The sequence below is a fragment of the Microtus pennsylvanicus genome, chromosome 5, assembly GCF_037038515.1.
Source record: "Microtus pennsylvanicus isolate mMicPen1 chromosome 5, mMicPen1.hap1, whole genome shotgun sequence".
NCBI classification, from domain to species: domain Eukaryota; kingdom Metazoa; phylum Chordata; class Mammalia; order Rodentia; family Cricetidae; genus Microtus; species Microtus pennsylvanicus.
Window position 1 is genome coordinate 69,305,029 of NC_134583.1, and position 141,148 is coordinate 69,446,176.

The window sequence follows — 141,148 nt, forward strand, 5'->3', positions numbered from 1 at the left end:
GTTAAGGCCACCTTTGTCTGCTTAGCGAGTCCAAGCACAGCAGTTTGAGCTACATAAGACCCTGTCTTTAAAAACGAAATAAAAGATGGCCGGTGGTGGTGTCACCTTTAATCCCAGCACTCAGGAGGCAGAGGCAGGCGGATCTCTGAGTTCGAGGCCAGCCTGGTCTACAGAGAGTTCCAGGACAGCCAGGGCTACACAGAGAAACCCTGTCTTGAAAATAACAACACAAAAGGGAGGTAGAAGGGCAATGAGAATGTAGCTTAGTTGGTAGAACGCCTGGAGTGTCTGCCTGCCCAGTACCCACAATGCCCCATGTTCTGTCCCCAGGGCTACTGTAAGCCCAGTGTAGTGGCACAGATCTTTAATGCCAGAACGTGGGATGTGGAGGCAAGAGGATCAGGAGCTCAAGGCCATCCTAGACTACATACCAAGGTCAAAGCTAGCCCAGGCTACAATAGACTCTCTAACTAACTAAATAAAAATATACTATTTCCATAGTAGTGGGGAATGATTTTTACTGTCCTCACGGGCTAGTACAGACTAGACGTGCAATGTGCGTAAAATTAATGAAGTGCCCATTAAAAAAATATTTATCAGTGTGGGGAATTGAATCCCAGGACTGAGTGCATGCTAGTTAAATACGCTTCCTGAGAGGACTCTAGCCAGCTCAGGAATGGTGAACACGGCTCTGACAGGCCTTGCCCTTCCCTCGTTCTCTCTGCCTTGTTAAAAACCCTTAGATTACATTCCTAAAGCCGGCCACCAAGGTCTATCTTCTTATTTGCCACGTCCTACTCCTGAGACTGACTGCTAAGGTCCAGCTATCAGAGTATTGAAGTCCAGTATTGAAGTCCAGCAATCAAAAGACCCCTTTGGCTCAACTAATTAACACACCCAGTTAAAATGAACTGCATCACCCTAACATAGGGTTTCCCATTTTACCTTTATAAACTGCCATTTGCTTATGTGTCCCATCTGTCTCTCTATCCAGAGGCAATCCTTCGTCTCCCCATCAGGTACAAATACCCCTCCTCCTCTCCCTAGTTCGCTCCCTTATCCTCTGTCTCCTGTCTTTGTCTCTTATTCCCTGCCCTCTGTCTCTCTGGAGCTAATAAATCTTTAGGCTCAGAACGTGGTCTTGGGGGTCCTGAGCCCACACTGATCCACTTCGTTTCCACTGAGCTCAGCCATTGTCTTTGTTTTGTCTTACTTTGCATTACCGAGTGTGTGTCACAGCACTGTGTGGAGTTCAGAGGACGGACAACGTTGTGGGGTTTGTTCTCTCTGTCTACCTTCAGGTGGATTCTGGGAACCAAGCACAGGTCACCAAGTGTGTTTAGCGAGCACCTTTGCCCACTGATCCATCTCAGGCACAGAGGGAGGAAAGACTGAAAGAAAACAGCCAGAGCTATCTCCTCAAAGTTCTCTCTGTAGGCGAGGCCAGGGTCAGACTCATGACCTCCTGCATTACAGGTGTGAATTACACTGTGCTCAGATTTACAGTCTTCACAGGCCGCCTCCAGCTTGGAACACAGTTTGATGTATCTAATCTGGACTCAGTTTGCAGAAGTGAGTCAGGAACAATTTCAGGAAAGGCCTCTACACCCATACTTCTTATTTACTTTAAGTTGGGGTGGTTGAGATGGCTCAGCAGGTTAGGGTGATTGTTGTCAAGCCTGAGTTTGATCCCAAAGACCCACGAGGTGGGAGAGACTCCCAAACATCTTCAAGCCCCCCCCCAAATAAACAATTAAATGTAATAGAAACAGAATGGTTTCCACTTGCCGAAGTTCCTCCTTCAGTCCACCTTCCTTGGTAACTCTGCTGGACTATAACAGATTCTTCTGAGGGTCACTGTTGTCCTGTGGAGCTTAGGACTGCTGTGGCCATGGGACTTTAAATTCACCTGTCACCTCCCTGTACGCAGTTTCCTGTAACCCCCTCCCTATTCTGTACCACTATGGCTACTGAAGAAAACAGAGAGACATTTTTACTTACAAAGACTCTAGGTCTTCCTTTTCTCCTAAGAAGCCACTCAGTGGTTTGCTGAGAACTTCATCCCTTCAGGTGAGGCCTGGAGAATCCAAGAGGTTTGCTGGCTATATAACTTGAAAACTGCAAAGGTCACTACTGTCCTCTGTCGCCATCGTGTGGTGCACTTGCCCAAGTACCTGAAAAATTTTATTTATTTATTTATTTATTTATTTATTTATTTATTTATTTATTTATTTATTTAAGATTTCTGTCTCTTCCCCACCACCGCCTCCCATTCCCCCCCCCAACCAAGTCCCCATCCCTCATCAGCCAAAAGAGCAATCAGGGTTCCCTGCCCTGTGGGAAGCCCAAGGACCACCCACCTCCATCCAGGTCTAGTAAGGTGAGCATCCAAACTGCCTAGGCTCTCACAAAGCCAGTACGTGCAGTAGGATCAAAAACCCATTGCCATTGTTCTTGAGTTCTCAGTAGTCCTCATTGTTTTTTAATTGTGTGCAATGTTGTTGATTTTTGGGCTGCTCCGGACTGAACCTAGAGGCTGGACATACTTAGGCAAACCCACACCCCCGGTTCACCTTTTCTTTTCCTCCTTTGGCTTTTGAGACAAGCTCTACCTGAGTACCCCTGTCTGGCCTGGAAGTTAAGTCCTCCTTGGTGCTGTATTTTGAGGTGCTTGCTTCCACATCCAACTGGTTTTAATTTAACTGCTTCTGTGTGGAGACCGTAGCATGGGCACCCGTCACCGCCTCTGAGCTCTCTCTTGTGCCGGTCATCAGATTCCTATTCCTGGAAGCCTCCTTTGTTCTTTGCTTCAGGCAGAGAACAGAACAAACTCACCAACTGCTAAACCCCATGGAGCAGCATCCCAGCCATTTGTTAGACATTTGCCAAGTGGTGGTGACGAGGTGTGTGGAGCGATGGCTCACACCAATCTTTCTCATGCCTGTTCCCTAGGACACTACATGGTATTGTTAGCAGGAAGGTGTTTGAGTTCCTGTCCAAGTCACCACATGTTACTGGGGAAATCAGACTCAGAAGAAAGGGTGGACATGGTGCAGAAGAAACCTGTTCTATTTCATGTTTAGAGAACATCCATCTTACAGGGACAGGTGAGATGTATAGCCAGGCATAAATCATTAAAGAAGGTAGATAATTTCCCCAGAATATCTGTCATTCCCAGGTACAGCAGGGCTAACAAGATCCTTCCTACCAGGCTTCACACCTTGGAGGCATAGTGGCTAGGCCTATAGGAAACATTAAGGCCAACAGTACTGTGAGTCCAAGGGAAGCAGAAGGCACTGTAACCACCTCTTCCAAATGCCCCTGTTCTGCCACGTGAGCCGGATGTGGTGGCACAAGCCTTTAATCCCAGCACTCTGGAGGCAGAGGCAGGCAGATCTCTGTCAGTCTGAGGCCAACCTGGTCTACAGAGTGAGTTCCAGGACCACCAAAGATACACAGAGAAACCCTGTCTCGAAAAACCACCACAGAGCCACCGACTTTTGGGTTTGCCACTGGAGCAGGGCTGTGGAGTTATTCAGATTTCTGCCATACATTGACCAACCAGCTTCTGGTTGAGGGCCAGGAGGGCTGATGAGCCTGCCTTTGTCCCTTGATGGTGACAAAGGGGTTGGTCCAGGTTTCCTCTTCCTCAGCTGGGGTTGCTGCCTTTCCCCAGGCCTGGTGGATCCATGGGAAGACACCTGCAGTTTAGTCTTTAATGAGTGTCCAGAGCTCAGCCTGCTGTGTCTGCTGGTTCTACGGCAGAACATCTTTATTGTATTTATTTGACACTGCCCTGGAGAGTCCTCATAAAATCAGGTATTGACCTCTTGGTTCTGGGATTATCATTGCTAAGAGAACTGAATGCCAAGTTAACGGACGTGCTAACTAGTATGCAGGTCCCATGCCAGCGAGGCGGTAGGCTTAGGCACAAGGTCTCCCTGTTTATAGCATCACAATGTGTCAGTTCAGGAAACAAATAGATATTTGATTCTCCATTGCTTGAGATATTTGGCATGTGGGGGTACGGGCTCCAAGACTCTCCACCGTGCAAGAGAATCTGCCGATCATGTGAGACTAGTAGTAATCCATCCTCCCTACAGGTAGGAGATTTCTCTGATTCAGGCTTCATAGGCACAGTCAGGAGCAGATGACTCTGGAAAGTCTTATTTCTCTATGCATCCCTATCTTATATTGAGGCTAGCATGCAGCTTTCTCTGATGTGGTCTGTGTCCTATCCAAAAGGAGAGGGAACTACTTGAGCCTGGGGCTGCCCTGCCATGCGAATCTACCAACCAACTACTCTTACAGAGTTCACATACTCTATATCTAACCCATTTTATTCAATCCACCATAACTAGGTCTTAATTTTTTTTAAACATGTTCCATTTTATTGGTTGGGCTTTTCTTGTCCTTACTCCAGTCCAAGCACCTAAGATTTATTTATTTATTTATTTATTTATTTATCTATCTATCTATTTATTTATTTATTAAAGATTTCTGTCTCTTCACCGCCACTGCCTCCCATTCCCCCCCCCCAATCAAGTACCTCTCCCTCGTCAGCCCAAAGAGCAATCAGGGTTCTCTGCCCTATGGGAAGTCCAAGGACCACCCACCTCCATCCAGGTCTAGTAAGGTGAGCATCCAAACTGCCTAGGCTCCCACAAAGCCAGTACGTGCAGTAGGATCAAAAACCCATTGCCATTGATCTTGGGTTCTCAGTAGTCCTCATTGTCCGCTATGGTCAGCGAGTCTGGTTTTATCTCAGGCTTTTTCAGACCCAGGCCAGCTGGCCTTGGTGAGTTCCCGATAGAACATCCCCATTGTCTCAGTGTGTGGGTGCACCCCTCGCAGTCCTGAGTTCCTTGCTCGTGCTCTCTCTCCTTCTACTCCTGATTTGGACCTTGAGGTTTCTGTCTGGTGCTCCAATGTGGGTCTCTGTCTCTGTCTCCTTTCATTGCCTGATGAAGGTTAATATTCAGGAGGATACCTATATGTTTTTCTTTGGGTTCTCCTTATTTAGCTTCTCTAGGATCACTAATTATAGGCTCAATGTCCTTTATTTATGGCTAGAAACCAAATATGAGTGAGTACATCCCATGTTCCTCTTTGTGGGTCTGGCTTACCTTACTCAGGATAATGTTTTCTATTTCCATCCATTTGCATGCAAAATTCAAGAAGTCCTTGTTTTTTACTGCTGAGTAGTACTCTAATATGTATATATTCCACACTTTCTTCATCCATTTATCCATTGAAGGGCATCTAGGTTGTTTCCAGGTTCTGGCTATTACAAACAATGCTGCTATGAACACTGTCACTAAGACACAAAGGCAACCCACTGACTGGGAGAAGATCTTCACCAACCCCGCAACTGACAAAGGTCTGATCTCCAAAATATATAAAGAACTCAAGAAAGCCGGGCGATGGTGGCGCACGCCTTTAATCCCAGCACTCGGGAGGCAGAGGCAGGCGGATCTCTGTGAGTTCGAGACCAGCCTGGTCTACAGAGCTAGTTCCAGGACAGGCTCCAAAGCCACAGAGAAACCCTGTCTCGAAAAACCAAAAAAAAAAAAAAAAAAAAAAAAAAAAAAAAAAAGAACTCAAGAAACTGGACCATAAAAGGCTAATTAACCCAATTATAAAATGGGGCACTGAGCTGAACAGAGAATTCTCAACAGAAGAAGTTCAAATGGCCAAAAGACACTTAAGGTCATGCTCAACTTCCTTAGCGATCATGGAAATGCGAATCAAGACAACTTTATGTCTTACATACCGTCAGAATGGCTAAAATAAAAAACACCAAACGCCTTTGCTGGAGAGGTTGTGGAGAAAGGGGTACACTCATCCATTGCTGGTGGGAATGCAAACTTGTGCAACCACTTTGGAAAGCAGTGTGCCGGTTTCTGAGGAAATTCAGGATAAACCTACCCCTGGACCCAGCAATACCACTCTTGGGAATATACCCAAGAGATGCCCTATCATACAACAAAAGTATAGGTCTTATTTTTATAATTTCCTCTTGCTAAAATACTCTTGATTTTAAATACTATTTCCGATTAGCAAACTTCAAGCTTGGTTTCAAACTTGCTCTGCTGGAAAGCTCTGCCCTGACATTTTCACAACACACAGCAGACTGTATAATGGAGATGTCATTGGCCCCTGTATAATGGAGATGTCATTGGCCCCTGTATAATGGAGATGTCATTGGCCCCTGTATAATGGAGATGTCATTGGCCCCTGTATAATGGAGATGTCGTTGGCCCCTGTATAATGGAGATGTAGTTGGCCCCTGTATAATAATGGAGGTGTCATTGGCCCCTGTATAATGGAGGTGTCGATTAGCCCTGTATAATGGAGATGTCGTTGGCCCCTGTATAATGGAGATGTCGTTGGCCCCTGTATAATGGAGGTGTCGTTGGCCCCTGTATAATGGAGATGTCGTTGGCCCCTGTATAATGGAGGTGTAGTTGGCCCCTGTATAATGGAGATGTCGTTGGCCTCTGTATGATGTGATATGTCCATTGGTCTCTGTCTCCATCCTTGTCTCTGTAAATAAGTTACATTTATATTTGAATGGCTACAAACATATTGTAGGCATAGTAAAAACGTTTTATAACTTATGAGATGATTGGGTTAATTCAAATTTAAATTACTCTTGTCTTAAAAATTAATAATAAACTAGAAACTCAGAAGATTAGGATTTTATCCACTGGGATAATTTATCTTTGTTAAGATTTTGAGCCTTAATAAATAACAAATTTTGGATTGAAGTTCTTTTTAGTACCAAAATAAACTTCATGCGATAAATACAAGGCACAGAGAAACTTGGAACCTCATTTTGATGATTCTTTAATAGCGTGCCTTTATAAAATCTAAAACCGTTTTCTAGTTCAGGAAGTATGTGTTTTTCTTTAATTATATACATTTTATGATATTAATTTCCATAGTAAAAACCATTCCAGAAACTCTTAAAGTGATTTCCATTTTCCATTATATTCAGAATCCAAAAGGTGACTTTATTCCTTTCTAGCATTTGCTTCCCCCAAAACTGGCTTTTTTTTTTTTTTTTGGAATCCTCATGTCTAAAGTGAGATTTCCTGGAATGTAAACATCTGACATTATCTTTTATATCATGCAAGCTCATTTTCATCATAAAGGATATAATTCAGATTCTAGAGAGGGCCAGATTGGTTTTCATCAGTAGACATTCATAAGAATGAAGCTGTGTGTAATGAGTCATTACTAGAACTATCGTGACTCAGTTTTCCCAAATGGTAAAGTTTAACAAAGTTTAACAAAGACGTGAGAGATTAGACACACCCTTTAAGAAAGTTTTTGCTGTCATGAATGGCTCGTTATAACCTTAGGAACATTAAAAACCTCAGTCAGTAAACACATCATGTCCCATTCCTCATAAACCCTATATTACTTATATAATTATATATTCAGACCTTTTATGACTTGGCTTTACGTTGTCATGGTTTCGTCCATTGTTAAATTTTTACTTTTAGGACAAAGCTTATATATTGTATCTATATATGATTCACTTTTATCTAAACTATTTTAATTACTTTTATTAAAGATATAACCTCATAGTTATATCTCTTGAAGCATTTAACTTTTTATGTGGTGCGGTAGGAAGTATTACAGCTTGCATTAGCCCGCCTAATATCACCTGTAAGGAAACTGAGACAAAAGTCTTTGGGTATAAAGTGGGCGGGTCAGATCCCATTTCCAGAGCAGTTTTCCAGCATTCTTAAACAGCATACAGTAATTTACCAACATCATCTATGCCCTATGCATTTTTAAAATAAAACTGAGCCCAGTGGTTTCTAATGGATAGCTAACTCACTGTTGAGTCTAGTGACAGCGATATGGATCCAAAGCATCTGTCTTCCTTTTATTCTGTGTAGAACTGTGTTCAACTGTGTCTTCTCTGCTGGGCCTGATGGGGACTCCCATGAGATAGACAGCATTTTTCCTTGAGTAAACTATAAGAAAAACATTTTAAAGGGTCACCCTCTGATATCTATAAATTAATAAGATCGTAGGTGAGAGGAAGCTTGCATTCATGATCAAACAGGATTAAAATGACCAAGGTATCTGTTTTTATTAATGTCGAGACATTCCCTGACTGGATTTGGGGTGACTAACTACTTGAAAACCTATAACTATAGTCAATTCTTTGTGCCTGTAGATGCTCAGTGAACCTGAAAAACTCAAAATTTCCCCTTTGCCCTCCTTTTAACCTCATAAGTACCTGTAACAGGAGAACATTCAACATAAAACCATAAAAACCAGATACCAAAAGCACTCAGAAAATGACGGTATCATGCTGTTGCAGACCCAGCAAGCGTATTCAGGCTCGGTGGGGCAGAGGCAGAGGCAGCGTGCATGGAACTAAGGGGTTTCAAGAGGGGAAACTCTCCAGCAGAAATAGCCCAGTACGTGTTTACATTCAGGGCAGAGTGCGGTTCACATCTCTAGTCTTTGGCGAATCATGGAAGCTCTGCATGGTGCCACAGCCCAGAGAAATTCTATGGTAGTATCAACGACCAGATGGACCAGAATCATCTTGTTCTGGGCAGGATTTCTGGAGTTTCTCAGCAAGGAAGAGGAACTGCCTGCTTTTGGGAGGTTGCTGACTGTTGGATATCAGTTTCTTCTGAGATTGAAACCTTCCATTTCGGAGGGAGACAAGAATTTTTAAGACAGGGCCCTCACTGGGAGGTGAAACAGCAGGATGTTCTAGGCAGTGGTCTCAGCCTTCCTAACGTGATGACCCTTTAATACAGTTCCTCATGTTGTGGTGACCCCCAACTGTAAAATTATTTCCTTTGCTTCTTTACAACTGTAATTTTGCTACTGTTATGAACTGTAATGTAAATATCTGTGTTTTCCAACAGTCTTAGGGTGGCCCCACGAAAGAGTAAAGGGGTCGCTACCCACGGGTTGAGAACCGTTGTTCTAAGGGGAGGCAAAATACTGCGGGGAAGCTCTTTAAAACAGGAGGTAAACAATTATAAATAGCTTTAAGAAATCCCTAAAACTGATTAGTTTTGCTGCCCATCCCTCCCCAGAGTAAGCAGTAACGACTGCCAAGAGTCGCTCTTAGACAAGCCCAGCTGCGGGGAAGAAGCAGGGACCTGCTGAACTGCCAGGAGGTGGCTCAGACAGCAAGAACACGCAGCAACCTGTTGTGATTGTAGCCAGTGCCTAGTGCTCCCTGGGTTCCAGCTTTGTGGCCTCCGGTGATGCCGCTGTCTTTAAGTCTTTTGTGCTCCTCTAAGTAACCCCTCCCCCACATTCCCATGAATTGCATTGGTTCACCGGGTTAGACTTTGGTGGCCTGAGAGTGGCCCTTACAGGTTCACAGATTTGAACACTTGGGCCCCAGTTGGCGGAACTGTGAGAAAATTAGGAGGTGTGGCCTTGTTGGAGGAGGCGTGTCTGCGCAGGTGTGCTCTGAAGTTTCAAAGGCGGTGCCGTTCTCTCTGCCTTGTACCTGAACTCTGAGCTAAGACTCCTGCACCATGCCTGCCTGCCTGCCTGCCGCCTTGACCTCACACGTGATGGCTGTGGAGTCTAACCTGTGTAACTGTGACCCCCAAATTAAATGCTTTCTTTCCTAAGTTGCTCTGGTGGTAGCGTTGTGTCATGGTAAAGGAAAAGTAGCCAAGACAGGTGACCTTGCTCTGCCACTATCTGGGATGGATAGATGTTTATCAGTATCTGAAGGGACTCCCAGCAGGAGCATAGCAGACAGGGCTCTGTCAGGCCTTACCCTTCTCTCCAACCCCCTCTGTTTGCTAAAAACCGTTATGTTACATTCCTAAAGCTAGCCACCAGGTCTATTCTCTTAGCTGGCTACGTCCTCCTCCTGAGGCTGACTACCAAGGTCTAGCTATCAGAGTATTGAAGTCTGGCAAACAACGCCCCCATTTTGGCTGCCCTAATTAACATGTCTAATTAAAAAATGAAACATCTCATCCTAACACTGGGTTCCCCCTTTTACGTTGATCAACCACCATTTTCCTTGGGCCATGTCTGTCTCCACTCTATCCAAGAGCAGACCTTTATCCCTGTGGGACAAATACCCCTTCCCCGCTTCCCTCGTTCCCTTCCCCTTCTCCCTTGTCCTCTATAGCCTGTCTTTGTCTCTTATCCCTTCCCTCTGTCCCTCTGGAGCAAGTAAATCTTTGTGTTGAGAACTTGGTCTTGGGCTGGCCTGAGCTGATACCAGTCCCTTTTGGTATTCCCCTGGAAAAAGTATGTCACATGGCAATGACCTTCCTAAGAAAGCCTCCTAATGGTCTAAGTCTCTCTGGTGGGCGGTCCTGGGAAAGCCCTTCCCCAACAGTTGTCTTTCCAAAGAACACTCCCCATAGGATGCAGCCAGTATCCTCTTCCACCTCTGTGGGGTGGGCTGCACTGGGACTTGGGGCCCAGTCCTGGCACCCTTCCTAATCCTGCAGACTCCCTATGAGTTTGTCTTTTTCTCCAAGAGAGTATAGAGTAGAAGTTAGCCATTCTGGGAGTCAGCGAGCCATTCAGAGGAAGTTCCAAACATACTGTCAGGGAGCTCTCATTTCTTTTTCTGAGACTGGGGAGCAGCAGCACGAAGGGCTGACATGGAGGAAATCTTGCTGGGGTCTCCATTTGCTAAGGGGGAGACAATTCTCAGGGCTCAGAGATAAGCCAGTTCTTTAATCAGCACACAGCCGTAGCCTCTCCTATCGTTAAAGGGGCCCAGCCCAACCAGAAATATTTTATAAAATATATACAGGACTAGGCATTGCCATAATCTTGTCTACGTGGAATTTTACAATTCTAGGGAGATCTTTTTATCCCACCCAAGGGAGGTTTTTCTCAGCGCTAAGCAAGTTTTACAGAAGCGGAAATGTGCAGGTTTCTAGTTACAGCAGTTTTATATTTAGCAAGCAGAACTGGCTAGCTGTGCTCTTTTCCAGAAGAAGGAGGAACACACAGCAGGTTTAGAAAAGCAGTCTTCCATTTACAGCTCTGTGGTCTCAGATTGGAGGCATAGTACTACTCTGTTTTCTTCCTCTGGTGCAACCTTGTGTTTATTTCCTAAGTAAGCTTGCGAATCGTTGCTAATGTTACTTTGCTAATGTTAACGCTTGCTATTTCCCTTCTCCACCTTAGCACCTCACTCTTCCTGTGCCACCACAGCCATCCCTTCCTATTAGCCCAGGATTTCCTTATCTTACCTCCAGATTACAGTCTGTTTTCTACACGGCCTTTATCTGGGGCCGGGCGGGTTCATTTTCTTTGTCTTCCGATTATTTACGCAGGTTGTGAGAGGAGTATTTGTTACAGTTGTATAGCGCTTCCTAGTTTGTAGCAAGGGATACTAAGGAAATGTTACACTTGGAGGGGCACACTGGGATAAAGAGTAAGGTGCCGGACCTCTGGCTAGGGCTTTACCCCTCCCCCTAGGGCCCCATCTACCTGTCTAGGGATCTTCACCCCTTAGCTCTCTTAGGCTGGTCTCAGGTAGCTCAGCCCAGTGCTTTGTTGTAGATCTCTGCATCTGCTTCCATCAGTTGCTGGATGAAGGGTCTATGATGACATCTAAGGTAGTCATCGATCTGATTACAGGGGAAGGCCAGTTTAGGCATCCTCTCCACTGTTGCTTAGAGTCTTAGCTGGGGTCATCCTTGTGGATTCCTGGGAATTTCCCTAGGGCTGTGTTTCTTGCTAGCCCTTTAATGGCTCCCTCAATCACAATATCTCTTTCCTTTCTCTCCCTCACCATCCTTCCCCTTTCTTGAACATCCCATTCGCTCACGTTCTCCTCCACCCTTCCCTTTCACCCTCTCTTCTCTCCCTCCCTCCTAATTTTCTCAGAAGACCTGGTCTGTTTCCCCTTCCCAGTGGAATCTATGAATGTCTGTCTTAGGGTTCTCCTTGTTACGTAGCTTCTCTGGAATTGTGGACTATAGGCTAGTTATCCTTTGCTTTACGTCTACTATCCATTTGTGAGTGAGTACATGCCATGTTTGTCTATCTGGGTCTGAGTTACCTCACTCAGGATGGTTTTTTTTTTCTAGCTCCATCCATTTGCATGCAAATTTCAAGATGTCATTTTTTTCTTTTTTCTTTTTCTTTTTTTACTGCTTAGTACTCCATTGTAAATGTACCACATTTTCTTTATCCATTCTTCAGTTGAGGGGCATCTAGGTTGTTTCCAGGTTCTGGTGTCTTATCAATAATGCTGCTACGAAGACAGCTGAGCATATGTCCTTGTGGTATGAGTGTGCCTCCTTTGGGTATAAGGCTGAGAGTGGTATTGCTGGATCTTGGGATAGAGTGGAGTCACAATTTTCTGAGAAATGCCAGAAATACTGATTTCCAAAGTTTCTATACAAGTTTGCATTCCCACTGTGATGGTGATACCCACAGAAACAGCTGACCTGAGTTGGAGGAGCTTACTGACTCTGATCTGATAGCGGATAAACCTGCATTGACCAAATTAGGCCCTCTGAATGTAGGGGACAGTTGTGAGGCTTGGACAATCTGTGGAGCCACTGGCAGTGGGACCAGGATTTATCCCTATCTTTGAACTGGTATCTAGAAGCACATTCTCTTTGGAGGGATACCTTGCTCAACCTAGGTATAGAGGGAGGGCCTTGGTCCTGCCTCAAAGTGAAGTGTCAGACTTTGTTGACTCCCCATGGAAAGCCTTACCCTTTCTGAGGAGTGGATGGGGAGGTGGGGTTGGGGGAAGGTGAAGGAAGTGGGAGGAAGGGAGGAAGTGGGAACGGGGATAGCTATATAAAATGGGAAAAGATTGTATTTAAAAATATTTCAATAAAATTAAAACAGTTATTAATTAAAAAAAAAATACAAAGCAGTGGTCTTCAACCCTACCTGTGTAACAGAATTACCCGGGACCTTTACAAGCTGTGTTAGCCAATGTTGAGAAACTCGAGCTAAAGGACCCGGTTTTCATCAGTAACTTCCTGGGTCCATCCTGTTCCTGCAGCTCCTTTCTGAGAAAGAGGTCCCAGGTGATGGTGAACTGATGAACCGAGGTCAAGGCCCTAAACTAAGGTGCCCATGGCTCTCAGCACGTGAGCAGGTGATGAATGCTCATACCATCGAAACTGTCTCCACTAGGATCACGCTGTACGTTTAGACAAAGTGATATGTAAGAAAGGTCTGGGAAAAGTTGGCCCTGTGGAAAAGGCCTTGGGCTGATGGAGAGGCCTAAGACCATTGTAGGAAGGAGGCTGAGACTCCAAGGGGAGGATCTAGCCGATGGGATAATCGTTTTCCAGAAGGAAAGCTGAAAGGGACGGTAGAACTGCTTGTTCTGTACCCCCAAGTGTTTATGAGGAGGCAATGTGGAACCCCACTAAACATTTTGGGGTATGGTAACAGAATATGTCCACAACATTCCTTTCCCCATGTGGTACCCTGTGAGATCCTGCATCTACACAACTCCTGCAAGGTTCCCTATGGTGCAACCTAGCAGAGGAGTCACCTCCGGTGTTCAGATAGCACCCAACCCTGGCTGGGGAAGACGGTTGGCACTAGGGAGGGCTCCAGCCTCACAGGAACCGCTCTGAGGGACGCAAAAGGGTGTGTACTCTTGGCTTCAACGAAGAGAAGAACTTCAGGATGAGCCAGTATGGAGTGGAGTTGGGGTTCATTAAAGGGGATATGATACAGATTTAAGACCCGGAGGTTGGGTGTGAGCTTCTCCGAGAGAGCTGTGACTAGTTTCTACGTTAGTCAGGATTCTGGCAAATTTCGAAGTCAATATCTTCAATACTTTGGCGGGCACCCAACAGGTTTACGGCTGATACGGTAAAACTCTAGACCACCAGAGTGCAGGAAGTTAGGCAATCTTCTCTGTAAACAAAGTCTCCCAGAAAATGTTAGGGACAAAATCAGAAAATATACAAGCAAAAGACTATAGAAATGAAAGATCTGTATGTTTTTTGTTTTTGTATTTTTAAAGTTCAAACAAAGCAATATGAGAAAAAAAATCTCCAGAAATACCACTGAGTTCATTTTTTTAAAAAAGTTTTATCTTGCTACTTTCTTCACTAAAATATCACAAGAACGATCGATCTCTAAGCAACATATTAAAATTCTTCTCTGAAAAAAAAGTTTTATCTTATTATATATAGGGTTCTGTCTACATGTTTGCCTGAACACTAGAAGAGGGCACCAGATCTCATTACAGATGGTTGTGAGGCACCATGTGGTTGCTGGGAGTTGAACTCATGACCTCTGGAAGAGCAGCCAATGCTTTTAACCTCTGAGCCATCTCTCCAGCTCCCCCACTGAGTTCATTTTGTGCTGACTATTAGGATTAGGCATGGGGCCTGTTCCTAAGTGAGGTTTAGACATCCGGTGAGATTTTACTGGCGAAAGCTAGGATTTTGTTTGTTTGCAAGTGGTTGTCCATCGAAGATAGCCTCTTGTGAGGGGTAGGTAGGCCACTTCATCCTCTCAGCTGCCGCCCCATCTGGCTTGTATCTGGGCAAGCCCTGTGCATGCTGCCACAGTCTCTGTGAGCTCATAAGTGGGTCAGTCCTGCTGTGTCTGGAAAACCCTGTTGCCTTGGCGTCTTCCATACCCTCTGGATTTGACAGTCTTTCAGCCCGCTGTGGGAGACTATTCTGATACATTCATTGATACGGGAAGACTCATCTTAAGCAAGGACAGGACCATTTCTTGGGAAGGGATCCTGGACCATAGTAAGTAGAGAGAACAAGCTGAGGATATATCCATGCTGCCTTTGTGTCTGGACTATAGTCACATGACCATCTCCCAAAGGCGGCTGCCATGACATCTCTGCTATGATGGACTGTATCTGGGAACTGTGAGCCCAAATAAGCCCGTTCTCCCATATACTGCTTTTGTCAGGCAGCTTTATCATAACAGGAAAGTAACTAAGATACCTGGTTAATTAGTAAGGAACTGTCTATAAAAACTCAGGTCTGGTCTAAAAAGGAAAAAGAAAATTTATTTTTGAGTTAAATATGAGTTACCATTTGCTAAATATAACAAAAGGATAATAGCAGCTGTCAGTTCACAGAGGGAGCAGACACATAATTCCCTTCAGAAATGAGGTTTATTAGAGTAAAAGAGCCTCAAGGCCATGATGGGGCCCCAAGACAGGAGAGAAAACATTAGACAAGAACAATACAATGTATGGAGCTTGGGACATGATGGGGCCTTAAGAGGGAAGGGAAGACTTTCCTTTAATGTTGGGGAGGAGCTTCAGTAAGAGTGAGGATAAGAGTCATTGATATGTGTATGTACATGATGTATGCACACACACACATTATATACATATATGAGCGATAGAATAAGCCATTATGAAAGGGATGGTGTGGGGGGAGGCCAGAGGAGCCTCTGCAGAGGGCTTCCTTGAGATTTCTCAGACTGACCTCCAGAACAAAGGAACGGTCTGACGTTTTATAATTTTAATCGTTTTTAGAGGTGGCAGGAAGTTTCACATCACCCGATTCAGTTCAGCACAGCACATGTGACAGGGAACATGAAGGACACAGGTACTATCAATTGAGAGCTGTCAAGTCCCAGCACAGATTGCTTCTTAACTGCTTCAGAGAGAGCTGCGGGGAGGCATGGCCTGATTTGGGTCATGGGATCAGGCCTAAAGATGCAGGCAATCGTGCGGGCCAGTTTTATGTCAACTTGAGAAAAGCTAGAGTCATTTAGAAGAGGGAACCTTAGTTGAGAAAATTCTCCTACCAGATCGGCTTGTGGGCAAGCCTGTGGTGTGTATTTTTGATTGCTGATTGACGTGGAAGAGCCCAGCTCACTGTGGACAGTGTTATCCATGGTGGTCTTGGGCCCTGGCAGGATGAACAAGGCAGTAAGCAGTCTAGAACTGGTATGGGTACCAGACACCCCAAGACCAAGTTCTTAGCACAAAGGAGATTTATTTGCCCCAGAGGGACAAATGGTAGGAAATAAGAGAGGAAGATAAGAGCTAGAGAATGAGGGAGAAGGAGAAGGAGGGGGGTGTTTGCCTGGGAGGGACAAAGGACTGACCTCTGGATAGAGAGGAGACAGACATGGGCCCATAGGAAAATGACAGATTATAAAGGTAAAAGGGGAAACCCCTGTGTTAGGATGAGGTGTTTCATTTTGTTGGACAGGTTAATTAGGTGAGAGAAAGGGGGCTTCTGATTGCTGGACTTCAGCACTTTGTGAGAGGTATTTTGAAAATCCCTGGTTTGGGGGTTTCTCCGCCAATGCAACCAACCAAATCCAGTTGAGTTAATAAAATTAGGTTTAATAAACAGAGCAAAGCAAAACAAAACATTCCTGGGTGACTCTCGGAAATGGGAGGAATCATATGGCAGGACCTGGGACTTAAATACCCTGTAGGTGTGATCTTGAGCATCCCAGGGGAGGCGCCGCCCCTTGGCAAGCTTTCTGAGAGGTGGGGTTTGGAGGGGAGTGAGGCAGAGCTTCCACCTAAATACTTTGATAGCTGGACCTTGGTAGTCAGCCTCAGAAGAAGGAAATGGCCAAATAGGGGAACAGACCTTGGTGGTCAGCTTTAAGAATGTCATCTAACAGTTTTTAGCAAAGAAGATGGAATGGGAGAAGGGCAAGGCCTGCTAGAGCCTTTTCAGGCAGCATTCCTCCGTAGCCCCTACACTAGCATCTGCTTCAAGCTCCTGCCCTGGCGTCCTTTAATGATGGAGAGAAACCTGAGTGTGGTAAAGCTGAATAAACACTTTCCTCCCAAAGTTGCTTTTGGTCCTGGTGTTTTGCCCCAGGCATAGAAACCATAAGTAAGGCGGAAATTGGTACTGGGCTGTGGGGTATTGCTGTGACAGATGTGACTTAGGGTCACTGTTGCTGTGATGGACACCATCACCAAAGCAACTTGGGGAGGAAAAGGTTTATTTGGCTCATGTGTCCACATCACTGGAGAAAGCACAGGAGTTCTGGCAGATCAGGAACCCGGAGGCAGGAACTGATGCAGAGGACATGGAGATGTGCTGCTTACTGGCTTGTTCCTCATGGTTTCTCAGCCTGCTTTCTTTAGAAGCAAGGACCACCAGCCCAGAGGGTGGTGCCACCCACAAGGGACTGGGTGCTCTTACATCAATCATTAAGAAAATGCCCAACTGGCTTGCCTGCAGCCTGATCTTATGGTGGGGGCATTTTCTGAGTTGGGGTTCCCTCCTCTCAGATTAATTCTAGTTTGTTGACATAAAACTAGGCAAGGCACTAACCATCTATTTTTAGGAGAGGCTTGTGAAAAGATTTTGGATCTTTAAGCTGGCAGAGCTGAAGTTTTCAAAACTTAATGGACTGTTCTGTGGGAGCATGGCAGATAAAGAGCTGAGAGAAAGGCAAAAGATGGATGCCTGGCTTGTGACTCTCCAGGGAGAGGTTTGAGAGCCTCTCCAAGACTCTGTAAGGGCCACTGTATACTGTTTTGAATTCAAAACTACTAAAACAAAACCTTTGCTTTGCTGGGACAACTAATACTGGCCAAGTTAAATCTTGGAGTATTTCTTCAGGTTAACATACAGATGCTGTGGTCCAGAGTGGGCCGAGGCAGCATCTCATGCAGGCAGACTGATGTTACAGTCCGGGGATCAGGAAGTTTCTGAATACTGCCTCTTTACAAAGTAGGCAGCTAGACACTACGGGAAATTCGCAGGCTCTTCTACTTTTTGATCACCAGGAACAGCCAATAGCGGTATGAAAAATAGTTCCTTCCTAATTTCTACATTCTAGATTTCATGCAGAAATTTCCCAGCATGCTGTACCAATTTGTTGCACAGTGGTTTCCTCTGAACTGAAACATTTCACTCTGAAGGGAGACTCCTTAAGACTGTGGAAGCAAACAACTCAGTACCCTCAGGACATCCCTAAAACTTACAGGCTACACAAAGCCCTTCCTCTCCCAAGGTTATGGAAGTGGTAAGGATTGCTGAGGAGACTCCAGCCTTTGTGCTTTGGCTGATTGTACAGAGAGCCCCGAGCTTTTGGTGATCCTGTACATAACCCTTTACTCATGCTCCTTTAACCCCCAAAAATTCATTGTTTCAGATCAACATTGTTGATAAAGTTACTTTGCTCTGTTGTTGGTTTCCTGTCTAGGGCAAGTAGACACTGCATGTCTCCCCAGGAAGAATGACACACAACTCTATTATATTGGCCATTCCTTCACTTTCAGATTTGTTCATTGTCACCCAAGGTAGAGTGAGTGAAGGTGCCAAACCAGACTATCTTTACATAACATTGCCTAGACCCAGACTTCTACCTACAAAAAGCTTTGGGGGATGAGATGTTTATTTCACATATTATTTATTCTCAGAAATTAGCACAGTGTGTTTATAAATGAATGAGTAACCATTAATAATCATTAAGGTCATCTTTTAATACAGTGACAATTTTTGGTATATAGATTTATGTCCTTAAACTAAACATTCCCAAACTGCTATTTGAGTTTCTAGATTTATTTTTTCACACTTTTTTTGTTAGACTAATCAGGTGCTTTAGGCAGGTAAGGTGAAACAGCAACACATCTTTATATAATTAAATGCAGCCTAAACAACAGCAGCACACCTTTACATAATTAGACAAATGCAACACATCTTTACATAGTGAATAGTTAAACAATTATTCTGCAACATAAGTGTAACACATCTTGAGTTAGTTAAACAAATATTCTATTCCACAATAGTCCCACCCATACAATCTACCTCTCTTCACCAGTGTCAGCCCTGAACTCATGACAGATTCTAAGACATCCTAGAAGATACCAGAGTGACAGGATAAAAAAAAAAAGACTAAAGCCCTGCTAGTCATGTGAGGCCTCTCTAGGTTTATTAACATCCACTGCTCTCCAGCGATGGAGTAAAAAAGGCATTGACTCTGTATGTTAAAAAGCAGACACCTCCAAGCACATGCACCCAAGCTCGTGCACCCAGCTCAGGAAAGGCTTGGTTCACTTCTCTTTAACATAGCATCAAAGAGTGAATGAAACAAAGTCTAGTTTCTAAACGAGTGAACTTGCTTTGAATCGCAAGTTAAAAGAAAGGAAAGATCTTTCTTGTTGGAGGAAATCTTGTTGATTTCCTCCAGTTCCTTTCTCTCCTTCCTGAGTGATTTGAAGGTTATCTAGCTAGGGGCAGACAGTGAAATATGCATCTTCTGTGGGCAGTAATACATGACAAGGTGAAGAGTGTCCATCCACATGGCTGATGGGCCGGCATAGGTTAGGGAGCATTAACCAAGTAAGGGGATGGCAGGAGTTCAATTGGCACTGATAAAATAAGCATTTATACCAAGGATAATGAAAGTCAATTTTTTTCTGTCAGGAAAGAAAGACATAGATAAGAAAAGGAAGAAACCTAAGTAGCTCTTGAATTGGATTAGAACTGAAGGTTTTGGTAGACAGAATCGTCAGTAAATGTGCAGACACAGAAATAAGCAGAGGTGTATGTATACATACACACCTTTGTGCCTTTGTTTGGCTCTTCACTGGCTCTCGATGGTCTTGAACCAGTGCCATCCCAGTAATAAAAGATTTAAGGTAATAAAAATCAAGGAAGGCTGATATACTGTTCTAGAATGGTGAAGACTAAATAGACATGGTTATTAATGCAACAGGTACTGGACCCTTTTGCTATAACAAATAGATAGTTTAAGTTAATTGGGAAAGCTGAAGTAGAATCTAAGGTTTTGATGGCAGTTAACTTACTGATTTTGATGGCTGTAGTTAGACAAGAGAATGGTCTTATATGTAAAAAAAATATACTCAAGTATTTAGAGGTTGTGCATTAGGTCATTATTATCAAGTCATGTAGAGATAATCATTCTTGTAATTTTTCTGCTTTAAAATAATTTTTTAAAAAATCAGTCTGAACAGGAGGCAATGGGAGGAGGATCATAAGTTCAAGGCTCTCCTAAAGGAAATGTTGAAGAGCCTCATCCTGTGCCAATATTTTGTAAGTCAGCCATTGGAAATGATATGTAAGAAATTTCCTGAATCTATAGTTTGCCATTACATGGATGACATCTGACTCAAATGTAGATTCTTTAGAAGGAATGTTTGAGAAGCAAAGAAAAATTTGCCTTATTGGAGATTACAAATTGCTCCTGAAAAAATACAAAGAGGAGATTCTATTAATTATTTAGGCTATAACATAGGGCTACAGACAACTACACCATAAAAGGTGCAAATTAGGAGAGTCAACTGTAGACTCTTAATGGCTTCCAAAGGTTGCTAGGAGACATTTCCCAGCTACCACTCACTATTGGGATAAAACCTGATGAACTGATTCATTTAAACAAGACCTTAGGTGGTGACAGTGAGTTAAATAGACCAGGGAATCATCAAAGGGAGCTGAGAGAGAATTGACTTTGATTGAAGAGAAATCACAGAAAACATGTGGATAATGTGGCTCCAAATCTTAACTGCATTCTGATCATATTACCCTCCAAACATTCCCCTACAGGAATTTTAATGCAGAGGAAAGATAATATCTTCGAATGGACCTTTTTGCCACATAAACCAAGTAAAAAATTAAAAACTTATGAGGAAAAGGACTCTGAGTTAATTATAAAAGGAAAATTGAGACTTCATCAATTAGCAGGAATAAGTCCAGCAAAAATTGTAGTACCTTCCAATAATAATGAAATTAACAAATTATTGGAAGAAAGTGAATCCTGGGAAAGAACTTGCAATAATTTGGGGGGAGAGATTAATAACAAATATCCCCAATGCGAGAAAATTTGATGTATAAAGAGAGCCAATTGGATCCTTCCTCACACTGTATGAGACATGCCAATAACTGGAGCCCCTTCATTCTAAACTGATGCAAATAAATCTGGAAAGGCAGGTTATAAATCAGAAATTTTAAGTAAAATGGAAGAAAGCCCTTATGAGTCTGTCCAAAAGTTATACTTATATGCTATTCTCTTGGTACTAAGTAATTTTTAAAAACCCTGAACATAGCCACCTAATGTGGGATGTCCTTCTGTATATGTGCTATTTTTATTGCTTGAAGAATAAAACTGTTTCAGCCAATGGTTTGGCAGAGTAAATCCAGGTGGGAGATCCGAACAGAGATTTTTATAGAGAATAGGAGGAGTCAAAGAGATGCCATGTAGTTGCCAAAGGAAAAAGATGCAAGAACATTACTGGTAAACCACATCCTCTTGGTGATAAATAGATTAATAGAAACGAGTTAATTTAAGATGTAAGAGCTAACTAGGAATATGTGTGAGCTATTGGCTAAACAGTGTTGTAATTAATATAGTTTCTTTGTGATTATTCATGTCTGGGAAGTTGGGAAACGAAAGCACAGTCTCTGTCTACAAATAGCACACAAACTTTTGGCAAGAATTTCCACATAAAGCCTGAGAAAGCTTTTTTTAAAAAAAGGATTTTAGATGGAAAAGAACAGAGTCAAGCATGGCTTCTTGATAGCAGCATTGTCTCAGATGGGCTCTGTGGTGCTATTCCTTTAAGAAAGGCTTCCTGACTCAGCATTAGTAACAAAAACCTTGCAGCTCTTTTAAAAGGTCCTGCCACCAAACACTTAAATGGTATTCACAAGCAGCCAGAGGAGGCTTCTTGGTGGCGGCCTAGGCCTGGAAACTCCATAGAGTTGTGACAATAAACATGGCTCCTGCCAGTACCTCTGCCATGAAGCTAGACTCAAAAAGCTAAGGAATAGGGTGGAGCCAGCTGCCAAAGCTGCAGCTTTAATCCTACCATACTGCTTAGCAGATTAAAGATTCATGAGGTCAGAAAAAGATAGATACATAGAGACCGATTCAGATGGAAAAAAAAACTCTAAATGGCTTACAGTGTATTTTAAAATACATGTAGGCTTGAGAGAGAAAAGAAAAATGATAAAGTCCTTAAAAAAGAAATAGAGAAGCCAGGAGTGGTGGCACACACCTTTAATCCCAGCACTTGGGAGACTTAGGCAGCTGGATCTCTGTGAGTTTAAGGTCAGCCTGGTCTATAGAGTGAGATCCAGGACAGCCAAAAGCACACAGAGAAATCCTGTCTCAAAAAAAAAAATTAAAAAATAAATATAAAAGAAATAGTTTTTTTTTTAAAAAAAGCCACATAAAGATGGAAAATATACAAAGGGTCTGGATTATGTATATTATTGTGTTTTCTTCGAATTTTTTCCACTGTGATGAGCTAACTACAGAGAGACATTTCATTATATGGACTACTAAGCTAAACCAACATATATATTTTAAAAGTCTCTTGACTTCAAAATTTTAGTATAAGGCTATGTTACTTTGGAAAAGAGGTTCTGTTTTTGTTTCCACAGAGGATGGGAACCTGTGGATTCCTTCCAGGCTAATGTAGTTAGATGGAACAAGAACCCCAAAAGATCTCCATGAACACTAAAAATGCATCACCTAACAAGCAATAGGAAGCAGTTTGGAGAAAACTATGCCCAAATCCCCAAAATGATTGCTTACAAATGTTAATTTCATTTTAAAAGGGTTGGTTATAAATGGTTAATGGTCACAGTCAATTTTAAAAAAAGAAAGAAAGAAGGGGGATATGTTATACTTTACATTTGTATGGATTTTGGTCTATTTGATACAAATTTAAGGTCAATTTTGTTACATCCTCTGTGTGTGTGTATATATATATATATATATATATATATATATATATAAACATAAACAAGAGTAGAAATATATTTATTCAGGTACAAGATATAATCAGGAATAGGCATCATTCCATACACATAACACACATCCAATCCCTATGCATTTCTGCCAGGTCCTCTAGTACCAGGTAATGCAGAAATTGATCAATTATTGATTGGAAATGTGCTTAAGGCCTCAGAATTTAATAAAAACATTATATCAATAGCAAAGGTTTAAAAAGGACTTTTCCATTACATGGCAACAAACCAAGGAGATTATAAGGAAATGTCCTCCTTATTCTTTATACAACCAAACACCAGTACGTAAACAGGATGTAACCCAAAGGATACTCAAAGGTATAAAATCTGGCAGATGGATGTGTTCCATTTTATAGAATTTGGAAAACTAAAATATGTACATGACACCATTGATACCTATTCAGGTTTTCAATGGGCAATGGCTGTAAGTTTGGAAAAGGCTGTTTCAGTAATCACACATTGGGTAGAAGTTATAGCCATCCTGGGTATACTTGCACAAATAAAGACAGACAATGCTCCAGCATATGTGTCTAAGTAAATGAAAGAGTTTTTGCTTATTATAAAATAAAGCATATTACAGGTATATTAGACAGTTCTACAGGACAGGCAGTTATAGAAAGATCAAATCAAACTCTAAAGGATAAGTTAAATAAACAAAAAGGGATGATAAATACTCCCAGAAATAGATTGCATAATGCTTTATTAACTTTGAATTTTCTAAACACTAATGAGAAAGGAACAACAGCTGTGGAGAGACAATGGATAGTAGAAAAAACTACAGAATTAAATCAGCTGATTTACTTTAAAGTTGTACTGACCTCAGAATGGAAACTGGAACATGTGCTATGTTGGAGAAGGGGTTTTGCTTTTGTTTCCACAAGAGAAGAAAAGCTATGGATATCACTGAAATTGATAAAATTTCTATTTGAACAAGAGACACTTTGTAATTATAAGAGATGATAGTTCATCAAATATCATGGCCTTTTAATCTGAACTAATCTATAAAACTAACAAAAGCTTTTCATTTGATCAGATATAACTTGCCAAAAGAGAATCTCGCCAAAGTTAGGATTGGAAAGGGTTTTGTTTCTGTCTTTTCAGGAGAATAAAGGCATCCAGCTAAGGAATCTGAAGACCACTGGACAAACGAGACATCTGAAGAAAAAGGACAAATCATCCAGAAAAAAAAATGTCACAAGAAAAAGAGTAAATAGGCCTAATGGCATGTCACATTTCCAAAAGGGTAAAATTTCATAAATCTTCCCAAATATTTGTTTCTGCTGTTCTCTACAGACATATAATGCAAATGGTCTTTTTGTAGTCCCAGTCCAACTAAAGGTTAAAGCTGGCTTTGGAGTTGGAGTGTGGCTCTCTCCTTCCCTAAACCCAAGCACGCTTATTAAAGTGAAATTCAAAAATCTCTGTCTCATGTCAGAAGAGCCACCTGATATGGGACAGGAGAAAAACAAAAATTTAAGAACTATTTTACTGCTACTACTCTCATAATCCTTTGGTTTTGTATTGACCCTTTGAAAGTTTTTCTTAAGGTATAAGATTTACAAAATTTATATATATATATATATATATATATATATATATATATATATATATATTAAACATTTTGTCATGGTATTAATGGTCATATAGAGTACCAACTAGTTCTAGAAAAAGGTTTCACCTACCTTCCTGTACATGATTTGGGGTTTGAGTCTCTATCAGTTTTCTGCAGTGAACCATGATCACACTTAATAGCAACTTTTGAAATCCCAAAAAGGAGGATGGGGCCCCACAATGACGATTCCTCCAGGACTATTTTAACACTAAGCTAAAAAACACCACCTAAAGATCAGCTTTGGACTACAAACTTCTCAGAACAATGTTGAGGAGGCTAGCTGAGATGATCCAGCCTCACAGACTACTCTTGCCAGGACTTGAGACAAGCCCAGCACTTTCTCATTATACAGAGACTGGACAACAAATGATACAGCTACCTCTCCCAGGACTTGACAATTAATCCAAATTTTTCTTTTCAGGATACCTTAAAGATACCATCACCCCCAGATAGCAGGAAGTAAATTTAAGAATATGAGGTTCACATTTCCAAGAGTGGGGTGGGTGGGTTTTGGTCATTCAATGGATTATTTATATTTGTCATTGTTTAAGGGGTTAGTTATAAGTTATTAGTGGTAATGGCCAGGAAAAAAGTTAAACAAAGGAAATTAGATCCAAGGTTCTTGTTTTGAAAAGAAAAAAAGGGGGGGATATAGATGATAGGATAAAAGGGTAGATTATTGAAGCTATTTTTTAAGTTTTAAATGTTTTACATTGGATTGGACTTTTGTATATTGTATACAAATTTTGTATATTGAGATTAATTTTGTTAGAATATATTGTACAAACATTTCTACTCTTGATCAAGGTATTGTACCTACATAACTTATTTAACAATGTAATGCAAATTTCTAGTCCTTGAAAATTATTATTACCAACTGTTAAGGATAATAAGAAAATGCAGGTTAGTAGTTAAATCACCTAGTATTATCAAACTTGTAATCACATTAGGTATGTTTTCAAGGTCAAACAAAGATGGATTTTTAGATAGACAGGTTATCTTCAAACACTTCAGAGATCTACAGAATATGGCATTTAAGATGTTTTAATAACCTAGGTTCTTCTTTTTTTTTTTTGATAATGAGACATGTCTACTTCTGGAAGCACCAATCTACTTCAGAGAAGATAATGGGCATCAAAGAAATTCCACATGGAGTTTTTCTTTGTGGCAAAAGTAAGCAGCTGGACAAGAAAATGCCCTTCTCTCGACTGCCAGAGGAACATCTGTTGGATATGCTAGGCCTGTAGGCCAAAGATGGATGCCCCACACTTGCAAAGGAACTCTGGGAGACTGCCCAGCCAGCCAGCTGTTTCTGTCATTACATTTTTGGAGGTTGCTTGCTTGTACTTCCTGCTTACTCAGTTAATATTATTTCCTTCTTGGGTCTCTGAGGGAGTTGAAGACTAGATATAGTTTTCCTTGTTTAACAGAGAAAGCAAGATAGAAAGTAAATTAGGTACAAGACTTTGGACTCACCAAGATAGGGAAGATATGCAGTATTTCCTCTGAATTTGTTAAACAAATGGACAAGACATTGTTGTACTTATTGTCTGTATATATTGTATATAGTTATTTTACATACTATATATAGTTTTTCTTAGTTATAGCCTTCTTTTATTTTAGACAAAAAGGGGAATATAGTGATATTTTGTTTATGTTTTAATAAATAAAGCTTGCCTAAAGATCAGAAGGGCAAAGCTAAGCCACTAGAGGTCAGGCAGTGGTGGCACATACCTTTAATCCCAGGATTTGGGAGACAGAGGCAGATGAATCTCTGTGAGTTCAAGGTCACTCTGGGCTACACAAGATCAATGCAGAAACAAATACAAGTGGTGGTGGCTCACACCTTTAATTCCAGTCCTAGAAGGAATATAAAATGGGAGGAGAGAGAGGCTCAGTCTGTTTAACCTGCTTAGTCTGCGGTCACCCAGCCTTAGTATAGGTAAGACTTCTCTAGTGGCTTGGCTGTTTTGCTTTTCTGGTTTTTAGGTTGAACCCCAATATTTGTCTCTGGCTTTTTATTATTAGTGCTACAGTTCAGATAGAAGGTCCAGTGATTATCTGCTCTAATGTGAGAAGGCAGCCTTCCATGCTCACCTGTGCCATGTGCTTAACACACATACACAGGTATGGGTAAAATATTTATTCTCTCATTGTAAGGGAGCCAAAGACAATAGTAAGCAGTATAAACAGAACCCAATCATAGCTATTTATTGAGTGCCAATTATGTATGTGCTATGCTCAGGTATTCAACTCAAACTTTGGGTTGTGTTTTTTAAAGTACTAGTGATGGGAACACATCCAGAATTTCTTTAATTACTTACTCCTGCTTGGAGTAAGTTTCTTCTACCCAGCTTGAGGAGCCAGAGCTCTTTATTAGACATCACCTGAGTCATGCCTTTCAGATTTGCTCCAGGTGACATTGCCTTTATGGGACAATAGTCTACTCCAGGACAATTCATTTCTGAAATCTCAGAAGCTGATCTGTGAGCTGCCATGATGCTTTCTGAATGACATAACCAACAGGACTCCAGACTTGAGGAGAACTGAGGCTTACTGAGCCATTTCCCTAAGCAGGTACTTCATGAAAGTAAGTATATTCATGGACTCTTCACAGCCTGGTGAGGCAGACTGCATGTTTCACAGATGAAGCAACTGAGACCCAGAAGAGGTGATGGGCCACACAGCTAGGAAGAGACAAACCTGAACACTTAGAAACTGAGGCTGGATCACTTGACATTGTTCCTCTTTAGCCTCTTACTCTATATAGACCCAGTTCTAGATGCAGCAGAGCTGGAGGGCAGGGGACAAGGAGTTTGCAGTTAAAGATGAAAGTGGACTGTCAAAAAGGAGCTAGTCGGTCCTTGAAACAGAAAACACCTTAAAAGGTTAGTCCAAGACTCTCAGGAAACTGTTCAGACTGCATCTGCTTGGACATAATCATCTGATTAATGATTATGCAATGCTTTGGAAAACCTCCCAACTCTCAAATATACTAATTTTAGCAATAGAAATACATTTGGGTGAGCAACCTGCTTCTATGTTAGACAAAAAGGCCGTGTAATCTCAAAAGTCTTCACTATTCTTCCAGAGGGGACTGAGGAAGTGTGTGTGGGACGTGGTGGGGAGGAATGAGTGAAGGGAATTTTTTGAGGGAAGGCATTAAGGACTAGGAAAAGGCCAGATAACAAATCCCATACCTAGAAATACCATAAAGTATCCTGAACTCAAAAGTTTGTTTTGACCTCATTCCCCACAATCTTAGTGTGAACAGTAAAGATAGTTACTAAGTGATAATAGTTCTTTGAATGGGATCCTACACCCAGAGTTTATGTAACAATCCCAAATTCAAATTCTTTGGTCCTTTAGCTAGAACATAGCCTTCTTTATGATCCCCTCTGGTCTACCTTCAACCTCTTCTGCTATAGTACTCAACAGGAACTTTGCCTGGCTTGTAAGTCCTCTTCCTCTGGGAAAAAGTAATTGTTGCTTTTGTTATGGTTAACCTATCTCAAAGCAGCTGGGTCAGGATTATGTGGCTCTGGATACCTAAAAACTTCCTTCTAGCTAATGAACATTCTGGATGTAACCTCACAGAATAGAACCTTTTTTTTTTTTTTAAATCTTTTCTCTTTGAAGGTAGTAGTCACAGCTCTAGTGCTATGTTCTTCTAGCCTGGGGTTCCTGTCTCAATCCAAATGGCAATATTGAGTCCTATTATCAGCCATTAATTAAACCACCTTAGGGATGCAGAAGAGGTTTGTTTTAAAAAAAAAAATCCTCATTCCTTCAGGCTTCTCAGGACTGGACCAACCCCAGAAATAAAATTTGGATTAAAATTGAAGCCAGGGATATATGCAGAAGCTCCCGTCCTGGTAATCCATTGGTGTTAGACAGGATTGGGAGTTACGGGCAAAGGCCTCGCCACATTACAGGCAGATGTAAGTCTCCTTGCTACTGTGCATCACCTGGTAGAAGAGCAAGTGGGAAACCTGCCTGAGGCTCCTGGCACACTTGCTGCAAATGTGAGGTCTTTGGCCTGTGTGGATATGCTGGTGTTGTCCACAAAATACTTGCTGCCACCAGGACACTTCTAATGTGTGAACATTAATAGAACTGTGGTGTAAGATTTTGCCACACTCTGGAAAGGTCGGTCATTTGCTCAAGTGGATGCGCTGGTGTTCAATGAACGTGGTGCTCTCACTGAAGCCACGCCCACACTCCAGACATCTGAAAGGCGGTTCTCCGTTGTGAGTGCGCTGGTGCCTCAGGCAGTTAGAGCTGTTGGTGAAGTTCTTGCCACACTCGCAGCAATTGTAAGGCTTCTCCCCGGTGTGTGAACGCTGGTGTTCCAGCAGATAGGAACTGCGCCCAAAGCTGATTCCACACCAGACACAGAAGTAGGGTTTCTCACCCGTGTGACAGCGCTGGTGCTGTAAAAGGTTAGAGCTCAGACTGAAACTCTTGCCACAGAGTCCACAGCGGTAGGGTTTCTCGCCAGTGTGAGTGCGCTGGTGCTGGATGAGGTTGGAGCTAACCCTGAAAGCCTTACCACACTCAGCACAAGCATAAGGCTTCTCCCCAGTGTGTACCCGCTGGTGCTTCGCTAGGTCAGCACTGCGGCCAAAGGCCTCTCCGCACTCCATGCACTTATGAGGCCGAAGACCGGAATGAGAACGCCGATGTTTAGTGAGATTAGAGCTGAGGCTGAAGCAACGGCCACATTCTGGGCAAGGGTAGGGTTTTTCACCAGTGTGCACTCTGTAATGCTTAACCAGATCTGAGCCACGCCGGAAGCTTTTGTCACACTCTGGACAGCTGAAAGGTCGGTCACACCCATGGCTGCTTTGATGGTGAATGAGGTCAGAGAGGCTGGCCACAGTCAGCCCACAATTCCGACACCTGAAAGCTTTGGGGACTGCAGGATCATCGGTCTTGGCAAAGGCTTCTTGCTCAGTGCCTGAGCCTGACCTACATAGGTACTGCTGGACCAGCAACTTTTCCCCAGCGGCTTGCTCCGGCCGCGCCAGGAGAGGGCGCTCATGCAGCTCAGCCTCGCGATCGAGGGGCGACTCGAGGGCTCCCGGGAATTTTGACGTCCGGTTTCCCAGTAGCTTTGCCCCATCTGGATTCTCCCTACCTGCCTCTGGCGCCGCAAGTTCCATAGCGGGCGAAAAGTGCTCGGTTTCCGAAATGCCACCCGCTTAGCTCGTCAGCATAGCTGGAGAAAAGAGGCATTTGGGGCTCGGAGGCCAGCACCGGAAACGGAAAGGTCTTCAAGCCCGAGCTGCTCTAGGAAGCAGCAGCGAACTTTCTCGGTAGGTTTAACTCTCTCATTCACTTAACGAGGGCTTGGAGTTCTGAGGCGATCAGTCCAGTCCTCGACCACCGCGCTTAAGGGTTGCCAATAAAATCTGAATGAGGAAAGGCGGTCGCTGACAAGGACGTACCGGGAGCGGAGTCGCTAAGTCACGTTGAGCAGCACAGACTCCCATAGCGGGCCGTCTGGCTCTAGAAGCAACAGCTCACTCCTAAACCCTGGGAAGTAGCTCACCCACTTTAAACCGACTACATATCCCAGCATGCATCGCACGCGCCTCTTGCTTTCACCCAGATAAATACCATTCTCGCCATGTCTTCTGCGACTGTGCAAGTACCCAAGTTCCAGACTCTAGAACTTCAACTTCCGACTCGCACGATAACTGCGGCGGCGCCATTCAGAGCAGCAGCCTGGCCACGCCCCCCTCTTCCAGTTCCGCTCTCTCAGGGAACCGGCGAGGCGCGGGGCGGAGCCTCAGGCCCGGGCCAAGATGGCGGCTGCGAGACCGGCCCTTACGGACTCGCTCTCGTTTTGCCTCGCGCAACTCACGGCGGCGGCCGGGGAGGGGCCGGGTTGGGGAAAGGACCCCGCTACCAACGAGACACCCCTGGGCCGCGCGCTCTTAGCGCTTCGCACGCGCCACATCAAGGCAGCAGAGGGAATTGAGCGCTTCCGGGCACGCGGCGGGCTCCGCCCCCTTCTCTCCCTGCTACGCCGAACGGCTGCCGCGGGCCCCGCCCTGTCCCCAGCAGGCTCTGGCTCCGCCCCTTCGTCGGTTGCGTCAGCTGGTTCTTCCCCTGGCCCCGCCCCCGCCGCTGAGTCGTCTTTGCCGCCTTCGTCGCCAGTGCGCCTGCGCAAGACGCTGGATCTGGCGCTCAGCATTCTAGCCAACTGCTGTACGGAAGGGGCGTGCCGAGCCGAAGTGCGTCGACTTGGAGGCATTCTCTCTTTGGGTAAGTGCTCCGCCCCATTTCTTAGTCCTGTGCGGTCTTAGTCCTGCTCTTACGGCACGTCTCTGAGCGCAAGCTTTGTGAGGGATGCTGTAGCGCCACTCATCTCCGGTGTCATGCTGTGTGACGTCACTCCTCTCCCTATAAATTATACCCGGACCCTCCCAGACCAGGACTAGGTTTTGACCCCTGCCTCACTTTTGAACGAATGGTTTGCACTTTATATTTTTGGTGTTTTAGCGGACAGTGCCTACTGCTGTGTGCGTCCCTGTGCATGGCTTCACGTGGATGAGCTGGAGGCGGTAGTTTTAAAAGTTCAGAGAATTAATGGACTTAGGAAATGGTGCAGTCAGACACACCAGGCAAATCAATCCCTCCAAAGCTAGAATCCCTTGTGTAATAACTAACTATCCGACAAGACTGAAGTGGGCCAAAATGAAATTCAAATATAGAATGCCCAGACTCCAAGCACAGGCTGGGTACTTAAAACCGTATAGGAAACAAATTCCAGCAAAGGATAAGCCTTTCCGTGGACCGGCTGATTTGGCGCCTCCTAATGGTAATGATGGAAATAAAATTGTGTCACTGCTTTTCCTCTGATAGTAAGCCAGTTTTGGCAAAAATCTAAATTTTTAAAGTGAAGCATTTATATATTTAAAACTTGCATAGAATGCACTTGTACAGTAATGTGTTTGACAAGAGCCTTGACAAGAGCCTCGTAAATACCAAGTTCTCTCTAACTTTGCTTCCGCTTTTTTGTGCTGGGCAAGATTACCTTTTGAGTGGCAGGAATGAAAGCTGACTTGGACTGTCATGACAGCCTCAACCATCCTCCCGTCCCTGCTCCTTTCTCTTGTAATACCCCGCCACTACAGTTACCTGGACTGTCACAACAGGCTAACCATCCTCCCGTCCCTGTCCCTGCTCCTTTCTCTTGTAATACCCCACCCACCCCTTCAATTACCTGGACAAGTTACCTGGACTGTCATGACAGGCTCAACCATCCTCCCATCCCTGCTCCTTTCTCTTGTAATACCCCATCCCTACAGTTGCCCAAGTGTGTAACGTCACTGCCCTCCTTAAAACCCCTTTGTGGCTGCTGTTGCCTTCACGTTTAATTGACTCCTTGGACAGTTATCTGAGGGACTTCGTGAAATCGTAGAACAGACACCATTACCCGGGGGCATTCGGAAGAGCTGCTTCCAAACCTGAGACTCTGGCCTTCCTGTTTGCCCTCCTTCTGGCAAGTATCCGTTCAGCCGTCCAGCTCTCGCTCACCTCTCAGCATCTTCTGATCTTCCCTAACCCTCGCATCATGTTTTCCCCCTCCTCTCTCCCCCTCCCCCTTTGGGTTGTTGGAGATTGGCTCAGGGTTTGGTACAAGCTAGACAAGCACTCTACGACTGACCTGAATCCCTGGACATTTACCACATCTAGAGATGACTGATTAGAAACAGTTATGGGGTAGAGCCCTCCAGAAGACAAACTCTCCTTGCAGTGACCATTCTTCAGTGTGTGAAGACAGACAGCATCCAGAACCGAACGGCTCGTGCTCTGGGGAACTTAGCCATGGAAGCTGAGAGCTGCAGGGACATCCACTCTGCTGGTGAGAAGACTGCGAGAGTTGGAGTTGCTGAGATTTGTAGTGGGAGGACTCCCAAGTCTACCCTTGCTCACCATCTGTCTCCCGCTTCCTCCTCCAGGGGCTGTTCCCTTCCTTGTTGAGAGCCTGACCGCCTGCCAGGACTCACAGTGTCTCCAGAGTATAGTCCGTGCCCTGCGCAACTTAGCTGACTCACCCCAGCACCGCCTAGCCCTGGCACAGCAGGGAGCAGTTCGGCCACTGGCTGAGCTCCTGGCTACTGCCCCCGACCCTGCGCTGACCTCGGCCCTAGTCCGCGCTCTCTTGGAACTCAGCCGAGGCTGTTCCCGGGCCTGTGCTGAGCAGCTAAGTCTGGGTGGGGGGCTGGGCCCTCTTGTCAGCTTGGCTTCTCACCCTAAACGGGCAATACGTGAGGCGGCCATCCTGATCCTTGCCAATCTGTGTGCGCAGGGCCTGGTGCGGCCCGCACTGGGCAATGCTGGTGGTGTGGAGGTATTACTAGGTGAGCTTCGGCGGCGACGGGGGCCCAACGGGACCAGCTCAGCTTCCCAGCAGCCCCTAGTGCGGGCTGTGTGTCTCTTGTGCCGTGAAGCCATCAACCGGGCCCGGCTTCGGGACTCCGGTGGTTTGGAGCTGCTGATGGGCCTGTTGCAGGACCCTGGTGCCAGTGCCTGGCATCCACGTGTTGTGGCTGCCCTTGTAGGCTTCCTTTATGATACGGGGGCCTTGGGCAAGTTACAGGCTCTGGGCCTCGTGCCTCTTCTGGCCAGGCAGTTATGTGGTGAAGCTGGCGAAGAGGAAGAAGAAGGAATAGAAGCTGCTTCCTGGGACTTCCCTGAGGAACGGACCCCTGGGCAGATAGAGGCAGGAAGCTTCCGAAGCCTTAGGTGAGTCCTCTTATTAGGGCCTGAGGGATGGATGGTGTTTGGGGAGGGAGTTTGTGTCTGCTCTGGCCATCTTCCTTACCTCTGCCTCGTTTCTGCCTTAAGAGATTTGCCAAGATGTATTCCTAGTTCACTGCTCTTCCCTAATATCACTTGGTCTGCCATTTGACCCTGGCTCCACCCCATCATTCCAGAACTCTGATTGGGGGTGGCATGTGTCCTAGTTACAGTGGAATGCTATGGAGCCCAATTTTTATTTATTTGTTTATAATTTTTGAGACTAGGCTGCCTGAATCTCATTGTGTAGCCCAGGCTGTCCTTGAACCTGAAGCTATCCTCCTGCCCGGCTCTTATTCTGTTACCATCATTGAAACATTTGGGAAACGAACTGACTTTTCTGAGCTGCCGATTTCATGTGTGTACAGTGGAGGGCAGCAGCCTACATACAGAGCTGTTGCCGAGCCTACCCCGACCTAACTCCAAGTGATGGCCAATAATGTCAGCCTTGGGGATTCCAGCTACATCTCCACTCTCTCTAGTACCTTCAGAGAGTCTCTCTGTCTGGAACACTCTTCCTCCTGTGTGCCTTCGTCTCTCACCTCCTTCAAAACTTTGTTCGGTTCTTTCTGTCTTTGCGAGGGGTCGTGGTCACCATCTTATTTAATATCTCGCCTCTCCTCTGACCTTCAGTGTCCCGGTCCCCGTTCTGTTACCAAGCCTCCCTGACAGCAACATACCAGAAAAGGGTTGGTTGTTTTGTTTTGTTTGGACAAGGGATCTCACTCCATAGCCTAGGATGATCTTAAACTTAACCATTCTCCTGCATCAGTGCCCCGAGTGTCAGGATCACAGGCATAAAACACTGTGTACCTGGTCACATCACATGGTTTACTTGCTTGGGCTGTTTCTCCTCAGTAGATCATAAACCCCAGAATAATGTTTTGTTCATTACTTTTCTTGAGCCCCTGAAGCTGGACTTGGCACATCGTAAACACTAGTAATTCAGAATGAGGTGTGGCCCCACCTCAGTTTACACGTCTTCACGAAACTGTTTCCCTTCTCCTTCCTTAATTTCTCCTTCTTCCCTCTCTCCATCCCATCTATCTACTTTTTTCCCCCTTTTTGAGACAGTATCTCAGCAGGCTGTCCCAGATCTCACTCTCCCAGGCTTGCCTTGAGTTTGTGACGCAGAACCATCTTTCTGGATTCTGCTTCCTCACCTTGGCTCTGGGTTCAGACTCCTTTTCCTCCTGTCCTCTGTAGGTTGTGGCTGATTTCTGAGGGTTATGCAGCAGGCCCTGGAGATATCTCCCCAGATTGGTCTCCTGAGCGTTGTCCGATGCCAGAGCCATCTGAGTCAGTCAGCCCTACCCCTGGCCAGCCCTCAATGTCGACACCCCGCACACTGCGCAAACTGGCCCGCGTTCCCGCTGCCACTGCCGACGAGCCTTGGGGCCAGGAGGGGCCAGCACTGTTGCTGTTGTCACGCTTCTCCCAGGCTCCTGACCCGAGTGGAGCTCTAGTGACTGGCCCAGCACTGTGTGGCCTGTTGGCCTACGTGACAGGTGCACCGGGACCACCAAACCCGCGTGCACTACGCATCTTGGCGCGTCTCACCTGTAACCCTGCCTGCCTTGAGGCCTTTGTGCGCAGCTATGGTGCAGCACTGCTGCGTGCCTGGCTCATATTCGGTGTCTCACCAGATGACTGGCCTGTGGCATGTGCCCGGCCTGCACACCGAAGCCAGCACCGAGAGCTGGGTATGTTTCCCCTGTCCCTGCCCACACAAAAGGCCCATTTCCTCCCATACCTTATGTGATCCTAGAACCTCTCCTTCACTTGCCCTCACCGTTCTCTGCAGCCTACCATCTAAGCTTCTCAGCCCCAGGCATTGAGGGTGGGGGGCTGGAAGGCCGGGGAATTTCCCGCCTCTTCCATAGCCCAGGAATACAGAGAGTTCTGTTCTGTCCTTTGTCCAAACCTTGGGGCCCAAATAACCTGGTCACCAGGTTTGGCTCCTAGTGCCGTAGAATCGGACCTTTCCTCATTTCTTTACCCACTCTGCTCTTGTTCTGCGTGGTCCTGTTTCTGCCCTGGGCACACTTATGAACTCAGACCGAAGCACTGTGTCCTCTCAGGCTCTACTACTGACAGTTCTCATCTCAGGACTACCCTGTCTTCTGGCCTGACTGTAGGCTGTTTTATTCCTTAGGGGCCCCGATCTGCACCCTGGCCATCCACTTGCCTGTCCTTGACCGGTACTCTTGGCACTCCTCTGTTGATTTCTTGCCCTGAGAGTTTACTCTCCTTTGTTTTATGGACTCAGAGTCCTGTCTTGCCCATAGCACCTGACCTGCTGTGCCTGTCCCTGCAGGTGAGATGCTGCTGCAGAACCTGACTGTTCAGGCCGAGTCCCCCTTTGGAGTAGGTGCCCTCACCCACCTGATGCTCTCTGGGAGTCCTGAGGACCGAGTGGCCTGTGCACTGACGCTCCCCTTCATCTGCCGGTGAGGGGGAGGCGGGTGTGCTGCAGGGAGCGTGGGTAAGACTGTGCCTTTCCTGTGCTGCCCCGAGACACCCCCCCACTCAAAGACCCCCCCTTTCCCCACAGGAAGCCTACTCTGTGGCGCCGCTTACTCCTGGACCAGGGTGGCCTCCGCCATCTCCTCGAAGCGCTGACACAGCCAGCTCCACACCCGCTCTTCCTCTTCTTTGCCACAGATTCCCTCTCCTGCCTCCGAGCCCTGGTGTCTCCCACTGTGAGCCCAGTCCTCGTCCCTGCCACATCCCCTTGCCTCTATGAACCTCTCCTGGGTCCAGCCCCTCTCCCAGCTCCTGACCTGCACTTTGTTCTGGATTCAGGCCTACGGCTCCCTGCTCAGCGGGCTGCTTCAGCTGCTGCCTCCCCTTTCTTCCGGGCCCTGCTATCCGGCAGCTTTGCTGAAGCCCAGATGGATTTGGTGCCACTTCGAGGCCTGTCCCCTAGTGCAGCGTGGCCTGTCCTACATCATTTGCATGGCTGTCAGGGCTGTGGGGCTGCTCTGAGGCCCATACCCCCACCCGACCAGCCCTTGCTGGGCTCCAAGGCTGAGGAAGCTCTGGAGGCTGCTGGCCGTTTCTTGCTGCCTGCACTTGAGGAAGAACTAGAAGAGGCTGTTGCCCGCATCTACTTGGGTCCCCAGAGTGGCCCTGAGTCAGTGAGTGAGGTACTGCGCCTCGGTCGGCCCCGGCTGGCTGTCCACTGTGCACGATGGACACTGGTGCCAGGGCGCTGCCCTAGAAAACGGGCCCTGGCTCTCACGGGGCTCCTGGAAGCCGCGGGTGAGGAGGCAGGGCCTCTCACTGAAACTTTGCTGGCTGTGGTAACGGAGACTGAGTCATAGTACAGATGCTCTTGGATAAACTGTTGGCCTCCCTGGGGGAGCACTCAGGGGTGAGTTGGCTGTATGGGAGGCTTCTCTCAGCATGGCATGAGGGGAGACTGCAGAAGGAGCTATCCTCAGGGACTGTCGAGCAAGTGGAACTGAGCCCCAGGCTGAAGATCTCAAGATCCACGGCTGAGAAAACAACACCAGAGCCTGCGCACAGAGTCCAAGAGGACAGCTCAGGGCCCCAGGATCTGGTCTGACCAAGCCCTATGGTGTCAACATTAAAAACTTGAGATTTGGACACTGCTGTCGTGTGGTGCTTCTGCTTGCTTTCCTCTGGGGGTACGCCACCATTCCCCTGCCAAGAACCCCGTGCTTTCCTCTGGGGGTACACCACCATTCCCCTGCCAAGAACCCCGTGCTTTCCTCTGGGGGTACGCCACCATTCCCCTGCCAAGAACCCCGTGCTTTCCTCTGGGGGTACGCCACCATTCCCCTGCCAAGAACCCCGTGCTTTCCTCTGGGGGTACACCACCATTCCCCTGCCAAGAACCCCGTGCTTTCACACGGTCTATCCTTGGACTTACAAATCAATAAATAATTGCCTAGCCATTACTATAGGCCTGGGCTAGTGTGGGTTTTCTGTGGGATAGTTTTGGACCCCTGGAGGAGGCCAGTTTTCTGTTTATGGATCCTCATTGCTTAGACATAGCCACCCATCTAAATACAGAAGCTGCCGTGGCTGGGAGGTTTGGGCTGAGGGCACCGAGTGTGGTGGCATGTGATAGCAGTTCTGCCTTCCGACTGTCCCCTGTCTCAGTCTCTGTGTCCACTCCCATCTCAAGCCATGTTTTTCTTTAAGACACTAATTTGTGTGTGAGTGTGTGCATGCCATGGCTCCTATGTGGAAGTCAAGTGTGTACATGCCGTGGCTCCTATGTGGAAGTCAAGTGTGTACATGCCGTGGCTCCTATGTGGAAGTCAAGTGTGTGCATGCTGTGGCTCCTATGTGGAAGTCAAGTGTGTGCATGCCGTGGCTCCTATGTGGAAGTCAAGTGTGTGCATGCTGTGGCTCCTATGTGGAAGTCAAGGGTAACTTGAGAGCGCTTCTTCTCTGCTTCTGTCATGTGGTTCCCAAACTCAGGTCGTTTGGCTTGGCAGAAAAGTACCTTTACCTGCCGAGCTGTCTTCCCAGTTCAAGCCAAGTTTTAAAATGTCATCTGCCTAGGGGAGAGCCACTATATTCTCAGGGTTTCTGAGGCCTCTCTTGGTCATGCTCAGAAGATGTCGCTTTACTGGTGTTGAGGTGAAGGAAGGGTCTCCATCACTGGGCTCTCAGAGCCGTGGACTGAACCTGCCAGGGTCTGGGCATTGCAGAAAGGTGAGTTAGGGTGGCTCTTGCTGTCCCTGAGCCTCCCTGGTTCAGGCTGTACATTTAAGGTGTAGTTGCGCACACTTTTAATTCCAGCTCTCAGGAGGCAGAGGCAGGTGGCTCTCTGAGTTCTAGGGTTGCACAGTGAGATCCTATGTCCTTAGGTACATATGCCTTGTCCTTTTCTGATTTAGGCTGGCATGGAGGACTATGCTGAGTTTTAGTATTTTTTACCAAACTTTTCCAGATTCTGACTTGTTCCTGGCTCAAGGCCCATAGTCCATCATTTAGATCCGTTCTTCAGGGTGGCTGTAAGACAGCAGCCATCGGTTCACACCCATCTCCAGGTGTTTCCAACTTTTTTTTTTTTTTTAGGGAGTCATACAGAGACAGCTTGTCACTCTTGTGATTGGAGTCTCGATGCTTTCTTCTCTTTCATCAGTACCAGAAAGACTATTTCATCAGGGCAGAAGGGTGACAAGAGTTGTGGGATGTACTCTGATCACTTCAGTGTTAGGAAAGGTTTTCTTTTACAAGTTGTCTGTGGTTTGTTTCCTGGGAGTTTACGTGGGGTTTAGGTCTGGGTTTTGCTCTCTCTGTTTTGTATACCTGTTTCCAGGTATGTTTTGCAGGGAAAGACCTGTCTTAGAGTCTGGATTCACGGTGCTCTCTGTGTGAGACATTTTTTTGTGTGCACGCCTCTTGCCCTGCGATTTCTATTTGGCTGGCTGTCAGAACTTGGGAGTCTGATAGATCCTTAGAATGCCACTCCTGCCTCTAACAAAATTTTGCAAGAGACAAGTCTTTTAAAAATACCCTGGGTGGGAGTGGGAGCCCTGCCTAGAACTCAGGTGCTGGCTTTGGGAGGAGCGGGCTTAGGGGCTTCAACTTATGAGACTCCTTAGTTAGGCAGAAGCTATGGAAGAACCACTTCTGACTTGGCTTCAGCTTCTAGGACTTGCCGCGGAGGCAAAAGCTGGGGTGTGGCCTCTGAGCAGAGCCAGAACGCTGGCTTGGTTGGGTGGGCCCTGGTGCTGTCTTTCTTCATGTCCCCTTCTCCCCCTTCATCGCTCCCCCCCTCGATCGTATCCCAGCGGGTCCTGGCTTCCATACATGGTCACGGCCCTGCTTCTAACTCCCTGACGTCCCCCCCATCCCCCGCCCCCACCGGACACGGCCCCCGCCCTGCTTGCCCCAAGCTGTCCGCCAGCGCACCGCCATGGAGGACCTGGGTGAGTGGGGACCGGATCCCCTTAGCTTCTCACCCCTGCCTGCGTCTGCCCTCTTCTCCCACATTTCCCCCATCTTGAGTTTCTTCCACCATTTTCTTGCCTCTGCCTGCCTGCGTCTCCCTCCCAAATCCACGTACCCTTTCCTGCTTCTCCCTTCCTGGCTCGCTTGCGGCGCCGCGCTCTCCGTTCTTCGCTGGCTCTGCTCCCTCAGCCCGGTTTGTGCAATGGACTAGGCGTTAAGACACCAACGGGGGGGCTTGGATTAAGAGGCTTTGGGAAGGAAGGGGTTAAAGGATCCTTGGGTTTTGAGACTGGGAAAACGGACTAGAGAGGAGAGTGTGACATCAAGTTTCGGAGATGAAAAGGGGCCAGATAGCCGGTACCAGTGTTTCAAGGAGAGAGAAAAGCGAGCTCCGAAGTATAGCAGAGGTCAGGTAAGTCCTCAGGGCAAGAAAGAGAATAACAGACAGTGCCAAGGTGAGAGAAAGAAGTTTAAGCTCAGAGAAAAGGGACTGGGAGCTCCTAGATTCAAAACGCCCCAGGCGTCTCATCCTCTCGATTTGCGGAGGATGGGTCTGGAAGGTTGTGATCCCTGTGGTGGGATTTCTGGACCCAACAGCAGAGGGCGCTCCTCAATAATAGTACATGGATAAGAAGTCCACCAAAAAGCAGCTCCCTGGCAGTACCACTTGCCTTGCCCCTGAGGAGGACTGGGCGAGACTCCATTATGACTAACAAATGAGCCAGGTTGGCCAGGCTGTTTAAATATGGGGAAGAATTAGTGAGTGTGGGACAGAGAACAGTTAACCAGGAGGCTGGGTGTCAAGCACACAGCCGATTGAACGATTGGGGTTCTGTAAGAGCCAATCTCAGCTGCATCAGGAAAGCTGGGGGGAATCAAAGAGTCAAGTGACTAGGTTTGTACTTGGCTCCCAGGATGAGTCGAGAGAGATGGCTGGTCATAAATATCCCCTGCTACCATTCCACTTCTTTGCCTTAGCCTGGCCCCGTGTTTAGATTTCTTAGCCTCTGCCTCTAACGCCGGCTTCTATCTTTTCAAATTCTGCCACTTGGAACCCCTATCCTCTCAGCATTTAAGACCTTGACACCCTCACCCCCCAGACCTCTCACCCAAGGGCCTCTCACTGCAGATGCCCTGCTCTCTGACCTGGAGACCACCACTTCACACATGTCACGGTTAGGGGCTCCAAAAGAGCGCCCACCAGAGACACTCACACCTCCCCCACCCTATGGCCACCAGCCACAGGTGAGATGAGATTCTGGGGTCTGGGGCAGCCACCAGGGCCTGGGTTGGTCTGGGCTCGGGGAAATCAGAGTCCGCGTGAGGCAAGGAACATGACTGTCCTTCCATACACATCTCTACTCTCTGTAGACAGGATCTGGAGAACCTTCGGGAACCTCTGGGGACAAGGACCACCTATATAGGTGAGAGGAAAGACTTGGTCACTGGGACATGGAGATGGAGAAACTAGATGAAGTTCAGGTGAGGGGACTTGGATTCCCTTCCCTAAACCCATATTCCTTTCTGTCCTGTAGCACAGTATGCAAGCCTCGGTCACCGAAACCTGTGGCCCCTGTGGCCCCTCCATTCTCCTCTTCCAGCGGTGTCCTGGGCAATGGGCTCTGTGAGCTAGATCGTTTGCTTCAGGAACTTAATGCCACCCAGTTCAACATCACAGGTACCAGGGTTACGGAGCCAGTCTTCGATGGGTTGGGGACGGGGCAAAGCAGGGCAGAGTCTAAGGACACGAAGCCTTCGCTGGGAGGGTGAACTGAGAGCGGCCTCTTGCCTCGTGTTATTTTTCTCATCTCTCCAGATGAAATAATGTCTCAGTTCCCATCTAGTAAGATGGCTGAAGGGGAGGAGAAAGAGAACCAAGCTGAGGACAAGAACCCACCCAGTGTGTGAGTCTGGCAGAGCTAGGAAGGAGGTGGTGGGTCCTGGATGCCTGGCTTACTAGAGGAGGCATCATGCTAGCAGGCTCTGAGGTTCTACCACTGTGTTCTCCACAGCCCTCCCAGTCCATTGCCCGCCCCCTCAAAGCCTTCAGCCACCTCAGCCACTCTGGAGTTGGATAGACTGATGGCATCACTCTCTGACTTCCGTGTCCAGAACCACGTGAGTCTGGAAGGATTTTGCCTGGTGTCACTCTGTGGTTCACCAATCCAGTTCTGATGCTTCCAATTTGTGGCCTTGTTGACTCAACATCTATGTCCTCTCCACTGCAGCTTCCAGCTTCGGGGCCATCTCAGCCAGCAGCGGTGAGCACCACCCAAGAGGGGAGCCCTTCTCCACCAGGCCAGACTAGCAAGGGCAGTCTGGACACCATGCTGGGCCTACTGCAGTCCGACCTCAGCCGCCGTGGGGTGCCCACTCAGGCCAAAGGCCTCTGTGGCTCCTGCAATAAACCTATCGCTGGGCAAGTAAGTGAAGCCCCGAGAACAGAGGCATATGCCTGCACAGCCACCTCCGGGAACCAGACGCCGTGCTCTTCCCTGTATAAATATTGTTTATTCTTTGAGAATTTAATACATATAATCAGTATATTTTGGTTCTGTCTAGCCCCTCTTTTAATTCCTTCCAGTGCCCCCACCTTCCTCTCAACTTCACGTCATCTTTTCCAAAGCCACTGAGTACAGTCAGTGCTTCAGGGATGTGATTGGGTGCAGGGCCATTCTCTGGCGTGTCGGCACCATCCAGGGGCCACATTCCTGGAGAAAACAGAAGCACCCTCTCCCAGCAGGTCACAACTGCTGGAGGTTGGGCTAGGCAAGCGCCTCCCTCCTTCCTCGAAGGAATTTTAACTAGCTTGATTCTGAGGAGGTCTTGTGAGAGAGCCACAGCGGCCTTGTGTTCACGAGTACAACATCCTGTCTTGTCGAGAATGTTCTGATTCACAGTAGTCTCCCTGCTTCTGGCTCGTGCAGGCTTCCCCAGCCCTCTTCTGTGATGCTCTCTGAGCCTTGTGGGGAGAGGGTGCTCTACAGAGGCCCCATTTAGGAAGGCATGCTCTTCCCTGCCAATGCATACCTGTGGAGGAAAACTGCTTTTCTTGTGAAGTTGGGGCCTGAACCCAGGCCCTTGCATGTGCTAGATAGACCCTCTGTCGCTGAGCTGTACCCTAACTCTCAGATATTTTTTTTTTGAGGCAGTGTTTCATGTATCTCATGCTGGCCTCAAATTCAGTCTATATTCAAGTATAAACTCCAGCCGGGCGGTGGTGGCGCACGCCTTTAATCCTAGCACTCGGGAGGCAGAGGCAGGTGGATCTCTGTGAGTTCGAGACCAGCCTGGTCTACAAGAGATAGTTCCAGGACAGACTCCAAAACCACAGAGAAACCCTGTCTCAAAAAAAAAAAAAAGTATAAACTCCAATCTGGCTACTGGGATTATAGGCATGCATTCTCCTTCCCAGTATCTGTTATTCTCGGGAATCAAACCCAAGACTTTGTTTATGCTAGGCAAGCACTCTACCACCTGAGACACAACCCTAGCCCAACCCTTGGAATTTTTAGATAAGACCTTACTATGTAGCCCAGGCTACAAAACCCACCATGGTCCTTCCTTTACCCCCAAGGTCTAGGATTTCCAGCATGTGTGAGTATGCCCACCGGAAGTGGACTTATTGCTTATATGTTTTAGAAAAACCCATGATTTTATCTTTTGAGGCAGTGTCTCACTGTAGCCCAGGCTGACCAGAAATGTACTCTGTACCCCAGACTAGTCTGGAACTTCTCACAATCTTACCTCAGCCTCCCAAGCGCTGGAAGCACAGGTGTGAGCCATCATGCCCAGCGATGTCTTATGTTTCCTTAATTTAAAACGTTGTGTGTGTGCTAGGGACTGAACCCAGGGCCTTCACAAATGCCAAATACGCCTTTTGCCATTGAACTAACCGTTAGCATCATATATATTTACAGATGAGAAAACTGAAACTCTTAGTGATGAGTCATAGCGTAATAATTGCAGCCTGGTTAGTATTTGGTGTGCCAGACACTGTACCAGCTCCTTTCCATACCCTAATTTCATCTAATCTTCACAAGAGCCTATTGCTTTTGTCTAGGATCTCTCTTCCCTTTCAGAGTTTGGTCCAGGAGTCCTAGTTCTTGGATCACGCACTGCGTGAATATGACCCAGAATAGCGAGCTGTGCCTGATTGGCTTAAAGCATCTCCTTAGATTAAGTACCTGACTCCCATAGCAGAGTTACCGACCACAGAAAGCGGGGAAGTATAGTTTCTGTGAGGCTCTAGGCTCTTCAGTCTTCAGAGGTCGTTCCCTCTGCTAAAATGTATGTTTGTGTTGGCCTAAAGATGACTCTGTTACCTGGTGTGGTGGTATATACCTTATATAGAGTTGGGAGGATTGAGCTACACAGGGAGTCTGAAGTCAGGGCGGCTTAGAAAGATTCTGTCTCAAAAAAAAAAAAGCACACCCTACATAAACTTTAAAGTAATTAAACCTTTTTGTGGGCTCTTAGAAGGAGTGTGGGCCCCGATACATTATACCTTATGTGCTTTGTGAACACAGACCTAGAGTGAAGCCGGAAGGCCTGCTTTGGACCTCTAAACACAGTTTGCATCACCCTGGACTTTTGTTTTTTTTTTTTTTTTCATCCTGACCTACCAGGGTTAAGACTGGGAAAATGCCAGGTCTGTAAACCTTAGCTCACCCAGCACCCGCCAAACGTTGAGCCACTCGGACTGACAGAAACCTCCATTCGACTTCGCAGGTGGTTACGGCTCTGGGCAGAGCCTGGCATCCCGAGCACTTTCTTTGCAGCGGTTGTTCCACAACTCTGGGAGGCAGCAGTTTCTTTGAGAAGGATGGGGCTCCCTTTTGCCCCGAGTGCTACTTCGAGCGCTTCTCCCCACGTTGTGGCTTCTGCAACCAACCCATCCGACACGTAAGCTCTACAGAGCCCCGCCCAGTTGCCCGTTCACGCAGAGGACCGGCCAAATATCGAGTTTTCTTCCAGCTACCCCACCCCATCCTGTCTCTCCTGTTTTCCCTCTTTAACCCCAAATTCCTTGTTAGTTCTTCCCCCTACAGACATATACTTCCTGTTGTCCCCACTCCTCTCCCCTCACGGTCTCCCCCCCCCCATTCCCAGAGGGAGGTGGACTGAAGAAGGGACAGAAGGCGACAGTAGTGTCTTTTTTTTTTTTTTTTTTTTTTTGCAGAAAATGGTTACCGCCTTGGGCACCCACTGGCACCCAGAACATTTCTGCTGCGTCAGCTGCGGGGAACCCTTCGGAGAAGAGGGTGAGAGCTCACTCTTAAAAGCTACAGATCCACTGTTCTCCCTGCCTAGAGTTTTCTTCTATTCTGTCTGGCCCGCCCTCTCCCCGTGGGTTCCCACCCCATCTCGCCCTCTCCTTGACCTAGACCCTATCCTTCCCTTCCTACTACCCACACCCGCTGCCACTCTTGGATCTCGTAGTCCCACCCCAATCTTCTTTCCCTGCCCCCAGGTTTCCACGAGCGGGAGGGCAGCCCCTACTGCCGGCGGGACTTCCTGCAGCTGTTCGCCCCGCGCTGCCAGGGCTGCCAAGGCCCCATATTGGATAACTACATCTCGGCACTCAGCGCGCTCTGGCACCCAGACTGCTTCGTCTGCAGGGTGCGTGGCTGTGGGGAGTGGGCTAAGAGCCCAGAGTGGGACGATTCATTGGTTAGTTGGGTTGGCCTTTTCTGAAAGCAGCTCTTCTCTCCGGCTGCGAGGCTGCAGGGTTAAGGTGGATGTTAGTTACCCATGTGGGTTATCTGCTCAGGGTTTTGGCTCATTTTGCCCATTCCTCCTTCTGGTAGGAGTGCCTCGCTCCCTTCTCCGGGGGCAGCTTTTTTGAGCACGAGGGTCGCCCGCTGTGTGAGAACCATTTCCATGCCCAGCGTGGTTCGCTGTGTGCCACCTGTGGCCTCCCAGTGACTGGCCGCTGTGTGTCTGCTCTGGGTCGCCGCTTCCATCCGGATCACTTCACCTGCACCTTCTGCCTGCGCCCACTCACCAAAGGCTCCTTCCAGGAGCGTGCCAGCAAGCCTTATTGCCAGCCTTGCTTCCTGAAGCTCTTCGGCTGACCTCCTGTTGGATCACGGATCTCCAAAACTAAGTCTCCAAAAACCCATTTGTGAAAAAGACTGAGTCCTCCAGATCCCTAGCTCTGGAGTTACCCAGACATCCCTTCCCCCTACCCCGATTCCCATCCCCTTTGTGGCCCAGCCACTGAACAGACAACCCCTAAGGTACTCTGGGTTTGTCCAGTTCAGAAAGGGACCCACACGCCTAAAACACCCACTAGCCTGGAATGCAGACCTCACTTTGACCTGATCCCGGTTCTTGTAATTCCAACCAATCAGAGGCCAGGATGTCCCGAGTCCCCGCCCCCTCACTATTCTGTACACTTTTTTCTACAAACATAAAAACACGCTCCACATCTCATGGTGCCAGAGAACCTTGCTTTACTACCCAGACCCCCTGGCCAGGCTAGATGCTCTGAGGAGGGGTCTAGACCACAGCTCTCTCCAGCATTGGAGATGAAAACAAATGTCGGATGAAGGCAAACTCGGAAAGGCATGCCTGTAATCCCAACAGGGTGGCCTGGGCAGGCAGGCTCTCCTCAGCTGTATAGCAAAGCTGAGGCCAGGTTGGGTTTATGAGACTATCTCAAAACAAGCGAAATAACCCTCTAAAAAAACAAACAAAAATAACTGAAAACCCAAATCCAAAGCGGTGGCAACAGCGTGAAAGGTATGGCTGTTCATGACCGTAACCCCAGCACCAGGGTGGCAAGTTCAAAACCAGTCTGCATGGATATGGTGAGATCCAGGCCAGCCTGGATCCTAGGCTACAGTATCAAACCTAGTATTAAAGACAGGGTGAGGTGGGGTGGGGAGAAAACCTAGGTTCAATTCCTAGCAGCCACAACTGTTTGTAACTACAATCCAGGGAACAAAACACCCTCTTCTGGCCTCCACAGCGCCTGGTACACAGACATACCTGCTGGCAAAACAGCCATACATACAAAATACCAATTTTTAAAAGGGTTGATGAAACAGCTCAGTGGTGAAGAGCTGCTGCTGCATGCTGAGAAGGTGTGTGTTCAGTTCCCAGCACCCACGTGGTGGCTCACAACCATCTGTAACCCCAGTTCCAAGGGAGCTCCTGCATGCATGTAGTGTGCATACGTACATCCAGGCAAACACACACACACACACACACACACACACACACACACACACACACACACACACACAATTAAACCTTTGAAACAACTTAAAGTTCTAGGCTGGAAAGAACACCCAGCTGTAAAGTACTGGACAGGTAGTGGTGGAACCAGGATAAAGACAGAGTCTAGGGCATCTTCAACCCTCCTCTTCCTCCTCCTCTCAGCTCCCTATATTCTTGAATTCTTGAAATAAGTGCTTAATTTTTGCGTTCTCCCCCCGCCACACTTAGTTTGGCTCCCAGATTTTATCACCCCCCAACTCCCTTGTTGTTGTTTGATTTGGTTTTTCGAGATAGGTTTCTCTGTGTAGCCCTGGTTGTCTTTGGACCAGGCTAACTTTGAATTTAGAGATCCACCCACTTCTGCCTGGAATCAAAGGCACAAACTACCACGCCCAGCCGCACCCAGCTCCTTTTAAAGAACTCTCAGAGGTCATATCAAAGTCAAGAATTTCCCCTAACTATTTTAGGGGATCACAAAGCAGGTAAAACTAGGCCCTTGACTATACCACAGAGGAGGATTTCAGGGTGAACTAGTTTATAGAGCAGAGTTATTGCTTATTAAAAAGAAATTTTTAACATAGGTCTTAACCACAGGGTTAAGAGAGAGAGGGAGGGGCTTTGGGGAAGAAAGGAAGACACGCCTCAAACCATAGGTGTGGGCTCCTCAAACACAGGCAAGCCAGGCCTAGGTGTCCTAGTGGTCAGCGTATATAGGATTTTAAGTGCTAATGAGTTTCTAAGGCACCTCTACTTCTCTGTTCCAGTCCTCTCTTTGGTAATTAAGGTGATTAGTTTGGACAAAGTGGCAGGCTACAGAATGAAAAAAGGTCTTTACCAATTACATATCCAACAGAAGGTTGATATCTAAAATATAAAAAGAGCTAAAAAAAAAGTTGATGTTAAGAAAACAAATAACCTCATTAAAAATGGGGTACAGAACTAAACAGAGTTCTCAAAAGATGAAACGCAAGTGACTGAGAAACATTTAAAGAGTGTCCAACATCCTTAATCATCAGGAAAATTGCAAATCAAAACAACTTTGAACATTACTAGGGAGGCAGAGGCAGGTGGATCTCTGAGTTTGAAGCCAGCCTGGTCTACAAAGTGAGTTCCAGGACAGCCAGAGCTACACAGAGAAACCTTGTCTTGAAAACCAAAAAACCAAAACTACTTAGAGATTTCATCTTCAGTCAGGACATTTCAGTCAGAATGGCCAAGATCAGTAAAACAAATGACAGCCCACGCTGGTGAGGATGCGGGGTCTGAGGAACACTCAACGTTGCGGACGGGAGTGTAAACTCATACACCACCTTGGAAATCAGGTGGAGGTTCCTCAGGAATCTAGGACTAGCTCTAACTCGAGATCCAGCTATAGCACTCTTGGGCATATCCCCAAAGGGCTTTACATCCTACTACAGAGACCCTTGCTCACCCATGCTCACTGTTGTCCTATCCAGAATAGCCAGAAGCTGGAAACAACCTATCAGGAAAAGAATGGATATAGAAAATGGGACACATTTATGCAATAGAATATTATCCAGCTGTTCAAAACATAATTATGGAAATCACAGGTAAATGGGTGGAGCTAGAAAAAAAACATCCTGAGTAAGGTAACTCAGACCTAAAAGACAAATACGAATGTATTTTCTTATTTGTGGGTGTTAGCTCTTAAGCCTTTGGAAGACATGCTACATACAATTCATACAGCCTCAGAGGTTAAATATAAGGTAAGGGACTGGGAGTGGAGGGGGATATCTCCCAAGGAAGGAGAAACAGAATGTATGATTATAGAAAGACAGAAAGAAGATGAACAGGAAGATTAATTGAAGAAGGGGAGAAAAAGGGGGTGATGGTAAGAGAGGGAATGTGAGAAAGGGGCAACTAACCCTCAGGGCCACTGGAGGGGCTGTATAGAAACCTGATACTCTAGAGACTTCCTAATGTATATGTATATATTTGTATGTATATGGAATCTAAATGGAGTAATGGAGTCATCCAATAATGTTGGAGACAATGCTTCAGTTAGACATCTAATACCACCAAGGGAAACATCCAGAGCCAGGAATGGGGTATATCTAGTTGAATCATTGGCCAAAGGAGCTCCCGGAAACTTTCAAACATCTCAGGCTATTACCAAGGATATCGGTTGCTCTCCATAAACTGATGGCAAGACCCTATTGCTGAGGGTAACACACACCTCATCCAACATGGAGAAGTCAAGCTGGTGTCTAACAAGAGACTTCACCCCTAGTCGCTAGTGTTCGTGGTACTGGAGGTACTTTGTAGAAAGGTAAAGACCAACCCAGCTACAAGTCCTTCAATATATAATATGATGACCTGCCTGCACGATATCCTGGTGCAATAGTGGCACAAACATTGAGGGAGTAACCAACCACTCTCTAATGGGATTTAAGACCCACTCCATGAGCTGGAACCCATGCCTTACTCTGCTCAGGTGGCCAAGGAACTGAGACTAAATAGGTCATAGACCTAGGGGAAAATAAAACTGTTTTGCTAGGAATGTGGCAGTAAAATGGCTCCTAATGACATTCTCCTATACCCATAGGTCAGTGTCTCTCTCACCCATCAGAGAAACAACTTCAACAACTTCTTCTTCTTCTTCTTCTTCTTCTTCTTCTTCTTCTTCTTCTTCTTCTTCTTCTTCTTCTTCTTCTCCTTCTCCTTCTCCTTCTACTCCTCCTCCTCCCTCCTCCTTCTTTTTCTTCTTCCTCTTCCTCCTCCTCCTCCTCCTCTTTTCTCCTCCTCCTTTTCCTCCTCCTCCTTCTTTTTGACAGGGTTTCTGTGTGTAACAACCCTAGCTGTCCTGGAACTAGCTCTGTAGATCAGGCTGGTTACAGAGATCTGCCTGCCTCTGCCTCCCAAATGCTGGGATTAAAGGCGTGCACCACCACTGCCTGGCTGAGGAACTTCTTCCTGCAGAATATGGGAACTAATACAGAGACCCGTGATTGGACAATGTGCAGAGAGCAAGATACCTTGGAACATTCAGTCCTTAATGGCATGTTTCCACCAATTTCCTCCCCTCAGGGCTCAGGAAACTATGCAGGAGAGAAGGCAAAAATATTGTAAGAGCCAGAGGGGATGGAAGGCATCAAGGAAATGGTATCTCCAGGCACAACAGGACTGAGTCAAATATGAGCTCACAGAGACTGTGGTAGCATGCACAGGGCTTGCGCAGGTCCAAGCCAAATGGAGTGCCAGTGCTGAGAGGGGAAATGGACAGGAGCTCCCTTCCCTAGCCAGAAGCCCATCTTCAACTGAGAGCCTCTTGCAAAGGGAGAAATGTGTCTTCTCCAGTGGAATCTCACTGGCTATACAAACATGCCCAGCAGTAGATGGCCAACATAAAATGAACTCAGTGGTATTTTTTGGAGATTTTTTTTTGCTCCATATTGCTTTCTTTGGGCTTTTTTGTTTTACCTTCTGGTCTTTTGTTTGTGTATTATGATTTCCTGTTTTGTGTTTTTATGCTTGTGTGTACATGTATCTCTCTGTGTGTGTCTGTCTCTGTATGTGTGGGTGCGTATAGATGTCTATAAACTGATGGAAGGATAGGAAAATGAGATATTTGTGTTTCATTCATAATATCCACAGAGGTTAGGTAGCTACTAAGTGACCACAGAGAAGAGGGGATTTTCCAAGGCAGGGGAAACAAAATATAGTGTTATAAAGGGACAAGGAGAAATTTAAATAGGAGGGTTAAATGGGGACACGGGGTAGAGGAGGGAAAGTGAGGAGGGACAGCTGACACTAATGGGCTTTTGAAAGCTCTGTGGATCATTGGAGTAGCTTCCTCCTGCTGTAGATGGGAGCTAAGACAGGGACCCACTTCTGCCCACATCTGGGCAATGTGCAGAGATAGAGAGACAGAGAGACACACTCAGACACCAAGACAGGGACCTTGAAGTGTTCAACCCTAAATGGGAAGTCTCCATCAAATTCCTCCCCCTCAGGGCTCAGAGAACTTTGCACAAGAGGAAGAGGAAAGAGCGTGAGAGTCAGAGGGGATGAAAGACAGCAATGAAACAAGGCTTCTGGACACAACAGGACTGATGCACACATGAACTCAGAGACTGTGGCAGCATGCACAGGGCCTGCCCAGGTCTAAGCCGTATGGGTCCAGCACCTAGAGGGGGCGTGGGCATGAGCCTCCATCCCTAACTCAGAAACTATATTTGCTTGCAAAGGAAAAATTAGTTTTCTCTAGCAGAGTCTCAGTGGGTATAGAAACCACGCTTATGTGTAGGCCAGCAGTAGATGGTCAACACAAGCTCAAGGGTATCTTGGAAGGTATTTTTGTCTCTCATAATGCTTAGTCTAGGATTTTTCCGATTTTGTGTTTTGTGGGATTTTTGTGTGTGCAAATATGTGTGTCTCTGCATCTGTATGTGTTTCTTATGTTTTTTTATTTGACTTTTTTTCTCTTAATTTCTCCTATTTGTTTGTTTTTATTTTATTTATCTTTTAGCTAACTGTTTTCTAATGAGAGAGAGAGAAAAAAGGTGTGGGCTTGTGGGTAGAAAGGTGGGAAGGATCTGGGAGGGGTTGGGGAAGGGAAACTGTAATCAGTATATATAATATGAAAAATCTATTTTCAATTAAAAAAGAAATAAAAGAAGAACCACGTGGAAACCTACTACTATAGAAGCTTCCTAAAATGCAATGCACACTAATGGAATTTCCACAGAGTTGCCAGTATAATGAGGGAGACAATGTCCCAACTGGACATCATAGCTACTGTACCAAGAACGGGTTACCATCTGATGAAGCCAATGGCCAGAGGGGTCAGATGGAACCCCAAACTTTGCCAAGGCTACTGGTTATGCTCCATAGCCTGATGGTAAGACCATTGCTGGAGACGGTACTTAATGTCATTGAACATAGAGAAATCAAGAAGGTGTCCAACTAGAAGCCTCACCCTACTGAATAGCAACCACAGTGCTGAAAAGCGCTATATGCACTACGAGAGGAGAAAAGTAGTCCTCAGTCTCACCCAGCTACAAACCCTGCCGCTTCCAACAGAGACCTGCTCAAAAGATACTCGTCGGTGCACACACATTCTGAGAGTAACTAACCACTTTTTGGTTGTATTTCAGGTCTACTCTGTGAGATGGAACCCATACCCAACACTGCTAACGTGGCCAAAAACCTGAGACTAGATAGGGCATGGGCCCTAGGGGACAACATACTACAATTATCCTGCTAAGTGCATGCAGCTATATAATGATTCTTTTTTTTTTTTTTTGGTTTTTCGAGACAGGGTTTCTCTATGGTTTTGGAGCCTGTCCTGGAACTAGCTCTGTAGACCAGGCTGGTCTCGAACTCACAGAGATCCGCCTGCCTCTGCCTCCCGAGTGCTGGGATTAAAGGCGTGCGCCACCATCGCCCGGCCTATATAATGATTCTTAATGACATACTACTGTATCCATCAATCAATGCATCATTGAAACCTCATCGGATCATTAACACAGAGACCCACCTGGACATGCTAAGAGCGAGAGGCTTTGGAGCACTCAGCCTTAAATGGGACGTTTGCATCGCACCCCTCCTCTCAAGGTTCAGGGATCTCTACAGAAGAGGAGACGGACAGACTCTAAGAGCCAGAGGTGGAGGTTAACTCCAAGGAAGCAGAGTTTTCCAGACCCGAGAGGGCTGCTGTGGATCTGAACTCACAGACTGTGGCAGCATGTGTAAGGCTGGCACAAGTTCAAACTAGACAGAATCCCAGCACAGAGCAGGGGGTGGGCACCAAGAAGCGATTTGCTATTGATAGCTACTGGGAGAGGGAAATAGGTTTTCTCAATGGAGAGACCCTGAGTACATTAACTACACCCCAGGGCAGGCCTCATGCTCAGGAGTAGCTGGTCAACACCAAACAGCCTCCATGTTTTCTTTTCCTTTTCTGTTTTGGTTTTGGTTTTTCCCTTCCTTCCTTCCTTCCTTCCTTCCTTCCTTCCTTCCTTCCTTCCTTCCTTCCTTCCTTTCCTTCTTTCCCTTCCTTCCTTTTCTTTCTTTCTTTCTTTCTTTCTTTCTTTCTTTCTTTCTTTCTTTCTTTCTTTCCTTCCCTCCCTCCCTCCCTCCCTCCCTCCCTCCTTTCTTTGTTCCTCCCTTTCTTCCTTTCTTTGAGAGAGAAAAGGATATGAAATTGATTCGGGAGAGGGGGATCTGTGAAGAGCCATGGAAGGGAAATGAACATGTCCAAAATGTATTGCACAAAATTTTTTTTAAAGTAAAATTTTAAAAATTTCCTGGGGTAGATCATAAAGAAACTAGAAAATATTTGGGTTGAGAAGGGCAGGGGAGCGGTGAGAGCGATGTGATTTTATTCTAGGTTTTGTATGGCAGATGTCAGGGTCCAGCAAGCCTGGGCAGTCAGTCTGGGGAGCATGTACTCCCTTCTGACTGTCATGGGGAGCTATGGAGGACTTCTGGGCAGAGCAGCAACCCTGCCAGCATTGGATTAGAACCTAGAGGCTGGCTAAGCCAGGCTCCCTACATTGAAGCTAGAGGGTATATTTTCAGAGAACGCAGGAAGTGACTTGTCTGGAACACTGGGGATAGGATGCAGCCTAAACCCAGAGAGATGTGCTCCTGAACTCAGAAGGGTCCAGCGCCTTCGGCCTTGATAGAACCTGATTCAGCTAAATAAAACTGGGGAGGAGGTTGAGACCTGGGGGACTTGTCGGCTCAGTGCTCCTGAGGTAACCATTAATCCTTCCCCTGGGAGAATCCAGGGACTAGCCCTTTGAGGGGCAGATGCTGGAGAGAATGGAGAAACATATGAAGGACGGCTCTGAACTTGGGGAGCAGAGGGTCCTAATTGACAATCCTGCTGACATCCTGGTCATTGCTGCATATTTCCTGCTGGTCATTGGTGTTGGCTTGTGGGTGAGAAGCTGAGGGAGTTTCGATAGGGAATTGTGTCTGGGGCTTGAGGGTAAAGATTAAGGGAGACCTCAGAGAGAGGTGGGAGAAGGGAGATATTTGAGGGAGATATCTGAGGGAGAAACTAGGTCTAGTAGGTAAGCAAATCTTAACTCTTTGTCTTCATATGTTCTGGACTGTGCAAAAGAGGGTGGGCGTATTGGTGGGTTTTCATTAAGAGAAGCGTTCTTAATAAGGTCTCTGTTTCCCTGTCTGCATTATGGCTGTGGCCCGTATCTGAAGCCACCGGGAAAGTCAGGCTGAATTCAGCCATATTTAGGCTCCAGCTCTAAGATTGCTCTAGGATTAGTACCTGGGTTGTTCGGAGAGTCTGGGGGGAGGTTGGGGGTAAGGGGACAAGCAATCGGGGGAGTCTAGTGCTGGTTAATCTTCAGCCTGGAACAAGACTGAGGAATGTGTTGAGGAAGCTAATGAAGGCCAAAGACATGCCCCAACCCCAGTTTCCCCCCCACTTCTGTTTCCCAGTCTATGTTCAGAACCAACAGAGGCACAGTTGGCGGCTACTTCCTGGCAGGACGAAACATGGTGTGGTGGCCGGTGAGAGGGGCTAGGCCATGGGATGGGAGGGACCCTAGAGGAGCAGCCTAGCTCACCTTCATTTCTGGCCGTCCAGGTTGGAGCCTCTCTGTTCGCCAGCAACATTGGCAGTGGTCATTTCGTGGGCCTGGCAGGGACTGGTGCGGCAAGCGGCTTGGCTGTGGCTGGATTTGAGTGGAATGTGAGAGCTTCTTTTCTATAATAACCCACTCCAGCGGAAACCTCTGGAAAGATGACCCCTTGGGGATGCTCCTGGTGTGGGGATATGAACAAGCTGGAATAGCCCAGTTGTGGGGTGAGGTTGAGCTGGGAGCAAGGATCATGTGCTAGCTTACAGGCAGTGGGGTACAGGTAGGTCCTGCTCCTGACTTCCTGGATACGCCAGCATCCGTCCTTGGTGGTCCTTGACCTATAAACTCCACTCTGAAGTGGGGCAGGCAGCTCACAGTGGGAGAAACACCTGTCCAGATGTTCTTTGACGCTGTGGCCTTTGAGCATCTCTAGACTTGAAGTCTTTGGCAAAAACCTGGAGACCAAGTCCTGGGACTGGGCTCACCTGGGAGGGTTGGAGAGATAAGAGTTTGAGCCTTCTTGGAGGAGACCTCTGAACTGAGCCTTTGAGGATAAAATTCTTGGGTGGGTGGAGGAGGGGAGGAGCCCCACAGATGCTGAGGTCAGTCTGAAGAGCCAGTGTGCACAGGTTCATTTGCTAGAGAGGTAGGGAGGGGCCGTGAAGATCTCCTTGGGGGAGACTGGTTGGAGGTGATGACCTGTAAGCGCAAAATGGGCTCTAATGAAGGTGCCAGGCAGATGTCAAGGTTCCGTTCCCTTCCGGGTCAGGGCCCAGGCTCTTCCGTTGATGTCTTCTGGGTCCTGGGTGTGAGGGTTAGTACAGACCCGCTTGAGATGCTAAGACAATCACATTGGGCTGTCACTTGTTCCCACAGGCGCTCTTTGTGGTGTTGCTACTCGGCTGGCTCTTCGTGCCTGTGTACCTGACGGCAGGCGTGATTACGATGCCTCAGTACCTGCGCAAGCGCTTTGGCGGGCACCGTATTCGCCTCTACCTGTCGGTGCTCTCACTTTTTTTGTACATCTTCACCAAGATCTCGGTGCGCATGCGCGGCGGGCGGAACCACCCAAAGGAGGTCTTCTGGGAATTCTGGAGGGGGCGGGACCAAGGAGAAATGAAAGAATCATGGGATGGACGAGAAAGAGCAGGTCTGAAAAGCTGTGGGCACAGTGGTTAGGGCCCGGGAAGACTAGGTCCTTGAACAGTGAGTGGACTTTAGAGGTGTGGCCACATTGGATGGATGGTTTCAGCGACTGGAAGTGGACCTGGGTCACTTGACCTTTGTTTCTGATCTGTGCATTTGTTCTCTCCTGGAAGGTGGACATGTTCTCCGGGGCGGTATTCATCCAGCAGGCCCTGGGCTGGAACATCTATGCTTCTGTCATTGCACTCTTGGGCATTACCATGATTTATACCGTGACAGGTGACTGGCTGCCCCGGGATGGCCATGGGGGGGCGGGGAGCTTGGGGGTGGTGAGAGAGAGCTGGCTTGGAGATGGTTTAGAAGCTTCTGCCCTTCTTGGATGTCTGAAGAGCTGACTTGGTCAGTCTCCAAGACCTTTGGGTAAATGCAGTGCAGTTCCCAGGTTCCCAGGTCACACACAGAATTGGGTGGAATGGTGCCAAAGTGGCTTGGAGGCTGCTGCAGCATAGGATGCAACTAAGGGCTGAGTCTTAAAGGAATCTCCCACCCCCATCCAGCTGAGAAAATGGGCCTAGGAAGGTACTGTGGGAATCTTGCACCGCATGGATTCCTGGCCAAGAAAGCACCGGTGGCCTAAAAAACTGCTTCCTGGTGTTCTAGTGCACAAAGCCTAGCATCGTTTTTATAAAACTTGTTCTCTGGAATGGGTACTTGTAAAACATGGGTGCCAGGGTCCGGCAGCCGTGCTGTCTTCCACTGACTTGGGGTCATTGCAGGAGGGCTGGCCGCACTGATGTACACAGACACCGTGCAGACCTTTGTCATTCTTGCTGGGGCCTTCATCCTCACTGGTTACGGTACGGGGTTTACCTAACAGGGGCAGGGCATGAATCTGTGCTGTCACAATGCTTTTAACCTAGGGGCTGGGCTGGGAGATGGTGGCGCACACCTTTAATCCCAGCACTCGGGAGGCAGAGGCAGGTGGATCTCTGTGAGTTTGAGACCAGCCTGGTCTACAGAGCTAGTTCCAGGACAGGCTCCAAAGCCACAAAGAAACCCTGTCTCGAAAAACAAAAACAAAACAACCTAGGGGCTGGAACCTTGCTTGTCTCTGCCATATGGGTCCTAAGGAGAGCTTTAACACTTGGGCGACATCCCCTGACAACCTTGCCTGCACAGCTTTCCATGAAGTAGGCGGCTACTCGGGTCTCTTCGACAAATACCTGGGAGCAGTGACTTCACTGACCGTGTCCAAGGATCCGGCTATTGGCAACATCTCCAGCACCTGCTACCAACCAAGGCCTGATTCCTATCACCTCCTGCGTGACCCGGTGACAGGAGATCTGCCGTGGCCCGCCCTGCTCCTGGGGCTTACCATAGTCTCAGGCTGGTATTGGTGCAGCGACCAGGTGAGGGAGGCCGGGGTTTGGGGTGGCGTATGTGCACATGCCTGGGATGGAACTTTAAATGCCCTGTGCTGACTGGTAGGTGGGCCTGACACCAGCCTTTGGAGTTAGGTAGAAGGCAGGCCTGAGCTGATGGAATCATGCCAGGGTGGACCTAAAAGAAGTCAGAATCCACCTGCAGGATCTGAGGATGGAGATGTTGTAGGGACTCTATCGAGTTAGGGGTTGGGTATGAATTAGAGTAGGGGTGAAGGCTAGTGTTAAGAGGCAAGGCCTGTGGGGGTGAGGTCCAAATGACCCAGAGTTGAACACCCCATCACAGGTCATAGTGCAGCGCTGCCTGGCTGGGAAGAACTTGACTCACATCAAAGCCGGATGCATCTTGTGTGGCTACCTGAAGCTGATGCCCATGTTCCTTATGGTCATGCCGGGCATGATCAGCCGCGTTCTTTACCCAGGTAATGTCTGCGTCACACCAGCCTCAATGGGACTGCGCCCCATTCAGCAACCTACCTTCCTGTGCAAGGATCCACGTGCCTGTCTCTTATACTGTCCTAAGACTTGGGAACCTGGTATCACATCCTGCTTCCCACCAGGACCACCATCTCTAGGGTCTCCAGTCCACGCTAGGCTCCAGGGATCCTCATTTCCCAGTCACAGTCTTTCCTAGCTGCCTATGGCTTCTCTTGCAGATGAAGTTGCGTGTGTGGTACCCGAGGTGTGTAAGCGGGTGTGCGGCACTGAGGTGGGCTGCTCTAACATCGCCTACCCGCAGCTTGTTGTGAAGCTCATGCCCAATGGTGAGAGCCGGAAGTGGGCCGCCTTTGGCTGAGCCTGCAGGGACTGCCTCTGGGAGGGCCACCTCTTGCCAATCCTTCACCACCTTGAACACACCAATGGCTCTGGCCTGACAGCTCTTGTTGGCCACAGGTCTGCGTGGACTCATGCTGGCCGTCATGCTGGCTGCGCTCATGTCTTCTCTAGCATCCATCTTTAACAGCAGCAGCACGCTCTTTACTATGGATATCTACACCCGCCTGCGGCCCCGTGCAGGCGACGGGGAACTGCTGATAGTTGGGAGGTACGGCCTGGGTCCCAACCCCTGCCCCACAAATGAGCCTGGGGTGTGGGCACGGAACACCAGCAGGCTGATGGGGAAGGTGGGGCCTCAGTAAAACCTGACTGCCTTCAACCGCAGGCTTTGGGTGGTATTCATTGTGGCGGTGTCGGTGGCGTGGCTACCTGTAGTGCAGGCAGCACAGGGTGGGCAGCTCTTCGACTACATGCAGTCCATCTCCAGCTACCTGGCGCCCCCAGTGTCCGCAGTCTTTGTGCTTGCCCTCTTCGTGCCCCGTGTTAATGAGAAGGTGAGTGGGGCGTGTGCGTGCGGGCTCTGGGTGAGGCTTGGGTGCCCAGGGTAGGCTAATGCTGTTTCTCCGGCAGGGTGCTTTCTGGGGACTGATTGGGGGCCTGCTGATGGGCCTGGCACGGTTCATACCCGAGTTCTTCTTCGGCACGGGCAGCTGCGTGAGACCCTCGGCGTGCCCAGTGCTCCTCTGCGGGGTGCACTACCTCTACTTTGCCATCATCCTCTTCGTCTGCTCCGGCCTCCTCACACTTGTGGTCTCCCTGTGCAGTGCGCCCATCCCACAGAAGCACGTAAATGCTGCTCCGGGGGGAACTGGGAGACCAAACATGACCTGCACGGGATGGAAGAACCATTGCCACCCCTTTAGCCAGTCTGCTCGACTCTGCCCAAGGAGAAATTCCATACTGAGTGTTGGTAGGGGAAGCTGGGAGTTCAGTATGAAGCTTTATTTTCAGGGCAAGTGACATTCTGGAGAAGCAGAGCAAATGACAATGGGAACACACTGTGATCAGAACTTTAAGACCGGCCTGAAGAACTACAGTTCTGGGTGTAGGCATAAAATTTGGGGTGAGACATGGGGGCAGGGCCAATGACTTTAACACTTAGATGAAGAGCTTGGGGTTCAGTGAAGGCAAAGGCTATCCCAGAAAGAGGAGTCTTGAGTGAGCTGAGCCTATACAAGTATGCATGCCAGGGTCGGGGCTAGGGAGGCAGGGACAATGTGGGTACGCCAGTGTAGACCTGGGGTGGAGAGCAAAGCTCCCACCTGTCCCTTCTCCCTAACTCCCCAGCTCCACCGCCTGGTTTTCAGTCTCCGGCACAGCAAGGAGGAACGGGAGGACCTAGATGCTGAGGAGTTAGAAATCCCAACCCCGTCCCCTGTGCAGAACAGGTGCCAGGAACATGCAGTGGAGATCGAAGGTGAGGCTCGCCCCAGCAAGTGTCCTGGGTTAACTAGGGGAGCCAGCTCCCTCCAGACTAACTGTAGCCTCCCCATTTCTTCCAGACGTACAGGCCCCAGCACCGAGCCGGCTCCGACGGTGCCTGCTCTGGTTCTGTGGAATGAGCAAGAGTGGGTCAGGTAGTCCTCCACCCACTAGTGAGGAGGTGGCTGCGACAACCAGGCAGCTAGAGGACATCAGTGAGGACCCTGGCTGGGCCCGGGTAGTCAACCTCAATGCCCTGCTCATGATGACCGTGGCTGTGTTCCTCTGGGGCTTTTATGCATAAAGTCAAATTTGTTCAATACCATGACTGCAACCAGGACATGCCTGAGTCTCACAGAAGGTGAGGGTGGGGACCTTGTAGTGGATCCCAAAAAAGAAAAAGGGGCAAGAATGTGGAAGGAAGGAACTGGTTCCCTCCTCTTTGCCTGGGGTCCAGTCCATTTGATTGGTTGTCACTCTCCACAAGATAGTGGCCAACTGGCCATAGCAGTTTGCCTATGCAAAAATAAAGTTGCCCTTCTAATATCCTGCTGTGGCCGAAGTGTCCTTGCTCCAGGCTCCTGTCCTGGGCTCCAGGCTCCTGTCCTGGGCTCTGGGTCTCCAGCCAGGCTGCTCATAAGACCTTCTTTTCTGGAGACAGGGGCCATGTAGCCCTCCACTCATCCACTTCTAGATGGTGTTTCTCGGTCTTCCAGCCAGCAGCCTGCAGTCCTACAAAGAGGTCACAGGGTGAGGCCAGGAAGGAGGCTCTGGGCTAAACCTAGGGACAGGTTATAGGCACAGAAACACAGGCTTGTGCAGCCTTTGGCACTAGTTGGGCTCTTTGGTTGGAATTATCTATGGCAAAAAATGAGGTTAAATTTTCTTTGCGTAGTTAGAGCTTAGTCATAGCACATGGAAAACGGGCAGAATGAAGTAAGTGCTTTAAGACCAACTATCAATACTGGTAGAGCTTTAGAGACCGTTTTACACAGCAATCCTGCAGGGAGGGGACAGACTGAGACCGAAGATCACAGAAAAATCAGTCCTTTACCTCCCAGGCAGGGCCCAAGGCTGAAGAAGCCCAGAGCTGGGGTTACCTTTCAAGAACTTTGGGAACAGCGTGTCCAACACTTGATGTGTCTCCCTGACGAGAGCCCAGTTTTCTTTCTTAGGACCTGGTGGGTGTGAAAGTGGAAATTCTCATATCCTCGTCAAGTCAGACACCCATCCCTTCTCACCCCTGTGGTCGTCAGCCCTAGACCACGAAGCTCTTACCAGCCCGAGCCTGCTCCCTCAGCTCTGCGAGCTCTTTTGGAAGGGGTCCATCTTCCTGCAGGGCTCCAAGAACCAGCCCGTGAGTGGCAGCCCGTAAGATAGCCTCAGGGCCAGCCACTTGGCTCAGAGCGACCTGGACCTGGTCTGCAGAGCCACAAGGGATAAAGATCAGAAAAGAACTATTTCTCCAGTGCCCTCCATTCACCTTTCTGAGTCACTCGGTGCCTGGGGTCACTGCCTGGCGTGGGGTCCCCACTCTTCCCTGGTTCACTCAGTGCCTGAGGTCACCACCGGGCATGGGGTCCCCACTCTTCCCTGGTTCACTCAGTACCTGGGGTCACCGCCAGGCGTGGGGTCCCCACTCTTCCCCTTCCAGCTCCAGTTGTTTCTTTAGCAAACTGAAATGCTCAATTTCCAAGGACAATTCCACAGTAGCCTCCAAGAGGTAATTTCTCCCTTCACACACCACAAACCATCAGAAATCGTAAGGACTTGTTTCCCTAACAAAGAACTCAGGGTAAGAGACAATGTGACCTCCAGAGTCCAATGGGCCACAGTCTTATTTCAATATGTTACAACGTACAAATTATTATTTATATAATTGTAGGGCCATATTATACTGGCCCATATTTCTACACTGTATGGCGGCCAGACTTTCAGGCCAGTTTGCACCTGGCCACACAGAAGGGGTCACCTGGCCTTTCCAGACAAACTGACACCATCCTAAACAAAGGGTCAGGATCTGCTAATGTTTTTTTGCTCCTTCTTTGTGGAGACTGCCTGGGAAGAGGTGTTGATTCAGTTTCTGTGACAGAGCAGCCATAGCTGCTATCGTGACCTAAGTCCCGCTACCCAGAAACAGAATGCTAATGAACTTCCCCCTCAGTTTACCCTTTGATATAAAAGCTGTTAGGAGAATAAATGCAGATGATCTTCAGGATGGAATGAACCCTGGGACTCCCTCCTGATATTGCTGTGTGAACTGTGCCTCACTTATTCCCATGCCTCTACACTGGTCCGAGAGATAATTTATGTTGGGGCTGGACCCCGACACATAATCACCCCATGCAATCCTTGGGAAAATGCCACAAGTACTAAGGCAACTTCTGTGGCTTCATGCTATAGATCACTGCTTCTCAACCTCTCAATGCTGCAAGCCTTTAATAAGGTCTTAATGTTGTGGTGACCCCCAACCATAAAATTATTTTTGTTGTTACTTCATAACTGTAATTTTGCCAGTTATGAATTATAATGTAAATGTCTGATATGCAGGCTATCTGATATGCAACCCCTGTGAAAGGGTCGTTCAACCCCTAAAAGGGGGCCGTGACCCGCAGGTTGAGAATAGCTGTTATACAGGCACATAGTGAATTCATTAGGCATGAAGCTATTAACTTGAATGCACCAAACTTTTAGTCTAGGCACTCTCTAGGACACTAGGCGGACTCCAAACTGTCCAGAGATGGAAGGCGTGGAGTAGACAATTAAGTGAACTCGTAGCGTAGCGCACTCACTGTGGGACTGGTTCCAGCGAAGGAGGTAGGGTTCCCGATGCCCTTCGACCAGCTGCTTCAGCTCAGAGACACTGATGGAGAGAAGAGCATACTAGGGCGGGGGACCCACTTGTCAAACTGGTGGCTGCAACTGTCCGCTTGTCATTGCCCTTCTGCTCGCTGCTCAGTTTTTTCTAGCTGCTGCTTCACCCTACCCCACCCCTCCATTCTCCCTACACACCACCTTCTTCTATAAGCATCACTTTTGCTGAAATTACCTAGCTTTGCATAAACACATCACACACACTGATCACTCAAACCCTCCCCCTTCCCACCCACCTTCCTTCTCCCCACAAACCTCTCTCAGTTTTGCTGTCTATTTATTTAGTTTCGTGCCCACTGAGGTTAAGCCAGGTCCTTCTTTATGAGCATGGACTTGGAGCTACGGTTGAAGCCTGGTGGGCTCAGCGGAGGAGACACAACTAAAGACTGACTTCCCCCTCACAGAACACATTGATAGCTAACAGTCTCTTCCTTGGCCGCCTGGCAGAGCCAGCTTTTGTGGGCTTAGTGCCGGTAACTTCAGCTGGGAGTAATGACCGCATGGCTGTACTGTGCAGTGCTTAGTTTGTGGCAACTTGACACAACCTGGAGTCAGCAGACAAGGAACCTCAGCTAATGATCTGCCTTGACCAGGCTGGCCTTTAGATATGTCTGTGAGATACCGCCTTGACTGATGATTGATTTGGGAAGGACCAGCCCTCTATGGGTGACACCATCCTTACACAAGCGGGCCAGGTCTGCATAAAACAATGAGCTGAGCATGAGCCAGCGAGTGAGCTGGTAAACAGCATGGTTCTGTCTTGGTTCTGTCCTGACTTCCCTTGATGACTGACTGTGACCTGGATGTATAAGCCAAATAAACCCTTTTCTTCCGAAGCTGCTTTTGGTCATGGTGTTTATGATAGCAAAACAGCAAATCTACCCAGGGTAGAAATGTATTTCAGAGCTCTTTATCCTACCCTCCAGCTCGTACACACTCCTGCCCCTATCCCACAATGCTTCAGGAGCCTTGGAGGGGACGGGGTAAGGGACATCCTCCCTTTATTCTCTACCTTGGTGGCCATAAATCTCTGCACTCAGCACCACTCACAAGGCGAGGCTGAGGTCTGCGCTTGTCTAAGGCTATGCGAGGGTATTTAGAGGACAGTTCATTGCTAAACATATCTACTGTGTTCTACTCCCTGCTTCCCTCAAGTGCTCGGGCAGATCTCTAGGCCTGGACATGACAAGACACCTAGAACACGATAAACAATAAAACCTGACCAAAGACCAGCATGTAACTGAAAACAGGGGCCACGTGGGGAGTGTGGGAAGCAGCAGTGAGGCAGGGGACACGGGGCCACTCACCTGGAGACCAAGTGGTGTAACGGAACACCCAGAGACAGAGACAGGGATGGCCAGAAACCTGTAGGAAGCTGTAGTCAGAATGCTCAGGCAAGGTGGGGGGGGAAGGCCGGGAGGCAGGGGCATGAGACCAAAGGGTTAGCTGACCTGTCCACAATGGCTCCATCTGATTGGCTGAAGCAGGCTCAAGTACTTCTCCCCTCTGAAGGAAGTGCTTTAAGACCAGCTGGAGCCGGCTTTCATTCAAAGTCTCCAGGACGAGGGCTCGGACTGCCCGGTAGTTGGCGTAGATGTGGAGAGCAGTCAGGAGGATGAAACATCCAAAGCCGAGGCTGGGGCAAGAGAGGAAGGCGGCCAGGATATACAGGAAGAGGTGGAGGTGGGCGTCTTTGCCCTGGCCTTACTCCTGGCTTACCTTGGACAGTCTGATACCAGAGGAAGCATCAACAGGCTGACGAGGAGCCCGGCTAGGTTCACCACTGTCTCCTGGAAAATGGCAGAGGAGCTGAGCATTAGCGGGCTTCCTTCATGGCATAAGGGATGACCCTGGGTGCTTTTTATTATAATCTTAGTGCTTCAGAACCAACCAGGGCTCCCTACCTTAACAGGAGGGCCAACTACAGTTTTTGTATTGTGGTGAGAGAGCTGCTATTTAAAAGATGCTGGGAATTTCTCTGCTTAATAGACACAGCGCCCTCAGAACACCCATGGAACATATCTCTGTTGTGTCCAAGAGTCTCCTGAATCCCTGCACTGGGCACTCTTGGCTGTGCACGACCAGTTTTCCAGTGTGTTGGGAGAGGTGGACCCTCTTATTGCTTGGTATCCTATACCGGCAACAAGGAAGCCCAGGAGAGCAGGAACAGGCCTTGACCTTGGCTTGTGGACAAAGGTTACCAGAGCCCTGATAGCCGGATAAAGACATCCTAGGGGGAAAGAGACCTGCTGCTTGGGGTTCTGGGAAAAGCTAGTCTTGGCAGACGGGGCCCCTGAGGCTCAAGAACTCTTTTTGCTCCCAGCTTTCCTGGCAAGGAGGTAGACTGAGGTAGACTGAGGGGATGAAGGCCACATATGAAGAAGTAAATGAGGATGAAGGTGCTGAGGAGCTCAGGGGCAGACAGGCCTCTGCATTTGTTAGCAGAGAACATCAGTTCCAGCAGCCACGTAAGTGCAACAACACTGTGTGAGCATGTGAACACAGGACCCGAGAGAAGCTACCTCAAGACAAACGTGTGAGAGGAGCCAGGTTTCAAGGAAGACACATGCCCTTCTTTTCTTGGCATCAGCTGACAGTGGGGAGGGGGCTGCGTGTTCTTTGTGGACTCTTCCCTCAGCTCACCAGCCCACTTCCATCCTTGGTACTTTTACCCCCTTTGTCTGCATGTACTATGTACGTACATGTGCGTGCGCACACATACACCTCCAAACACCACATTCCCTACACATCGAGGTATAAAGAACAGAAAGGCCAACCTGACCTGCACTGGTTTGGGGTACATACACAGTAAGGAAAACTGTGTCCTCTAGTAACCTTTTAGGGAGAATTCCCTATTTAGCATCTAATGTCTACATAATTGAGTTTGCATATGACTAAAATTAGAAGCATATGGGAAAAGGGCATACACAGTAGAGAAATAATTAAGTAACCTAATCTATTAATCAAAATATCAAACAACCCAAACTATGCCTGTTATTAACCAGCTCCTCATTTCCTTAGGCCCCGTAGAAAAGACACCAGGCTGTAGCCCAGGGTTCCTGAGTATTTTCACTCATACACAGCTGTCAATCTTGAGAGGGTATCCCATTTTAAGCTCTATGATAGCTTAGCTCCAATTAAAATTATCTTGCTTCTTGTGCACATTTCTGTGGACTCTTATTTCCAGTTCTTGGGCTGAGAAGCCAAGAATCTGGAAACCCTCAGTCCAGACCCCAACCACTGATAAACACAAGTACTGCCTCTGGCCAAAAGATAAATCTTAAACTTTAATGTCTTCCTATAGTTGGCTTTAATTTGTAAAAGTCAAGGGAAATGATCTAAAGCCCTATAGGAATAAAGAAAACTTCCATATACTTTAATGTCTATAGCACCTCTGGCGGGGAAATACCTGGACCCTCAAGAAAATTACTGTTCATGTTCCTTTTCAATCATAGACCCCCTCCCCCAAAAAAGCTATAAGTATCTCTGGAGACTCCCAGACAACAGTCGGCCACATCTAACTCTAAGTCCTCCTATGAATATCTGTTGTCTTATGGTGACTTACAAAGACCCCAACTACCCACCCCACTTCATAGCAGGTGCTAAGCCTCTCTGGTGCACCCATCAATGTATTCTAAACTTCTCTTGATTTGTGTCTTTCTTTCTTCTGTGAAACTATAAAAAATATAACGAAACTGCTTCCATGTTGAACACAGAATTTGGAGCAGTCTAATTCTGTGCTCCTGGGCAATGGTTACTCAAAATGGCTCCAGAATAAACTATCTCTTATTTCCTTTAAAATGACAGCTGTGGTTTTTTGTGTTGACAATTGTGCCCTTTCTGATCCTGGTATCATCTAACAGAGCCTAACAGCCTGCAGAGTACAAACAGGAGGTGGCTATAAAGACCACTGTATGGCTGGACGCTCTCTGGAGTCTTTCCTTAGCTTGCTAGCCACTGCTATCCTTGGGAGTCCGTCTTCCTTTAATAAGCTACTTCTATTCCACGTCTAACTTAAAGGGCCTTGGCCTTTTCCCCATCCCTCCTTCTGAGGCTGCTGGGATTTCCACCTAACGTCTGCTATGTATTTCTCTTAATTATTTCTGAGCTTCCCTCTGAGTGTTACTCCATATGTCCAGAAATGAGCACAAGCTGGACTATAGAAGGGCTTCTGGTATTAAAACAAAAGCCATCACACCTCAGGAACTTGTGACACAGGTTTTCTGTCCCCCAAAAGGAGTCATTTCCCTTGCCTCTGGCAGAACGCAATACGGCTCTCCACTGACACGCACCTGTGGACTTCATATCGGGTCCATGCTGACCTCCAGGCTCCTGCCCTGCTCACAGCACTGTTACACATTCCACAGCCCCCACGCTAGCACCCTGGCCCCTTTCTTTACACCTGTCTTCCCCGCTCTTGGTGCCCTCACTGTCTCCCCTCTTGCTACCTTACTGTCTCTTGCTATCCACTCTTCTTTCCTGATGTCTCTCTCACCTCTCACGCAGGTAGTCCTGGCCATGCCCAGTCTACTTCCTTTCTTTCTGTTATGGATTCTTCCAGATGTCTCTGGATATTTCCTCTCTCTTATCTACAATAAAACCTAATAATAAAAATAATAAAGTGACCATTTTAGTAGTTTCTTCCCCGCGCCCCTTCACAGACACTGAGTCTGCTTCTAAATTCTTTTATTAGTAAGACTATGAACCTCGAAAAGGGCACCTCACTTTCCCCAGAAACGAGCAGAAAGCAGGGCCAGCTATAGGCCTGAGCACATGGTCTATGGGGCTCTGGTGACGCCCCTTCTCCCTCACTGAGGAAGCTCTGAGGCAGGACTGGGGGGGCAGGGAGATGCTGAAGAGAAGGGTCTGGATTCTACTTGATCTAGTTCCATTGCCTGGGAAGAGGGGCTTGCCCAAGGGTATCTAGATGGACTTGGGACTTCCTATGCTTTAGTTTCTTATTTGTGAAATGGTCACAATAGGTATAGTAACACTGTGAAGACTGGACTGAGTTCACGGAGAGGATACATCTGACCTGTGATTGATGCCTTACAAATACTAGTTAAAGATTATGAGCAAATCAAAGTAAGATAAGGCTAGTAGCACTGGATAGAATAGGTTCTAAACCAATCCAACAACTACAAGAGGGACTAAACAAAGAACATCACTTCACATTCTGGGACCTGTCCAGCCTTACCCTCCTCACCTGTGAAGCAGAGACCCTAACAGCGTTGACTCTACAGGGCGGGTGTGAGTTAAATGAGAAAGCCTTAGCCAGCGCTTAGCACAGAGCTCGGTCTTAGGGCTGTCCCTCCCAGCCCCGTTCTGCTCCAGACTCCCAGTCAGAGGGAGGTGCTGGGCCAGAAGGACGTTCCAAACTACTGAGTGGAGGCCTCCGGCTGGTGGCCATAGCAACCTCACGTGCTGAGTACACCTCAACTTGCCAACTGTGCTCAGCACATCCAGCTCCCAGGATGGGGATGCAGCCTACAGAGAGCAAAGGTTCACTCTTGGCCACACAGGCCGGGAGCAGGGGCTGAACTCAGCTTGAACTTGTCTCTCAACTGTGATGTCAGATCTGCCCCCACACCCTGGGTCACAGCAGGGAGGCTCATGGGCCTCTTTTCATATTTCCAAACTGTGGCCTGTCCTGACCCCTTCCCCACCTCACTGTCTCCCCAGTGCTTGATGCTCACCTGGCTGCTGTCCTTAGCTGACACATCAGCCATGTTGTTTCTTCGGGCCTGGTGCATGGTCAGCGCAGCTCGAGTGGCCCCGCCAGCCACACCCACAATGCACTGGGTGGAAAAAAGAGAAGCGTGAAGGTCAGACCTGCCATGTGCTGCAGAAGCACGGACCCTTCTGTGGATGAGCACATAAATAAGTCAAGCCAACCAGAGAATGGCTGGTCTCTGGTGACCCCTCCCTCCAGCAAACTCCATGTCTTTAGGTACATACTCCCTATCCTATCTTGTTCCATGAGAAAAACAAAAGCCTTGCCTGCCACTGTCACCCTGGCGCCCTGACTGGAGGGAACTCCCTTTCCTCTCCAAATATTTTTTCACCCTTTGAGTCAGGGTCTTGTCATGTAACCTAGGCTGCCCCAGAACTTGCAATAGTCCTAGCCCAGGCTCCAGCATGCCAGAGTCACAGCTGTGTGCCTCGGCAGAGATCTTCTCCTTTAAGCCACACCTCCCATCTCCTTTTCTTACTGTAGCTGCAACCTTAAGTCCTTTCTTCTCTCTGCCCCAGTTTAACCCCCTTTTCGAAATGCCTTGAATACAGGGCCCAGGTAAGCCCTACATGGCATCATTAAGGATGGTACCCCCGGTAATGAAGTGCCCCAGGCGTGGGTACCTTGGCTAGGTTGCTGATACTGACAGTCATGGTGAAAAAGACTGGGTACATAGGAGCCATAATCTCCAGGAACATCGCTATATCGTTGAGGACATCAGCAAAGAGCCTAGGGAAGGACCAGAGGTTAGAGGTCATAAACGAGGGACTTTTGTTTGTTGTTTTTTCAAGACAGGATTTCTCTGTGTATCTCTGGCTGTCCTGGAACTCACTCTTAGACCAGGCTGGCCTCCAACTCACAGAGATCCACCTGCCCCTGCCTCCCTGAGTGCTGGGATTAAAGACGTATGTCACCACCACCCAGTTTACAAGAGACTTTTATAACTGCAGATTCCCCCATTCCCTCTCCCATCTCTTCTCACCTCCACTGCTTTGCGTTACAGTCCAATTTGCTCCTGTTGGGGATAAGAGGTTGTTACAGTTTAGAACAAAGGAAAATGCTGTGGGCTGTAAAGGAACTGCACTACCTCACCATGAGGTCTAAAGGACCGGGGAAGGAAATACTCTTTCAACCAGACAGCTGTGGCCCTGGCACTGTCAGATCACAAATCCTCTATCCCAGGTACCAGCCACGCCCTGCTGCAGCTTGCTGATAGCAGCTGGTAAAGCCTCGCAGCCCTTCCCAGATCAGATGCAGAATAAGCCCAAGCCCCTATCTAGTTCTGGCTCCATTCCCCTGAGCAACAGACTCAGCCACACGGTGTGAAACTCGCTGCTACCCCTTGGAAAATCTATGAAAGTCAGATCTCTGTCTGGGGGATTTGAAGGTGTTCCCTTTGGTCTCCTCTTGTCACACTACACATGCATGGCCACCATCTCTCCTCACCTGGCTTCTCTCTGGGTTTGGAAGGGAAGGCCTGTTCCCTTCTATTCGGACACCACCACACTGTTCTTGGTAGGACGTTATATCATTCCTAGCTGGTCTCCTGCAAGGCGGGAAGCTGGCTCTCCCCAGGAAGCCCTTTGGAAAGGTAATTCTGTACCTGCTTCTCTGACTGGTGTTTTATTCCCACCATCACTGCTGCCTGAAATATGACCCCTAGCTGGGAGGACCACCCATCTGTGACCACTGCCTATCTCTCCCTTACTGACCCCAAGGAAATAATCCTGGTTCCTGGCTGTTCTCCCGCTCTCTGGGCAACCTCTGAAGAGGCTATTCCTGGGTCACCCTCCTTTTCTCCTTTCCTCCTTGCTCCTTCAAAGGTAAGTAGGGCAAAGTCCACATACCTGGGACTCTTCACACCACATTTGGTATAACTGTAGGTTATAGATAGCTAGCCCAGGTTCTCTTGGCTCACAAAACAATAGGTGGGCGGGAAGGAAGACCAAGACAGATGGCTGGGTGCCCATATCCAGGCCTAGGATATTTCTACCTCTTCTGTCTCCATTCAGTTTGGGGGAACTGAACCCAGGGCCTTGCCCACGGCAGGGCAAGTGCTCTGCATCTGAGCTATATTCCCAGACTCACATCTCCAAAATGTTCGGTCCTCCCCAGTGCTTACAGGGATTGGGGATGCTACAAAATGCAAGTGGGACACAAAACGGTAAACACTTTGCATGGATTCTTTTTTCCATTGAACTTTCTCCAACAGGCAAAGGCTTGTATCATTACCAGTGCCACTGGGAAGTACTACCAGAGCCAGCTGACTGGGAAGACAGACACACTTACCCCTTCCACCAGGCAAAGATGATGCGGCCCAGCATGCCCGTGGAATCTGGGGGTGAGAAGAAGGCGTCATAAGGACAAGGAAGGAGCTGCAGGGCAGGACAGACACTGGCGCTGAAGTGGCTGATTCACTTCCAGTCACACTGCCCTCGGGACAAACTCTGGGGAGTGCGCTGAGGTCAGCAGCTTTTCGGTTTGTAAGCGTGAACTATGTGCCAACGTACAGAGTAGACAAGAAATACTCCCTGCAGCATCGCTAGACAGGCACCCTATAAAGTGAGTTGCAGCCTCAGCCTGCAATGCTGTTAATAACAGCAAAACACTAAGATGATGCAGACGTGTAAAGGGGACTCGTAAAACCTTGGCAGAGCCACCCAGGGGCACATTAGATAGTGAAAATGACAGGATAACAGAGATAGATGCTTAGCACTGCCATCTTGCATGACGGACTAATTCATAGAAACTGCACACAGCACAGCACGCCTCTCAAGAAGCTGCACAACTGTAGGGTGAGGAATACATGTCTATTTGGCACAACTACTCAAAATCTTGTCTAGTGCACCGCCCTTCCTATAGCAAAATGGTAGAACCGAGAAGCTTTGCCAAAGGTAAGACTGTGTGACCCACAGCAAACATCTGCTAATTCTGCCCGTCCCTATGCGGAGACAGCTTCCATGAGGTGGAGCAGGAGGATTGCCAGGAAGGAATGTTTTAGAACCAGGCAACCTCCCAGGGACTCCCAAGGTGTCTCTGGGAAGGACGGGCTGAAGAGGTGGAGGACTCGTCTTGTTTGGGTTTGAGGGCACAGACCCTTAAATGGAGGATGCAAAGGGAAGGCTGTGGGATGTCAGTTGGGAACTTCCCGCCATATTAAACTGCAGGCAGAACTTCCCCTTTCTTTACTGAACCCTGGACTCGAGGGGTATGGGGTCGCCTTCCCTCACCACTACAGTCTTTCCAAAGCTAATATGTGCGTGACACTTTCCTCTGCTGTCTGCTTCATCTCTGTCCCCTGCCTGGCCCTGGAATACCAAGCAACTTGAGAGGTATCCTATTTCTAAAACTCACTTGAGCTTCTTCCTTCAAGTAAAAATTACATTATAAACAAAATTCTTATGTTTGAGATTTTTGTATTATATCAATTTTTAATTCTGAATATGGCGAGATTACCATTACTGATTCAGAGGGAGTCACTGGGACAGACTCCATTTCTTCCTCTTAGTTGCTTACTTACATCAACAGAGAATATATATATTGTGACAGAAGCAAGGGGAGGTCTGTGGATCAATAAAAGCAGCCTCTAGGGCCCTCATCACAGTCTGGAGACTGGCAGTATGGTAAAATAATGACATAATGTCCTACCTATGATCTGAAAGTCAATACTATCTACCAGAACAGGAATCTTAATTCTCACTTCCTCTTCTCGGTCTTATAATTAGCAGAGTTGAAGATCTGGACAGTTCTCAGTCTAATGATGAATTGGTAATCACCTATCCACAAATTATATGTGGATCTACTCTAAATCCCTGCAAAGGAGGGGCAGTTAAGACTGGGACTCACAGCTCGCAAACTGCCAGTGCCTGCCGGGTTCCTGACCCCAAGCCAAGCCAGCACTATCGCCACACTTGCAGGCTGCGTCTGGATGGGCAGTGCCAGGCAGTGCCTTTCAGGTTCCCTGACCCATCATCCTCCACAGCATCTCCACACCTGAAGGTCCAGCTCCCATCCAGCAGCTCATCCGCTGGTTCAGGCATGAAGCTCCTGGGCCAGCTCAACTGAAGGCCGGCCATAATCTCACGTCAGACACACAACCAAAGAAAGAAATCCACGTGTTCAGGACACGTTATAAAAACACAGCAAAATAAAAGGTCAACAGAGTACGCCCCCACTCAAATCCAGTAGTCCTCCAGAAATATTCTCCAATGAACCCAGGACACCAAATAGAAAAGAACCACAAACTTTAGAAAAGAATTCAAGGAGCTTGAGAAAGACTCAAAGAACAGCTCAGCCACCTAAAGAGGATAACGATAAATGCCTGAATGATGTCCAAAAAAACACTAATGGAGACAATTCAGTATCTGAAATATTAATTCCGTGAAAAGTCATAAATATTGAAGAGAACTCAAGCTGAAATTAAGATGGCATTGAAACACTCAATAGCCTAATTAGAAGGCTCAGGAGGGAAGCCTTGTAAGTATAACGGATCAAGTAGAAGGTCTGAAGATGGAGTAGAGGAATCAGATCACACAAGCAAAGGAGGCAAAAAATAAGAATATATAAAAGGAACATGGAAGAACCGTGAGACACCATCAAAAGGCCAGATCTTTGAATTATAGGAACAAATACACAAGAATTCCAGGTCAATGGCATAAACTAGGTCTTCAACAAGATCATAGAAGAAAAATTCCTTAACAAAAGGAAAGATAAACCAATACAGATACAAGGAGCACACAGAACGCCAAAGAGACGAGGCTAGAGAAGAAACTCCCAGGACATGCTATAGCTAAAGCACTTCATATACAGAACAGAGGGCAGCTACTGAAAGCATCAAGAGAAAAGCCACAAGTCACGTATACAGGAAAACCCATCAGTATAACTGATTTCCCAAAGGAAACTTCAGAATCCAGAAAAGCCTGGGGCAATGCCCTCGACCTACTGCCAACCTAGACTTTTATACCCAGCCAAACGGTCTGCCATAGTTGAAGCATGGAGAAACAGGCTAAAAGAACCCATGTACGCTAAACTAGACACACAGAGAATACCAGAAGCAATGTTTTGGACTGGAGAGAGGAATCAACACAGCTGAGACTATAAAAGAAAACAAATGATGCAATAATTACTGAAACACAAACAAAAAAACCAAAAACATGGCAACAATCATCACATACCATTTAACAATAACTTTAAATGTTAATAGTTTCAACTCTCTAGTCAAAAGACATACGTTAGCTGAATAGACTAAGAAACAAAATCCATCTGCCTATGTCTATCAGACACATCTCCTATCTTCAAGAATGGACAAAACCTTAGAGTGAAAGATTGGGGGAAGTATTGCAACACAGAAACAGAAGGCGCATTTCCAAACCCCTTCTAAGAAGCCAGTGTCAGTCCAATACCAAAACCAGTAAAGACGCAGCAAAAAAAGGCAACTACAGCCCAATCTCCCCCATGAACATAGATGCAAAATCCTCTATAAAATATTTATAAGCAGAATACAGCCATATAACAAAAAGATCATGTTGGCTTTATCCCCGAGAGGCAGGGATGGTTCAGCACACATAAGCCAATAATACAAGGTCTAACTCTCACGGTGTCTGAAAGAAGGATGGGCAGTACCAAGGGCGAAATGTCACCAACAGTCCCACTCAGCTGCGAGGCCCACGAGCCACAGTGACCAGACAGGCATGATAGTGCTGGTGATAAAAAGGGGATGATTGGAAATGACACTAAACACTGATACCGGCTAAAATACTGACCCAGACTTCAACTGCAGCTTTGAAAGGTGGCTAACAGGAGAGCAACAGGAAAGATGAAATTCAGCACAGTGTGATTTCTGTGAAAAGGACTAAATCGCCTGTGTTCAAATCCAGGCTCTACAACTTACCTATGTGTAGCCTTCTAATTCTGTGGCTATGAAGTGGGGGAAAACAGCAACACCCGTCCTACTGTTACTATGATGTCTAATCAGCCAATGTGAAGAGTGCTGTAGAAGAACACGGCCAGCACCTAGTATTAGCACTGCCATTGTTAAAGACAATGAGGACAAGCCACCACTGATCACTTCTGCTCTATCAATGCTGTCAAGAGGTGACCCCTAGTAACAGTGTGCCCAGTTCTAGCAGTTAGGCATACACAGAAGCCTTCGGATCTCCAATGGGTCCAGGGAGGCTCTCCAAAGACCTGGCCAGGCCGCTGGATGCGCCTGCCCCTAGGTTTCATTTAAATACCTGTTGTGTCAGGTGTTTGGTTCACGGATCACGCAGGTCCGTGGAAGAAACAGGGTCACTCTAGGATGATTTCTGCCTTTTCGGCCACAGGGGACTCAGCTTCCCGTGAACTGACAGTAGCTTTGTAGGCTTTTTTATTGTTATAAAGTTTACACTTTAGCACATCAAAACCTCTTATCCAAAACTCCCCAAAGAGACAAAAGCCAAAGCAACTTCCAGCCACAGGACAGCTCAGTTTTCTGAATCCTCCCGCAACCAAGTTTTGCATGGGCTTTGAAGCTTTAGGAAACACTCAGGTAAGATTTACACACATAAAAGGTAGTAGTCACAAAAGGCAGATCAAGGCATCAAACCAGCTGCAAAGCTCAGAGGGAACTCCCCTTACAAATACCACTGGGAGCAGCAGGGACAGAGGCAAGAAGACTGTGAGCCCTCCTAAGTGTGAAACACGTGGCTGGCGAGTTCCCTTTTCTCTGCTTCACTCTCTAGGTGGCATGGTGCTAAATTATCTTTTTTTTCTTGGTGACTTTTTTTTAATAAAAGCTATACACTCTCGGCACATGGTTACCGTAATAATCACCCACAGCACTGTCTTCTACCCCAGAGGAGTCAGAATACATTTTAACCACACCAGTTTAGGACCAGCTACATCCCACTTCAAGTATCTAATTTTCGCCATCCTGAGAAGCTGGCAGCTTTATGTAATAAACTACATTTTTACGCAATTCCGCACAAAGTAGGTTTAAAGTTAATTTAAGGATGAGGGATCCAGATTCTGAAATTTGCAAGGGTAACAAGTTGTGTCTTTTGGGCTCATTCACTGATGACGGTATTCAACGCGCAACGAGAATACTGTTCTAGGCATGGGGACACGCGGCTTCTGTGTACTGTCTCATCAGACAGCAGACCACTCACAAACACACACCAGAGTCACTGTCGGAGGTCAGAACGCTGCGGAACGGCAGTACTAGGGTTTGCAGTGGAGGAACCAGAGGCTACAGAGAAAAGGCGGGTGTGTGTGTGAGACCAACACGTAAGGCTCCCGGGCTCTGGCTCACCTTTCAGGAGCCAGGTAGACGTGGCAGCTGAAACAGAGGCTTTTGCGTCGCCTACCCCTAAGCCCTGCAACACTGCCTGGGTGGCTAGGGAGCCGGAGAGGCTGGAAGCAAAGGCCTGGAGAGAGAAGAAGCGGCGTGAGGGGTGGTCGCAGGAACACGGAAGCCTGCTGTACTATACCAGCTCTCAGCGGTGGTGTGTGACCTGGAAAACTGTCAAGACTGCGGTGCACGCCAGCCTTCCATGTGCAAATGCAGACCGAAGGGGCCTGTCTCCCAGGTCCCCAGCTATAAACCGCCAAACATCCCACCCGCCACGGCAGTCGGCCGGCCGCACCTGCACCGAATCCCACAGCTGGTAGGGCAGGTAATCCGGACTGACGCTATCGGGGAAGCCCTGAGGCAGCAGCACGGCTCTGAGGCCCGAAAGCGCGGGCAGCGCTGCCCAGGGTCCCCCGCTTCCCGCGTCCTGCCCGGGTTTCGCTGTCGGGGCCCGGGAGAGCCAGCCCCAGCGCCGAGCCCCGTCCCACTGCAGGCTCCCGTCGGCGGCAGCGCGGCAGCCGCGCGGGGCTCGGGAGCCGAACTGTTCCGTGCACAGCTGCATTCGCAAGCTCGCAGAATCAGCCATCCCCAAGCTCAGCCGGCCGGTCCAAGTCCAACGCGGCAAAAAGCCGGACGAATAACGTTTCCTGTTCTGCTACGGCGGCCGCAGAGGGGCAATCATCTTCCTATACTATCTTGAACTCAGACTGCGTGAACTTCCACAATCGGGAGAGGGAGAGGTGCCTTCCTGTGGAAATAGTTGTCACCAATCAGGTCTCAAACTTTTAGCTATGTAAGTTTGAAAAGTATTCTTCTCTGGGTCCCAAGTGCCCTTTTTCTTTTCTTTTTTTGTTTTTCAGTGAGGCCCGGGACAATATAGCTTCTGAAAAACTTAAAATTGCCTTGAGACTTAATGAGCTTCATTATAGCATTATTGTACATACTTTCTTCCTATTGTCTCTCCTTCACCACCCGCCTCCCCATTCCCTTGCCTGACCCCTACTGGATAGACACACACACCCCACCCCACGCCTTGTGGCTTTTATGTCACATGATATAGATTGTCTTTCTACTCTCCTGAAGATCCCTTCTTCCCTCCTCATGGTCCCATTTCTAACTTCATGACCTATGCCTCCTCCCACACCCATACACACATATAAAAGTGCTGATCTAGGGATTGCATATGAAAGAAAACATGGGGGTATTTGTCTTTCCGAAAGTCTTAAATTCATTTTCCTGCAAATGTCATGATTTTCTTTGTGGCAGAATAAAATTCCACCGTAATGCCATATTTTGTTACCCATTTGTCTACTGACAGAGCTCCAGGCCGATTCCATCCCTTGGCTGTTGTGAGTACTGCCGTGGTAAATGCAGAGGTACCAATATGTCTGCGGTAGGACATGGCGTCCTTAGCTGTATACCTACATCAGCAGAGCGGTAACCATGCCGTGGTTTCTGTTGTTTTCCCCTTGGCTTCTCACAGCAGCTGCAAAAGTTTACATTCTCACCAGCAGCACAGAAGGGCTCTTTGCTAGCTAGCATTTGTTGTTATTTTGTTACTGGGGAAACTGAAGTTCCCATGGGAACTCGGCTCCCTAATTAAAAGAATTTAGAGGCTGAGAAATGACTTAGTGGTTAAACGCCTGCAGTTCTTCCAGAAAAATCAGCATTTGGTTCCCTGTGCTGATGTCAGTTCACAAACCACTGGTGAATCCAACTCCAGGGGCTCAGACGCCCTCTTCCTGACCTCCCAGGCAAGCACATGGATGTGCTCTTAAATACACACACACACACACACACACACACTCACACACACACACACACGGGGGGGGAGGGGCAGGCAGTAATAAAATCTTTTTTAATAAAAGAATTTAGTAGTGGAATGAACAGGAATCTTGAGGAAAGTTTTATTAGTTTAAGAGGGGAACATAGAACAGGATGAGCGGAGATCCTGGCAGCCACCAGGAGAAACTGGAGAAAACTGTGCCTTTGAAATTGGGCGTGGAAGAGAAGTAGATAACTCGTTAAGAAAGAGTGAAGGCTCTGCCAAGAATGGAAGTGAGCTAGGACCAAGGAAAGAGCCCCAGCATACCCGGCCAAGTGCTGTTTGGTCCTTTACAGCCGTCCTGTAATAGCCCCCCTAAACATGTAGGCTGATACATACAGTCCCCCTGACCCTTGTCCATTCCTACCCCTTGAGAGCATGCCCCCCGCAATTCCTACCCCTTGAGAGCATGCCCCCCGCAATTTCTACCCCTTGAGAGCGTGCCCCTCGCAGTGGTCTCTTCGGACTCTGTCCATTCTCACTCTGAGAGAGCACTTTCCTCTACTATGACTCCTTGGCCATTGCCCACTCTCAACCCTTATTATTACACACAAAGCTCTATTTTCTATGCTACGCTCTGTGTGTCTTACCTGGATTCACTTAATAGAAAACACAAGGACTGAGACCCTGAGGGGAAACAGAGCAAGATCCAGTAACAACGTCATCTTCACCAGGTCTCTGCGTTCTTTGCTACCTTAATCTTGATCCAGACCATTTCTGCCCAAATCTGCGTGCAGATATATTAGTCATTAAGAGTTATTTTTTCTAGACCAAGGTTGATTTGACTTAAACTTGCTTCCTTCCCTTCCAAGGCTGAAAACATCAAGATTAAGAGTAACTAAACCAACTAAGGCCTCTGAAGTGGCACCAGGAAATCAGCCAGCATCAAGTTTTTGTTTTAAAAATGTCCTCAGTGGTTAGCTCTTTCTTGCTTATTTCTCTGCTTCCCTCCACACCAGATGGTTTTATTGGCATGAGTTATCCTCTTTGTTTCCTTGGCTTTCCAAACAAGTTTTTTCCTTTGCCCAAGTACTTTCCCCGAGTCATTGGTTTTGTCAAGTAGCAAGCAGACAGCTTGGTTCACTAATGCTGCGAGAAGAAATTCTCTGTCCTTCAGCTTTCCCCAGATTAGAATATTATTTCTAAAAGGCCTCTAAGGACCCGGGGAGTAAGACCATTGAGGCAGGGCAGGAGTATAGTCAGAACACAGCATAAGTGTGGGGAAGTCTTATGTGTTTCTCTTCTGGGGGAGCTCCATGGAGTCAGGAGGAGAGTCTAAGCTACAGGGTTTCCCTTCTCCAAACTCACCCCTTCTCTTTGTCCTCCTCCTTCTGGCTTACTTTAGGGAACTGGCCCTAAAGTAGGAATTTGCCAAAAGCATCTTCTTTTTTCCTCTTTAAATCAGAAAAGAAGATGTTGTTGTTGCTAGCCTGGCATTCTTGGATGGCCACTGCTCTGGACAACAACTCCATTCTGGAAACGTCTGATTCTCAAGGACTGCTGGCTTCATCATGCACTGTGACTAGAAGCCACCCTGCCCACCCATGCCTCCATATCTGACCCCACGCAGAGTCTGTCTAAGGTTGAGATAAACATTAGCACTTTTGTGAAGAATTGAGTTCCCAGGAGGAAGGAAGAAGTCAAGTTACCATACTCTTTATTCTAGCTTCTGTGAATGAACCAAACCCCAAGCCACATTCTGTAAATGAGTTCACCCAACGGCCTTGCTTGGCATGCAAGGTTGTAACTGTGAGATCTTTGGAAAGTTATTTGTTTCTTTGGAATTCAATTTCCCCATCTTAAAAGTGGAAACAACACTAGTACATACCAGATAGGTGAGGGTGAGGGCTAAACAGATTATATGTGTAGGTGTCTAAGTCAGATTTGGTAAGTGGTACATACTGTATTTACCTATTTATTTAGATAATTAGTTATTTGTGTGTGTGTGTGTGTGTGTGTGAGAGAGAGAGAGAGAGAGAGAGAGAGAGAGAGAGAGAGAGAGAGAGAGATATGCATATACACCATGGTCTGCATATGAACATCAAAAGATAACTTCTGGGCATCATTTTTCTCCTTCTACCATGTGGGTCCCAGGGATTGAACTCAGGTCATCAGGCTTGACAGCAAGTACCAAGGAGCCATCTTGCCAGCCCAGTACCTAACTATTTAGATGTTATGAATTATTTGGAGGTAGTGGCAAGTATTCAAAGATTCTTTTGCTCCCCTGAGGCAAAGACATAATTTCATTTTTCTTTGTAGTTGAAAAAGCCCCAATATATCCTATATTTTCTGAAGAGATTTTTTATAATGATAAATATTTAATATATGATTGAAGAAGTGTCTGGCATGAAAGAATACATAAAATGGCAAAGAATGTGGCATAAACTTCTTTTTTTGAGAACAAAGTTTTGTTTGGATATGAATTGGGACTGGCCTTTGACTCGATTCTTCTTTCCATGCTTCCTGAATGTAGGATTGTAGTCTGGCTTCTAAACTGCTCTGAATATGGATGCTGTAGATAGAGAAACCAATGCCATTACACTGTGTATAATGCAAAAATGCCCATTACATAATGGGGTCCAGAAAATGTTAATTTCCTTAGAAGTCAGAGACTGGCTTGGGATTATAGGGAAAAGAACAAGCATATATGTGTTCCTGGTTTGTTTCTTGCATTTTCTTTCTTCATTTATCTATTTTTTTTATGGTCTCTCTATCTTTCTAGTTCCAGGGAAGCCTCACCACCCACCATCTCCACCCCAGGACGACCTATCACGCTCCTTCAGGACCTCAAAGCAGGGCGTTTCCGTCTTAAGCTAGCTCTGGACTCTGCTTACCTCCCGCTCATTGCAGAGGACACACCAACCCCGAAGAGTGTGGCTGAGGCAAGTTCGGCACCTTTGGACTTGAAGGTGAGCCTATATCGGGAGAAATGTGACTTCCACACAGAGCAGGGCTTGAAAGGTTTAGAAAGGAGGTGTCCCTCTCAGCCATGAGGGATGTTTGGGGTGGGGGAGAGCTGGTGAGGATACCCCCGTGTGAGGGAAAAGGATACATTTTACCTCCTTTCTTTAACTGACAGATGGCCCCTTTCCAGACCAATAAGGAACTGATTTCTACAGGGATAAAGGAGTTTAACGTTCTGCTGAATCAGCAGGTGAGCCCGGGCACTGTTTGAAAAGACAGATGGAGAGAGTGTGTGTTGGGGGGCGGGGAGAGGCAAGGAGGTTCATTTGAAACTGTAAGGGCAATGGTGGCATTGGTCCAAATGTCTAGAAGCAGAATGCAAATCCAAGAAAAGAGATTGTGGGCGTTTATAAGGCCGTCCTGGCACTCTGTCTCGCTGACCACATTCTCCTTGGCCAATCTCTCCCCTCTCTCCCTGCCCCCAGGTCTTTAATGACCCTCTCATTCCCGAAGAGAGCATGGTGACTGTGGTGGATGACTGGGTGAACTTGTACATCAACTATTACAAGAACCACGTGCTTGGGGGGCAGCAGGAAAAAGACAAGGCACTGCAAGAACTCCAGCAAGAGCTGAGCACTTTGGGCAGTCAGTTTCTGACCAAATATAGGACCATTCTGAAGACCAGAGAGCCCTCAAACAGAGAACTGCCCTCCTCATAGCCGAAAGGTTGAGGGTATCACGTCTTAGAACCCTGAAGTCTTGGCTCTGGGTTGTGTCTCCAGACTATTCTCTCATGGCGTTGCTGGACCTTGACATCTCAATAAAGACCAATACGAATTTGCTGACTCCTGGCTCTTTTTTCCATCGCTCCTGGATGTGGGTGCATTTGGTCACTTTTTCTTAATTATGCACTTTTTAAAAAATCACTTTAGAGGTTTACTTCAGTCCAGTAGAGGGTGGTAGCTTTAAGAAAACACTAGATAATGCTAGAAGAGGATCTTGGTGTGTGTTCAGCCAGTCAGGGACCAAGAGAAAGTTCTGGGTGAGGAAGGTAATAGAAAAAAGAAAAGCAGATACAAGTCTTCTATAAATTGCACTTCCAGAGTTGTTTGTCTAGCCGAGCCTCTGGCTCATCTTTTTTTTTTTTTTTTTTTTGAGACAGGGTTTCTCTGTAGCTTTGGAGCCTGTTCCGGAACTTGCTCTTGTAGACCAGGCTGGCCTTGAACTCCCGGAGATCCGGAGATCCGCAAGCCTCTGCCTCCTGAGTGCTGGGATTAAAGGCGTGCGCCACCACTGCCTGGCCTGGCTCATCTTTTGCCAGGTCTTCTACCTCACATTTCTATCTCCCTTAGCCCCAGCGTGACAATGTACTAGGATCTTCTATTACAAAGCACCCCCACAAACACTCAGAGGAGTAGCATGGTCACGTGGTCACTTGCAGCAGATAGGATGTTGGGAACCGTCAGGTGGGAAATCCTTACCTTGGGCTCAGTCATCACCCAGTATTAGATCCCAGGTCCCAGAAACAGAAGCAGTCAACTTTCCAACTGCTTTAGCTGTCAGACTAAGGGTTTCTTTTTCTTTGAGCCCCAGACTTTTTACTTTAGGAAGTTTGGGTGGATACAGAGCCAGGTTAGGAGGGGGAAATGAGACAAAACTTTAAGGCCACAGTTCATTCTTCCGTGAAAGCCTGACAACACAGACAGGAAGAAACGGGGCAGCAGCAGGGTGAGGAAGAGCGTGTTCGTGTCGTTTGTCGCGGTTCCTTTCCAGTGGCAAAAAGAGGCATCTGTGAAGCTCAATTTCTGAGAGGGTGGGGGCGGGGTTAGAACTGGCTCAGAGTAAGAGTGTCCCAGCATCCTTCCAACCTTCCTACTTGGAGGGCACCTCCTACTTACTGGGAGTGGCAGCTTACATGGAAGCAGAATGCATGCCCCTCTGAGGATAGCTGGTTCTCACGGTGACTGGAGACTTTTCCTTGGACCCCTTGGCAAGTCTCAGGCTGTCAATGGGAATCTGGTGCCTTTGCTCAGAGGACAGAAAACAGCGTGACACCTGGGTCAGGACCTGGAGTAGAATGCAGGTGGGTGCAGGAGTCACCGAGGAACCAGATAAGGAAGTTATTTTATTCACGCTGTTACTGTGCTCAGTGTACCTGCAAAGACTAGTCAGAAGTCAGTTGACCTAAATGTATGAAGACAGTCTTTCCGTAATGCAGGAAGGTAACCTGTCCTCAAGCGTTCAGTCCAGGGAAGACTATAAAGAATTAGTCTGTCTAATAAGGTGAACGACTAAATACCAGTCGCTCCTCCCTGTGGAACTGAGGAGGTCCTTTCAGTGGTGGCCATGTTCTTATGTCTTGATCCGTGTCTATCTAGAAGAAAATCTAGACTGCTCTGAGTGTCATATTTAGAGGTGGAGAATCTCTAATAGTCCAAAACAATAAAATAAATAAAAATAAAATTACTGAATCGTTGTGTACCTCAAATCCATTACTGAAGAAAAATCAGGCAACTTTAGCTGCCAGGATGAGACTCTGTGAAAGACGCTCTGACTCCGTTCTGGAGGGAAGGCGGGAGGTGAGACGAAGCTACAGCCCCTCTTATCTATGCCCTGGAGTGAGCCCTCGCCAAGGCTGACGGCAAACTTGAACCAGACCTTCAGCTCTGATAAGCTGGCTTTCACTCTGCCCATGGCAGACACCTTGCCCTCAGAGTGTCCCTGCATTGGACACAGACATTATAGTCACACTAATCTTGATGATGAAGTCACTCTGACTAACAGCATGATTCTAACCCTGAGCCTAATGCTCTCTTTTTTAGAGAGTTTCATAAAATTTTTATAAATTTTATTTAAAAATTTACATAAAAATTTTACTTGAAAAATGTTGTATAAAATATGACTCTTATAGTCAAATTTCTCCACAGGGTTCATGCAACTTCCTGCCTTAAAGATTATGGTATGACATTCGAATGAAGGGTTTTTCAAAGAGCCACCTAGCTTCAAAACCTCTAAGAGATATAGATATTTTTCAAATGCCTTTAAGGCGTGAAAACAAGTAATATAATTGTTGAATCTACTTGGAAATGGCGCATAGGGCGAGCACGCCACAGCTGGTACAAGACTGCCCATGTTCGGTTGTCAACACAAAAGCAATGCAGGAGGATAGACTTCTCTGAAAAGCAATCCCAGATGCTGCCACTGTGTCCTAACACCAATTCAGACAGTACTTGATCAATGAATGCTCCATCAATCAACCAGCAGAACACTAAGATTCAGACTTGCTTTGACTTTTCAAATATCAGCAGTAACAGGTAGGAGAGCAGCTGCCAGGTCAAGCAGGGCACCTCATTTCCTGCCTCATGGGACTATTGGCTGGATGTGCCCTCAAAAAATGCAACACCAGGCTTCAGAATGTGAAGCCTATTCGTTCTCGGGTTCCTCTGTTGTAACCTGGCAGTTTTGAGCTGCCAACCCCTCTGCAGCTTCTTCTGATGCTTCTGACAGAGCGTCCCTCTCTGGAATGGTCAGAGGTACAGAATGAGCAATGACTGACCGGGATGCGAGGAAGGCTGCTAAGAATGCTTTTAAATGACAGACACCCTTGACAAGGGCAAAGGTTTCTTCTGACTTCCCCGGGATCACTTCTTCCAAAATGCTCTCGCACTGCTTCTGGCCTCCTCAAAGCACCCCCACGCCCCAGGAGCACCGTCTCACTGGCGCCGCTGTAGACAAGGTTCTCTCTCCTTCGAGACTTCAGGGTGGACGTCCCAGGAACAAGGATTCCATTCACACCGACTAAGACCCTGCAAATGTCAGAGGAGCTCCAAACCGCTCCTCTAGGCAGTGCGCCTGCGCATTGACATGGGATTTTTCCCCTCTGTATGCTGTGATTATGAAGCTGCTCCGGCTATGGCAGGGCAAAATAGAGCCAGGCGGGAAATCTGAACAGAGATAGAGAGTAGGCAGAGTCAAAGAGATGCCTGGTAGGTGCGAGAGAAGGACTCAGAATCTTACCGGTTGGCCGCAGCCTCGTGGTGACACACAGAATAATAGAAATGGGTTAATTTAAGACATAAGAGTTATCCAGGAATATGCTTGAGCTATTGGCCAAGCAGTGTTGTAATTAATAGAGTTTCTGTGTGATCATCCGGTCTGAGCAGCCAGGAAATGAACAAGCAGTCTCTGCTTACAGCCCACCGCGCTTCCCTCCCTGGCTGGCTTTCGTTTTCTTTTCAATACATCTGAAAGTGGTATTTTCCCCATATTCATTCAAACCCTTTTAGGATCAACAGTATGAAAAACAAGCACATAATGTTGGCACAGAGCTGTCTCCTGAAGCACCATGGTCATTTTCAGCATCACCATGGTGATTGTCGTCTTCATTATCAGGGAGGTAGCATGGCAGCCTTGTGTCCAGGGGACCCTCAGGCCTGTCATGCTCCAGTTTGCTACCACCCCTCCCCCACTTCCTCCATTGATACTAGCAGAAAGGGGGTGGAGTCTGGGAGTGTAAGTCCGAGAGAGGGGACACTTTAAATTTTTAATTAATTATTTTTTATTTATTTTGTTGCCAACAAATATTTAATTCCAGAAAAATGCAATACATAAATGTCAGAATGGTAACAATGAGAAGAAGGGAGGGGTCATAGCTATATTGGTTGATCTTCTTTTCTCTACTTTGAGGACTCCTTAGGCCTTCCATGTATTTTTAGTTGATTTATTTGATATTTTAAAATATTAAAATATGGTTTCCCTGAGAATGTTCTACCCATTGGTGCAGACCCAGGGTCCCTTAGATGCTTCCCACTGTCCCTCTTTCCCTTCCATTCTAGCCCATCTCCATTGCTTTGTGTCCCTTGCTCACCTGCAAGGAACACTTCCTACCAGAGAAGCCAGTGTCCACAGTGGGCTGGGACATAGGTAGCTCCTCCATTCCAGTCTCTCCAGACTTGCTCTTAGTCCACAGGAGCCCCTCCTCCCACCTTGCCTCCACTCCCCGGAGATTCCTCATCTTGGTGCCCCCCAGCTCCTTCCCAATGTCCACCCCTCTAAGTCTTTCCTCCTGAGAAACTCCATTGCTTTGTGATATGGACTGATCTGCAGACGTACTATTGGGACCCCACAGCCATTACAATTGCTTAGGATCCAAGGCAGGCAACAGGAACCAAAGAACAGAAGACCCACCCAACAAAGACGAGACCAGATGCCTACACCGAGAAATACTTCAAATGTCTTAACTTCAGAAATTCCCCCTGACATAAAATAACCAAAACAATAAATATGCAGAACAAAGAAAGAATATTAAAAACTTCAAGGAAAAAAAGCCAAGTCACATATAAAGGCAGGCCCATCAGAATAACACCTGACTTCTCAATGAAGATTATGAAAGCTGGAGGGGCCTAGATGGATGTCCCACAAACTCTAAGAGGTCACTGATGCCAGTCCAGACTATCACACCCAGAAAAACTATCAACCACATTGACTAAGAAATTAAAAACATTCTAAGATAAAACCAAATTTAAGCAATTTCTATCTACCAATCCAACTCTACAGAAGGCACTAGAAGGAAGACTTCACGCTGAAGAAGTTAACCACACCCAAGAAGATGCAAGCAATAAATAATCCCAGAACAGTAAATCCAAAGAGAGAAAACACACCCATACCACAACAATAAAATAACAGGATTCAGTAAACCCTTCTCACTGATAACTCACAATATCAATGTTCTCAATTCCCCACTGAAAAGACACAGACTAGAAGACTGGATTAGAAAGCAGGATCCATCTTTCTACAACACTCGAGAAACACACCTCACCATCAAGATAGATGTTGTCTGAAGATCAGGGAAACAGGTATTCCAAACAAGTGGACCAAGGAAACAAGCAGGTGTAGCTTTTTAATATCTGACAGAATAGACTTCAAACCAAAACTAATCAGGAGAGATAGGGAAGAACATTATACACTCATAAAGAATATTTCCGGCCTAAACATTTATACACCAAACGCAAGGGCACCCAGATTCAAAAAAAACAATAACAAAACCCACGACAACAGCTGGAATCCAATCCTGACTCTCACAGTGACAGTGTGTAGTGGCCTGAATAAGGATGCCTCCCAGAGGTTCATATAGTCTCGAGGGAGTGAGTGGAATTCTTTGAGATAGGATCAGTAGGATTAGGAGGTGCAGCCTTGATGGAGGAAGTGTCACTAGAGTCAGGTTTTGAGGTTTCAGGTCTTGAAGACTCACACTTTTTCCTGCTGCTTGCAGATACGGATGTAGAATTCTCGGTTACTTTTCTGGCACCAAATCTGCCTGCACACTGCCATGTTCCCCACCATGATGATAATGGACTTGTTAGGAATATTTCTTAGACGAGCCTCTCCACCGACGCAAATAATTCCAATCAGACCAAATCAGACCAAATAAAAGATGCCCATGTTTAATGCAGCGCTCCTGGGTGGCACTGGGAAAGCATGGAGAGGGGAAGAGAGAGAAGGGGAGACCATGCAAAACCTGGAGACCAAGTGTTCGTTCTCTGGGGGGTGGGCAGTTTAAGTAGCCTGTGGGAGTGGTCCTGACCCTCCCTGGTGAGGGGTCACCACTTGATGGGCTTTCTTGACCTTCCCTGGGGAGGGGGGGGGTCACTCCTTAGCAGGCACCTGATTTGCTGTCATCCTGGAGTCCTCAGGCAGCTGTTTCTTGAGGAAAATGAGAAGGCAGGTGGCTAGGAGAAAAAATATTTTTTATTATTGGCCTGATGAATAGGGCTAGCCATGGGAAGAATCATTAACTGTCAGAGAGAATGGGGCAGAGAAGTGCCCTGGTTGTACAGGTGAGGTTCAGTATATAATTGGGACACAATGGCAGATAAAACCAGATTTTAGTTGGTAGGTGTCCTTGAACCAGGAGAGTTGGTACCAGTGGTGAAGTCCCAGGAGCTGGTGCAGGTGTTGGCGTTGTTTGGAGAATGCTTTGTAAGTTGGTCTTGGCCCAGACAGCAGGAGTGACCTGTAAAATATGCTTGAAAATGAGTGGGGTTAAAACAGGCTCTGGAGGGTGTTAGTCTTTACCAGACCTGATTTCTTGATAATTCACCAGAACTTTTCCCAGAAACCTGTAGGTATCTGTAAGAGAACTGGAACAGAGTTACATTTTGGTGTCATAGAAAAAGGCTATTGCTTTAAGTTAAAAGGTATAAACATTTTAGAAGACAATTAAAGGGAATTGGGAACTCTGGATTTTTTAAAAATGTTTATTTATTTATTATGTATACAATATTCTATCTGTGTGTATGACTACAGGCCAGAAGAGGGCACCAGATCCCAATACAGATGGTTGTGAGCCACCATGTGGTTGCTGGGAATTGAACTCAGGACCTTTGGAAGAGCAGGCAATGCTCTTAACCTCTGAGCCATCTCTCCAGCCCTGGAACTCTGGATTTTTAAGATACTACTGAAACCTGTTAATCCTGAACTATGAAGCCTGTGAAAGAGGCACACCTGTCTGTATTTTTAGCAGAAAATTTAACAAATGAAGTAATGAGCTAGAGTACCTTAAGTCATCAAATGCCATTAGACAGGTCTAAGGGGGATAAATGAGCAGAAATGAGACAGCTGTTTTTTTTAACCTACACAGGCAATCCCAAGTCTTCCCTTAGTCCTTGGAGAACATCGGCCTAGAAGAAATGCTTGCCATTAGCCGCTGAATACAAGAGGCTGAAAGATTTTCCTGTGTGTGTATGTGGGGGGGGGGGAGATTTAGTCTACCTGTCTTAACAGGATGAGAAGATCTATTCTCCAGGTAGCATCTAGGAAACCGAAGAGGTGGACGGCTGCTTTTTGCTGTGTGGGTGGCTTTGCCAAACCCAAAGGCAAGCCTCGAGGCAGAAGGCCTTCTGTAACCACTCACCTTCTTGGAGGAGCTACAGAGTGCTGCAGGAGTGGGCGTGTCTCTGTGTTAGAAGCTCTTTTGTTTTTTTTAATATTTATTCATTTATTATGTATACAATATTCTGTCTCTGTGTATGCCTGCAGGCCAGAAGAGGGCACCAGACCTCATTACAGATGGTTGTGAGCCACCATGTGGTTGCTGGGAATTGAACTCAGGACCTTTGGAAGAGCAGGCAATACTCTTAACCTCTGAGCCATCTCTCCAGCCCGAAGCTCTTTTGTTAAATGCCGTACTCTCAGATCTGTAAAGGCACTCGAGATTTGGGCACCATTACCTGTTATTTTAAACTGAGCATATAAGCTAAATTTATACGTGTATTTTATCCAATTAGTTACAGCTTACCAATGCTAGTAAATGTAAGAAGATTAAGAGGGATATTTTAATAAGTCAAAGAATACTAGCACATGTGGGTACTCTTACTCAAAATGGTAGTGGCATCAAAATGGGGGTTACCCACATGTTTGTATTTTTCCAGAGCTGTTGTAATCTGGATTTATAAGCTTTACTGATCTTAAAACAAGCACATATACACACAGAAACATAAATCAAGCATACTATGAAAACACACCCACATACTCACAGAGATGTACTTTGGCCACGTTATTCTAACAGACAGACAAATAAAACAGTCTTAAGCATAGAGGTGGTCCCATTGAAGACCAGATTAGCAGACACTGCAAGGGGGGACAAGAATAAAAGGACAGAGGAACTCTACAGTGTTAGAGAGGAAGGACAGTGGAAACAGATCCATTTTAGAGAATCCCAGAGGGAGACAAACAGCAAACAGCAGGGAGGGGGCAGGAGCACGCGACAGAAACCGTGGGCTTTTGGAGCCTTGTTTAACCCTGTTTGCTTTTACGTTAGATGTTAGCCCCAGTTTAAAAGGATTTTTGTAAAAGTCAGCCCAAGGGTGTTTGAGGAATCCACTTGGAATCACAAGAACCCTTTTAGAAGCCCATGCCAAATTGTGGGACTCAAGCCTGTGGCAATGTGTCCACCAGACGGTGCTCTTGAGTCAAAACGGGGGTCTAGAGAAATGAGTGGCAGACGTCTCTGGTCCGCGTAATTTCTCACCTCAGCGAAGCCCAGCTGCTTCGCTGCTTGGGTCAGACTTTCACAGCATGTTTGTGACTTCAACGGAAAGCCTGAAAACTGACAAAAATAAATGTGAATGGGTCTTGTAGCCCTATTGGCAAAAAGCAAAAAAAAAAAAAGGGGGGGGACTCACTAAGATGAAGCCGATCTTAGCCTAGAAGAGAGCACGCAAGAAGGGCTCTTCCAGCATGCAGCACTGGGCCCTTGGGGAAAAATAGACCCCTTTGGTGGGAACCTCCATTTGTTAGGAATGTTTCTTAGATGAGCCTCTTCACCGACACAAATAATTCCAATCAGACCAAATTAGACCAAATAAAAGATGCCCATGTTTAATGCAGTGCTCCTGGGTGGCCCAGGAAAGTATGGTGACAGAGAGAGAGAAGGGGAGACCACGAGAAACCCAGAGACCACACAAAACCCAGAGACAACACAAAACACAGAGACCACATGTTCCTTTTCTGGGGGCAACCTAAATAGCCCGTGAGAGTGGTCCTGACCCTCCCTAGGGAGGGGTCAGCACTTGGAGGGCTCACTGCTTGGTGGACTTTCCTGGAGGTGGAGTCCCCCAGACCAAGGCAACTCCCAGGGGAGGGGGCTTGAAATGGAGCTTCCTGCTCCATTCCTGTTCCATTTCACCCCAAGGATGGGTGTCAGGGACTGGGGTGATGCCTTGAACCAAACAGGACTAAACCTCTGAACTGTAAGACAGCCCCCATAAATATTTTCTTTTATAAGAGTAGTCATGGTGTCTGGGGTCATGGCGTCTCTTCACAGCAATAGAACACTGACTAAGGCTTCATGGGTGACTTCAAAATTCCGCTCTCGCCAATAAACAGGTCATCCAGACAAAGCTAAACAGAGAGTGCTTGAAGTTAAATAACATAAATCAAGTGGACCCAGCAGAGATCCGCAGAACATTCCACCCAAATAGGAAAGAATAACTTCTTCTGAGCAACTCACAAACCTTTCTCCAAAGCTGATCACATAACAGGACACCAACCAAACCCCAATAAACATAAAAAAATTGAGATAACAGCCTACATCCTATCTGACCACCAGGGATTAAAGATGGATCTCAATATAAACAGAAACACCAGAAAATATGCAAACCACTCCCTGGGCCAAACCTTTTGAAGGAGCAGGAATAGCCTTGAATTCTCTGACCTTGGGTCAGGATGGAACAGATCCACCTCTGTGAGTCATCTCAATATTCAACACACCAAGTAACCACTAGGTCAAGATATCTTTTTTGTAGCCACACCTCACATCAGACATCTTGTCAGTAGCCTTGAAAGAGCAAGAGTAGAGTTTAAACTCCCTGACCTTCAGTCAAGGTAGAGCAGACCCACTTCTATGGGTCTTCATGTATTCGGTCAAGGTGGAGCAGATCTACTTTTGCAGGCCCCCAAAGTGTTGGGGCTACTGTTAGTTTATGCCTGGTGTTAGGGCTAGCTAGGTCTCTTATTAGGTTAGTGTTGGGTCTCCTGTTGGGGTTAGAACTGATACTAGCCCTTATGGGTAATGGGAGAGCGAGATTTATATACAGAAGTTGGTTAGATTTAGTACTAAGTTTAGATTTACACTTAGTGTTAATGTTAGGTCTAGGGCTAGGTGTAAGGTTAAGGTTTGGTTTCAGAGTAGGATTAGGCTAGTGTTTTGGTAAGGGCTAGTGTTAGGTTTCTGATGAGAGTTAGTGTTGGGGTGAGGGTTTGTTCTGAAGTGTGGGTGAGGGTTAAGTCTGTTATAAGGGCTAAGGGTTAGAACTATGTATAGGTATGTGACAAGGATAATTAATGGTAGAATCAGGAGTGGAATTAGGATCAGCCCTGCAGTTAGGGTTATGACTGTGGCTAGGTTTGGAGTTAAAGCTAGGCTGTATATCTTGAGTTAGTGTTATGGTTAACACTAATGCTGATGTTAATGTTAATGATAGGGCTAGTGTTGGGTTTGTGTTATGGCTAGTTTTATGGTTAGGGTTAATACTTCTGTTAACCTTTGGTTTATTGTTAGGGTTTGAATTAGTGTTGCTGTATTCTTTCGTGTGTATTAGTGTTAATATTCTGCTAACCTTTTTTTTTTTAACGAGTCGGAGGCCACTTGTTCATTCCCTGCAGCTCAGACCCGAAATAATCACATAGAAACTGTATCATTTGCAATTCTGCTTGGCCAATAGCTTAAGTGTATTTATAGTTAGGTCTTATATCCTAAACTATCCCATCTCCATTAATCTGTGCACCACCATGAAATCGTGGAGTAATTTCAGTAATTAGGGTTAAGATTATGTTCAGTAGTCCTGGGGATATCCAGAGCAAGAGGGCTAGCCTGCATCAATGATTAAGTTCTTAGCATGATGAAGGATGATTCCCAGCTTCAATCTTGGTCGTCTACATGCACATCTATACATTTGAACACATACACCCTTCATACATGTGCCCATACACATGCAAATACACACTTACATAAGGATGAACAATTAAGAGGTTAATGGATGGGTATTATATACAATGGTATCCATTATGGTAGATTGAGGCTGACCACAAGCTTACGTGGTGACCAGAAGTATAAAAAAAAAAAACTCAAATAGAATGTTCGGAGACAGGCACAGTGGCAGATGCCTGAAATTCTGGTACATAGGGGGCTGGGAAAAGGGAGACCTATGGGTTTCATGCCAACTAGGTTACACAGAGCATATCAGAGTAGCCAGGCCTTCATAATGAGACCATGCCTCAAACAAGAGAAAAGACAAAATTAGTCCAATAAAGCAATTGTCCATCCCAGGACTGTGGTTCTTCATTTTCAGTCACAGAAGTCAAGGATCATTGCTTATATAAATGTCTGATGCTGGGATTGAGCAGATGGCTCAGTTAGTAAAGTCTTCATTGTTGCGGACAGCATGGTGCTGGTATATGGGTTCCCACGGGTCCATGAAATGAAGGCTCAGAGAAACCTCGAGAATGAATTTAGCCTCTCGACTGCAGGGGGCTCAGCTTCTGAGAACTGGGGCTTTCCCTTTGCCTCTTGGCAATCTTAATTTTCCCTGTGATTCACTTTAGCTAGTAGATTTCCATAGCTCAAAACAAACTGAATGAAGCTTCCAAATATACAATATAGACAAAAACTAACCTCTAAAACCTCTGGGTGGTGCTAGAGATATGCTAATTAGTGGCTTTTTAAAAAAATTTATTTATTAAAGATTTCTGCCTCCTCCCCGCCACCGCCTCCCATTTCCCTCCCGTTCCCCCATCAACTCCCCCTCTCTCATCAGCCCGAAGAGCAATCAGGGTTCCCTGCCCTGTGGAAAATCCAAGGACCACCCGCCTCCATCCAGGTCTAGTAAGGTGAGCATCCAAACTGCCTAGGCTCCCACAAAGCCAGTACGTGCAGTAGGATCAGAAACCCATTGCCATTGTTCTTGAGTTCTCAGTAGTCCTCATTGTCCGCTCTGTTCAGCGAGTCCGGTTTTATCCTAGGGTTTTTCAGACCTAGGCCAGCTGGCCTTGGTGAGTTTCCGATAGAACATCCCTATTGTCTCAGTGTGTGGGTGCACCCCCTCGCGGTCCTGAGTTCCTTGTTCGTGTTCTCTCTCCTTCTGCTCCTGATTTGGACCTTGAGATTTCAGTCCTAGAACATACATTTAAAACAGAATCACATCCATGTGGCTACACCATTTACACATTCTTTTATAAATGACGTAGACAGGAAACTTTCAAGCACCAGAGGCTGCAGTGGGGTGGGAAGAGGGACCGGCTCTCTGGGCTCGATGGTGCAGCAGCAGCGGTTGCAGAGGCAGGATGGAGAGAGAGATAAATTTTGAACAGGAGAGAGAAAAGGAGAGTTGGGGGTGTGAGTATCCCACCCCAGACAGGCTTAGCCATGGTGGGAGGTAGCCCAGCGGAGGAAAAAGTAGACAGGCATGAGATGCTGGCAGGGCAGAGTTTAGCATAACTGGATAGAAACTTTTCCATCTGTCTGCTCACTGACAGAAATTAGAAAGCTCCTATAATGGCTTCTAAAGGGCACACACATATTTTATTAGTATATTCCAAATGTCCAAAGTGATGACATTTCTATATAAATTTCTATTTATATAATACATTTTGATTATATCCAATCCCATATTTTTTTGAGGCAATCCCATATTTTTTTTAAAAAAATCATCAGTTCTGTTCACATTTTTAATTTTAAAAACCAAGTGAAATTTTGTTCATTAACTTCCATTATTTTTTTTTAAAAAACTTTCAGTATTTAAATACTTTATCTCGGATTTTAATATCACTCTGTGCTATGAATTAATCTTTGTACACTGTAAATATGTAATACTCTCATTGGTTAATAAAGAGCTGACTGGCCTATAGCTGGGCAGGAGAGCAAAAGTAGGAGGGTGATGGGAAGAAGAAAGGTGGAGTCTGAGGTCAAGAACCAGACACAAAGGAAGCAGGACATGTACAAAATGAGGTAACAAGCCATGAGCCACGTGTGGAACTTTGAAGTATGGGATAATTTAAGTTGTAAGAGCTAATTAGCAGCAAGCCTAAACTATCAACCGAGCATTTATAATTAATATTAAGTCTCTGTGTGGTTATTTGGAAGCTGACTGGAAGTCCAGATGCAAAGCCCCACCTGAAACTTTGAATATTGACTCAGTGCCTTCTTGTATTTGATGATCTTCTAAATGTATTATAGATTTGATGAGGTTTTCGTCTTTGCTTTTCACCCAAGTAATTGAATTTAAAATGTAAAGAGTTTTAAACCAGATTAAAAGAAAATATTTAGTGGTAAAATCTCAATTGACATTTTACTTCTTGCTGGTTTTTAACTCAAAGTCATGATCCACCAGAGGACTGTGGGAAAGATTACATAGAGGACTATGGGAAAGACTACATAGAGGACTATGGGAAGGACTACATAGAGGACTGTGGGAAAGACTACATAGAGGACTATGGGAAGGACTGCATGGAGGACTATGGGAAGGACTACATAGAGGACTATGGGAAGGACTACATAGAGGACTATGGGAAGGACTACATAGAGGACTGTGGGAAGGACTGCATAGAGGACTATGGGAAGGACTACATGGAGGACTATGGGAAGGACTACATGGAGGACTATGGGAAGGACTACATGGAGGACTATGGGAAGGACTACATAGAGGACTATGGGAAGGACTACATAGAGGACTATGGGAAGGACTACGTAGAGGACTATGGGAAGGACTACATAGAGGACTATGGGAAGGACTACATAGAGGACTGTGGGAAGGACTGCATAGAGGACTATAGGAAGGACTGCATAGAGGACTATGGGAAGGACTACATGGAGGACTATGGGAAGGACTACATAGAGGACTATGGGAAGGACTACATGGAGGACTATGGGAAGGACTGCATAGAGGACTATGGGAAGGACTACATGGAGGACTATGGGAAGGACTGCATAGAGGACTATGGGAAAGATTACATAGAGGACTATGGGAAGGACTACATAGAGGACTATGGGAAGGACTACATGGAGGACTATGGGAAGGACTACATAGAGGACTATGGGAAGGACTACATGGAGGACTATGGGAAGGACTACATAGAGGACTATGGGAAGGACTGCATAGAGGACTATGGGAAGGACTACATGGAGGACTATGGGAAGGACTGCATAGAGGACTATGGGAAAGATTACATAGAGGACTATGGGAAGGACTACATAGAGGACTATGGGAAGGACTGCATAGAGGACTATGGGAAGGACTACATGGAGGACTATGGGAAGGACTGCATAGAGGACTATGGGAAAGATTACATAGAGGACTATGGGAAGGACTACATAGAGGACTATGGGAAGGACTGCATAGAGGACTATGGGAAGGACTACATGGAGGACTATGGGAAGGACTGCATAGAGGACTATGGGAAAGATTACATAGAGGACTATGGGAAGGACTACATAGAGGACTATGGGAAGGACTACATGGAGGACTATGGGAAGGACTACATAGAGGACTATGGGAAGGACTACATGGAGGACTATGGGAAGGACTGCATAGAGGACTATGGGAAGGACTACATGGAGGACTATGGGAAGGACTGCATAGAGGACTATGGGAAAGATTACATAGAGGACTATGGGAAGGACTACATAGAGGACTATGGGAAGGACTACATGGAGGACTATGGGAAGGACTACATAGAGGACTATGGGAAGGACTACATGGAGGACTATGGGAAGGACTACATGGAGGACTATGGGAAGGACTACATGGAGGACTATGGGAAGGACTACATAGAGGACTATGGGAAGGACTACATAGAGGACTGTGGGAAGGACTACATGGAGGACTATGGGAAGGACTACATGGAGGACTATGGGAAGGACTACATAGAGGACTATGGGAAGGACTACATAGAGGACTGTGGGAAGGACTACATGGAGGACTATGGGAAGGACTACATAGAGGACTATGGGAAGGACTACATAGAGGACTATGGGAAGGACTACATGGAGGACTATGGGAAGGACTACATGGAGGACTATGGGAAGGACTGCATAGAGGACTATGGGAAGGACTACATGGAGGACTATGGGAAGGACTACATAGAGGACTATGGGAAGGACTACATGGAGGACTATGGGAAGGACTACATGGAGGACTATGGGAAGGACTACATGGAGGACTATGGGAAGGACTACATAGAGGACTATGGGAAGGACTACATAGAGGACTGTGGGAAGGACTACATGGAGGACTATGGGAAGGACTACATAGAGGACTATGGGAAGGACTACATAGAGGACTATGGGAAGGACTACATGGAGGACTATGGGAAGGACTACATGGAGGACTATGGGAAGGACTACATAGAGGACTATGGGAAGGACTATGTAGAGGACTATGGGAAGGACTACATGGAGGACTATGGGAAGGACTACATGGAGGACTATGGGAAGGACTACATAGAGGACTATGGGAAGGACTATGTAGAGGACTATGGGAAGGACTACATAGAGGACTATGGGAAGGACTACATAGAGGACTATGGGAAGGACTACATAGAGGACTATGGGAAGGACTATGTAGAGGACTATGGGAAGGACTACATGGAGGACTATGGGAAGGACTACATGGAGGACTATGGGAAGGACTACATAGAGGACTATGGGAAGGACTACATGGAAGACTATGGGAAGGACTACGTAGAGGACTATGGGAAGGACTACATAGAGGACTATGGGAAGGACTATATGGAGGACTATGGGAAGGACTACATGGAGGACTATGGGAAGGACTACATGGAGGACTATGGGAAGGACTACATGGAGGACTATGGGAAGGACTACATAGAGGACTGTGGGAAGGACTACATGGAGGACTATGGGAAGGACTACATGGAGGACTATGGGAAGGACTACGTAGAGGACTATGGGAAGGACTACATGGAGGACTATGGGAAGGACTACATAGAGGACTATGGGAAGGACTACATGGAGGACTATGGGAAGGACTACATAGAGGACTATGGGAAGGACTACATAGAGGACTGTGGGAAGGACTACATAGAGGACTATGGGAAGGACTACATGGAGGACTATGGGAAGGACTACATAGAGGACTATGGGAAGGACTACATAGAGGACTATGGGAAGGACTATGTAGAGGACTATGGGAAGGACTACATGGAGGACTATGGGAAGGACTACATGGAGGACTATGGGAAGGACTACATGGAGGACTATGGGAAGGACTACGTAGAGGACTATGGGACTACATGACTATGTTGCCTACAGATCTAAGACCAGATTGAGGCATCTCTGCCACAGAGCACACCTGAATTCTATCTTAGATTTTCATCCGGACTTGAATATATGAATTCCCAATATAAGGCACAAATATTAAAAAGAAACAGATTGCCATCAGCATAATCCTCAACCATAATTTAACCACATCACTTTATTAATTGAAACCATTAGTATACTGATGATCCTCATTGCTATAAAGAACAATAACAAAAAGAAATAGTTGATATAAGACTTTATGAATACTCTTTTTCAATATTGCATTTGCAACATTTCAGTGGCCCATGAAAGAGTCAATATTTCTCAGTTTCAATCTTTCTTTTTTAGCCACATCTCTATTGTGTTTTATTCAGAGCATATCTTGAAAGAACTCTCTTACAGTGGGACAAGCTCCATCAGCTCCATGTGCCTCCTGTTTACAGCTGCACCTCTGCCTGTTTACAGCTGTTGTCAGCCCACAAGCCCCAGCTCATACTGGTCCAGCATGAAGCCCTATCAGGGTCTTTGCTGTAACACAAGACAATACAAAAGACATTTACTAGCAATCTCCCCTATTAATAAACGTATAATCTCCGTGCTATTTAAATTGCTAACTAGATCTGTACAGGAGGTGTCTTCCTAAGGCAGCTGATTACAATGGTTCCTAAGTGTTTGCCTTGCAGTTGCTAATCACTGCAGAAGCCACTGAATTGGTTTTCTGTATTCTTTCACACATTGCCGGTTATTCATTCACATTTATAATGAAGACAATTTGCAAACACTGTGTCATTTTGTAATGACAGTTCCAACATCTCAACAATGAACATGCCATCCTCATCGGTGTCTGAGGAGTGAGCTGATGAGCACATGTTCCGTGCGTGCTCAAGCATTTTATTTTCCCAAGACAACGCTTCTCTCTATAACAGTCCTGGCTGTCCTGGAACTCACTCTGTAGGCCAGGCTGGCCTCAAACTCACAGAGATCCGCCTGCCTCTGCCTCCTAAGTGCTGGGATTAAAGGCGTGCGCCACCACTGCCCGGCTCTTTTACCCTTTATTAAATAATACATTCAAATTTCTTCTATTAAAAATTAAAGAAAATTTAATTTCCTTTAAATTTTTGGATCTATTTGGAGCTTTGCATCTCCATGGAAAACAAAAAACAAACAAAACAAAACCTCAGTCGTGAAATAACATACATCAACACCAACCCTTGTCTTCATTTGTACTTGCTGGGGGTGTGGGGATCACTATTTTTTCATTCTTCTCTCTCTCTCTCTCTCTCTCTCTCTCTCTCTCTCTCTCTCTCTCTCTCTCTCTCTCTCTGTTTTGTTTCTGTCTTTTAAAACAGGGTTTTTCTGTGTAGCCCTGGCTGTTCTGGAACTCACTCTGTAGACCAGACTGGCCTCCAGCTCAGAGATCCTCCTGCCTCTGCCTCTCAGGTTGTGGGATTAAAGGTGTGCATCATCACCTCTTGGGGAAATCATTATTTTCTTAACTGGCCCATTTGCCAGAGTGTGCACTGTAAACAGTCAAGACCTGAAGTGGTTTTGTCAACCATTTTTCCCACAGTGAAGACATACTCTCATTCCCAGCCCACCACTGGGTTGCAAAGAAAGAGAATGTAGTAGGAGCTGCGGGGCTGCATCCCCCAGCACCCCGGCCACCTACTAGTTTATGCCCCAAAATAATTACATGGACACTGTATTTTTTTAAAACACTGCTTGGCCCATTATATCTAGCCTCTTCTCGGCTAACTCTCGCACCTGGACTAGCCCATTTCTAATAAGGTGTGTAGCACCGAGGTGCGCTTACCGGGAAGATTCTAGCCTACATCCATCCTGGGCCAGAGCTTGATCACGTCTGCCTCAGAGAGCAAAGCTATCACGTCTGCCTAGGAGAGGGGAGCATGGCATCTCTGAGCTCACTTCCTCTTCCTCCCAGCATTCTGTTTTGTTTACTCCACCCACCTATGTTCTAACCAATAAAATGGGCCAAGGCAGTTTCTTTATTTTTAACCAATGACCTTCCTCCATCTAGAGAAGAGGCAAATGCCTGCAGGAACGTCAAGGCCTCTCGCCTGCTCACCTCCAGGAGGTGTGAGCTGTTGATTTTTCCACACCTCATTCCCCCTTCTCTAACAGACACCACAGTCAGGCTTGAGATGCGGGGAATGTGAATACTTTAACTTGCAAAACCTAAAAGATGCAGATACCCGAAAGCTTTGAAAAGGGTTTCAACACACTGAACTCTACAAAAATAAGAGGAAAAAAAAAAACAACCCGTGATGTTTAGCAACCTAAGTCTCCAAAAACGTAAGGTAGTAAAAACTCTTATTTGTATATTGTTCCCTCCTCTGTTTCTATGCCACCACCGAGGTCTTTTTCAGTCCACAGTTACTGAACACAGTCCTGGAGAGAGCCACTCGGTGCACCCAATGTTTTTTCCATCCGATGCAGTGTGATAATTAGTAAGTGATGTTTCCAGCTCTCATTGCTCTGATAAAACTGATTTAATTATATTGTTACAGAAATAACATGCATTTTCAATTAAAAAAAATCCCTCCACAAGGTTAGAAATGAAGGAAAACTCTTTACTTAAGTACATTGTCCATTGGGGCCATGCCCAAATAAGAGTCGACCCCCAACAGATTTCATTAGCTCATGCACGCATTAGGGTTTTACAGTCCACAGATGCTGTCATCCTTAAATCTCTTTGGGCCTGGCCCCAGGTTACACTTCCAACCATTTAAACAGAGACAGGAAGCTGCAGTTCTGGCTACTTAGACAGATGGGAGGTGTGCACAGCAAAGAGCTTACATATTGCCAGGGTTACTTTAGGGGCACCAGTGTCGTTCTCTTCCAATGGTTGTTACCCAGATCCATCTTGCCCACCTAGCAAAACTATGTTCTTTTTGACAGGAGCACAAGGGAGTTCATAGCAGACCAGCACTTACTGGTGGTTGGGATCCTGTGTTACCCTGGTGAGATGCCCATCAGCTAGTTAATCTGCTGAGTAAACATTAACATCTTAAGTTTCCTGATTTCCCTCATCTCCCACAGGCCTGGGTGCGGACCTCTGGGGTGTTTTGGAGGCGGAGCTCCTTTAGTTCCACTGTGTGATTGAAGGTCTCCTCAGCAAATCGACTAGTGATCTCTTCTAACATCAGTCCTATTACTTTGAGTCTTTTCTACATCAAGCTTAAATCCAAGTTATAAATGGGAAATCCAAAGGTAATGTCGATTGCTACATTGTTCTCCTAAAGGCAGGTTAAGCAGTCTGATTGCACAGGGGGGTGGCAGCTGTAAGTGACTTCAAGGTGCATTGTTAGCTCTGACTGTGAGGTCCAGCAAAAGCTCCAGTCTCTTAGCATGTAAACCATATTTCCCGCACGTGGCATCGGCACAGGGAGCAGGGAACAGAGACAACCAGGCTGCTTCCCAAACCCAGCTCTCTGAGGAAACTCCATGCCCACAAGTATTTTAGTTTATTTGATTTTACTTCTCATTTTAATTTGATTTCATTTTATCTGGAAACCATCAAGCCCCGGATTACCCTCAGGTCTGCAGACACATTGTCTCACTACCTGCCTCCTGAGTGCTGCAGACACATTGTCTCGCTACCTGCCTCCTGAGTGCTGCAGACATAAAAATAGTGTGCATCTCAGATTTATTTTGAATTTATTATTATTGCTGCTGTTATTTATTACTAATAATCAAGTATTAGCTCCTAGCCTTTACTTTTTTACGGTGAAGGGAAGAAAGGGAGATAGGCCCGGCAGGATCTCTTTGGCCCTCTTCCCAATCTGGCTTTGTGAATAAATCTTATTCTACTTCTCACCCCCTCAGCCCCCTTCAACTTCCTGCCCTGCCCTGCTCTGCCCTACATTCCATGTTTCTTTCAGTTTTGTGCCTGTTTATTTATTGCTGTATTATGTATTCATTTCTCTGAGTGAATAGCTCTCTATGTATTCCTGCTAGGCATTGGCCAGTATCCCAAAACCTAATTTATAGTTGTTGCCCAAGATGAGCGCAAGGTAGCAAGACCTTCCCTCCAGAAGGGGAGGAGGGCGGAGCACAGCAAGCTCTGTCGTTGCCTTCATTAATCTTGCTCTTTTTTGGTTTCTTTTCTTCTTTGGATTCTTTAATTTTTCTTTACACTGTATACTTCCTGTGATTTTTCTGCAAGCCTGGACTACAAAGTAATGCCCTGTCTTAATAATAATAATAATTTTAAACACCAACATGGTGGATGATATTTAGTAATCTCACTGGCCTTCAAGGAAAATGATGTTCTTCATTATGACTGGTTTGTTTTCACCCTGGAAGAAGCATCCTTATCCTGTCCTGGGTTTTGTTCCCACACATACCTACATGTATTTATTTGTTATTTATTTAGAGTAAAGAGAAGCCTTTATCCACGAACTCTTTTTTTCCTGCCCCAAACTGTTATTTTTTTAAAATATCACATAGAAAATGGCTTAAGTGTATCATATTTGCTTTTAATTAAATACTTTTTAAGAATACAATCAATATGCCATTTTGGTATTTGTAAATGGAGACTATCGTAATTGCCATGTCCGAAGTGCTGATGCCTGAACCCCCATTGCTCCTGTCTGCTGCATTGTCCAGACCTACATTGCTGTTAATAAGAAATTCCTAGTTTGTGGAACACAAAAGTGCTCCAAGGAGTGGAGAGTTGACCAGTATTTCATAATAGATTATGATTTAAGGATTCTGTAAATACATTTGATTTAATTTTGCTTTTATTTTATTTTTAAACAATCTTTTCTCATTTTACATACCTATCCCAATTCCCACTCCCTCCCCTTCTCCCATTCCCCCACCTTCCCCCCACCTCAGTCTCCCATCCACTCCTCAGAGAGGATAAGACTTCCCCAGGGGAGTCAACAAAGTCTGACAATCACTTTGAGGCAGGACAGAGGCCTTCCCCCTGTATCTAGGCTTGATGTGGAATTTCCCTCTATATGCTGTGAATATCATTGGTTAATAAAGAAGCTGTTTTGGGCCTGTGATAGGGTAAAGCAGAGATAGGTGGGGAAAACTAAACTGAATGCTGGGAGAAAGGAGGTGGAGTCAAGGAGAAGCCATGAACATGTCAGAACCTTACCAGTAGACCACAAGCCTCGTAGTAAAATATAAAATACTGGAAATGTGTTAATACTGGATGTAAGAGCTAGCTAGCAATACTTAAGTGATTGGCCAAGCAGTGATTTAAATAATAAAGTTTATGTGTGATTATTTTGAGAGTTGGGGCAGCCAGAAAACAAATAAGCAGCTCCCACAACATAGACTGAGCAAGGTATCCCTCCAAAGAGAATGGGTTCCAAAGAGCCAGTTCAAGTACTAGGGATAAATCCTAGCCCCACTGCCTGTGGTCCCTCAGTCTGCCCCAGCTGTCACCCTTATTCAGTGGGGCTGTTTGAGCCGATGGAGATTCTTCCACTATCAGTCCAGAGTCAGTAAGCTCTCGCTAGCTTAGGTTGGCTGTTTCTGTTAGTATCCCCAAAATGGTCATGACCCCTTTTACTTTTGAGACAAGGTCTTACCATGTAGACCACTGGCCGCCTTGATCTCACAAGATCCACCTGCCTCTGCCTCCCTAGTGCTGGGGTCAGAGGTGACAGTGTGCCTGGCGTATATTTGACTTTAAATTTAGAGAAATCCTTTAATTTAAAGAATACACACACACACAACAGAGAGAGAGAGAGAGAGAGAGAGAGAGAGAGAGAGAGAGAGAGAGAGAGAGAGCGCTTTTGCAAGCATACATACATTTTAAGTCACAGGGGTAAAGTTTCTACGCTAGTGTTGGAGTAAAGTGGAGTTGTATGCATCCATGATACTACTCAATACCCTTAATTATGGTGTAGTCTGGCAGAGTCCCTTGGCTTCCTACGTTCTGCTGAATCACCACATCTAAATTGTTACCTGTACTGTTTCACTTACGTTCTGGTTCCATTGGTTTCTAAGATCCATGGGTCCATCTCATCACCAATATGGTGCAAATATGGACCACCAGTTGATAAATCTGTCTTCCGTTTTCTTCAGCTGGGGTGTGAGGAGGCGGGTGGAGTGACGTCTTTGCAGTAACTACTTTCGAAACAGGGTTTCACTCTGTAGCCCAGAGCGGGCTATGCAGACCAGACAGGCTTCAGACTCACTCTAAGGTCCAACTGTACACCAGTCAATCTGGTGTCTGTTTACGGCCAGCCCTGCCTTTGTCAAAAAAGTATTACAGACTTGACCAGTTGACCATAACGTTTATCTCCTTATGGAACCATGTCAGGGGTGCAAAGAGGATGCTAGGGGGCCTGCCTCCCACACCCCACCCCTTCCCCCAACACCTCCTCTGGGAAGCCCAGGAATTTTTTTTTCCTTTTCTGCAAGTACCCTCCATCCCAGACTGGCCTCCGAGTCCTGGGACTGAAGATACTAGGGGCCCAGCTTGTTGGCCAGCCTGGCCCCTTTCACTGTGTCCCAGAGTTTTTTATTCCTTTTCTCCAAGTGCCCTCTATCACATACACACCTGTCCTGACCCCTACACATGCGCGCGGCACACACACACACACACACACACACCTGTTTACTCACACCCGTGACACCCCCCCCCCCATTCTCCAAACAAGAAGGTGCTAGATGCAGGAGCATTCTAGTAAGACTGGCCCATCCCTAGGGAGTTATGGGCTTTTCCCACATTTCTCCAAGTTCCCTCTGTTACAGGCAGGCCCTAGGGTTGTGACCTGAGAGGGTGCTAGGGCCCTAGTATTTCTACCAGTCTGGCCCCAAATCCATGGCACTCTGGAGCTTTTTTTTAATAAATCTCCATGTGACCCAAGATCTGGGCAGAAAAGATGCTAGGGGCCCGGCCTCCTGGCCAGCCTAACATCATATCCCGGGAGCCCTGGAGCTCTTCCTTTTCTCAGAGTTCCTTCCATCCAGGGCACACACCTCAGGTTCTTAGATTTCTCCGGAGCCCAGCTTCTCCTCTGCCTGGAACAATCTCTGGGGAGTTCTGGATGTTTTTCTTTTCTCCAAGTGCTACTGTCTCTGGAAAACCCCCAGGCCAATGCAGGGGAGTGTTGTATGGAGGCCACTTGTTGGTTCCCGGCTGCTCAGCCCCGAAATAATCACACAGAAACTGTATTATTTAAATCACTGCTTGACCCATTAGCTCTAGCTTCTTATTTGCTAACTCTTACATCTTAATTTAACCCATCTCCATTAATCTGTGCATCACCATGAGGTCTAGGCCTACCAGCAAAGTTCCAGAGTGTCTGTATCCAGCAGTAGTTCCATGGCTTCTCCCTGACTCCACTTCCTTTCTCCCAGCATTTAGTTTAGTTTTCCCCACCTACCTCTATTCCATGCTCAGACCCAAGACAGTTTATTAAGCAATGGTATCCACAGCATACAGAGGGGAATCCCACATCAGGAGAGGATGTTTGATAGAGGCCCATGAGCAGCCTGTCTGCCCCCCACATGGGGAGCCCTGGAGACATCCCCCTTTCTCCAAGTACCCTCAGTTCCATGCAGTCCTCAGGATCGTGGAAGGAGAGGAGGTTATGGGACTGACATCTTATGAGAGCTGCCCCTCCCCGACTTGGAGTAGCCTTGAGCTTTCTTTTCCCCCAGTACCTTCATTACAGGGCAGGTCTCTCTCAATTTTTCCATCTGTCAATTTTTGGCCTGTATCTCTGGGCAAATAGAGTTCTCTTCAGACAGTCTTTTCCCACACCTGTATCCTTATTGTCTATGTTGTTTCCTTGTCTTGGGTTTCAGATTTAGGTCTTCAATCCATTTAGAGTTCACTATTGTGCAGGGGAATAAACATGTGTCTAGTTTCATTCTTCTACATATGGGCATCCAGTTTTCCCAACACCATTTGTGGGAGAAGTTGTCTTTTCTCTTGTGCATGTTTTTGGCATCGTTGTCAATAATTAGATGGCTATAGTTACTTACTTGTGTTTGAGTCTTAGACACTGTTCCATTGATTCAGGAGAAACCTAAAGTAATAAAATTGATGCTATAGAAAATAATAAAATCGCTTCAGAAATAGTAAATTACACAAAGTAGAATTTAGCTGGAGCGCAGCCTCCAATATGACACCGATAAGCAGTGCATGAACCAGGTTCTGCAAACATTGTATGATACCTGAAGTTTAGGGTTGCTGAGAAAGTCTCTGCTAATGTTTGTTCACCAAGACTGACCTCCTATTAGGCTCCATCCCATAACAAAAAGAGGCAGGCTTACAACCAGCCATGCAGCCCATTCCCATATCAAAGAATAAGCCTCTGATGTCAGCCGGAGGGGGCTGTGCAGGGTCACAACAACCATTAAGTCCTGGTTGCTATTAAGACCCTGTGCTCTTACCATGAAAAGCACAATTCTGCCAGGTGAGCAAGATGAACCTGGGCAGCAACTATTGAAAAAGATGGCACAGGGGTACTTAAGAAATAATCCTGGCAATATCGTTGCTGTGTAAACCTCCCATCTACACAAGTGGACAGACTTAGTTTAGAATGTAACCTGGTATTGGGACCTGAAAGAGGTTTAAGGATGGCAGTGTGGGGGAGGTGCATACGCCTGAGGTGTGCATATGTTAGCAAAATCTGCTCCTCACAGTCAGCTCCTCTTTGGGCATCAACCAGACCAGATGTATGCTGTCATTAAAGTGTCCGCTCATCCGTCCTTCCTGAGAGTGTGCAGTGAATTCTCAAGGGGCAAGGAGGCATATGTCTGCATCATCTTGGAGTCCCTAGTGAGATTTCTTCCACACCAGCCCCTTGTGCTGCCAGAACTGTTCAAACTGGTGGGAGAGAAGAACTTCTTCTGAGCAGCACTTGGGTCTCTGAGCTGTTGTTCACCAGCCTAGACTCTTTCTGAGATAAAGAAAAAATTCATCAGGGAACCTGCAGAATAAGTTAAGGCACTGAGACCAGACCCAGGTCTCAAACAGGTCCCACCCTGTGGGGTGTAAGTGCTCTGATCAAGTTCTAAGACAGCTAGCTTCTCAGTAAAGCTAACAGATTGGAGTGGGAGGAAATGCTGAAAACAATAGGAAGGAAATGTTGAGATCTTTGAATGAACATGCAGCCCATTTGCCTGCCTGGAAGAATTCTGTATGATGCAGAGAACTCCTGGTTCAGGGTGTTAGGAAGAATTTCCTTTAAGGAAATTAGTGACCGTTCAGCTGGGTTGAGCAGGATAGATAAACTAGATTGCAAACTCACTGCTGTTCCTGAAGCCTGCCCCATTTGCGCCTCAGGACCAAGCTGCTGGCCCAGAGATCTCTACCTTGATGCAGAAGATCCAATAAAGAGCTGGCACTTTCTCCATGAAGATGAAGGAGTTTTGAGTCCTGCTTAGAACAAGAAAATGTCTCTAGCAGCTGACTGTGTATCTATAGTCTTGTCCACCTACTTCTGCACAGTTAGGTCCCAGTCTGGGCAGTACATGGAGTGACAGCTGAGATGCTCCTGCCCAGCATCCTCCCTGTGTTGTTCTGACCTGGGCCTGGGCAGTATGTCAGCAGATGGCGAGAGGTCCCAGGCAGGCACGCAGCTATTGCTAGGATTAAGTTGTGAGGGCAAGGAGGTTGACATCTTGGCAAATGTCAGGGTGGCCTGAAAGATGGAGAAAAGGCTTGCTGTGCACTTGAACACAGGTGTTCATATGGTTCCACTTATCCCTGGGTAAATCATTCCCCACTTAACACGACTTGCTGATGCTTGCTCCCTCATGCTTGGCCCTCATGCCAAAGCACCTGCCACTTTCTCTTTTTTAATTAATTAATTTATTTATTTATTATGTATACAATATTCTGTCTGTATGTCTGCAGGCCAGAAGAGGGCACCAGATGTCATTACAGATGGTTGTGAGCCACCATGTGGTCACTGGGAATTGAATTCAGGAGCTTTGGAATAGCAGGCAATGCTCTTAAACCACTGAGCCATCTCTCCAGCCCCTGCCACTTTCTTTAAACCACTTCTCCAAGACTGCTCCGTGGCACCCTGCAGGGGACACATACTCTGTCCTGAATTCAAGAGGTGACCTTTAAAACTAAAAGAACCTTCTAGTACCAAGAAGCAAGAAGTCTTAGAAGAGAGTTTGATGGGTGAATAAAGGCAGAAAAGGACAAAGTTGGAATGAATGCTCTGGTGGTTTGTGGATACTAAGAAGCATGGAGGACAAACCAGTGAGACCCAGGGCCCAAGGCAAGATTGCAGACTGAAAGAGGTGAAAGAGAGGTACATGTATAGTGTGTGTAGGGTGTGTATTTGTGTATGTGTATATGTGTATGCCTACATGTGTATATGTGGTTTGTGTGAGTGTATATAGGGTGTGTGTATTTATGTATGTGTGTATGTATGTGTACATGCCTACATGTGTGTATGTGTGGCCATTCTTTCTCCCATACTTGAGTAAAACTGACTCATGATAATTTGCTCTGGTTTTGGTGATTTGCTCCTTGACTGGAGGAAGGTGTAAAGGTTTGGGTTTTTTTTTTTTTCTGTAAAGTGGTGTTGTGTGGAAGTCAGTGAGCAGTGAACTGGGCAGGGCTTCATGCTCACAGATGCAGGCTACGGCCATAAATCACAGTGGCCAGGGTCCCTCTTGTGGCTATAATCAAACTCACCTAACATGCCACTTCATAATTATCACTTGGGCTCCACATCTCTAGGCACAGATGGTTCATAAGTGTGATGGTCTGCTCTGTTCCTTTAAGAGACAAGCCATGCCCACTCCCTCCCCTCTGGTCTGCTAAGGTAAGCTGATCTTCCAGCCTGAGTCCTTTCCTTTTCTGTCTGTCTCTTAAAGAATCAGCTTCTGTCTCTCCCTTCTCCCTACCTCTCCCCTTCCCTCTCTCTCTCTTCTTTTCTCCCCTTCTCCCTTTCCCCCTCCATAACCCACTAAATAAATATCCAACCTCACTCTGCATGGTGTGCCTATCCATGTCTCTGTCTCTCTCCTGATGTGTGGCTCCCTGCCTGGGAACGGCCGCCTTCTGAGACCTGCTGCATGGTCTCATGGCATGCCCATCTGTCTGTTTCTCCTTGTGGGACCATTGAGGTCTCTCACCCCTCACATGGCTCCCTGCCTAGGACTCGTGGCCTGCTGCAGCCACTCGAGGACCTGCAGCATTTTACTTAAACAATTGCATTGGTGACATGACTCTGATCCTGTTGCCCCCTGAAGCCACATGGGGACCTGCAACATTTTACTTAAACCATTACATCAATGCCCTATGACTCGGCCAGGCTCTCCACATTCCCTCTGGCCCATGGACGGGCTGGCTGAGGATGTGTGGAACCCTGGGCTCGGGAACCAGGTTTCTTTACAAAAGCTCTCCATTCTGCCTGAGCATAACTTCTCGGCACACCACCGGCTTCACTCACTGCCCCTCGTGGCCACTTGGAGAACTGCACCATCCCTGCCTGGAACTGGTTGCTCACTGTCTGCAGCCTAGTCTCATGGCCCACTGCCCGCTGCAGCCACTTAGGGACCTGCAGCATTTTTACTTAAACCATAACAATAAGTAGCCATTCCACAGAGTATTTTAGCTTTGGTGTATGCCAGGTTCCAGGGGAGGTGGCAGTGGGAGGAGGGCTTCTTGGTTGGAAGGGACAACAGGGTATGCGTGTGGGTTAACAGACAAATCCCAAGCTCTAGCTGAAGCTTCAGGGCTAGGGTCACCACCCCTGACCTCGGTGGCTAGGTCTGGGCACAGGCCACTCCCTGAACCTACGGCTGTGGTCAGGAGACAGGTTTCCACTTTGGCTACGACTGAGTCAAGAGCACACACTTGACTTCATTGCCCTGATGTGGAGACTGAAATTTCTAATTGGCTGGGACTGACTCATTTGCCCATTGTTTGAACCCATCACCAGGGCTGGAGGATGGGTGACTCTGGTTGGCTGGGGCTGAGTCAACAGTCATTCCCAGAGCTCGAGAAGCATCAGCATCTGGGAACCAGAAAGTTTGATGGGGATTTGTTCAGACTTGGAGAGAAGATGTTCCCTAGAAGAGATGGAAGTTACCTCCAGGCTAAAAACAGCACCCCCCACAGCCCAGTTTGTGGACTGTTATCCCTGCTCCTCCATAATGGCCAAGGACACAGCCCTTCCTTTCTACCAAGTTCTTTCCAAGCACTATCAGTTTGGGGGGCAGTTTCAGAATAGAAGGCCAGAAGATGCCCAGTGCCAGGGAGCAAGTATCCCCTGGCCAAGGAAAGCTCAGACAAACTTTAGTGTCCTCATGAGGAAAGAATCCTGGTCCAACTCCCAAATGAGTGCTTTGTTTTTCAGAGAAGGAACCATGCTCACAGAGGGTGTACTTGCTGTTTTTATGTCATCTTGACACAAGCTAGAGTCATCTGAGAGGCGATGGCCTCAATTGAGAAAATGCCTCCAAAAGATCAGGCTAGGGGCAAGCCTGTCAGACATTTTCTTAATTAGTGATTAATGATTAATGTGTAGGCTTGGCTGGTGGTCCCGGGTTCTATAAGAAAGCAGATTGAACAAACCTGAGGAGCAAGCCAGGAAGCAGCACTCCTCCATGGCCTTGACATCACTACTTGCCTCCTGGTTCCTGCCCAGTCTGAGTCCCTGCCTTGGCTTCCCTCGTTGGACTGCCGTTCTGGATATGTGAGCCAAAAGAACCCTTTCCTCCTGGTAGAGGAAAAACCAGAAGGGCCATTGCACTTGACATTGGAGTGATGAACACTTAGGCCTTGGAGTAATCTCTTGTACATAATCAGTGCTTGTTATCTGAGATTTATAGGGTTGCTCTCCCTTGGGAACTTCAGAGCGTTAGCAAGACCTCAGTCATAAGACATTCCTGGCAAATCTGGAATTCCTGCAATGACTGAGATTGGCTTAGGTAATGGTTCCTTCAGACAACTCCTAGATCAGATAAGAGGTTCTGGAGATCAGAAATTGACTTGCTAAAAATTTTGTTTAACAATCAGTAAAGGTGCTTTTCTGCAAGACTTTTGGAGTTCAGTCCCTCAGAGGCTGGTCCCTCTGCTGTGGTTGCGAAGCCTAAAGACCTCTTGCTGTGTTTCTCTTTCTTCAATTGTCCACATAACTCAGAACACTGACACCTCCCGCGAGGTGCCTTTGATCATGATGTTTCGTCACAGAAACAGTGACCATAGGACAGGGTAAGGTGTTTGAAATGACAAGGCCACCGTGGCTGGCACTCCATCTCCTGGGTTGGGGCAGAGTTACCCACCTTGTTTTCTCTTCAGACTTCTCTTGACAGGATGTCCAGACACTCTCTGTCTCTGTGTCTGCTCAGCTGGGAAATGCAGTTTTCATAATTTGAAGCATCTGCAGAGTGGTTTGCTTCACTTGGGAGAAGAAGAAAGAGGAAAAGGAGAAGGAAGAGGAGGAAGAAAAACACAACTATCTCTTAGCTTTCAATTAATTATTAGCAATATAGAACTTCTCTCAAACCTCCCTAAGAAGAAGGAATGTCTTTCCTCATAGATCCATTTTTCAGAAGTGGCAAGGACTCCAGGCAACCCTCCATTTCTAGCCCAGGTCCAAAGGATACATCTAGAAAACACTCCCACACCTAAGGCTCATGAAACATTGCAAGATGGGGTGGAGCCTAGCTTGGAAATTACTGATCTAAGTCAGATGGTTTGTCTTCATGTAAGAAGAGAGAGAGAGTTGATGTCCTTGGTCACACAGCTTGAAAGAAGGGATGGGAATGGTGACACCTGTGGAACTTTCCACAAGCCTGAGCTAGAAACAGAGAAATGCTGTTAGCTCATTCCAACGTCTTTATGGTTCCAAGTAGAAAACAACAATTGTCTCCATTTTACCCTGGGCCACATTCTTTAGCAATAATGAAGGATGAGGAACTGAAAACAGGGGCTCAGATAGACACATGTCTGCAGATGTCAGTAAGACTATTATTTATAATTGGTGAACTAGAAACCATGCGTCCATCAACAGACAAATGAATAGGCAAAACACAACACATAATCCAATGGCATATTTAATGCCACCAGATTCTGACACAGGCTGAAACATGGATGAAGCTTAAAACATTGCATTAAGTGAAAGAAGCCAGTATCCTGCAGGAGTTCATTTATATGAAATTCCCAGATAGATCATTTTAAAAGAAACGATTTAACTCGTGTGTGTGTGTGTGTGTGTGGTGCACACATGCTCACGTATGTCTGTGTGCCAGTGTATATGTAGAGGACAGAGGACAACCTGTGAGAGTCAGGTCAGTATCCTCACTGAGTGGGTCCCAACAACTGAACTTCCCTTTTCAGAATTGGTGGCTGGTGCTCTGACCTGCTGAGCCATTTCGCCAGCCCAGGACAAACAAACTTACCGAATGCACATTGGAGTTCTCTAAGGTCTGGAATGGGGCAGGAGTGACTACAGCTCCTGTTTAGGAGGGTTAAAATCTTTAGGGACAGATGCTTGCGCGGGTGAACTCAGTACCGCTGGACCGTACACTTAATAGTGATGACAGGGTCACATTTACGTTCTGCTGTATAACCGCAGAACAATGAAGAGAGAGTGGGCTGGGGTTATACTCCTGTCTGTCCAAGTCTGGAGCCTGTGCTCTATCCTCCATTGTGTGGTCAACCAAGCCCAAAAATGTCCCTTGAATCAGCTCCCAGATGTAGCCAGAGTGGCAATGTTGGTTTTGCTCTAAGGAGAAACGGATTCCTTCAGTTTGCTTGAGAGGCGCCAGGAAGGAAAAGATGGAGAGACCACCTCACTGCCTACCAACACCTTCACCTTCAGACATGGGCGGGGCTTGTCTCAGTGGTGGAGCCACCTGCGTCTGATGGGGCCATCTCTGAGCTCTCCTTGGGTATCAAGAGGCTGCCCACAGTTGGCCGCTCAAGTCCTAGTAAGCCTTGAACTACTGCTGCTGGCCAGCTCTGCTGACCTCTAAGTTCCTGAGTGGAGGCCTGTGACTTGGATGCAGAGTGGACACTCAGGGGACTTGTAGCTGCTGGATGAAGTTGGATCAGACACCAGGTGCATGTCACACAGCGTCCTCTCCCTCTGCTTATTCTTGGCCGAATGGAATCCTAAACTGCCCTCAGGGCCACAACCCAGAAGGTGCAACAGGTCAAGTACCGGCTTGCCTGCACTGTGGAGGAACTGTAGGTCTCTTATAGGCTGTTGTCACTTCCAAACACAGAATCTGGGTGTTCCCTATGCATCTCCCTCCAGGCCTCTTGGGAGATTGCTGCCCTTCGTCAATACTGACTAAGGATTAAAAACTTCACTGGAGGAAAGGTCAACCAAGTTTAGTTGGAAGTAGTGAGACATTGCCTTCCAGTGCCTGAACACCCAACCACGTGAGACTCCACAGAACTCAGACTCTGGGTCTTTGAGGTCTCCATGAAGTGACGGGGAAGATGGCAGGCTGGACACATCCTCCTGAAGGTTGAAGGCTGCTGAGGTGTGAGCTAGGTCTTGGACAGGCCCCTGGAGAAAGGCCTGTGAGGCTGAGCATCAACACTTGGTATTGCAGGCAAGGGCAAGTCCAGGTTCCGTGAGGCCTAAAGCTTAGAGAACGTGGGGCATATCATTTTTAAGAAAACAAATAGCAGCTGGCCATGATGGTGTACACCTTAGCACTCTGGAGGCTGAAGTAGTAGAAACATCGTTATTTTGAAGTGGGCCTGAGTTATGTATAAAAAGATCCTGCCTCATGGGGCTAGAGAGATGGCTGCTCATCTGTTATGGGCACTTGATGCTGTTGTGGAGACCCAAGTTGGATGCCCAGTATCCACATGGCAGCTCATAACCATCCTAACTCCAGTTCCAGGAGGATCCAGTGCCCTCTTCTGTTCTCCGAGGGTCCCAGGCGTGTGCAGGCAAAACATTCATACACCTAAAAATAAATAAATATAAAAAAGTCCTGCTGCCAGGCGGTGGTGGCGCACGCCTTTAATCCTAGCACTCGGGAGGCAGAGGCAGGCGGATCTCTGTGAGTTCGAGGCCAGCCTGGTCTACAAGAGCTAGTTCCGGGATGGGCACCAAAGCTACAGAGAAACCCTGTCTCGCAAAACCAAAAAAAAAAAAAAAAGTCCTGCTTCAGAGGATAAGGAAAGCAGGTGGGAAGGAAGGAAGGAAGGAAGGAAGGAAGGAAGGAGGGAAGGAAGGAAGGAAGGAAGGAGGAAGGGAAAGAGGGAGGGAGGGAGGGAGGAGAAGAGTACCTTATGGGGCTTGGTGAGGTGACCTCAGGCCTTTCAGCTGACCTGCTGGGCTGATCTTGGGGACCCTGAGCGAGAAAAGGGGTGTTCTACTACCAGCTGCCAGATGTCAACTTTACGACCAGGGCAGAGGACACTTTGTGTGTGAACTAAACTGATTTACTTCTCACCAGTGACCCAGAAACAAAGCCTTTCTTTCTCCTTTGATCTGCTCTTGTCTGGGGCTTGTGGGTTGTCTCCTTCCTGGCCACAGACCAAGAGGGACTATCCCAGACGAACTTGAGGGCAGGCAACCCAAACTCTCACACAAGGCCCTGCGATTTTGATTAAATAGGTGGGAGAATGGTGCATTGTCTTCCTGTCACCCAGACCTTAAACCCGTCCCCAGCAAAGAATGCTCTCTGTGGGCTGCTGTCCGTCAACTCCCTCCTGCGTCTTCTGTTTATGGTTGGAGAGCATGCCTAAGTATGAGCCAGGAGTCCAGTCTACAAGTCCCCTTTGTGCCCCTGCTACCCCTGCTCTCCCAACCCAGGTCTCTAGATCCTAGAAAGTGGCAGGGTGTTATCTTCCATTCACTCAAAGAGGACATTATTAGAAAGCTGGGGACAGAGACTTCCCATATCATCAGACAAAATCTCAAGAAACAGGGCAGTACCTAGACTGGGCTGGGGAGTCCCTAGGCCCAAGAAACATCTCCCAAGTGCAGCTCTCTTGTCCCTACCCTTCAGCTCCAAGTACCTGCCTGACACATCCTGACTCTCCATCCAGTTCTGACTAAGAAAGCTGGTTCCACTTGTCACCAAGGCAGAGGTAGACCAGATGACTCCATGAAGACATTTCTAGTGTCCAATCAGGAAGTTCTTTTTTTAATGTGGTGTCAGGCATGGAAGCTAGAGGCTGAGCCCCATCCATTCATTTTAAATGTGGAATAGAGAGATCTTAGGTTTGGGATTGAGGTGGCCCTGAATTCAAATGTCAAGCCCACCACTTCCTGAATATTTGGTCTCTTGTAGAACATCCCACTTTAGGAGACAGCTGGGAAACACTAACCTGCTCTCCCCTAGAGCTCTCTGAGGTTCACCATCCATGTCCAAGACCCGGGAACCAGGATCCCCACCTCACAGCAGAAGTCTAAGTAAGTAGAACACCCCACATGGTGGCCTCTGCTCAGGGCCAACAGCTATTAAGCCAACCCTTCTCCCTGGCTCCTACAAACTACCTTCAACCCTGGCTTCTTCTGGGTGCCTGATGACCACTCCTGCCCAACGCCTGAAGCCATGCTTCCCATAGCTGATGAGATCCCCTCATGAAGAGTCAAGGGCCAGTCAGAATTCAGTTATAAGAGCGTCCACCCCTTGTCTTCCTCTCCAGGGAGAAATGAGGGTCCTCAAGAAACATCTGTCTTCATCCTGGACCAACAGGACAAGGAAATCCCCTTGTTTAAAAAGAAGGGAACCCCTGAGGGTCCCTTTCTTCGAGAGCCTTGCCTCCTCCGCTGCTCCACTTTTCCCGAAAGCCGACTCTGTCCATATTGGGAAATTGCAAATAGTTTACATTGGTAAAGTCAGCTGCCCACATATGAGAATACACACATCATTGAGACCTAAGTACTTGTATCTGGAGATAGAGCAGATGTGTCCCAGGCTGACCTTTTGTCCACTGACTGAACTACTGCTAATGAGCGCTCAGCTCCTCGGGGGGATGCTTCCGTATGTTGAAGCGAAACATATGTTGGACATTAGCTTTGGTGTCTATATAAGTCTCTGTTCACATGCGCCTGTGTGTCTGGACGCACACCCTGCACGTGACAGCACCATGCAAGCAGCGTTTATCAAAACATAATCAACTGCACTTCCTTTTCCAGAATCCAGGGGCTACTTACAGGGCTTGCTCTTCAAGGCCAAAGTCACGTTCTTGTGTGCTACCTAGGAAGGAGCTTGACGTCTTTCACATCACACTGCTACTTAAGGATGGAGCTCTCATTTTGCCAGGATCCAAAATGCATTTTTAAATCTCAGGTATGTGACCTTGAGCAAGACACTTAACTTCTGAGCTCTCTCTGCTTCTGTAAATTAGAGACAGCAATAGTGAAACTCCCCTGGAGACGGTTAGACAATATCACTCTGTGGATAGCACCTAGACCTAGTGTGTAGTAAGATGTTCATCACAGAGCAGCCATGAGCATAGTGATCATGACTGTTACCACTTGGGGGTGGGGCTAGGTGGATGGCCCTAGCTGCTCAGAGGACTTTTTTGGCTGTGGGTCCTGAAATCTCTCTTGGGTCATAGATATCATGATGGGTGAAAAGGGCTCTGTTCATGGGAAGCATGGGAAGCATTTGGTAAGCATGGGAACAAACAAGGGCCCAGTAGCTGGAACTACAGAGTCCACCCAGGAAATGGTCAGGGCACGAGAGAGGAGCCAGAAACAGGAAGCAGGTCTGGAAAGGTATTTGAGGGACAGATTCCAAAAGGTTCATATCTTAGTCTTGAAGGCAGCAAGAATTATGGGGTATTATGAAAACTCTTTACAGAGATATGATGTCAAGTCCAGGGACCAGTGGTTAAGCAGAAACCCACGAGGGACCTTCCTGAGAGAGAATTCTGGAAACCAGAGACGTGAGGTAGAGATGGAGAGACACCAGGACCAAGGAGGTTAGGGATACAAAAGGCAGACAAGTTGGTTTTGAGTGGAACTGATGGGGCCAAATCAGGTTTTTTTTCCCCCCTTGAAACTGGACGACAGTTCATGAGGCTCAGTTTCACAGGCTGCTTAGATGGCTCTTAGCCCTGCCACGAGCCAACATCGACACACGAGGGGTTTATTCTTTCAGCGAGCCCCATGGGGGTCTTCCTTGGAGGGCTGCCTCTGAACTTCCCTCCCTATCTGTACAGTGTATGTTTTTAGATGGCTCAGAGATGTCAGAGGACAATTGATGACCACTGAGAGAGAGGGGCTGAGAGGAGTTTGAGGATCCAAGGACGCCTGATTCAACTGATCTGCTTTCTGCTCTGACCTCTTCAGACAAGAGAACTTGATGCAGGGACAAAGCATTGGTTATGAGAGCTGGTGACATCCAGACCTTCTCAGATGTGAAACAGGAGTCCTTTCCTCCTTCTGTCACTCATGGTGCAGGGGGAACAATGCCCAGGAGAGCAGGTACCACCACTGAAGCCATCAGTGGCACTGCCTTAAGGGTCCCTGCAGGCTGATGTCTTCATGGTCTAGATTAGACTTACCGAGCAACCACAGGCCCTCACCACGCACTCCCTCTTTAGCCTGTAAATCCTCTGTCTCCCTAGAGGTCCAGCTCTCACCTTACACTGCTCAGGCCTCTCTCTCCAACTGGTCTGTTATTCTCCCCTTCCACTGTGACAGTCAAGGCTACACTGCGGGGATGGAAGTGACCTACAGTGACTGTTTCAAGTGGCTCCTCCGGCCTCCCATACTTTAGGACACAAGGCTGGCCCTGTGGGGTATCATCACCCTCATTTCTCCACTTCAGGGGCTGCCTGCCAGACTGTTGGCCTTGGCTGAAGGGTGGAGGCTGAGCTGGGACCTGGCTTCCAGCTGCCCTCAGGTTTTGAGTCATCTCTCTGTAAAGTCATCAGGGGTGGGTGTGCAATTGTCAACAGAGGCTGTGGGTGTGGGGAGCATCCACACGTCTTCCTGGATTGAGTGCTGAGTAAGGGTCCCGGCAGGTAGCCTTATCCCAGGATACCCCCCACCAACCTGCCCCATTTCCCCAAATTCCCAGGCTTATCCTGTTTGAATTAAGCAATGAAGACTCTGTGACACCATGGGCAGGGCTCAGGAGGGCCACGCAGTGCACAGTGCTGTGCCCAGGACACTGAGAGGATCACAACCTTCCACATACACTCTTGCAGCCACCAGCCCTTTCCCACAGCTGAGGGTGCACTCACCCCAGATCCATCGCTTTACCAACACGCTTTGGGATCCCCTGAACTCTCACACAACCCGACTGCTGCCATAATCAACTCCTCTGCACATTCTAAGGCCCGTCCATGGTGATTGCATCATACGTGACTGGCCACCAGCACCATGACTAAGCAGTTCAATGGCTGTGTTCCTAGTTGGCATGCTCAAACTTAGGGTACACAGTGGATATCATAGGAGATAAGGACGGAAGAGGAGAGAGGCCTGGACAGAAATGAAGGGACTTTGGCCACTCATTTTCAGGAACCTGCCCTGCTTTAGTATGGTATATGGGTTTGTGTTCTCTCTCTCTCTCTCTCTCTCTCTCTCTCTCTCTCTCTCTCTCTCTCTCTCTCTCTCTGCCTAGGAAGGTGTGCTCCTATAAACTCAGGCTTTGGTAGCTATTAGGATCTCTCAGAATCTGGAGGAACCCCAGGAAGAGTAATGATAGGGCAGAAAAGGCCGTAAGGAGGACAGCAGGAGAGGACCCCAGGTGAGTGGCATCTCTTACCTGGAGGGCTCAAGTTTCCCATCCAGGTCTGTGCTGACCAGAAGCTTCTTGGCCCCTTCGTGTTGCCGTAGTTCTCCCTCCCTGGAGTCACTGGGAAGTGCATCTGGTTGGAGTCACCTAATTTTAGCCCATTTTGTAAATATCATCAAGGGACACTGAAATATTTTCAGGCAGGGGCATCATCTGTGAGTCGCCCTGGAGAAAAGCCCTTGAGATCAAGACCAGACTGGCTCTATTTACCTTTTCCTCTCCCACCCTGCCCATGCCAGCTTCTGGAATAATCTGGGTCTTGCGTGGGTGACAACAAATGGAGCCTGACAGAACTCTACACCCAGTACAGAGAGGTGGGCAACTCGGGCCTCTCTGAAACCCAGAACTGTCTTGCTCTCTCCCCTCAGCTCCCACACTCAGAATCTCCACGCTGACTTTGCTGACTCACACCTGACACGGGCATTCTTTCACCTCTGTGACTGACACACATGCAACGAGCAGCCACTGTGACAGGCACAGGCCCTCCCATCCAGGTGAGCCACCAGCCAGCTCTCTTCTCCTGAGGAAGACTTCCCTACAGCTTACAGTTTGTTCTCATGTTTCATTGCTCCAAGAGAGCCTGCAGTTCCTGGATCCATAAAGACTAAACTGCCAGACTCCCCCAAATTTATTTAATTCTTAGTGGGAAATTAAAAAAAAAATCCATCAAATTTCAGAGTTCAAAGGCGTCTTCAGCATCTCGGGAGTAGCCTCCTCCTGCCACAGGAGGGGGTGGAGCCCCAGGATGGTCACAGTTCTGGTACAGCCTCCAGTGGAGGGAAAATATCCTTGTAGGACAGCAGTTGTAGGTCCTTAGAGAACACGGGGAAGAGAAGGGTGGACCAAGCAGAGTGGACAGATTGCAGAGCGAACTGCCATGACCCAGGACAGTCCACAGTGGAAAATGTGCTCTAGCTGGTGCTTAGTGAAAACAGCTGTGTGGTCACAAGCCACCCCCCTCAGGCTGGAGTGTCACAGGCCACCTCCCTCAAGCTGGGGTGTCACAGGCCACCCCCCCTCAGGCTGGGGTGTCCCCAGTCATCGAAGGAGGGAGTCCCCAAGGGGAATGAGCCACACAGAGGGCATGGGTTGGAAAGGAGGTGTCTCAGCATTCGAAATTGTGGGGATCGGAAGGGGAGTCACTGACTCCACTCTGCAGGGCTGTGCCCCCTCAGTCACTTGTCAGGAGGTCTGAGCACTTTCAGTGGCTACGAGGGGCAAAATGGGGACAGGGAGCAGTGTGAATCATTCTGTCTTCTCCCCTCTATATCACAGATTTAAGATCCTGATGGAGGGAGCAGGAATCAGTGGCAGTTCACTATGGACCTGACCATGGTGCTGCTCTTGTGCCCCCAGGGCAATCTGGCCTGAGACCACGGTGTGCTGTGACTGACCTATATAAATGGGAGTGACCTGAGGTTTCGCATCTACATGAGGAGCCCTGGCTTTGGTGAAGAGTTAGCATTGTTTTATGTGGCTGAGATCCTATGTGTCCTAGAAGACCCGCACAATGAAAACATTGTCTATAGTGCTCTTAGCGTCTGGCTGGGCCCTGGCACCATCTCCAGCAGGAGCTCAGGGCTCCCAGGAACCCAGCAAGGAAGACGAGCCACCCTCCGGAAGTATCACTGTCCTCTGATTAGGGAAGTCAAGCTCGGAAAAGCTATTCCCCAAACTCCCTCCATGTCCTGAAGGGTGAACGACACTGCCACCACCCCCTGCACCCAGCCACCATCGGCAGAGCCAGGTGGCCATCCTCTGGAATCAGCCCCAGGAGATGTGGGGAGGGTCGCTGTGCTAAGGCATCCCAATGCCCTATGTGCTGCCCCACCCCATCTTGAGCTTGCTCTAACTTTCTCCCTCCGCTCCTCTCGCCTCAATGCCACCTTGACCTGACCTCCAGAGAGCCCATTCCTAGGTGCTTCTCACAGTGAACGGGGCTTCACGTTGTCTTCAGAGCCTTCCACAGAGGACTTTGAAAAGTTCTGTGTCTTTTTTGCTTTTTAAAAAGTATTCTAGCCGGGCGGTGGTGGCGCACGCCTTTAATCCCAGCACTCGGGAGGCAGAGGCAGGCGGATCTCTGTGAGTTCGAGACCAGCCTGGTCTACAAGAGCTGGTTCCAGGACAGGCTCCAAAACCACAGAGAAACCCTGTCTCGAAAAAACCAAAAAATAAAAAAAATAAAAGTATTCTCTTATTAATTTTTAAAACTTGTGTGGGTATGTGTTTGTGGGTTTGTCTGGATGCATGCATTGCCTGCTGAGGCCAGAATAGGACAATGCATCCCTTGGAGCTAGGCTTACAGGTAGTTGTGAACCACCTTGATGTGAATAATGGCAGTGAACCTCTGGTCCTCTAGAAGAATAGTGAGTGCTCTCAATCCTGAGACATCTCTTCTGCCTCCCTTCCTGCATTTTGAGTGAACACTGAGCTATTCCCTGATGTGTTCAAGAGAAGGGGTCAATGGTTACATCACATTTCTGAAGGTACCCAGTGGAATCGAATCGCTGTAGCAAATAGATCTTCACTACCGTCTGTAAAAAGCTGTGCTGGGGAGGGGGAGAGCTTTGGAGAGGTAAAGGATGACGTCAGGGACCCCACACTGGACACTGAGCAAGTGTGCAACCCTGTCAGCTCCCTGAGCACCCACCAAGGTCACCATGATCCTCTGAGTCCCTTGAGAAATGGGATGGAACTGGCCAATATCAAAACATGGTGACCTCAGACATCCATGGGCACCATACAGTCACCTGGTGACTTTGCAAGACTCTCTGGGTAGAGATTATCTTGGGACCTCAAGAGGTTTTAGAAACAAGAAAGAATGTTCCTGAGAGCCTCCATTCCAAATACCAGCCCGCGTCTGTGTTTCTGTTCTCCCCTAAGGGCTGAAACAAAGAACCTCCCTGACTGTCTTGATTGCCTGTCAGTTAAAAGAAAGGATTGGAAACCCTGGAGGACTAAGTTCCCTCGGCATCCTGACCACCTTGCCCTGGACTCCCTTTGGATTTCATTTTGGCGAGCTGTCATATGCAACCCACAGCCAATGGTTTCTTGAGAGGAGAAGAGTTTTTGCCCTTATTTGAAGTTGTTAGCATATCAAAAGAAGCCCATGTAAATAACAAAGAACAGCAAAGCTGGTTTGTAATCAAAACACTTGTCTTATTTGATGAGACTGCCCAGGATTTGGGTGCATGAACTAATCCTCAAAAAGATAGCTCTTGTCTTAGGGTTTCTGTTGCTTCAACAAAACACCATGACCAAAAGGGAAGTTGGAGAGGAAAGGGTTTATTAGGTTTGCATTTTAGCATTGCTGTTCCTCACTGAAGGAAGTCAGGACAGGAACTCAGACAGGGCAGGATCCCAGAGGCTGGAGCTGATGCAGAGGCCATGGAGGGGAGCTGCTTACTGGCTTGCTTCCCATAGGTTGAGAACCACTGCCTTGAAGCCTTCTTCCCAATTGTGAGATTGATGTTATGGTCTTGGTGACTTCTCTTTATTTGTTTCCAGGACTTGCTCTGCCTACAGGGAATTCTGTGATGTCAGGTCCTCCCAGACCTCCTGGGAGTCCCTGACCACAGTAGCCTGTCCTCTACCATCCATGTGAGTGTGTGAGGACAGGGACCAGAACTGGCCTTTCCTAACCTCCTAACCAAGGGCTATTTGTGTCCAGTCACTATGAGGATAGAAACTAACTCACAATGACCTTGACCCATAAAGACCAGACAACACGAGCCCAGAGGTGGGAGGCAGACATCCATGATATTTGTCTCGCAGGTCTCCTGTGTGCTCCTGACCCTACCATCCCCAGCCTTGATAACCTATGTGTGAAGAAGCAGGGAGCAGGGTCTTCTGAGGGGTCTAGGGTACGGTGTGTTCTCAGAACTACCCACACCGAGGTCCCGTGGCCCACTGTGGAACGGACATGCTCTTTTCCCCTTTCTTGTCAAGCATCCATAACCACTCAAACTGGTCAGGTGTCTAAGACCCAGGGCCATGTGGAAAGGCCTGTGCTCCTTTCTGAGTGTGAAATGTAGCCCTGACCCTTCCTAGGGATGTGACAGAGGCACAGGCATGGCCTTCAGGGCAGTGCAGTCTGGGCTTTGGGGTCACGTTGGACTGTAAACCCAGATTCCAGAGCAGGCCTTTGCCCTTCTCATTTCTTCATTTCTTTGAAGAAGAAAAAATAAACCACCTCCAAAGGCCAATCCCTCAGGAAAGGAGTGGCTTCCCAAACCGCTTTACAAATTTTTCCCCTTAAGCAAATGGCTGCAAAATGTCAAGAACTTCATATTTTTCCTGTGAAGCAATCCCAGAATCCTCCAGGACATTTTAAATTGGGTGACCTTGGCCTTCCAAGGAGCCCACTGAGCATTAACTGTTGCAGGCCAGCCAGCGACCAGCCTCGCCCAGGCACTCCTCTCCATCTTTATTGGCATCCCTCTCTATTGTGCAATTCCCACCCGTCTCACCTGCTGTCTCCCAGCACCACACGGTTACCCTGAGAGGACAAACTGAGGTCACATCTTCAGACAGAAGCCTGTGTACCAGGGGGGCCCTGACCTGGTGGATGGTTTCTTTAGCTTCACAGATGCTTTTTTGTTTTATGAAGTCCCACTTGTCAGCTCTCGGCTTTAATTCTTGTGCAAATGGAGTCTGGTTGAGAAAGACCTTTCCTGTGCCTGTATCATAGTTTTATTTGTTTGTTTGTTTTGTTTTGTTTGTTTCTAGGAAGATGGGGATTTTGGATTGGAATTGCACTGACTCTGTAAACAGCTTTGGTAGAACACTCATTTTACAGGGGTAATTGCACCAATCCATTAGCATGGGAGTTTTCCATTGTAGGGTCTCTATATCTTTCTCCAGACATTTAAAGTTTTCATTGTGGAGGTCTGTGGTTGGTTTTTTTAACTCTTTACTCTTAGCCCTCTGGGGGATCTGCCACCCAGCTCCCCAATAAGCCACGCCCCAGGCTTTTTCTTTCTTATAAATGATCAGCCATAGTTTGGCTTTTTCTAGCCATCTTTTCTTAACTTAAATTTTCCTGTCTATCTTTTGTCTCAGGGCTTTTATCTTTCTTTATTCCTGTTTGTCGTTTTTTACTTCTTACTCCACAGCTGGCTGTGCAGCTGGGTGGCTGGCCCCTGACGTCCTCCTCTCCTCCTTTTCTTACTCCTCAATTTTTTCTTTCCAGATTTTCCGTCTTCTTTATTCTCTCTGCCTGCTGGCACCACCTCTCCTTTCTCCTGCCTTGCTATTGGCTGTTCAGCTCTTTATTATTATCAAGAAACCAACCTTAATTTATCCATTTGCCTTACAGGAATAACTGCCAAATGACAAATATCCCCAAAACTATATAAGAGCTGACTGGATTCCTGTGGAAATGTTAGATTTGAGGAGATTTAAGGAAGTGATAGTCTCATATGGTATGCATTTACCTTTTGTGAAGTAGATGTCAAATTCATGGTCAACTAGTAATAAAATTATCCCACAAGACTGGAGAGTCTTGGTTACAGTAGTATTGGAACCTGGTCCTCAATTGCAGTGGAGGACCTGGTGGAAAGATGAGGCTAGGACCATTGAACAATGAAACATAGCTAGAGGTATTGAAATTCCCCAAGATAAACTTCTTGGAGAGGGCGATTAAACTGATGTACAAAGACAATCTGTATATGATGATCACATGTTGGCTCTATGCTGTGCAACAGATTTGAATGCTTGGGAAGGAACTGAAGAAGTCGGAGAGAGAACTGAGTCATTTACTAAAGTTATATAGGACCCAAAAGAAAAGTTCACTGATTTTTTTTTAATAAAGATTGACTTCAGCAGTAAATAGAATAATATCAAATTCAGAAGTTAGACAAATAATAATTAACTCTTTGGCTTTTGAAAATGTTAATTCACAATGCAAAGGGATAATTAGGCCTTTAAAGGCAGGATTAGTACCCATACAAGAATGGATCTGAGATGCAGTCAATATTAAATCTCATAACCATGATAATACTTGGGTAGGAGAGGTGATTTCCAGAGGCTTGAGGAAAAATAAGAATGTCAGGTGTTTTAATTGTGGCAAACAATGTCACCTAAAAAAGAGATTGTAGGCAGGACATTCTTAGAAACAATATTTTTTCTACGAATAATCCAAACAGAAGACCCCTCATTTCTGGAATATGCAGAAATATGGTAAAAGTCAACATTGAACCAATAAATGCAAATCAACAAGGGATAGGGAAGGTAACTCTTTGCCATCTGGAAATGCCTTGGGGGGCTCTCACAGGCCCCCACGTCAAATTTGGTTTACTCATTCATCATGGGGGAAACTTCTCCCCAGAGCAACCAAAGGACCTGATGCCTATTATAAAAAACCATACTGCTCTGAATGATAGAACAGCTTTAGAAGATAAAGCACAATTTCAGGAGAAACCATAAAGCAAATATTATAAAGATTAGATCTGAACAAGAGAGACTTCTTAATTAGAAGATATGATAGATCATCAAACAGCATGACCATTCAATCTAAACTACCTTATAATACTAAAAAATGTTTTTCACTGGGTCAGGTATAACTTGCCAAAAGGGAACCTCCCCAAAGTTAAGGTTGAGGCAGGGTTTTGTTTTTGTCTTTCCAGGAGAATGAAGGCAGCTATGGAATTTGAAGACCACTGGACAAGTGAGACATCTAAAGGAAAAAGAAGAATCATTGAGAGAAAATGTCCCAAGAAAGAGAGTAAATTGGCCTATTGGTATATTATATCTCCAACAGGATAAAATTTCATAAATCTTCCCAAATGTTTGCTTCCATTGTCCACTATAGACACATAGGGCAATTGGTCTTTTTGTAGTTAGTCCCAGTTTGATTAAAAATTAAAGCTGGCTTTGAAGTTGGAGTGTGGCTCTCTCCTTCTCTAAACCCAAGCATGCTTGTTGAAGGAAAATTAGAAATCTCTGTATCATGTTAGAAGAGCCTCCTGATATGGGACAGAAGAAAAACTAAAATTTAGGAACTATTCTAAATTCACTAATCTTGTAATTCTTTCATCTTCTTTTGACTCTTTAACACTTTTATTAAAACATAAATATTATCTCAAAATTTATAAGATTAATGTATTTTTAAACCTTTTGTCATGATATTAATGGTCATATAGAGTACTAACTAATTCTAGAATAAGGCTTCATCTAGTTTCCTGTACGTGATTTCAGGTTTTAATCTCTATCAGGTAACTAGAAATTAAGCTTTGTAATCTGGATGTGCATAACAAAGTATGGTCTTTAACCTCTTGAGATCAGTGGCATATGACATTTAAAATGCTTAAGTTTTCTGCAGTGAACTCCTTTTGAGGTCTCCAAAAAGAGGATGGGATCCCACAATGACAATTCTACCTGGATTGTGGTAACACCACTAAACTGACAAACGCCACCTAAGGATCGACTTTGGACTACAAACTGCTCAAAACACTTTCGAGGTGGCTAGCTGAGATGCTCCAGCCTCACTGACTGCTCCAACCAGGACCCGGGACAAACCCTGCACTTTCCCATTACACAGAAACTGGACAACACATGATACAGCTACCTCTCCCAGGACTTGACAATATCCCGATCTTTTTCAGGGTTCACTAAAGATGCTATCACCCCCAGACAGCAGGAAGTAATTTTAAGAACACAACACCCATGTTCCCAAGAGATGGGGTAGGCAGTTTTTGGTTATGGATATTTATCATTATTTAGGGGTTTGGCTACAAGTTGTTATTGGTAACGGTTAATGGTCGGGGAAAAAAGCTGAACAAAGGAGATTAGATTCAGGGTTCCTGTTCTAAAAAGAAAAAGGAGGGATATAGATATGATAGGATAAAAGAATAGATTATTGAATCTACTTTTAAACAACAAAAAAACTAACTACTAGTCTTAATAGTATAGGTTCTTTTTTTTTTTTTAATGACAATGAGACATGTCTGCTCCTGGCAGCACCAATCTACTTCCGAGAAGATGATGGGCATCAAAAAATTCCATATGGAGTTTACTCTCTTTGTGTCAAAAGCTAGCCACTGGGCAAGAAAATGTCCTTTCCTTGATTACTGACAGTATGCTGTCCTACCTGGACAAGGACACAAAAGAAAGCGACTGCCAAACACTGTTAAGACAAGAAGAGACAGTCTTTCAGAATAGCTTACTTCACAGAAGTCTGTCATATATGTTAGGCCTGTAGGCTGAAGATGGATGCCCCAACATTACAGAGGGCCCTTGGGTGACTGTCCAGGTAGCTAGCTGTTCCTGTTATTTCTCACATTTTTTGGAAGTTACTTGTTTGCACTTCCTGCTTACTTAGGTAATATGCCCACCTTGTGTCTCTGATGAAGTTGAAGACTAGATAGTTATAGTTTTTCCTTGAGAACAAATTCAGAGAATAAACTCATGTAAAGAGATATAAAGTGCATAGGGTTGCTTCTGTCCCTAGCTTCCTTTTTGAATAATTTAAGAAGGACTGACTGTATATCTTCTTTGAGTGTCTGTTTGAATTCTTCTGATCTTGTCCTAGACTTTTTTTTTTGAGATGGAAGATAGAAATTACTATTTCTATCTCAACTAAATGGAGCAGAGGCTTTTAAAAATATTCCATTATACTCTTCTGAATGTCTTTGATGTCTGTGGTAATATTTCCCTGATCCTTTCTTACCGTCGTTAATTTGGGTGTTCTCTTTTAGCTAGTTGGGCCAAGGGCCTGTCCATCCTCTTTCTCTCCTCAAAGAACCAGCTCTTTTTTTTTATTTTTACCCATTTTTTAAGACCTTTTTTTTTATTGATAAAAGGAGAGTAAAAAAAAAAAACAAATTTCCACCTCCTCCCAGCCTCCCATTTCCCTCCCCCTCCTCCCACTCTTCTCCCCCTCCTCCCACTCTTCTCCCCCTCCTCCCACCCCTCTCCCCTTCCCCCCACTCCTCTCCCCCTCCCTCTCCAGTCCAAAGAGCAGTCAGGGTTCCCTGCCCTGTGGTAAGTCCTAGGTCCTCCCCCCTCCGTCCATATCTAGGAAGGTGAACATCCAAACTGGCTAGGGTCCCACCAAGCCAGCACATTAAGTAGGATCAAAACCCCGTAGGAGACTTGACCCTAGAGGGGCTCCCAGGTGCCCAAGCTGAGGTCCCCAGATAGTTCCTTGGGCAGCTGAGGATAGGGAACCTGAAATGACCCTATCCTAGAGCAATACTGACGAATATCTTGCATATCATCCTAGAACCTTCATCTGGTGATGGATGGAGATAGAGACAGAGACCCACACTGGAGCACTGGACTGAGCTCCCAAGGTCCCATTTTTTTAATAAATGATTCCTTGTATGTTTTGGTAGTACTTCTTTTAAATACTACATTTTATCTATTTTGTTGTATATTAATGTACTTTAAATAGAATATGATTTATGGCAGTCTTATATATAGCTTTTAATAATCTTAATTTTTAACCAGGTATGATGGTTCATATTTATAATCCCAATGTTTGGGAGGTAAAGGCAGAAAGATCAGAGGTTCAAGATCATTTAGGATTTAGGCTGGGCAACAAGAGACAGCTGTTTTAGACAAGACACTTTCTCCCATTATTTTTCTTTGAAATTCATGGCACATATATGGTTTTTAAATAGAAAATTTTTCCATCTTGCAGACGTATATACTGAGAGGTTTCTATTAAGTAGATAGTGCTCTGAATCATGTAAATTTTTTTATGTAGCATTTTAAGGATTTGATTCGCTTACGCCGGACAGCAGAGTGGTCTCGTTCTAATTTAGACACTGAAGTTACAACAACAAAAGAAAGCCCTGAGATAGAACCTCTTCCATTTACTCGGGCCCATGAACGCTGTATCTCAGTAGTGCAAAAGCTTGTCCTGTTTCTCCTCTCCATGGATTTCACATGCCATGCAGACCTCTTATTATTTGTCTGTAAGGTAAGTAAGTTATGATACAGTTTTTGGTTGATACTAAGAAAAAGAGTAATTCCTTCCTTCCTTCCTTCCTTCCTTCCTTCCTTCCTTCCTTCCTTCCTTCCTTTCCTTGCTTTGTGTTTATTTTCCTAATCTTATTGTGCCTTGGAAGATTTTAAAAAATACTTTTTACCCAGTTCCTGAGAAAATCAGATGCAGTTTTTTATTTGAAGAACCAGCTCTTGAATTCACTGATTCTTTGCATTGTTTCTTTGTTTCTACTTCCTTGATTTCAGTTCTGATTTTTATTGTTCCTTGCAGTTGACTGGGTTCAGAATTGACTTATTCTTGGTTTTCCGACTTTTGAGTTGCATCACTAAACCATTTATTTGTGTCCTTTCTGAGTTTTTAGTGTAGACACTCAGAGCTATAAATCTCTCTCGTAGGACTGTTTTCAATTGGTCCCAGAGGTTTTGTTGTATTGTGTTTTCACTTAGTTCTGTGAAGACATTTTTATTTCTTTCTTGGTATTATTTTACCCATTCATCATTCAGTAATGGGTTGTTTAATCTCCATGAATGTGTATGTTTACTAGAGTTTGCCGTCAATGTTAAGTTTTTACTGCACTATGGTCAGGTAGGATACAAGGAGTGATCTCAATCTTCTTGAATTTGTAAAGCTTTGTTTTGTATCCCAGGATGTGGCCTGTTTTAGAAAATCTCTGTGTTGCTGAGTAGAATGTGTGTTCTTTGCTTTTTGTGTTGAATATTCTATGAATATCTACTGGATCCATCCATCCACTTGATGTGTGGTGTTAATTAACTCTGTCTCTCTGTTTTTGTCCAGATGACCTGTCGACTGGGGAAAGTGGGGTAGTGAAATCACTTAATATAAATGGATTGTTGTCCGTCTCTATCTTTAACTCCAATAGTACGTTTTAAATGAACTGGGTGCTCCAGAGTCTGTGCACGTATATTTAGTGTAGTGTTGTCTTGGTTAACTGTTTCCTTGGTTACAATGAAGTGTCCCTCTTTATCTTCTCTGATTAGTTTTAGTTTAAAGCCTATTTTGCTTCCCAGTCCCATTTGGTTGGAGTACTTTTGCCCATCCTTTTCCTCCAAAGTGACCCCTATCTTTAAAAGTAAGATGTGTTTTGTAGGCAGCAGATCAGTAGATTTTCTTGATCCATTCTGTCAGTCTCTTTTATTTGGAAAATTGAAACCACTGATATTTAAAGCCATGACTGAGTTTTGTGTTAATCCTGGTTATCTCAATACAGGCAGTTCTCCTTTTTGTACTTCTGTGGTAAATCTAGATGTCATTTTGTTAAAGCGGTGGGAAAGATGAAGTAAGATTTTTAAAATGTATTTTTGTTTTTTATATATATGGGTATTTTGTGTGTTTTTATGTATATGCATGCATCTGTGCATCATGTTTGTGGTGCTCACAGAAGCCTAAAAAGGGTGTTGGATCCCCTGAAACTGGGGCTCCCTACGGTTGCGAGCTTTCATGTGGCTGCTGGGAATCAAACCCTGGTCCTCTGGAAAAACAGTCAGTGAGGTGGTCACGGGCCAGGTGCCATTCCAAAGCCATAAGGAGAAGGCAAGCTAGAAGGAGGTGAACTTTCAGGTGCTGGTAACTTCTTGGGCCTCCTGTTCCTTAAGCTCTGAAGCCCAGACACTGGCTTAAGGCCACAGACTACAGAGGTGGCGAAGTCCTCGGAGTCTTCGGACATCTTCTAATTTTCCATTCACTTTGTGAGAAGATCAGTGAACAGCAGAACATTCATGCGAGGAAAATTGGACTGGCTGGGGCGGGGGGATGGACCAGGTCTGGATACGGGGCAGCCAGAGGGAGGAAGGAGTAGTAGTGACCAGCAAGTCCTCCCTAGAGTGCTGTGCCTCCCCCAGCCTGGATGGCTGCTGCCGCCTGAGTGTTGGTCCTTGGGTCCTCCCTTTGATGCCATATGGAGTCAGCCACTTCCTGCTTCTTCTGCCTAGATCAGCACAGGCATCTGTCCTCTGATGTCAATCACAACCACATGGAGACAGGGAGGCTCTGTGGGCCCAGTTCCACACCTGTGTAAGGCCATAGGCTACTTTCCCTTGGAGCCCCTACTGCGTCTGGAGCAGCAGGTGAGCGGTCCAGCCTGAAAGGGACCCCTCGTCTTCCACCTCTGCATCCCCAAATGGCATAGGGCAGATCCAAGCCCAGGCTGGAACTTAGGGATGGCCGGGGCTGAAAGTCTGCAGGGAAGCAGCTAAGCTTCTACACCAGAGAGCCAGAGAACCTGGGGCTTGGCTCCCTCATCCCCAGAGGCCTCTTTCATTCAGCCACCCCTGCCTGACCATTTCCTCTCACCAGCTTCATCCCAGAGATAGAGACACGGGAAGGATTTGGGGCTGGATCTGCCATCCGATTAAGTCTAGAAGAAGAGGAAGAGTCGTTCCGCCAGTGACAACGTAAAGGCATGGGGAAGAACGGCATGGAACTCATAACCCAAACCCAACCACCTCTGCGCCTTCAGACTGTCACTGCTGTACAGTCAAGGCGGGAAACTGAAGAACAGGCTGCAGAAGTCAGGGGAGTGGAGAAATGGCTGCGGCAATACTTGATTATGTCATGGCCAGCTGTCTATGCAGTGCGCCACAGCCACGATTGAGTGTATCGCGGATGTCTTAGGTCAGGGTCTCAAGAGACCTCAGCACGGACATGGACATGGTGAGAGAATTAAAGGAAGATGACCCCACACACCTTCCTGTCTCTGCACCTCCCCAGGCTCTCCAAACCTCCCCTTCAAAGCCAGGATTTGAGATAGTGCTGCCAACAGGGACACTACTGTCCTTCTGCTGCCACCTTGTGGCCACTACGGGAATAGCAGTGGCCAGGTCTGGTGCTTTGGCACAGAGAAAGAACCGCTGGAAGCCTCAAGCCTTGCTCTGTCTTTGGGGACTGTGGTCTGGACCTCCTCACCACAGCATCTTAATCGTACCTCCCTTCCTTGACCACCCTGCCGCCGCAGCCCCAGAGCCCGCAGTGCTGACAAATAGGCAGCGTCATCAAGGATGGTAAGGTGAGAGGTACGTTGAGAAGCGGGACTGAGTTGGGTTAGACCCCAGGCTACTGCTGTACCTGACCCATGAACCATGGCGGCAGCTACACAAGATCCATCTTGGCAACCTTTCCCCTTGAGGTCCAGAAGGTCACACATCTAACGGCCATCTTCCCAGGATCCAACCCTGAGACCCAGGCATGTACCATCCTTAGGTCCCGGTTGAGCCCATCTCTGATCCCCACCCACATTTGATCCCTCCCAACATCTGAGTCTCCCAGTCATTCCAGCTCGCAAGTAGTCCCCCACCTCCAGGGAACCACTCTGCCTCCTCCTCCATCCACCCACACCTGTCCGGCTAACACGCTTGCAAACCGGCAACAGTGTGGGCAGGTATCTGTTTCACCTGTATAGCGTGGAAACAGAAAATCTTAGAAACAGAAAAATGTTGAGTTAGTAGCCAAATGTTTCAGACGAAGACATTTCCCAGGAAAACCTGGTTTTCTGGCACTCCTTGACTCGCTGCCCGTCCTGCCTGGCCGGAGCTGACGAGCAACTAGCCCTGCTTCTCAACCTGCCTCCACCTTATCACCCTTGATGAGGCTACCGATTTGCTGGCACTGCGGGCGCTGGGGCTGAAGTGGTGGGCCAGCCACTGCACAGTCTTGCACTGCTTGTGTTTGGGAATGGAAACAGCACAGCCCAGTTCCTCACATCTGGGAAAGATTAGCCCAGGGCTGGAGAGATGGCTCCACGGGTAAAGTTTTTCTCTCATACCCGGTAACGTGCGTTCAGCTCCTGGAACCCATGTGTAAGGCAGAGGGACAGAACCAACCCCACGAAGCTGTCTTCCAACCTCCACACACACGCCGTGGCCCACACATAACAATAAGTAAGCATTGAAACAAAATAGAAAAGAGAAGCCCAGATGTGGGCACCAGTCTGAGCCGCTGACCTGGCAGGGCACCGCCGCGTGACGGAAGGTATGATGGCGTTTTACAAGGTTGGGAGCTGGTGTTTGCCCCGCTGGCCACCTCAGTTCTCCTGTCTGGGGAGACGTCCCCCTCTAGATGTGAGGTTTAGAAGTTGACGCTGGGGAAGATAGAGGGGGGACACCTGGAGGGGCCACAGCCACGGGTGTTCCTTTGCCCTTCTGGCCTCTAGGCAGATGGAGAGGCCCAATCGTATGGTCTCATGGACTCTCCTGTCACAGCTGCTCACCAAAGACTCAAAGCGGGAGGCTGGACTGCCAGGAGGAAGGGGCTGCTGAGGTCAAGATGCGCCTCTTCTTCGGGAACATGAACTTTGGGTGCCTGGAGGCCGGGATGCTGGGTTCTCCCTTCGTCACTGTGATGATGTCAGTAGGCACTGCTGCTACAGGAGTTTTAAAGTCATTGCTCCCAGGCCTGCTCGCCCACTACCCATTGTTGGGCCTCCCCTGGCACCCAGATCATCTAGCCCTGCTGCTGTGGGGTACCAACAATGCCCACTGCCTCTCCTATACTCTGGTTCCTTTGTGTCAGAGCTATAGATCTTAACATCAGAAAGTACAGGCTGCGTGTGAGCTCTGGAGGCCAGCATTGGTTGTGCAGAGACTTGGGTACTGTCCCATGTATGGGGGACCTGGATAAATCCCCACTAACCTTCAGCTTCCGCATCTGCCGATGAAGCCCAAGACACTGCCTTCCCTGAGCCTGCGAGAGACATTGGAGGGTGAAATGACACCTAAATGGAAAATGCTATTGGGAAGACAGAGGACCTCCACATTCGGTTCAGTTTGATTGAGCATCTACTGTCTAGTCAAATCAAGATTCTTCTCACTGGGTCTGTGTACCCCAGGTTCACAATCAGAGGTGCAAAAGAGCATCACCCATCGAGGGCTGTTTGTTCTTCCGGACCTCAAGATCCCAGCAGATTGAGAACCCCTGGCAGGGGTTGACAGATGGAGCCAAGCAATGACCTTGGAAGCTACAAGAGCATGGGGGATTGGAACCGAATTGTCGCTCATCAAAGTAGGAGGATGTGGTGCTCGTCTCTTTCCAGCCCTCAGCTCAGTCACTGCAGGACAAGAGCCTGCCACAGACCAGGATGGGGATGTTGACACCACAGCCGTTGTCAGATAATGACAGTCAGAGTTCCAGGATCCTTTCGTCCAGCTGCTAATCTGTTGTTAGCGCAGCACCGAGGAAGTGAGGATGGGTCCCTGCATCTCTTGCATTCTCTCATAGGTTAACGATCTCTGCTCATCAGGGTAGGAGGCAGCAGCAAATGTGGGGAGCCAGGACTTCCTGCTGGTCCTGCCAGTGTCTGTGATCACCCCCCAGAGAAGCCACATCATGAGGCTGTCCAGAGAATGCTTCTGGACACTAGGAATATTAAGTCAGTAAATACAGCAAACGCCACCCAGCAGGCGGCGGCTCTCAAAACTGGCTGCCCATTTGAAATCGTCTTGAAAGAAAGAGTAGTACAGGTCCCGGGCTGGGGCTGCTCAGCTGGCAGAATGCTTCTGTAGCATGCACGGAGTCCTGGGTTTGGCCCCCAGCACCCTAGGAGCTGGGTGAGTGGAACACACCTGTAATCCCAGAATTTATGATGTGGAAACAAAAGGACCAGAAACTCAAGGTTATCCTCACACACACCGCGTGTTTGAAAGGTTAGGCTAGGCTACATGAAGCCCTGTCTCAAGTAGGGGAGGCAAGGCACAGCCAAGGAGACAGCTCGGTCAGTAGAAGAGTGTTTGCAAGGCTAACATGAGTTTCTGAGTCCAGAACTCCACTCCCACAGAAAACCGGATGTGCTGGTGTGTGCGTGTAATTCCAGCACTGAGAAGGCAGACAAAGGAGGACCCCTGGGGCTCCCCGGCCAGCCAGTCTCATCTAATTGGGAGCTCCAAACCAATGAGAGGTCCTGTCTCGAGATGAATAGTGTTCCTGAGGATGACACTCAAAATTGTCCCTGAATACCTACACATACAGACACACTCACAGACAGACAGACAGGCAGACAGACAGACACACACACACGCAGTATAATCTTGTACCCCAGTAGTCTTGGACCAAGCCTGGGCACCAGGATTTGTCAAACTTCAGGTGATTCTAAGATGCAGCTGGGGCTGACAGTCACTGACTTACAGCCCAGACCACCAGCTGGGTGTCTGTTGTTCGACGGTTATTTTTTAAAATTTGTTGAGAGCTACGGGATGGGCGCTGCTCTGTCTAGACTGACAGCGAGGGCACAACAGTGGTTTCTTGGCCTGTGCTCTGTGCTGCAGTTGAGTTGGGCACCCAATCTGAGGTTTATCAAGGACCAGAGCCATCCTCTTGGCCTTTGGGCTATCTGTTGCTATGGTGATAGAATGAGATCATGCATGACACAGGATGTATTTCTCAACCTCTCCACAGGCTCCAGGCTCTGTGCCAAGCCCCTGGGGACACATGATGAATAGGACTCTGGGTTATTTCAATCATGGAAACCTCGGCCTATAATCCAAGTGCCAGCAAGCATCCCCTAAGTAAAAGTGGGGCCAGGAGTCACGGGGAAAGAACAGGTGGCTGTGGGAGGTCGTGAGGTAGCAAGGCACCTTAGGGGTATAGGGCTAGAAAAAGAACCCAGGTCATGGAAGGGAATTTCTCTTGTCATCGATGCTCCTAGCCATCCAGACCTGGCCTGGCTTTAGCACTTAAGTCTTAAATCCTGAGCAAAAAGAGACAGTTGGTCACCCTTAGTATGACCAATGCCTGCCAGGCTGACTAGCCCTTCAGCTGCTAAAGCTAGGGGTTTCCAAGAGGTTTCTGGTATTTGGGTATTTCTACTATGTTTTGGAGGTGTGTTCTGATGATAAGGACTTGTCATGGGTGCCATCTGTCCCACACCATGGGACCAGAGAGAAATGAGAGTCAGGGCCCATCCTGAGTGGCCACCTCCATGTCTACAGAGAGGAAGGGAGTCTCGTCCAGGCATTGGCTGGGTGCTGAAGTATTCACCAGATCGTGACAACCTCATGGAGCCCCACAGATGTGTGGGCCCATGTAACATGAAGGAAGCCATCTCTTCAGGCAAATGGAATGTCTGAGGAGAAACCCAGCTACCAGTGGAGTGTGAGACAAACTCACTGCCACGTCCCCAGGAGAGATGGGCCAGAGGCAGGTTCTAATTGGGTTTCTCAACGTATCAGACACAAGTCACCCCCGGAAGACTCAGTGGGCTTAACTGAACAGTGCTGGGGAGCTGCTGCCCAGCCTCTAGAGGCCCAGGAGGTGACGGGGCAGGTCTGCCATCAGCTCCTCACCAGGATGGGATCAGCACCTAATTCACCACTTCCCTAGGCTGCTGAGGCCCTGAGCATGATTCTACCTCAACACTGGCCTTAGCCGTCAGGGTTCTCTAGAGGAACAGAACTTATAAAATACTGTATATTATGTGTGTGTGTGTGTGTGTGTGTGAGAGAGAGAGAGAGAGAGAGAGAGAGAGAGAGAGAGAGAGAGAGAGAGAGAGAGAGAGAGATTTTTATTAGAATGGTTTACAGGCTGGTGTCCAGATAATCCAACAATCCAGATAGGTGCCCATTCTGTCAGTGGAAGGTCCAAGAATCCAGTAATTGTTCAGTTCCTGAGGCTGGATGTCTCAGCTGACTTCAGTATACACCAGAATCCTGAAGAAGCAGGCCCTAGTGCCTGTGAAGGAATGGGCCTGCCTGTGAGAGCGAGAGCAAGCAGACAGAGAGCTAAACTCCCTTCTCCCACATCCTTAGAGAGGTTGCCAACCAAAAGGCGTGGCCCAGATTAAAGGTGGATCTCCCCACCTCAAAAGATCTGGATTAAGAGTGGGTTTTTCCACTTCAAATGGTTTAATTAAGAAAAAAAAATCCCTCACAGGTGTTCCCAGCTGTTTGGGTTTTAGTTAATTCCAGATGTGGTCAAGTTGACGCCAAGAACAGCCACCACAGCCACCAAATATCCGGGTTTCTCACGGGGTGAGCCAGGTAATGCCTGGATCCGCTCCCGGCAGAGTCCTGGCCCACACCCCACACTACTTCTTGGTGATCTCATTATGTAGTCCAGGCTGATTTCAAACTCAAAATCCTCCTGCCTCAGCCTCCTGAGTGCAAACTGTATAGATCCTCGGGGCCTCCTGAAGCTCCACAGTGTGAGAGCCAGACCTGTGGGGACGGTTACCCCAAGCGTGCTTTTCTGAAGAACCTGAGAGCTTTGGGCCCTAAGTCTATTTGGAGGACCCCAAGCCCACCAGCCTCGTGATCTTCGACTGCAAGCTCTCCCACAGACTTTGATCCCTGGGCTCTTTGCTAGAAAGGGGCCTGGCCTTTGGGACTAGTTGTGGCAGTCATTTAACCCTGGGAGAGAGGAAGCAGCCAGGGCAGGTAAACTTGGAGCCCTGCCCCTAGGGGACTTCCACACCTTCTTGGGCTGAACAAAAATCAAATGCAAATGACTGTGTTTGTAGGAAGATAAGGGCTACAAGGCCTAGAGATAAGTCAACCTGGAGTCAGCCTGAGGGCCTAGCAACAGCTGCTGTCCTGATCCTGATCGTGCCTAACCAATGAGGGGCAACCCTGCAAAGCTAAGGGATCAGAAAGGAGCCTGGGTGCTGGGAAGAGGGTACATTAGGCTCTCCCCGTTGCTGAATAAACAAGTCTGCTGTGTGCCTTTTATCTGACTGGTGGTGTCTATGCCATTGCTGCCCTGCCTTCTCCCCTTTTCCCCCAAGAGAGCCATTAGGACCCAGCAATACTCGTCCAAGTTCTACTGGGGAGCAGGACACTGGGCACGTGGAGATCTTCACACTCTTTCTGATGCTTCTTCCATGAGGAAAGGACCATTCTCCTTCTGAGATAGTCTCCTCCCCACCACATATAACCAGGCTTCCTGCCCACAGGTGTGTTTCTTCTTCCCCATCCCCATCCATTAACCACTGTCCAGTGGGTAGCTGCTGGAAAATAGCTTCTCCTTCGGCCTCCAAGTCAAGGCATGGTCCACATGCAGCAGAGAAGACCCATTGAGTCAAGAGAGCATAAATCCGGCTGCCTTGTGTTCCCATCATGAGGTCCCGGCACAGCGCTGTGCTCAGATGAGAACCTGGGTGCCCATGGGAGAGATTTTGCTGTGGAAATGCAGTATAAGGTCTTTGTGCGTTTGGAAACCTTATCATGTCTCCCTCCAGATCACAGTCAGGAAGCTTCCCCGCTGGGCCACCTTCCAGCCACCCACCTGTTGAAACTCACAGGTGTGCAAGCCAGATCTTGCACAGATACACGAGGTCCTTCCTCTGCCCCAAACGGGGAGGTGACTTAACATGTGATGAGCTAGCTCGCCATAGGAAAAAAGCATCCATGTATGTCGGACATTTCCCCAGTTCATCAAGATACCATTTCTATAACAGAACCCAAGTCAGTGTTCTCCTTTAGAAGGGCGTTGTGGCAGCTGAACGGTGATGGTGCAGGTCTTTGATGCCGGCACTCGGGAGGCAGAGGCAGGCGGATCTCTGAGTTTGAGGCCAGCCTGGTTTACAGAGTGAGTTCCAGGACAGCCAGGGCTACATGGAGAAAACCTATTTCAGGAAAAACAAAAAGACATTGTGGCTACTGGCATTGTTATTATAACTCTAGTATCCAATGGTTCCTTTTGTCCAGGGAGTTTTTGTGCTGATGAATGAATGTGATTCCGTCTTAGAGGTCGTTCCCAATGATGACGGCTTCCGTCCCTCTTCTCTGAACCTCTCAGGTCCTGTTCACTACGTCACAGTACCAGTGTGTCTAATCACAAACACCGTTGTTTTATAAAGAGAAACAGTCCCTAGTGAACCTAACATTGCAGTTCTTTCCTTCTGCAGAGGCACGGAGCTTGTCCACCTGTGTGTGGCTGTTGCTGAAAGAAGTCCATGCTGGCTACTGTGGCCTCTCAGTTAACCGTTTCTCAACCCAGGGGTTCCATCCCACCCAAATCTGGACCCCACGGTAACCACACCAAGAACTTCTATCACATGACCAGCTCTGGTGGCCAGTGCATAAAGTGGCCATTGGAACTCTTACCTGTAACCAGAGGTTTCTTTGTCTCGCCCCATCCCACAGCCACTTTTAAATAACTACTCAGAGGCTTAGTATTAATTACAAACTGTTTGGGTGAACTGCTCATGCCGTGGGAGAATGCTCTTGTACACTGTAAAGATTTGTTACTTGTATTGGTTTAATAAAATGCTGTTCTGAATGCAGAACTCAGAAGAAACTGCAACAGAGGTGTTCTGAAACATTGGCTCATCTAAGCCACCCATTCCCATTGGAGATTTTTCAGGAGTCCTCCTCAATCAAACCTTATTTTTGTTAACCCAGAATGAATCCACAGCCTCTCATTTCCCGTGGAAATAAAAGCAAAACCTCTTCTCCAAAGTAACATATCTTTATCCGTTCTTCAGTCAAGGGGCATTTAGGTTGTTTCCAGGTTCTGTTATGACAAACAGTGCTGCTATGAACCCAGTCCCACAACTGTTCAACCCCAAAGAAACACACAGAGGCATATATTAATTATAAACTGTTTGGCCTATTGCTCAGGCTTATTATTAACTAGCTCTTACAGTTAAATTGACCCATAATTCTTATCTATGTTTAGCCACGTGACCTTTTCTCGGTGCAGTATTTTCATCTTGTTTCCTTTGTATCTTGATGGTGACTGTTTCTTTCCTTCCTCTTCCCAGAATTCTCCTAGTCTGGTCACCCCAGTGATAGTTTTTGCCTGACTACTGGCCAACCAGCATATCATTAAGCCAATACAAATGACAAATTTTTACTGTGTACAAGAGCATGACACCCATCCCCACCACGTCCAAGACCCAGCCTTTAGAGATGCCCAGGAAGGCAGTCTGGGGAGCCAGAGGCCAAGGCATAGAGCTGCTAGTGAAGCTATCTGGGACCTCAGTTTGCTGCAGCTCCGCTGACTCCCTTTGGATACTGAATGGATTTTCTCCTAAGACTCACTGCATGGTGTCAATATGTGCTGCTGACAGCACCCAGCACCCTCCCCTCTCCTCCAACGTGCCTTCCTGCCTGCCTGCAGGGTCTGAGGGAAGGCTGCTGTGTTTGGTGCACATGGCAGAGCTTGGATGTGTCATGGGGATAAATTATCCAGGGACACAAGGGTGGTGGCCCTCAGGAGACCCTTCTCATCTATAGAAATGTCCAGACTTCTGCTGGGCTGGGGGCAAAAGCAGAATTGCTACCAAGTGAGCTTGAGGCCAGCCTGGGCTACATGAGACACTAAAAAATAGAGAGGCATGCATCCCTCCCTGTGAAGGCTTTGACATTCATTACCGGTCAAAATTCCTTCTACAGGACACAACACCAGTGGTGGATGGGATGGCCCCTGGGAAGTGCACAGCCTGATTTAGACAACAGCTGATCAGCAGCAGAACACAGAGGGCTGCAGACTGGCACCAGCGGGCAGTTTTGGAGACAACTCATTGAATTGGTGATACAGGAAAGCCTTGCACAAAGCTGCGTACACGAGATTGAAGTCTACAGAGCTACAGTGGGGGCTTTCAGAATCACATGTCAGGCCCCCAGGCTCACTGCAGGTCCCTGTTGAGGTGGAGAGATGTGTCACATGACCTCTGCCCCTCAGCATCTGTCCTGAAAGAATGATGAGATGAGCCACCCGAAACCTCCACAAAAGGTCTAGCCTTTTGTCCCTACGCCATGAGAGGAAAGGGCCCAGCAGACTGGTTTGATCTCTTAAGGAGCTGTGGTTTCTACAGCCTGAACTTGAGCGAAACCAGCACAACAGACCATCCTTTCCTCTTGTCTCAGCTCACAAGGTCACCCAAAGAATGCTTAAAAATAAGCAAAGAGTGGTTATTTTCCTATGCTGATTTCACACAGAGTCTGAGGACACAGGTTAGTTCCCTGTCTCAACAGCTGTATTTAACTACCCCTTCCTCCCTTCATCCTGTTCCATCATTCTGGCTTCCTTGGGTCTGTCAAGGGGTTCTTGTTAGACCAGTTTCAGCCAGTCTTGCTCAGATGAGCTTCCAAGTCGGTTTATCGAATTTTTCTTTTTCATCTAGACCCCAAACACTCCAGAACTGCACTTGCGACTTTTCCAAACCCATTCTTGAACTGGCCACAAGGTAAACCTTGTAGGCTTCATTTCTTGGCTGCAATTCAGGCTGCCTCCCACCTGGCTGCTTGCTTCCAAGGGGCACCCCAGTCCTCCCCTCCAACACAACCAACGCTGAAAGTGGAACTCCACAACACCACCCTTCCCCAGCTTGGGGTTCACACCATGGAGAGAAAAAAGACTCGGCTGCTTCGCCCTCCTCTCTCACGTCTGAGCTTGGAACACCATCAGCAGCGCCCGTGCTGAGGCAGGCAGCCCAGCAGCGCCCATGCTGAGGCAGGCAGCCGGGTACACGAGGACGGAACAGATGTAATTAGCAGCAGCGTCTCTTTGTGTGAGACGCAGGATAGAGAGCAGGATGCCACCACCCACACTATGTTTTGGCAGATGTACCATCACTCATTCTCACAAACGGTTCAATGGAGCTCTGAAAACTGTAACAAGCAAATGAAAGCGTGGAAAAAACCCAGACTGACGATTCAGCCCGAGACCCAAAGTTACTTGAGAGTTTCTCTGAGGATAGCGCAGCCAGACCAATTGCTGGCGGACTGCAGCCGGTGTTCCCAGCGCTGTAGCTGGGCATGATGGGAAGAGCACCAGGTGCCGGGTCAGAAAAAGGAAGCAAGCGCAGTGTGGGCGTCTTCTGCAGCTTCGCCCTTGGGAATTCTTTTCCCGATCCACTCAGTGATCGAAGGGTTCCTGTGTGTAGGTCTCTGGGCTTGCAGTGGGTCTCGAAGGAGAGAGAAGCGGAAGCATTTGTGACAGGTAGACAGGGGTTCTCAGGAAACTACATAGGCAGCCCGCCACTCCGAGGACAAACAAATGGAACAAGATAGTCCACTCTGGTCCACACTCCACCGCAGCGTGCATCCACCTCTTGTGCAGCCCAAGGGTAAACAGTAATCATAAAACCCAGGACTAGTCTAGCAGCTAACACCGAACAAACCTAGTCTGACATATTCTACTCTCCCTCCCTCTCTCTCTCTCTCTCTCTCTCTCTCTCTCTCTCTCTCTCTCTCTCTCTCTCTGTGTCTCTCTCTCTTCTCTCTCTCTCTCTCTCTCTCTCTCACACACACACACACACACACACACACACACACCATCGCTGAGAAAAGTCAAATACCAAGTTCTGGGAACTAATTAGCAGCCCCATTTTGTTTGTTTGTTTGTTTGTTTTTCACAGCAACCCTCACCCAGGCAGTAGCCATGATATCTCCTGCTGCCTCTGAAAACAAGATTTACTTTACTATTTTTATTTACGCTTATACCTCTGTGTGTACACACACACACACTCTCTCTCTCACACACACACACACACACATGCACACACAGAGGCACACAAGTGACACCAAGCCCAGAAGAGGGTGTTGGATCCCCTGGAGCCAGAGCTGCAGCAGTTCTGAGTTTCTGTGGGTGCTGGGAACCACACCCCGAACCTCTGCAGGAACAGCGGGCGCCGCATCACTGAGCCCTTTCTCCAGCCACATCCGCCATCTATCCCTTTCTCCTTCTTCCTGTGCAACGGAGCTGAACCTGGCCTTTTGGGGACATGCAGAGTCCTTCCACGGTAATGAGGCTTGAGGCGGGAAGAGCAGCCAGCAATGGGGAGCTTCAAAGGCTGCTGGTAACCAGGGGACTGGTTAATATTTATCAGCCCACTGCAGTTGTTTTGACTGATGCACCCTCAAAAGCTCTCCAGAGCTCAGGCTAAGAAATTGAGCCAAGACTGAAATAAATCAGGTCTTCAAGGGTGTTTTTTTTTTTCTTTCATCAGTCTCCCTACTTAGTTCATTTTTTTTCCTTTGTGTAAAATGAAAGTGTGGATTCCTGTGTTTTTAAAAAATGTTTTCTTTGATGTTATGTGTGTGGCTGTTTGGCCTGTATTTATGGCTATGCAGCACATGCATGCCTGGGGTCTGCAGAGGCCAGAGAGGGTGCTGGAATCCCCTGGACTGGAGTTACAGATGGCTGTGACTCACCATATGGGTGCAGAAAACGGAAGTTGGATCCTCTGGAAGATCAGCTAGCATGCTCTTAACTGTTGACCCATCTCCAGCCTGCCCCCGCCCCCCCCCCACTTCAGAAAGGCTTTCCCATAGCCCAGGTAACATAAAACAGACTACATAGCTGAGGCTGCTCTTGGCCCCTGATTCTCCTGCTTCTACCTCCCAGGTATTAG

The 141,148-nt window shown here is 47.1% G+C and overlaps 6 protein-coding genes across 12 annotated transcripts; 4 read left to right on the forward strand and 2 right to left on the reverse strand.

Annotated features, from left to right (window-relative positions):
• Window positions 1-28,088: 28,088 nt before the first annotated feature.
• Window positions 28,089-29,483, reverse strand: LOC142849789 (uncharacterized). Its single transcript, XM_075972431.1, has one exon. It carries the CDS (start codon window positions 29,481-29,483, stop codon window positions 28,473-28,475), a length of 1,011 nt encoding a protein of 336 aa, XP_075828546.1. The 3' UTR covers window positions 28,089-28,472.
• Window positions 29,484-30,128: 645 nt separating this feature from the next.
• On the forward strand, window positions 30,129-36,749 carry Armc5 (armadillo repeat containing 5). Of its 2 annotated transcripts, XM_075972430.1 has the most exons (7): window positions 30,129-30,591; window positions 32,087-32,194; window positions 32,292-33,078; window positions 34,339-34,835; window positions 35,450-35,582; window positions 35,687-35,834; window positions 35,938-36,257. In XM_075972430.1, exons 1-7 carry the CDS (start codon window positions 30,129-30,131, stop codon window positions 36,118-36,120), a joined length of 2,319 nt encoding a protein of 772 aa, XP_075828545.1. In that variant the 3' UTR covers window positions 36,121-36,257. The 2 variants fall into 2 exon arrangements, with proteins under 2 accessions (XP_075828545.1, XP_075828543.1); XM_075972428.1 differs by having other exon boundaries at window positions 35,687-36,749.
• A 2,026-nt stretch (window positions 36,750-38,775) lies between these two features.
• On the forward strand, window positions 38,776-45,506 carry Tgfb1i1 (transforming growth factor beta 1 induced transcript 1). 4 transcript variants are annotated; one of them, XM_075972433.1, is made up of 11 exons: window positions 38,776-39,047; window positions 40,199-40,314; window positions 40,441-40,493; window positions 40,605-40,747; window positions 40,886-40,973; window positions 41,082-41,187; window positions 41,298-41,492; window positions 43,801-43,974; window positions 44,252-44,333; window positions 44,543-44,691; window positions 44,880-45,505. In XM_075972433.1, the coding sequence occupies exons 1-11, from the start codon at window positions 39,035-39,037 to the stop codon at window positions 45,144-45,146; spliced, it is 1,386 nt and encodes a 461-aa protein (XP_075828548.1). In that variant the 5' UTR covers window positions 38,776-39,034; the 3' UTR covers window positions 45,147-45,505. The 4 variants fall into 4 exon arrangements, with proteins under 4 accessions (XP_075828548.1, XP_075828547.1, XP_075828550.1 ...); XM_075972435.1 differs by having other exon boundaries at window positions 38,953-39,047; window positions 41,298-41,488; window positions 44,880-45,131; XM_075972434.1 differs by having other exon boundaries at window positions 38,971-39,047; window positions 40,610-40,747; window positions 44,880-45,506.
• Window positions 45,507-53,085: 7,579 nt separating this feature from the next.
• Slc5a2 (solute carrier family 5 member 2) lies at window positions 53,086-59,021 on the forward strand. Its single transcript, XM_075972436.1, has 14 exons — window positions 53,086-53,205; window positions 53,728-53,799; window positions 53,876-53,980; window positions 54,747-54,911; window positions 55,190-55,295; window positions 55,793-55,873; window positions 56,196-56,425; window positions 56,745-56,880; window positions 57,115-57,222; window positions 57,353-57,503; window positions 57,621-57,789; window positions 57,866-58,081; window positions 58,583-58,712; window positions 58,798-59,021. Exons 1-14 carry the CDS (start codon window positions 53,086-53,088, stop codon window positions 59,019-59,021), a joined length of 2,013 nt encoding a protein of 670 aa, XP_075828551.1.
• Window positions 58,217-76,144, reverse strand: Rusf1 (RUS family member 1). Of its 2 annotated transcripts, none has more exons than XM_075972437.1 (13): window positions 74,951-75,403; window positions 74,617-74,731; window positions 69,615-69,660; window positions 68,308-68,340; window positions 67,949-68,054; window positions 67,288-67,389; window positions 63,311-63,381; window positions 63,043-63,227; window positions 62,899-62,956; window positions 61,510-61,580; window positions 59,996-60,139; window positions 59,818-59,895; window positions 58,217-59,449 (listed from the first exon to the last, which is right to left on the reverse strand). In XM_075972437.1, the coding sequence occupies exons 1-13, from the start codon at window positions 75,239-75,241 to the stop codon at window positions 59,352-59,354; spliced, it is 1,398 nt and encodes a 465-aa protein (XP_075828552.1). In that variant the 5' UTR covers window positions 75,242-75,403; the 3' UTR covers window positions 58,217-59,351. The 2 variants fall into 2 exon arrangements, 1 of the variants encoding a protein (XP_075828552.1); XR_012910619.1 differs by lacking the exons at window positions 58,217-59,449; window positions 59,818-59,895 and adding exons at window positions 60,327-60,495; window positions 76,081-76,144 and having other exon boundaries at window positions 60,021-60,139.
• On the forward strand, window positions 75,331-80,229 carry Ahsp (alpha hemoglobin stabilizing protein). 2 transcript variants are annotated; one of them, XM_075972440.1, is made up of 4 exons: window positions 75,331-75,448; window positions 79,203-79,389; window positions 79,560-79,634; window positions 79,870-80,229. In XM_075972440.1, the coding sequence occupies exons 3-4, from the start codon at window positions 79,560-79,562 to the stop codon at window positions 80,101-80,103; spliced, it is 309 nt and encodes a 102-aa protein (XP_075828555.1). In that variant the 5' UTR covers window positions 75,331-75,448; window positions 79,203-79,389; the 3' UTR covers window positions 80,104-80,229. The 2 variants fall into 2 exon arrangements, with proteins under 2 accessions (XP_075828555.1, XP_075828554.1); XM_075972439.1 differs by lacking the exon at window positions 75,331-75,448.
• The last annotated feature ends 60,919 nt before the right edge of the window (window positions 80,230-141,148 follow it).

What these genes read in the sequence shown, in the direction of transcription:
- Rusf1 (XM_075972437.1), bottom strand. Translation starts at nt 75,241, where the DNA reads ATGGCTGATTCTGCGAGCTTGCGAATGCAGCTGTGCACGGAACAGTTC. An exon ending in GTATCAGCAACCTAGCCAAG is followed by an intron (nt 67,390 to 67,948) that starts GTACCCACGCCT and finishes TTTTCCACCCAG; the next exon opens with TGCATTGTGGGTGTGGCTGG. An exon ending in TCGCTGGAACCAGTCCCACA is followed by an intron (nt 60,140 to 61,509) that starts GTGAGTGCGCTA and finishes GTGGCTCTGCAG; the next exon opens with ACCAGGTCCAGGTCGCTCTG.
- Tgfb1i1 (XM_075972432.1), top strand. Translation starts at nt 38,862, where the DNA reads ATGTCCCCTTCTCCCCCTTCATCGCTCCCCCCCTCGATCGTATCCCAG. An exon ending in GACAAGGACCACCTATATAG is followed by an intron (nt 40,494 to 40,604) that starts GTGAGAGGAAAG and finishes TCTGTCCTGTAG; the next exon opens with CACAGTATGCAAGCCTCGGT. An exon ending in CACCCAGTTCAACATCACAG is followed by an intron (nt 40,748 to 40,885) that starts GTACCAGGGTTA and finishes TCATCTCTCCAG; the next exon opens with ATGAAATAATGTCTCAGTTC.
- Slc5a2 (XM_075972436.1), top strand. Translation starts at nt 53,086, where the DNA reads ATGGAGAAACATATGAAGGACGGCTCTGAACTTGGGGAGCAGAGGGTC. An exon ending in TGTGAAGCTCATGCCCAATG is followed by an intron (nt 57,223 to 57,352) that starts GTGAGAGCCGGA and finishes TGTTGGCCACAG; the next exon opens with GTCTGCGTGGACTCATGCTG. An exon ending in TGCCCCGTGTTAATGAGAAG is followed by an intron (nt 57,790 to 57,865) that starts GTGAGTGGGGCG and finishes TTTCTCCGGCAG; the next exon opens with GGTGCTTTCTGGGGACTGAT.
- Ahsp (XM_075972440.1), top strand. Translation starts at nt 79,560, where the DNA reads ATGGCCCCTTTCCAGACCAATAAGGAACTGATTTCTACAGGGATAAAG. An exon ending in ACGTTCTGCTGAATCAGCAG is followed by an intron (nt 79,635 to 79,869) that starts GTGAGCCCGGGC and finishes CCCTGCCCCCAG; the next exon opens with GTCTTTAATGACCCTCTCAT.
- LOC142849789 (XM_075972431.1), bottom strand. Translation starts at nt 29,483, where the DNA reads ATGGAACTTGCGGCGCCAGAGGCAGGTAGGGAGAATCCAGATGGGGCA.
- Armc5 (XM_075972428.1), top strand. Translation starts at nt 30,129, where the DNA reads ATGGCGGCTGCGAGACCGGCCCTTACGGACTCGCTCTCGTTTTGCCTC. An exon ending in GGAAGCTTCCGAAGCCTTAG is followed by an intron (nt 33,079 to 34,338) that starts GTGAGTCCTCTT and finishes TGTCCTCTGTAG; the next exon opens with GTTGTGGCTGATTTCTGAGG. An exon ending in ACGCTCCCCTTCATCTGCCG is followed by an intron (nt 35,583 to 35,686) that starts GTGAGGGGGAGG and finishes CTTTCCCCACAG; the next exon opens with GAAGCCTACTCTGTGGCGCC.